General features: G+C 38.0%; 10 protein-coding genes across 20 annotated transcripts; 5 read left to right on the top strand and 5 right to left on the bottom strand.

Annotated features, from left to right (window-relative positions):
* Nucleotides 1-2585: 2585 nt before the first annotated feature.
* LOC116246419 (EG45-like domain containing protein) lies at nucleotides 2586-5505 on the top strand. Its single transcript, XM_031618285.2, has 3 exons — nucleotides 2586-2787; nucleotides 4069-4348; nucleotides 4438-5505. The coding sequence occupies exons 1-3, from the start codon at nucleotides 2628-2630 to the stop codon at nucleotides 4442-4444; spliced, it is 447 nt and encodes a 148-aa protein (XP_031474145.1). The 5' UTR covers nucleotides 2586-2627; the 3' UTR covers nucleotides 4445-5505.
* A 2381-nt stretch (nucleotides 5506-7886) lies between these two features.
* LOC116245841 (EG45-like domain containing protein 2) lies at nucleotides 7887-8769 on the top strand. The gene is made up of 3 exons (XM_031617413.2): nucleotides 7887-8075; nucleotides 8173-8452; nucleotides 8550-8769. The coding sequence occupies exons 1-3, from the start codon at nucleotides 7955-7957 to the stop codon at nucleotides 8554-8556; spliced, it is 408 nt and encodes a 135-aa protein (XP_031473273.1). The 5' UTR covers nucleotides 7887-7954; the 3' UTR covers nucleotides 8557-8769.
* Nucleotides 8770-16953: 8184 nt separating this feature from the next.
* On the bottom strand, nucleotides 16954-30064 carry LOC116245641 (uncharacterized). Of its 5 annotated transcripts, none has more exons than XM_031617119.2 (14): nucleotides 29495-30064; nucleotides 28863-29005; nucleotides 28645-28778; nucleotides 27175-27317; nucleotides 26873-26952; nucleotides 24554-24811; nucleotides 23064-23174; nucleotides 21358-21480; nucleotides 20696-20817; nucleotides 20488-20557; nucleotides 19919-20011; nucleotides 19149-19276; nucleotides 18351-18492; nucleotides 16954-17876 (listed from the first exon to the last, which is right to left on the bottom strand). In XM_031617119.2, the coding sequence occupies exons 1-14, from the start codon at nucleotides 29649-29651 to the stop codon at nucleotides 17778-17780; spliced, it is 1803 nt and encodes a 600-aa protein (XP_031472979.1). In that variant the 5' UTR covers nucleotides 29652-30064; the 3' UTR covers nucleotides 16954-17777. The 5 variants fall into 5 exon arrangements, with proteins under 5 accessions (XP_031472979.1, XP_031472980.1, XP_031472982.1 ...); XM_031617120.2 differs by having other exon boundaries at nucleotides 28863-28980; nucleotides 29495-29631; XM_031617122.2 differs by lacking the exon at nucleotides 29495-30064 and having other exon boundaries at nucleotides 28645-28774; nucleotides 28863-29003.
* A 1322-nt stretch (nucleotides 30065-31386) lies between these two features.
* On the bottom strand, nucleotides 31387-34520 carry LOC116251400 (pentatricopeptide repeat-containing protein At4g32430, mitochondrial). Its single transcript, XM_050079744.1, has one exon. It carries the CDS (start codon nucleotides 34437-34439, stop codon nucleotides 32121-32123), a length of 2319 nt encoding a protein of 772 aa, XP_049935701.1. The 5' UTR covers nucleotides 34440-34520; the 3' UTR covers nucleotides 31387-32120.
* A 7324-nt stretch (nucleotides 34521-41844) lies between these two features.
* Nucleotides 41845-43962, top strand: LOC116259305 (probable sugar phosphate/phosphate translocator At5g25400). Its single transcript, XM_031637053.2, has one exon. It carries the CDS (start codon nucleotides 42278-42280, stop codon nucleotides 43343-43345), a length of 1068 nt encoding a protein of 355 aa, XP_031492913.1. The 5' UTR covers nucleotides 41845-42277; the 3' UTR covers nucleotides 43346-43962.
* Nucleotides 43963-49472: 5510 nt separating this feature from the next.
* LOC116268256 (chaperone protein dnaJ 49-like) lies at nucleotides 49473-55002 on the top strand. Of its 3 annotated transcripts, XM_031649983.2 has the most exons (3): nucleotides 49473-49633; nucleotides 49998-51099; nucleotides 54567-55002. In XM_031649983.2, exon 2 carries the CDS (start codon nucleotides 50031-50033, stop codon nucleotides 51093-51095), a length of 1065 nt encoding a protein of 354 aa, XP_031505843.1. In that variant the 5' UTR covers nucleotides 49473-49633; nucleotides 49998-50030; the 3' UTR covers nucleotides 51096-51099; nucleotides 54567-55002. The 3 variants fall into 3 exon arrangements, with proteins under 3 accessions (XP_031505843.1, XP_031505840.1, XP_031505850.1); XM_031649980.2 differs by lacking the exon at nucleotides 54567-55002 and having other exon boundaries at nucleotides 49998-51268; XM_031649990.2 differs by lacking the exons at nucleotides 49473-49633; nucleotides 54567-55002 and adding an exon at nucleotides 49640-49901 and having other exon boundaries at nucleotides 49998-51268.
* A 2576-nt stretch (nucleotides 55003-57578) lies between these two features.
* LOC116257273 (nuclear pore complex protein NUP205) lies at nucleotides 57579-93844 on the top strand. 5 transcript variants are annotated; one of them, XM_031633899.2, is made up of 45 exons: nucleotides 57579-57714; nucleotides 57793-57953; nucleotides 58061-58153; nucleotides 58281-58355; nucleotides 58450-58554; nucleotides 58641-58751; nucleotides 60160-60322; nucleotides 63574-63659; nucleotides 64341-64463; nucleotides 64562-64762; nucleotides 65612-65701; nucleotides 66479-66637; nucleotides 71616-71732; nucleotides 71804-72010; nucleotides 72141-72242; nucleotides 72310-72456; nucleotides 73459-73589; nucleotides 73713-73832; nucleotides 74376-74499; nucleotides 74873-75070; nucleotides 75138-75256; nucleotides 76362-76512; nucleotides 76596-76708; nucleotides 76794-76875; nucleotides 76954-77040; nucleotides 77130-77207; nucleotides 78887-79090; nucleotides 79697-79789; nucleotides 82038-82151; nucleotides 82306-82473; nucleotides 82558-82613; nucleotides 82701-82773; nucleotides 82850-83040; nucleotides 83129-83258; nucleotides 83361-83438; nucleotides 87346-87510; nucleotides 89758-89931; nucleotides 89991-90128; nucleotides 90491-90634; nucleotides 90729-90851; nucleotides 90929-91024; nucleotides 91718-91855; nucleotides 91937-92037; nucleotides 92339-92618; nucleotides 93384-93844. In XM_031633899.2, the coding sequence occupies exons 2-45, from the start codon at nucleotides 57813-57815 to the stop codon at nucleotides 93465-93467; spliced, it is 5673 nt and encodes a 1890-aa protein (XP_031489759.1). In that variant the 5' UTR covers nucleotides 57579-57714; nucleotides 57793-57812; the 3' UTR covers nucleotides 93468-93844. The 5 variants fall into 5 exon arrangements, 4 of the variants coding, with proteins under 4 accessions (XP_031489759.1, XP_031489772.1, XP_031489752.1 ...); XR_004173334.2 differs by having other exon boundaries at nucleotides 57592-57953; nucleotides 93384-93518; nucleotides 93626-93844; XM_031633912.2 differs by having other exon boundaries at nucleotides 57592-57953; nucleotides 92339-92458; nucleotides 92549-92618.
* A 765-nt stretch (nucleotides 93845-94609) lies between these two features.
* LOC116248422 (probable RNA 3'-terminal phosphate cyclase-like protein) lies at nucleotides 94610-100302 on the bottom strand. The gene is made up of 6 exons (XM_031621206.2): nucleotides 99954-100302; nucleotides 99659-99808; nucleotides 97499-97680; nucleotides 97235-97410; nucleotides 95075-95294; nucleotides 94610-94998 (listed from the first exon to the last, which is right to left on the bottom strand). The coding sequence occupies exons 1-6, from the start codon at nucleotides 100156-100158 to the stop codon at nucleotides 94789-94791; spliced, it is 1143 nt and encodes a 380-aa protein (XP_031477066.1). The 5' UTR covers nucleotides 100159-100302; the 3' UTR covers nucleotides 94610-94788.
* Nucleotides 100303-104977: 4675 nt separating this feature from the next.
* LOC116246054 (probable polygalacturonase At3g15720) lies at nucleotides 104978-109777 on the bottom strand. Its single transcript, XM_031617746.1, has 8 exons — nucleotides 109607-109777; nucleotides 108003-108137; nucleotides 107724-107888; nucleotides 106934-107141; nucleotides 106230-106311; nucleotides 105712-105820; nucleotides 105421-105537; nucleotides 104978-105214 (listed from the first exon to the last, which is right to left on the bottom strand). Exons 1-8 carry the CDS (start codon nucleotides 109775-109777, stop codon nucleotides 104978-104980), a joined length of 1224 nt encoding a protein of 407 aa, XP_031473606.1.
* A 12859-nt stretch (nucleotides 109778-122636) lies between these two features.
* Nucleotides 122637-126131, bottom strand: LOC116264239 (indole-3-pyruvate monooxygenase YUCCA2-like). Its single transcript, XM_031644351.2, has 4 exons — nucleotides 124928-126131; nucleotides 124042-124290; nucleotides 123587-123709; nucleotides 122637-123227 (listed from the first exon to the last, which is right to left on the bottom strand). The coding sequence occupies exons 1-4, from the start codon at nucleotides 125633-125635 to the stop codon at nucleotides 123006-123008; spliced, it is 1302 nt and encodes a 433-aa protein (XP_031500211.1). The 5' UTR covers nucleotides 125636-126131; the 3' UTR covers nucleotides 122637-123005.
* Nucleotides 126132-133085: the final 6954 nt, after the last annotated feature.

The raw sequence follows: 133085 nt of genomic DNA, 5'->3' as shown, positions 1-133085 counted from the left end.
TGTGCGAACTAAAGTAGATACCTCCTCCTTCGTAGAGATACATCGGTACCAAGTAGTGAGATCTTCATGTGCTTTAACTTGTACATAGAGACCCACCGTTTTTTTTTTTTTTTTGGTACCGGAGTATAGCCCCTCGCAAGTTGAACTTGGGACATGCGGCATAATGCATCACAACCCGCCCATTTGAGCTATGCCCTTTCGAGAAAACCATTTTGGAATTGATGAATAATATTATAAATGAAAATAAGTTTCGGAACTGGTAGACAAAAATAATTTTAAAAAGGAGACCCACTTTCCAAGCAACCATGTTATGACCAGCCACAATGCGTCTAAACATGGAACGCCTCTTGCTTGCCTCCATCGATCAATTTGTGACCATCTTAACCACGCATCTTCGGTCCCATTAAACGATACGAGGCAGTGTGTTTTTGGTTTCTAAAACCTTAAGCAAAGAAATCCTTGAAGAAATACGTGTTTGCATGTTCCAAAGGCACACTTAACTTTTGGAAAGTTAACATAAAAAAATGCTCACACTTTAATATTGCATATTTAACTCTTTACAATGGATGAAAAGGTTTGAAGGTGCTTCTTGTACCATTAAATTCTTAAAATCTTAAGAACTGATCCCTTTTCAATTCCTATCCACCCCTACCCAAAAGCAATTTCTTTCATAAAAGGAACAATGAAAGGGCAATTGCTTAAAAGCTGAAACTCTTTGCCCTCGGGGTCTAGAGCTGTATTGGGGATTGAGAGTGCGAACAATGCATGCACTTTCAAGTAGTTTGGTCTCGTGTCTCACCCTATAAGATCCAAAAGAATAGCATCTTTGAGAATCAAACTAACTATATGCATCTTATAATTCGACTAATCTAACCTGCTATATTTCACCCATCCAAGCCAAAAAGAAAGAAGGGGTGATTAAAAATATCTAGAATTTCTAAGTTTAAACTTATATCGATGTATGCAATAGGTCTCCTTTGCTCTAGCATCAACTTCTTTTAGTTACATTAAACTTCAAATTGCAGTTGGAAAAAAAACTAAACCCAGCAAAAGCTGCTTTGTTAATCCATGTTTGATAAAAAAGAATATATGTATTCCTAAAATATATTTTTATAAACACCATGTTCTTGTGTCCAAAAACATTATGTGATTAAAGATATTATCCTTATATCCAACAATCAAAGACTAGATATAACTATACAATAAACTAAGAACATGATTTTTTTTTTTTTGTAACAAAACAGTCTTTCTTACCAAGCACCCTCTAGAAAGGCACTAACCCCTAAGAAGTTGGCGTAATAAGCCACTCGCTTCCTTGCTGAACCAAAAGTCATGATGCGGTTTCAGTTGCGTAATCCTTAAACCCACTGGACCCATGAATTTCGATATACGTCACAGCCAATAACAAACTTTTTTTGTTCTGTTCTGAATATGAGGATCCTTCAAAACCAGGGCAGTTAATGAGCTTACTCCCAAAGAGATGAGTGACCACAATACCCACCTAAGTATAGCACATATATATTTAGGGGGCGTCTGATGGTTTGAAATTTTGATTCAAGAATGAAAACTTCAGAATCATAATTCCTTTCAAACTGAAATGAAATCAAAATTCCAGGTTTCAGTTTGCTAATTCTAAAAACAAAGTACTCCGTTTGTTTATTAATTCTAATTTCTTAAAAAATGAGCATTTTGATTGTAAAATTTCATGATTTTAGATGTATCAAACGCCCCCTTAGAGCCACGTTTATATTGATCTTTTGATGGAGATATACGTACTTGATTGCATTGGATTTGATTGATGGGCAACTACAAAAAAAATTATAAAAGACACTTTGATTCAAGAATGAAAACTTCATAATCATAATTCCTTTATGAAATGAAATCAAAATTCTAGGTTTCAGTTTCCTAATTCTAAAAACAAAGTACTCTGTTTGTTTATTAATTCTAATTTCTTAAAAAAAATGAGCATTTTGATTGTAAAATTTCATGATTTTAAATGTATCAAATTTTGATTGTAAAATTTCATGATTTTAGATGTATCAAACGCCCCCTTAGAGCCACGTTTATATTGATCTTTTGATGGAGTTATGCGTACTTGATTGCAATGGATTTGATTGATTGGTAACTACAAAAAAAATTACAAAACACATATTTTGGTGATATAGCAACAACATGAGCCGCTTCCCTTTCTTACCAATATAGAAATAATATCTTCCTTCAACCAAAGAAAAGATAGGCTCTTAAGAGACGTATTTTTATTGATTTGTGCGAAAATTTAATATTTTCATTTAATATAATATGGCAAGTCGATTGCTTACTTATTAACTTCCAAAAGTTGAATGGTAATATATAATTTATTATTTGCCCCAAGCTTTGTGATTTTTGTCAAAATATTAATAAATTTTATTTCTCGAGTGATTCACTCACTAGCGATAATGGACGGAGAGATCTGAAGATCCTAAGGATTGCCGTGAAGCGTTAACTAATCAGGACCTTTTCTAATTTCCAGCGTGGAAGCATCCCTCGCCGCTGCACCGTAACTGCTTCCCATATATATGCAAGAAAACCCCAACAAATGCGCTGGCCAAAATCAAGCAAACGCAAATCTAGAGAGAGAGAGAGAGAGGATGACGATGATGAGGCAGCAACAGCAACAGCAGCTGCTGCAGGTTTCATGGCGGAAGATGAAGGAGCTTCTCCTAATTACAGTTCTCTGCCTGCAGATGTTCGTCATGGCCGCCATGGCAGATGTTGGCACCGCTGCATCCTACCCTTCTCCCTATATACGTATGTTATATCCTACCTTTTTTTTTTCCTTTCTTTTTCTTCTGTTGGGTGCCTTCTTACAGTCTTTTTTTTTTTTTGTAAGGCAGCGTTTGCATGACATTAACGTAAAAAAAAAAAATCGTTTTGTAAAGTTTTGTTAAAACTTGATTTTTTAATCAATTTTTAAATTATGATTTGTGTATTTGGGAGATACACCCAAAATGGTGTTTTGTTTTCTATGAAAAAAATCTTAATCAGGGAGGGAGCAGTGGCAACGCCACATGTTTGGCAGAGACGGGCAGGCAGTTGCCCACACAAGCCTCACAAAATTTCTTTAGTTTTTATAAGGAGGCCGTTAAATATTTGCTGATTTACGTATATTATTGCCCCTTAAGGTTTGAAAGCTCTTAGATTAAACCCCTCAGCTCATATTTTTTAACTCCGCTACTGCTGGGGAGGGTCAAGTTATTCTCTCTTTTAAAAACATCAGTTTATGATCATCTAAAGTTCTAAACGTACTTTAGATGGTGTTTTAGAGGTTAAACAATATTTTGTTAGATACATGCTAAATGGGATTAAGGTATTTTTTATTTTATTTATAAAAAATGTTTATTTTTTTTAAAATTTTAACATTTTCATAATCATTTTTTATCCTTTAATTTTTTTTTTACTTTAAACAAAAGTATTTTGGTCATTACACGCTCCTAATCACACACGTCTATGTAAAATTTTCATGCATGGGGATGTGCACTCTGCTTTGGATTTCGATTGAACGGAGTTCTTCAATCCGAAACCTTGGCTCCCACTGCAAGCAACTCATTCCTTTTAAGCTAAAAAGCTTCAAGACAAATCGATCACGTTCGTCCATACTCCATTCGCCTTCATACTAGAAACAGAACTTATACGTAAAACAATATATGCATCGGGTTTCGCCGGATTTATGGAACGGCAACAATCTATTATCATTGTCAAATGTGAGAAAATGAGAAGGTCGCGTGTGCGCTTCTAAGTGCATCATAAACGAATAAAATCTCGTTGGCTTTGACATTTTTATATATTATTCACTTGATTCTTGTATCTATTAAGATTTTTTAAATTCTTGTGTATGTAACATGTCAATCTATATTTTTCCAAAAAATCAAACGAAAATTTAGAGTTGCACAATCATTCATTACTCAAAAAAGAGAAAACCATTCCAAACAATGAGACTTGTAGTGAGAAAGAAAGAGATGGGGGTCTGTTTTGGTCGGCCTTAATGTGTTTGGCTTGGTTTGTGATTGCCGGTGGGTGCGGGCGATGCAGCAACGCAGTGTTGGGGATACGATCAGTCGCGATTCCCGGCGAACAACATGTTTGTGAGCGCCGGGGAGATGGTGTGGGACAACGGCGCCGCCTGCGGGAGGAGGTACAGGGTCAGGTGCATCGGCGGAAGCGGCCGGCCGTGCGTCGGCGGCTTCGTCGACGTGACGGTGGTCGACGCCTGCAACACCTTCCCCTGTCCTTCCACCTTCCTCTTTTCCGCTGATGCTTTCCAGCAGATCTCTCGCAACCCCCACGCCGCCGTCAGCGTCGAGTTCTGGCAGTACGTCTCTCCCTCTCTCTTGCCCTCTCCCTTGTTAACATATCATTCTGTTTTTTGGATTCAGTTCTCTTCTATATGAACATTTACAGGATCTGAGCTTCTAAGTCAGCGATGCGGCCGACCATCAATGGAGTTTCTTCTTCGCTTCGCTATTACCTACAGTTTCAGCATTGCTCCCCATTGAGTTATTTCATGTAATATCTATGGTTTGCAGAATATGAAACTGCAGAAAACACAAAAACAGAGCGACAAGTATGATCCATGCATCTCATCACTTTTGATGACCAACAATCTATCACATAAAAAAAAATATGATCAATCTGACTTTATCCAAGTCGTGACCGATTCAAATCGACATCAAATATAGATGTTATGGCATGAGTTTTAAATCATGGAATCCGATCATATATATTTTCGGAGCTTACTTAATCTTGCAAGGGCGTAGTTTCCTGGATTCATGGATATTGGATACATATGTTCAGGTTATATTTGATGGTCCGAACGTATGATCACAGTGGAGAGGACAATTACCCACGTAAGTGGCCTTTCGATCTTCCATTATTGTACATTTTTCTTTACAATTTCTTCTAGAAGCTTATTTATCAGGAAAAAGACAACACTAGAAGACACAATGACGGAAGAAATTTTGACGAATAATTCATCCCAGATAGCAGTTGTACTCGCAGATTTAACTTCGTCTAGACAGCAGCATGAAAAGCATGTGTGTATCTATACATACATCAAGTAAATGATGATTCTCATTATCCGGAGTCGGCAGTCTACAGGTTGGCTATCCCCAAATAGGCCCTTGTATATCCCGTATTTCATGTTTCTCGGCCGAAACCCATTTTGGGCCGATTTCAACAACAATTGAACATGTGTTAGATCAACTGCCAACACCTTACCGCATCCTACGCCACATGCATGTTCAGAGATAGGGGCGAGTTAGGCACGAGGTATTATTAGAATGGGAAGGGCCTGACAATGGCACTTCGTATGAAGAGTTTGACCAGATCTCTCATTGGTTTCCAACTGCAGGAGCTTTGAGACAAACTCCTTCTAAGAAAGGAGGATATGTTACAGACCTACCCCCGAGAAGGCTGAGAACCACAGCCGACGGTGCCGAAACCAGTCGGGCAGCATCAGCCAGGGCCTTAACATGTATTGGCGCAAGTGAGTTAACCATCTAACTAATGTTATTTTTCGAAAGCAAATGAAGCAAATGAATGGTTAAAAGAAAAATAAAAAGAAAAATATGTGAATCACATGGTTGAATGACTTTAAAAAGACAAGGATATAAATAAATATATATAAGCAAGAGCAGAAATCCTTAGGCCAGGCCATCAAATCTACATACTTTAAAAAAAAAAAATAGGTGGGCACGTTAGTGGATGTTGATGATCACAGCTAGGTAGCCTTGTAGGGGTCGGTTCAATTATATTGAAGAAGTACGCAAATGGGTGATCCACTAAGGCCCATTTCCAGCCTCTCAAGTGAGATTGAATATAAATGTTGGGATGGTGCGTGCATCGTTGCAGCATACCCACTTCCTTAGCGCCACATAAAATGAGAAAGAATCCTCGTTCAACCATCCCTTTCATTTTATGGGCCACTGGCACATATATTAAGGCACAAAAAATATGTTCCACCACATACATATATGTGTCTGTGCTCGTGTGTGTATATATATATATATATATATATATATATATATATATATATATATATATATATATATATATATATATATATATATATATATATATATATATATATATATATATATATATATATATATATATATATATATATATATATATATATAAAAGATGACTTTTTAAAGTAGTCAGGATTGGCATGCATAATGTGCTAGCCAAATGTAGTGTGGAGTCAAAAAAAGAAAAGTAGGATTTCCACAACATGTGCTGCTCTCGATTCTCCAAACATGGCTGGCAGCCGTTGACCACACCAAGCCCCCTAACTTCTATATGATGTTGATGAAATAACAAAAGATTTATGAGATATTGAAATAACAGACGGATGTATAAGATAATATTTATGAGATAACAAACTGACATATTAGATAACGTTAAACATAAGTATGAGATAATGTTTATGAGATCATAAAATATTTATGAGATAATGAGATAACCCTATGAACTATGAACGGAATGAAAAAAATAAAAACATTTTTTTACTACTTAATTGGGTATATTAGTTATAACAATATATATATATATATATACTAACAAATGTTACATTTATTTAACTCTCAAATCATTTTTTTGTGGTTTTCTTTTTTTGTCTTTATAAAAAGTTTTTTTGTATTAATCATAAATATTTTTGTCATTATTAAAATAACGTATGAAATTTCATACACTAGAACGGTGTATATAACTAGGATCGAGTTCTTAGATGCAACCAAGATGGGGTGTTTACTCAATTGATAGTTGACAAGATATATATAATGTACAAAATCATTCTTTTTAAGTGCTAACAATAAACTAACGACGAGAGAGAGAGAGAGAGAGAGAGATAAGACGAGGAAGAAGAAGTCAGTTTTGATATCTAACTACACTGAGCTTTTTGGATGACGATAAACCAAAGAACGACATCACATGCAATATATAAAAAAGGAGCACCGGCTTTGAAAAGGCTAAAGGCTTGTATAAAAGTACCATTAAGAAATTTTATAACTTTCCTAATCAATGATATCAAGCCCCGTATTAACCTCACGTGAACCAATCATAAGTATCACTCGCTTTCTCCCCACTAGCTGATGACATAATCACAAAGCCATTAAATCTACAGTCGATCAAGCACTTCATGTGAAGATTGCTCTCATCCACGTTAACTAAAAAATCTGCTTATAGATTCGATCTCAACCTTACATTAAGTTAATATTAATGTATATCATGAACTGATGCATATCATCCCAAAAAGACATATCATGGTGCGTGATCCACCACCCTTTTTCGATACAGAGAGAAAAAGAGAAAGAGTCAAGAGATTGGAAATATATAACAAAATTTGAGAATAAAAAGTTCCTTAACTACAAGAACAAACCGTAAATATAAGTTAGCAGCACAATAAAATATAATAAGAGGGTAGAGAAAGAGTAAACAGATGGGAGAGGGTAGAGAGAGAGTAGAAAGGGGCGGGAGAGAGAGTGAAAGTGAAAGAGAACCGATAAAATGAAAATATATAACAAAATTTGGAGACAAAAAGTGTCATAAATACAAGATCAAACCGCAAAAACAAGATAAAAGAACAAAATATACAAGTTAGAAACAGAAAATCAACAAGATAAAAGAACAAAATATACAAGTTAGAAACAGAAAATCAAAGAGAGAGAAAGAAAGCCATGGGGACGTTGGTCGTTTGGTCATCCATTACTGCGCTTTCATCATCCACTATGTCATGAGCACGCCGGCAGAGAGAGAGAGAGAGAGAGAGAGAAAAAAAAAGATCATATGAAAAACTTTCTACAGCAGCCTATATAAATGGCTTCGTAAGGGCAAATGCTAAAAGTATAGAACACGGGCATACGAGCGTACTCGAACTCGAGCACGAAAGCTACACCACTTCAAACCCCTGCTCCTTGAGATGACGATGGAGAAGACGATGAAGCTTTGCCTGCGCACGATGCTGCTCCTAGTGCTGCTGCAGACGTCTGCAGTATCAGGGGACGTTGGCACCGCCTCGGCCTACTACTCTCCCTACATACGTAAGCCCATCGTATGCCCACTAACGGCATCCGACCTCTTGCTTCTGATAGTTTGCTTTTGTTGCTGATGATCACATGAATGAATGGTTTGCTGCAGCGACGAGGTGTTGGGGGAACGACCAGTCCAGGTTTCCGGCGAACAGCATGTTTGTGAGCGTGAGTGAGGTGATGTGGGACAATGGTGCTGCGTGCGGGAGGAGGTACAGGGTCAGGTGCCTCGCGGGAGACTCCAGACCCTGCAAGGCCGGTTACGTCGACGTCGTCGTCGTCGACGCCTGCCGCCGCTATCCCTGCTCTTCCACCCTTCTGCTCTCCGCCGATGCCTTTGGTGCCATCTCCCGCATCCCCAGTCAAAGAATCAGCGTCGAATATATCCAGTAATTTATCTCTCTTTCTCTCTCTCTCTCTCTCTCTCTCTCTCACTCTCTCTATGTAGATCTGTCCCTCTAACTGCATTGTTTGGCGTTTATGCAGGATTTGAGGTGATCGAAGAAAAAGATTAATGGCTTCAAGAATATGTACGTAGGAGATCGGTAGAGACTTCCGAGAAGCTAATTTGTGACAGAAAGAGTTGCAGCTGACGTACTTAGTTGCAGAATTAAGATTGTAAAACTGAGATTTCTCATCGTGTCGATTTTGTATTACCACAACTGAGAACAATTATACTACAATATCTACCAGAATTGGAGACTGGTTCTCTCATTGCCCTTACAGAATTGCATGCTCTACTTGATAAATCGACACACCAATCAACAAAAACGCTTGCTCAACCGAACTGTTTGACCATTCATGTCGGTTAAATTTCATGCTCGGATCCTCCCCATAAAAACTAACAAGTTATCAGAACTTATGATCTATTCAACCCATCACCCAATTCATCGCAATCTTGCTTCGAACTCTTTCCCATAGATGCACTTAAGCGGTTCTAATGGAAGAACAGTAGCAAATCAAATGGTGTAGTTGTGGATTGTCATTGAATGTGAACATGCTTTGGAAGCTACAGATTAAAGGTGGGAGGGAGCTGCTGACCGATGATATATAGTTTGGTATAATATATAAACAGAGAACATGAGATCGTAGTATGAAAAGGGACATAACGCATTCGTCGAGTTGGAATGCTGCTTTAGGAACATCTCCAGCATCATCAAAGTCCATGCATGCATGGCCCATTTTCGCGCCCACCTAACTCAATCGAGCTAGCTAGTGCTTCACTAATACACAGCTCTTTCTTCAAATTCCAACGGCGAAACGCCCGGCCGCCTTAAACCATCTTAGCTTTCGTAGCTGTAGAGCGACGAGCGAGAGGGTTCCATCAAAATACGAATTCAAATAATTAGCTAAGAATTTGTGTGGTCAGTTGCCCACACAAACCACATAATTTTTTAAAAAAATTTCTTCGCATAATTCAGTTTATTATTATGTATTGGTGCTCATCAAATCTAAGATACGTACGTGGAAAATGAAAATTAGGACAAACAGCAACAATCCCATCCGAGTCAATTTCTTGGCCTTACAGTGGTGCTGGCCGGCGCTATGCGTGTGGATCGACGGATCGGTCAAATTTGAACACTTTATTAGTCTTTTCCGACAGTTCGTGTGGTTTTTTTTTTTTTTTTTCATCGTCATCTTGAGAAACACCTCACCGCCAGATAACCCAAAGCCCTTCTCTACTTTTCTCCGGCCGCCACCCTCTACTTTTTCTCCGGCCGTCACCCTCTAACCCAATGCGACATAAAAATCTGGTTGGTTTTCATAAAAACCCTGAAAAAGCAGATTTCACACGAATTTTTCAGGTAAGGTTAATTTTTGCTTTTAAACAAATTTTTTCACTTGTCATCCCAACAACTAAATCAAGTTTACAAAACTGAGTTTTGAATCAGTTTTTCAAAAACTTGATTTTCACAAAACCAAGTTTATAGATGATGTCATCCAAAGTCACCTTAAAAGTACGTAATTTTTTGTCAAAATATTTCGGGTTGAATTGGAAACCTATTTTTATTTGGAAAAAAAAAACATGAAGTCGACTGTCCATCAGCTAGGTCGTTCAATTTGCGGGAAAGTGGCCAGAAAATACTTTATTCATACATGTACGCATATTTTCCTTTCCACACGTATATATTTTACTCTTCACACACCACACACATATATATATATATATATATATTTCTGGTCGGCGCCGAAATTTAAGCGTTCAATAATTTGGCGTACTGTATCCTTTTTCACAAAAAGGGTTGTGATTAATACGACTGAAATGTGCAAAACAAATAAATTGCCGCCTCCAGTTCGACAAATAAGTTATTTTTCTCCAAATAAAGAATTCTATCTCCTATGTTCAATATATAAATTAAATATATGTATGTTATTATAAAGCAACACAGTTTAAAACGGCATAGATATGCATCAATTTTTTTGACCAGCAAATAGTTTGCTTGAATAGCTTATGGTCAGAGCACACACGATGGAATCAAGCCGATACTTTCACATCTAACTACCAACTGCCATGGCTTGCAATATGAAGATAATGTCATCCGGCCTCCTAGATGCAAAGAGAGTCATTCATTTTTTGCTTATTATAAAAGCATTATTAAAACTCAAAAAAATAGTCAACTTAATTTATATTTTGCATCAACCTATCCTTCAGATCATATTATTAGTAAGGTTAGATTTAAAAAAGGCTTTAAATATCATATTTAAAGGGTTTATTTTTGTTCTTGACCTATTACATATATATATATATATATATATATATATATATATTCAGATCATTTAACTTTGTGATGATTGATACAATTCTTTTCTCTCTCCTCATTATATGCTCTTTATTCAGACAACTCATTTCTCACGTTGTAAGTTGCGTTATTTTTGGCTTTCATACTTCAAGTCTTCAAGAGCTGGAAATATGCTGAAAACTTAACAGACACTAGAAAATGCAAGTTGTGGGTCATTTAATCATCAAATCAATTTGACTAGTGTTATGTAAAGATGAACTTGTAAAAATTAAAGAAAACTACAGATTGACTTCAAAAGCTATTACATTGACTGAGCAGTTTGCAGCGCGGCATTCATGAATTCCCATTTCCGTTTCTTTGTTGTCAAAACCGAAATGACGGGAGATAAATGCACATGCATATGTTTCATTTTCTTCAGTTGGAGCCATAATGAAGTCAACCGGTTTGAATTTCACAGCTTCCATTGACCTGGGCTGCAGCCTCAGATTCTATCTTGCTTTTTGGAAGCTATCAAAAAGGAAAGTGCAGTTTCAATCGAAAGTTCTTGTTGTTGGAGGGTGAGTGAGGGTTCAAAATTGCAAAGCTCACGGTCGCACAGTTCGAGCTTGGCTCAAACTCACCTTAAGTTTGAGTTCAAATGTGTGGTCGAAATGTTAAACGAGTCGAGTTTGAGCTGTAAGAACTCGACTCGGCTCAATTACACAATGAGTATTGTTAATGAAAAAATATAAACGAGTGGCAACTAAACAAGTTAAAAGAAACGAGACATGCTTAACATAAACAAATTAAACGAGTTGGGTTCGAGCTCGAGCTTGTTTTGTCAAGCTCGGCTCGAGTTTGAGTTGAGATTGAACTCGAGTTTTCTGAGTCGAGCTCGACTTGGCTCATGTGCAGCTCTACCAACCATGACTGTTTTGGATCTGACTTTCCTTTTTATTTTATTTGGAGGAGACCGTCATAGCATAACTGGCTAAATTGTTTGTCAGTGAAAGTCCGGTTGTCGCTATTATTCTGAACTGTAAAGTGTAGATACATTATACTTCAGTTGATGAATGTACCACTTTCCGCCTAGGTTCCAAAGCAACACTATACTCTGAGAGCAAGAGTAAAGGGGGAAGGGCAGTTATCATCTAAGAAAAACTGAAGGGCCTCTTGGTTAACTGACTTTTGTTTTTTCTCTTTTCTTCCTTCGTTTCTACAATGGCTTCTGGATCGACCTAATAATTCAACGGGGTGTTTTGGCAGCTTTCATACTTTTCCTTCCTGTATTCAAATGTTTGACTCCAAAATCAACAAAAGGAAAGCATGTACCCGAAGCTCTTAAGAAGAACGAGAAAGGTAAGACGACGTTTGAAACATAATGGCCGCTCCGATCGAGCATGAAGCTTCATGACTGTTAATTAATTAGTTAGATGACTGCGTCAACATGTTCACTTTTTCGTTCACTTTTTCACACTCATATACACATCTCAGCCAGCTACTTCTATAGCTGAATGGTTATTTTTTTAATGATTTATATCATGAAATCATAGGTAAGCACTTGGTTGTTGCAAATGCTTCCTTTTGCGACAGTTTTTAACGAAGCAAAAATAAAAAAACAATCGTACTTTATGATCATAAAGGTAACCGACTGATTTCAATTCCTTTGTATATATATTTCATTTAGGCACCATTTTTTTTTTATGTATAAGCGTATGTTTTTCACCAGCGCTAATTCCACCTGATTTTGGTATTTTTCAAAATATCCCATGTTGGTTAAGATATGTAAAATTCACAAAATCTTAAAGTACCAAAACTATGACGTATGTGTCATATTTTAAGAATTAAAAAATTAACAATCCTAAGCTTTTAGGATGACAAAATTGGGTTTTCCACATTCAAAAGTCACCAATTTTTAATCTATTCACGCATCTTTTAGCATTCTGACTCAATTTATATGGTCAACCTCCCTTGAAACGCTGGAAAATGATTGATTTCGACTAAACAACTCATATATTGGACGGCGAAATATAATTTCTCAAAAATTTTGAGTCCTAGTTATAAAACTTTTCCATGCATCAGGAGTACCCGTTCATTTTTAGTCAATAAATTCTTAAAAGAAATATTACTGAGGGAAGGAATGCAATATTAAGTTACATTTTTTTATGCCGACAGTTGATAGAATCAAAGTTGGGATGCTTTTCTAAAAGAGATGCTTTCTTTCTTTCTTTCCTTTTTCTAATAAATTTAACGAAAAGATAAGTATGACGTATGGCACATTATTTGGCTGTAAGTGGAGTGATGTGTCTCCTCTTTTATTTTGCTGACGTTTACAAATTAATTTCTCTTAAGAAAATGAGTAGAATTTAATTAAGTAAAAGTGAGCTATCTTAATAATTAAAATAATTGTTTGGTAAGAAGAATATAACAACAGTTTTGACAATATATACTCGAGAAATGCTATATTCTTGCTTAATAGATGAATTTAAAAGCAACATAATCACATCATGTTTCTTCACTAATTAACATGCAGGTTTCAAATTTTATGTTTTAAGAATATAATGTTCTTCTCATTAAATGGCCAATATATTTCTCATATCCTCCGCATTTTAATAAAATTTAAGATATCCTCAGCCAAAATTCAGTTTTGTTTTTTCAGATGTTTAAATTTAGCAATTATCGGGTTGGAATGGATAAAGGGGAAGAAAAGGTGGTGAAGTGGCCATCTCTTCTTTGTACAGTTGAAATTTTCAGGAAGACACCTAAATTTTTAATATTTTCAAAATGGTGACGTTTTTAGATACGCATAAGATTAAAAAAACAAACGGTTGTGGTGAATTTTCTTGAGATAAAAAAAATAGAGTCCTTTACCTTTTCTTTTATGAGCAGATGATGAATATTGAGCACTTAAATGTTTCAAAAACTAGGAGAAGAAAGAATTTTTTTTAAAGAAAACTGAGACCAAATAGACAAAACGTCAAAAAAAATGATTTGAAATTTTCTTGGTGTTCTAAGTCATTTTTGACTCGTTAATCCACTTGGGTTTTAAATTATAAAACTTATAGAAACATATTTTAACTTAGTAGTGAAATGAAAGGTTTTTCATTATTTAAACTTTGGTTTTTTTTGTTTTTTTTTCTTCTTCCAAGAAAAGGTAATTCATGATATACTTCACTGGAGTACCAACGACCAGACATTGAACTCCTGACTTTCTTCAAACAAGGTAAAAAAGCTCTCTCTCTCTCTCTTGCACAAGATTTTCTGGTTCAGCGCTTCATTTTATCATCTTATTAAATATATGCATCTGCGTTCAGATAAGAACTTGGTTTTGTTCTAAATCTATGGAGTGATCTATATGATTTTAATGGCTGCCTAGCTAGTTGACTATCAGCTTCCGACTGCCAATTTTAGCGCCCTGCTCTGCGGGATTGACGCCCTCTCTCATTAGTCTTTTCCCCACTCGTGACAGCAGCATGTATTGAACGGAAAATGCTTGCGAACACGAGAAAATTATAGAGCAATTGGGTGGCAAAGCACCTCAAGAAATTGGAGCTTCAAATTTCAGTCACTGTCATGGTTTAATGTATTATTTTTCTTGAGTTGTAAACAACATGACACTTGAAATATACTGTATGTTCACCCAAATCCGGAAGCAAGACTATTCAATATAAAAAAATGATATTCTCACCTTATGAACTCAAGTTTCTAGTTGATGGTTGTTACATCATTTTATCTTATCCCCTTAAGTTGTAACCTGTGCTTCGAGGGATGTAGCATATAGTTGATTAAACTCGAAGACCACTGAAAGTTTGGTTGTTAGTTTGATTCTCATGAGCATTATTTTTCTGAGTGCATGTATGACGCTCAATTGTCAAGTGTTCTGGTTTCCATATAAATCCCATACCAGCTCAGGGGCAGTGGGAAAGAGGAAGGGCTTTCAGCCTTTAAGATATTTTCCCTCCTTAAGTCATAATTCAAATACAGTGCATGGGTAGATCGATCGATGACTCCAAATTGAACAAGTGTCTGTTGCATGAAGAGCATGTTAACAGCTGGGTGTAGGAAGAAAATGTTTCAGCGGCCCATTGTTCAAATGCCCCTAAAGAGTAGAAAAGTTTGCGGCCGAGTGGAATTCAAGAAATAAAATCCACGTCCTCATATGATCAGGTTGGTGGATCATGCCACGTTGTTTGCACTGAACCGAGAAGTTACTAAAAGAAGCGCAATGTTCAATTTTTCTCTCATGAAGGCTAGGCCATTGCAAGTTTGATAGTCAATTCAGAAATTTTCATCCGAGTGCCCAATGCTTGACCTTGATTTCAGAAGTGGGCCTTACGATTCTGAATTCCTTTACATGAAGACAATATGCTGTTTAAGAATTATTAGAGTTTATAGATTTCGTGTGGTCATTTGAATAGAAAATGTGATTAGGGGTCGTTTGGCAGCATAGACGCTTTGTGAGTGTCTCATTAATCTACCCAAAAGATTGAGACCAGATACTATAACTATTGTTACATGAACTTGCTTCAATCTTTGAGATAGAGTTATGAAACATTCACAAAATGTTTATGCTTCCAAACCGCCTTAAAAGGTAAGTCGAAGCACAAAATCAAGTGGAGCATGATTTGACATCCGCTAAGGGATGAGGCTCATGGAAAGCTATTAGAGAGCCAACCAACAATGGATGAAAAGAAATACTTGCTTCAATACTTTAAATCGCCGTCCAATTAACATAAAGAAGTGGAGGAATTTGGTGATGACATAATCTAGCAGATAGAGAAATGCATTCATTGGTGCCCGCAACGTGTCTTTTTTCATGTTAACTTCCACGGAATGAATGAAGTAATAAAATTTGATTTCGATTCCTCCAAGTAAATGCAGCCCCCACTAAGAAAGTGCACTTATCCTATCCAAAATGGAGTAAAAGTAGGATGTATCTGCCATAATGGGGAAAAGAAGAAAGAGGGGGAAACGTTCCCTGCATAACTGATATTGGATATTCCCACCAGCTTGAGAATCTCTCTCCTTTTTTCCCCTTTAGTGTCTTTTCAACTGTGAAAGACTTAACTCCTCCTGTTAGTATCATGAAGGCTGAAAAGGATGCAGAAATATAAAGTTTGTGGTTGAGGATGATTTCCATTATCTATAGTTGGTGATTTAAGAGTCAGTGGTATGTTAATGAAAATACCCTAACAACTAAACTGAATTATCATGGTTAGGCAACTTAGCAAGGTTAAACAGTTGGTGATCCTGATTCCCACTAATGTGTGCGCTACTGTTTCTCAATATGTGAAGCTTAAAATGTTATAGGAAAAAGCATATTATTATCATGTGTCCAGTAATCCTGAGGAATTTTGAGGCTGATATATGAGTGATCTATTTTTCAAATCGTCATGCCCATAATTGAAACTAAGCAGGCTGAATTTCTGTTGTAGACATAAGATACGCACGCAGATTCGCCGGACTCGCTATTTCTTTGATAATGCCACTGGGTAAGATGCTATCTGTCATCCTGTCCAAGTTTGAAAAACGTCCATGGAAAGAAAAAATCAGAGTTATCTGTAATGAGGTTTAGAGGTGAGCAAAGGGATGAATCCCACCATTTGAGCGAGAGCCGAAGGGCAACCCCCCACTCCTCTTGTTGCCCTTAGAATCCAGAGCTGTGTTGGTTCCAGGAGATGAGATCTCCAAGTGCAGATGAGATCTCCAAGTGCTTTTACTTGCAACATGGAGAGGCAGCATCCCTTTTGAGTACAGAAGCATAGCCCTCACGAATCAAACTGGAGACGCGCTACATAATGAGTCTGGCCCGTTTGACCTATGTCTGTCTGGGCTTAAAAATTTGGACCATTTCTCACGTTGTGCATGTCAAAGTAGAAGTTTCTTATGGATATCTGAATTCGAAGGTTATTCAGCTACATAGCTCATTTGATTAGAAGAAACTTATAATATTAATTTTTCAAAAATCAATAACACAAAACTGCAAACTTTTAGGTCTTACGGAAACACTTGTGTGCAAGGAAAAAAAAAATACACATGTAGGAGATTTCTCCTGGCAAAAGATCCACGCTAAATATAAGTACAGGGTTAAGTAACACGGACGTTTCCAAGAAGTTGCCATACACGAACTAATGCGGTTGTGGGTGACAATTAATTTGCTTTATGAATCATTGGTAAAATCATAACTCATTAAATATTACATATATATATATATACTCGTCACACCTTTAGTCATGTTTTTTCCCTAATATGCACCACATCCACACACACCTGTGTCACATAGGCACGGGACCTTTGGAGGAAGTGCCATGGATCCTGCACTAGATCTAATATTGCGAAAGAAGACTAGCCATTAGATACTCAACAATACAATATTTTAACCTTCATGTGCTAAAGCTGAGTCCAATAAATACCCTTGCACCTTTAGCATCCCCACTATACATGATATGATATCTCCAAGGCACATTGAGCGGGCGGGACAGGGGCGGCCAGTTTCTTTTTGAATTCCTTACGCGCCAACTCCTTGTGCTGAAAAAAGAGAGTACCGATATACAAATTGAACCATAACAACAACTTTTTCTGAAGCATCAAAAGCATGTCAAGACCCTAAGAAGATAAAGGAAGGCGTGAGGGCTTTGGCCCACTGTTGGGCAGTAGAAGGAAATACTCCTCTGCTCTCCCAACACCTACAAGATATGATGTTGAGATTTGTCATGAATATTATAGTACATTGAAAGTGACGAGACCAACTGACATGATAAACAAAGCTTCCTCAATACACGTGGAGGCGGATAGAATAATTAGTGCATAGATCCGTTCAAACGTATGCATGATTGTGTATGTGTATATGAGAGAGAGAGAGACATCAGCAGCAACTTCACTAGACAGTAGCATGGTCTTCTTCTTTTTTCCATTGAAAACTGACGTCAGGCAGATCCCTCATGGGATGCTTAATTGCCGGTCAAAAAATAACTTCAAATATTAAAATTGAAATTTAATAAGGAAAAGGCACTTGAGGATTGAGCAGGAAGTAAGGATGATGCCTAACTCCTTGGATATATATAGGCGTCTGCATCTCTACCAACCGTGATATCTGCATAGAAATTTAGTCATTAGAATCGGCCATGATATCTGAATTAAACTTTAGTGATTAGAATCAATATTATACACACACACACACACACATATATATATATATGTGTGTGTGTGTGTGTGTGAAGAGAATAACAAAGCACATTTGAAGTTCAAATGAATTAACTATCATGGAAAATAACAAAATTAAAACACAAAAACTACCTAAAATATAAAAAGGTATGTCCAAAGGCACATGCAGTAGGAATTAACTTGAGTGCAAGGAAAAGACAGAGGGCCTAAGCTTAGGTTATAGTAAATAAGAGGAATAGCGAAGTTGTATTCACTGCAATTGAGAAATGTGTGTGGAACATGCCTACTAGTCATCACTGGAACTGAGAAATGTGTGTGCAACTTGTCTAGCCAAAACTAAGAAATGAACCACCCATTTGCCAAATAAAAACCAAAAATATTTTGGGAAAGGAAGACAGGTTACTGCTCGTCGGAATGCAAACATCTCTTCTTCTCCAGATAGAAGTGAAGCAATCCCAGTAGGAGCCAAGCTTCCACCTGTACCTCCTTCTGCCAGTACATCCCGGCGAAGTTTCCCTCCTTCTGTTTCAGTCTCAAACTGGAAGCTGCATTATGCCAGTCAAGGATGAAAGTAAATATATGTTTCCTACGTAACAAATTACTAACACAAACAAAATAAGTTTGTTAATGTTCATAGGTTGCATATACTATACTTAACAGCAGGATTTGAATACCAGGACATGGCTCTAATGGTTTGAAAATATTAGACAGACTGCATGACTTCAAGCTTGTGGGTATACACATTAATTAGCTTGTAAGGAAAAAGTTCTTTCAGCGCAATGATAAATGCCTCAGGGAAATTCTTTTCTTGGCTTAAGCAAATCTTATGGAAAAATAAATTAAGTTTTCTTGTGAAAATATATGGATTTCCAATGCTAGCATTTATACAAATTAAAATTACTCTTCATTGTTGTGGTAGAGTAGTCTCCTGAATATTTACTTAAGGGACAGGCTACTAAGAAGTGCTTATTTATAGAAGTGTTGACCTTCTTGATTTTTAAATCTTATTAAATCCTCTCAATTCCAATTTTAGTTAATCAACTTACCTTAGAAATTTCCATGTAAATCTATTAACCACCATCCTGTACGAATCTCCAATTAAAGGAATGATAAAAAACATGCATAAGATCACGGACAGCCAATAAAACAAGTTACACTCCATGTAGCTGGAAAATTTAGCATATGCAACTAAAAGCAGAACCTTTCTAAGTCAAACAGTGTTCCTTCATCAGTTCCCTGAAACAGATCATCAATTGAAGCAGCAGCACTACAAATTAGGCAGCAACGGTGGTTGTACAACTCATCAATGAGCGTGATAAATCTTCTAGCCTGCAGTGGAACTAAAAAAGCTGAAGACAATAACTTACCAAAAAAAGTAAGAAAAGAAAAGAAATACTATAAAAGAAGAGGAAGGTTGAGGAATGCTTCATGAAAGTTACTAGTAGAAACAGATCACATTTTATCTATGAGACAGAGTGATGTCCAAAAGGAGTGAAATGTAATATGGAAATTATCCCCAACCAAAGTTGGTTGGGCTTTGGCTGTCAGAAAAACAATCATAGTTCAAACACATATTCAACACCTTCAGTGCAAGCCTAAGCAAGTTTAGGCATAGGGGTAGGATACTGGCCACAGGGTTTTATGCCATTGGGAGTGAGACTAATTCTCACATCCCAGGAGCAGTTTCCTAGTATTAGAAATGGAAAATGTAATGCACGTCCAAGAAAAGGCTTTTCGTATAGATAAAAGCCCATGGCACTGAATACCTTCTGCAGGAGTGTGTATACCCATTTAACTAGGCAGATGTGTCTATGAAAGTAATTAAGGATAGACTCTATATTGCACTTTTATCGTAGACTACATATGCAAGCAGCAATATCTGATGTAACAATGTCTTCTCTTACAAGTAAAATGATCGGGCCATGTCCCTAATGAATATTAAAAAAAGTTTACTTGCTTTGGTTGCATTACCTTGTCTCTAATGCGCATACTCATTGAGGGAATGTCAGATATAAAAATGGTGTGATAGTTCTTTGCTATTGCTATGTAATCTGGTGCCCCCACCTGAAAATATTTATGCATCAATAACATTACTCCAAATAGCTTCATGAAGACTATTTACTTGTATATGCATTAACATCATGATGAGTTGATGACACAAAAATCAGATTAAAAAAATGTGATGTGAAGATAACCATAATTCCTTTCACAGCAATCAGAAACAACAACACCCTGAGTACAAGTAAAAGATATAGAAATATCAAGTGCCCTTGTTATAAGAACCATTAAGTCAAGGTCCAAACCAAGTTGATAGGATGTCAATATTTACAATAACTTCTATAGGAAAGTTTAGTAACTTAATGCTGCAATAAGAACGAACACAAAAGCTGCATATAATGGAAAGCATATCTGTGAGATAATGTTCAGTTATCTAAGAACTCTTAAAAGTTTAAAAACAAGATGATATTCTAAGATCTAAAACCGTATCACAAAGCCAACTAGTTATAACTATCATTTTCACAGGAATGTTAAGTTTCTACCGGCTGGCCACAAAGATAGTCGAAGGTGAACCTTGCTACACCATGACAGCTTTCAGGGACAGCCAATGATCTGCTCATAGACCAAAAAATACAGAAAAGACATTATCAACTATCTTCTGGAAAAGATTTCAAAGAATTTCCTCCAAAATAAAGAAAAAGACATTATTAACTATCTTCTGAAAAAGATCTCAAATTATTTTCTCCATACCTTCCAAACATGACTGGAATTGTACAAGTAGTATTTCCTCCTCCTACTCTGTCAATGACATCTTTCCACATTTTTTCAAATTCTTTCAGCGAATGACTTTCTAATGGCCAAAAGTAGTGAACCTGTCTTCAAATAATAATTGAATTGACAAATGACTGGACGAAAAATATAAAACTGGCCTCATGTACTTTAGCATATTATAATCCATTAATTCTAAGAAGAATTAGCATGTTTAGAGTTGCTCTCTCTTTCTCTCTCTCTCTCTCTCTCTCTCTCTCTCTCTCTCTCAACTTGTTTGCATTTGTGTGTAGGTATCCAGCTCAAAGCAAGGTAAGAGAAAAAGTGAAACTGTCGTTTCAGAAACAGGAAACAGAATAAAAATAGTAAAGACAACAAATTGATTTGATATCCAACTATCTCACCTGAGCATCCGTTAATTCTAAGAAGAATTAGCATGTTTAGAGTTGCTCTCTCTCTCTCTCTCTCTCTCTCTCTCTCTCTCTCTCTCTCTCTCTCTCTCTCTCTCTCAACTTGTTTGCATTTGTGTGTAGGTATCCAGCTCAAAGCAAGGTAAGAGAAAAAGTGAAACTGTCGTTTCAGAAACAGGAAACAGAATAAAAATAGTAAAGACAACAAATTGATTTGATATCCAACTATCTCACCTGAGCATCCGTGTCCTTTGCGAGAATGCGACGATAATCAGTCTCACTGCCAACCAAGATGGTTTGGCAATGTTCCTCCAACTTGGAGAGAAGTGTTAAGAAAATCTCCTTCTGCATGCCGTCCTATGTTGGAAAACAAGTTTCTTAGAATGAGAAATCTTTACAAAGAAAACATGTGGTACGTCAGCACATGCAATGTTCTCTTTGAAACGAGACTTTCAGCATATTTTAAGGCTGCATATGTGCACAGAAATGTATTTGCATCAGTTGGAGACATTTGTTACCACTTTGTGAAACCTCTTAGACTTCTCAATCAAATCTCTGAAACATTAGAAGATTCTATGTGTATGATTTATATGGTTTATTTAGTAAAGGTGCTGGATCATGTGATTACCATGTCTAGGACAAATATTACGCACACCAGAATAACACCCTATCAAGACTTCAAAGCGAAACAAACTATAGTTTTGCTTCACAAAGTATAACCACATGCTAAAGTCAGCCAAACATATGTGTCAGGTCCATTGAGAGAAAGATCTCTGCTCTGAGTACAGAACTAGTAAACCCTTAATTGGCATGCATCTCTCTCTCTCTCTCTCTCTCTCTCTCTCTCTCTCTCTAAGAGGTGCTCTGGCATGGTATATTTGCTTAAAGCATCTAACAGGTGCTTCTTGTAGAAAACATAATTTTGAGCCCTAAAAATTTACGAAAATTCTGAACCATTAAAATTTCTATCTTTTGACAACCTACATGTGATTTAATAGTTAGCTCCTATGAAGTTGACCATGTACAGCACATTTGCATGGTCAGATTTTTGTTAAAAGAACTGAGTTCACACTGCAGTCCACATATTTGTGATGCACAAGATATAGTTATTTGTCTCTCTCTCACTCTCATATATTACTTTGTTATGAATAACTACATCATGTGCATCACAAATATGTAGACTGCAGTGTGCATTACTTGACAAAATTTGACCATAACAATGTGCTGTACATGATCAACTTTATGAGGCTTATGATCAAATCACAGATATGTTTCCTGTAGTAGTAAAGTTTGAAATTTTAATGGCTCAGACTTGTCATAATTTGGACTCGAGATTACCTTTTCTACATGAAGCATGGCCAATTAGATGCTTTATAGTAAATGTACCATGTCCAAGCACCTTTTAGGTCAGATATGCGAAATAGAATCAGAAGCTTCTTCTCCATAATGAGGCCCAGAACTCCAAACTTTGGTCCACGCATGCCATTTTCCTATATACAGGATGGGATTGTTTAGATCAGCCTTGATAAACAAACATGAACCAACAGCTAGTTTTTAGCACACAGACCATGCTGAAACATCTAAAAGGGCCTGCACGTCATGAAATTTGGACGTATATTTGTTGCAGATATTTCAAAAACTGTGATACTTCGACAATCCTATGGGCATGCTTCAAATGGCTTATAATATTAGGATCTCTTCAAAATATTGGATTTTGGTGACTAATATGCATAAATGTCACAGTACAAGTTTTCAAAAGCTTGTCGTTTACATAAAATGAATTCATATATCTCAATGGCATATGATAGAATTTTCGCCCAGCATAATCACATTAACCTTCTGTTGAATACAAAATCAAGGCCTCATAAATGGGAAAAAGGAACATAATAAAAAGGAGCAGTGGGTGAAGAAGGATGCTTACATAGCATGAGCATGTTTACCTGGTTTAGATCCCCTGGTGCTCTATTGCTTGTGGCAACAAGAATAGTTCCAGTACTAAGCAATCTGTTCATAATTCCAGATAAGGCGACAATTGCGAACACATCAACTGTCTGCAGTGAAAGAACTACAAATTTAACTAACAATGAACATGCATATGGCAAATTCAGGGTAATGGTGATGCAGTGATGTACGAGATGTTTAACAATGTTTTATGTTAAAGATCTTAAAGAAATACAAGAATGTGATGTAATAACAATGCTTGCAAGCTGCTTGAAATTCAAGTTTCTAAACATCACCTGGTATATGCAGTTGTATACTAGATGTCCAGCAATTTTGTATAATAAACATCTTAAGGAGGTAGAAGAATGCGATGTAATAACAGTTCATGCAATTTACATGAAATTCCAGTTTCTCAAGATTTAGAACTTGGAAACATTTATACCAGATGACCATTATCAGATCTGGAATAATTGTGACACCCCATGCGGCTTTAATAAGTCAAAAAGATAGCATTTTCCACATAAAATTCTGAACATGAAGGCTAAACACAAGAATAGACAGAGAAAAAAAATCATACTGTTAAGGCAAGATGACCATAAGAAATAGCACACCTCGTAAAGCAATCAACAATTTCAAGGAAGGCAACTATGACGAGAAGCATGTAAGATACTAAAGCTAAGAAGCTGCAGTTGAGACATGATGAACCAATTCCATATGCAAGATCAGATGATATTGTCTGAGAAAGCAAAGTATTCATCCTATCATGAGGCAAAAATTAGTCTCAGGCATACTAGCCACATCTGTTTTTCATTGTTGCACCCTCCGAGCAACCTATGCTTTATCGATGACATTTAAAATATATGGGTGGAATACTGTTCAGACATTATTCTGAGAGTACTTGATGCACATAAGAACCACTTCCTTTCCACGTATTCATTTTTCAGTCTCAAGTTCCTTCTCTTCATACATTAAGAGTGAATGAAACTCTATCATGTTCATGGTAAGCAAACTACCTATATCCTTCTTGAGTTTCCCCTTCATGTTATTACTATCCACGTCCTCGTCTCGTTGAGCAACAAACTAAGGGGAGCTATGGTGCTTCCAAGTGCTAGCACATTCTTCATAGTTTCTTTCTTTTTATCCATGACAAGAAAAAATCTCCTCAGCATTTCTGCATATTGGCAGGTCTTCAATTGGTAAAACCTTTGAGGTTCCCCTGACCACCAAAGGGTACAGCAAGCTTTAACTCTGTGGCAATGAACACCCAAGCGAGTTTCTGAATGCACGAAATCCCATCAACTTGGTGACAACTGTAATTCCCCCCATCAACTGAAACAAAATATTTAACTATTTTTCCTTTTGTAATGTATGATTTTCAAAACAAGTGTCTCTCAAAAACATGACCGACATTATGTCATTAACATCCATTGGTGCCCCATAGAAAAATGTAGACACACAAGATATGATTTATAATATAGTCATTATTTACCTGTATTTCATCAAAACAAAGAATAGTTGCACCCCGCTGACCTGCTTCTTTGTCAACAAGAAATTTGTCTGCTACAGCTGGAAGAATATTTTGTAATTGCAATTCTTTCTGATATCTTTCTTCAGCAGCCAACCATTCCTTTACCCCAGCATCAAAGGGCAAATTTCTTATCCAATTGGAGAAACCTGACCACACTGACCTCTCCTCTTCTTGCTTTTTCCAAACTTTGTGCATATGTTGATGAATTTCAAGCATTGCCTACAAAATAGTCTAACTGATAAATCAACTACTACGACCAGCTTTAAAAACAAACAGTTCTCAACTTGCGTAGATTAATAATCTCTTGAAGCATCAATTATCTCTATATGTTTTATCAGCTTGCAGTATCATCACTGTGTTTCAACCCAAGATTTCATTTTTCTATTTAACCAATATTTGGTTTTCCAATCACAAGTTTAACCAGGAGCATAAACTTGCATACAATAAAATTTTGGCAATTAAGCATACAAAGGTTATAACATATCGAGCTTTTTTTTCTCTCTCTATTTTTCTTGTCTGATTCAATTATTTCTAACTTCTAACTAGTTACTTAGAAAATGACTCAATCATTTATATTATCCATCTCTATTCCAGTTATTGGTATTTCATTTGTTGCACAGTGAATAGATAAAAGATGAATAGAATACCACCTAGTTGTCTTTCAAAGAACCTTGCATTAGTGATAGTAATTTTTTTCTTTGAGCAGTTTGACTTTAACAGAACATGTATACAATTTTGGAGAGACAAACAGCACTGCATGTAGTGACATTCATGCATGCCCTCATCACTAACCTATTAGACAAACATCAAATGTATCTAAACTCTTGAATGTAATCAAAACAATGGTGTGATTAAGTAAATGTGAAACATTCGAATCTTCATGCATTTCCTTGGTACATAATCTTCCATAACTGCTTTGACAACCATTTTTGCTATCTATACTACCAAACCTATTCAGATTGAAATGTGCATCTTCCAGCAACTAGATTATGTATAATGAATGGAACCATCCTTGAAACAACAGATTAATCTCCTCAGGTAACTAAGTCCCTTTCTGTCTCGAGAAAGATATTTTATTAAGCTGAAGAACCCCTCAGAAGCATATGTATGTAACACACAGCCACATACACAAATGAACAAAAGAATGAATACTGCGTCAGAGTAAGGTGGACTTGTGTACCAAAATCAGTAAAAGTACTGAGAAATCAACTCCCTTTTGCCATGAAAAGAAATGTGAAAAATAAGAACAACAAAAACATGGCAATTATCATAATACTGCTCTCAGACACAGAAACAATTCTTACAAGTATCGAAGCTTTCATTTACTTTCACTAAATGTCATTGAAGGATAACAACCAAACACTTAATATGGTTAGATCAAGTCCACAAAACTTGATTATGATTAGGATCAAGGCCTCAAACCAGGAGACTTAGCAAATTATAGAGGTGCATTCTAATATGCAAAAGCTATGTGCTAACAACAAATAAGCAGCAAATGTCATTGGTATGGTCCAATTTGAGTCTGCTTGCCAGAGATCTCTAGTATTACTAGGTCATGGATGGTATTACTCTGTACCTAATGTTCCCAGAAGGAATGCTACAAAAAACATTATACTCAAACCCTGCAATCCCCATGTCTCTGGAACATTAGGAAAACAAAAAAGTAGTACAATTGGGTACTATAGATTTCCTAAAACCTGCTCTCTCCAGCTGATCCAATGGCTAGGATAGACATACACCATGGCAGACAAGGAGGCACACAACTACAAAAGGACACAGAGTTCTTTCCCAACATATGTCATGTTACATGGACATCGCTGGTGATACAAAACCACAGACATGGCATAGACTCAATTCTGAAACACACAAGAACCAATATCTTGTATAACAAAATCTCTATATGTCACATTGATTAAGATGATTCAGATGCGAGCAAAATAGTTAATCAGTGGACTTGATCCCCTTGACTTAGCTGAACAATCTCAGCATAACTGAATTGCTGATCGCTCATGCCATGCATAAACTTCAGACAAAACTTCAGACATGCGATTAAAGTTTGTGGTGTGACACTCAACCTATCCTGGAAAGAAGCAACCCAAATTAGCCTTTTGATGGAGGAAGGTAATAATAGCCTCTAATGGAGCTTGCATTCCTTACGAACACAAAATCCTGGTACTTGAAGAATTGAAGCATGAAAAGAGAGAATCCTCAGATACTAAAATAAATAAAATGAACATTCAAATGCAAAGATTGTATGACTACATAAAAGGCAATAATTACCTCATGGAAGTGAAACCTTCTTCGATGTTCAACAATGCCTTTGGTGGCATTATAAAACATGTCCATCAGCATTGTCTTTCCTAATTGTTCAACAAGAATCTCTTGTAAGCCACAGGAAATTAACAGAAGATCAAACGAATCCATTTACAGAATTTCTCAAAAATGAAAGGCCGCTGAGCTTTTTCCCTGGAGAAGGCTCTTGATGTTTAACTTTGGATGGATAATAAACGCATTGGAGCATAACAAACCAAAAAAGATATGAATGGGAAAGAGAGGTCAATCCAGCAACAAGAGCAGATTACCAGTTCCAACATTTCCATATATGTATATACCCTTGGGAGCTGGAGGTGCAACTGGACGACGGCCAACTATAGAGTCTAACTTTTTTTCTCTGTTAAGATAGGAGACCATCTTCCCAGCTCCTGGCTCCACATTCCCATGTCTCCTGTATCCAAGGAGGACGAAAGTTCTTAATCAGATATTGCAAAGTGACAAGCAGTTGCATGCTGTTATGGCGATTCAGATTTGTCTCTCATTGGTAGATACAGCAGAATAAGGATATGCATATCAAAAGGACTAAACCTTATTATGACTTGAGATAAATTTTCATAAATTAAATTCAGTAACATTGTTAGGTACAGGTATTGCATAACTTAGCCGCCTAAGATATAAATCCTCTCCTAGAGATTTCAGGAACATTTCCTCAACACTGATTAGTGTGTTTTATATTGTTTCATTTTCTTTAATGGAGAAGGCATACACCTTTTGCTTTTTCATGGAATGACTACCTCCATTCTTTAGATATCTTCTGTATCAAAGAGTTCTAACATTAGTGTCAGCAGCTCTCAGTGAGGCATCAATGTTATACATTGTCTCTTTTACTTTAAAAGTTTTAAAACTTAATTAGCATAATCTGTTTTAGTGATAGATCACATGAAATGGCACAAACATCATGCAACTTTTAAGTCTAACCAATCAAGTATCACTTTTTAATAGGGAAGCTGAGGATAGGCAGACAGTGCTCTTTTATTTACTTAGATATTTTATTTTAATCATTTATTTTGTGTACAGTTTGTCGATGACATTTTTTTCTTGACATTTTGACCAAAAAACAGACACTTGTTAATGTATATCATAGTTAAAAAGCACCATATTATCAAATTAAACAATAATACAATTGAAAACTAATTCTTCAGAAAAACACAAGTTAGTACAAATAAGCTATAATGATCATAAATTAAGTTAATGACATAGTGTTGACAGTATCTTGCACTAGTTTGACTATGTCCATAAAGTTTTGCAGTGTCTGGTGGGAAATCATGCTATATTTAGCCCAGATGAACATGCCAAGCGAAGTTACAGGCAAAAATGGATAAATTCATGCTGCTACCCTCCATGACTAGGGTGTCTAGCTCAAACTCTATACACTTTCAGTTGCAAGAATAGGATACGCCTGTAATATTTTCCATTGCTTCAGAAAACTTGAACTTTAAAGGTTACAGAATTTGATATTGGTAAAAAACCTCAATGCAGATAATAAGATCTACAGTATGTGCTGCTCAAGGTTTCCACCTCACTCATTTCAGAATTTATAGAAAACCTCAAATATAGAGAATTTTTCAGTAAAAAACCTATAGATCTTAAAACATTTTTTCCATAAAACGTAATTTTCTTCATAAGATAACACCCTCGTAGTCCTATAAAATACATAATGCCTACCGTTTGAACATAGAAAGTATTACAACTTGAACGTTGAAGGAAATAATACAAACCGCAAAAGCCACTTGTTGATGGTTGCAGTTCGCTTGGTACTCCATATACCACTTTGTTGTTTAGCTTCGGCTTCTTTCATTAACAATGTCCGCCGCTCCTCATCTCTCTGCCTCTCCCATTCTGCCAACACTACCTAAGAAGTGTTTGAAAAGATGAAATGAAAGCATTTCTGGTCCTTTGAAAGTACGTGTACAGACCAATCATAAAGTCTCCATACATGATATGCTCTCATATCCGTCTCATATTGCTCCAACTTGCTAAGTAACCCCTCCAGTTCTGCCGCTACAGATTCCTGGTTAGCATCATATTGTAACTTCCCCTCTTTGACCAATGTTCTGTAGAGAAAAAGTGGACGGGTAGCTGCTTGCAATAAAAATCACAGGAGATGAGAAATACTTTTACGAAACTGATGTATTACGACGCTCAAAGCAGTAATGAGATCAAGTAAAAGAAGGACAAAAAGAAAGTGGGATGCACAAACAAGCCCCAGAGAATTCCTGAATTTGATCAGGAAGGAAAAAATGATGCCCTTGCAATGGTGTATTCAGGGCAAATTTGTCTCCTGATTCACTACACAAACTCCATTTTCCTTCAATCTAAATGCTACCATTGCGCAGAATCACAATCAAATCAGCACGAAAAGTGCTCCGACGATCAACTAGTGGATTCCTATGGTCGATCAAGACAGAGAGAGATAGAGGGATGATCAAAGTAATGGACTTCTGGACTTCCATATCTACTAAAGAGGACAGCATACCTCTTGGGTAGGTAACAAGCATAACTAAAGCTAGACGAGAATCAAACGGGAAAGAACGAGAAGAAACGACAAAGCGCGGCGAAAGTGCATACCGGTGCAATTCACAGCAGGAGAAGGCGGCGATTTAGCAGGAAGAGGAGGAGGCTGCGTGCAGAAGAAGGAAACCGCAGTTCGGCTCATCCATTCCTTATGACCACACGCAGAAACTGAACCTGAAACGACGGCCCGGCACCAACGCCTCATCATCATGGCTTCTCGGTCGTTCGGCGGCCTCCGGTTCTCTGGCTGCTGCTGGCTGCTGGACTGCCAGCCAACAGCCAAGATGGATTCTAACGAATAACGATTGTGGTGGTGCGCATACCCTACGTGGCTTAGCTCACCGCTCGCCTCGTGGAGGCTGAACAGCGGCAAATGCGCCCGCCGTTAGGTGGAAGACGGCCGCGCCTTTTTAGTTGCTGCATTTCTATAATAGCATTGACCGTGAGCAACGTTTGATGAATTGAGGTCTCGTCTCGACGGAAACTTGTATCAAAAACTTAGTCAGTGGAAATGTTCTTTAATTTATGTGTGCAGATGTCACAGGATTGATCTTTTACCAAGACACCATCTTTTGTTAATCTTGTAATCCTTCGCTGTTGAAACTTTGCTAAATTTTGTACACGTCCGGTTTTGGCAATTCGAAAATTGATTCTCATAAAAATCGGTCACGAAGATCACCTGGACGGCTGGACCTCCTCTTGCAATACTAAATTGTCGGTATTTCGCTAGTTGCATTTGGTTAAAATAATTATTGCGCATTTATGCATTAGCAAACCAACTGAATTGCTTCTGTTTTTCCTGATCTTTTGATCTCTGACCGATATTTTTCCTTGATCTGCTTACCGCAGCTTTATTTGTGCATGACTCTGTTTTGCTGCAGAACTGGACGTTTTTGTTCTGATATTGTGGTTCTGCACATGGGTCTGCTGCTGATTTTGTAACTGTACAGCTTAATCAAGATTGGGAGACCTCTCTCCGCAGGTTTGCATCGGAAGTGCTCAGATCTGCTCTCTCCAATGGATGAGCGAAAACGCAATCCTTTTCTCTAATTAAAGCCTCATATAGGCTTGGAAGTAATGTGGGCACATGTAACTGGATTAAGGAAAGTTCTTTTCTTCCTTGTAGTAGATATAAACAACTTTCAAGATAGGAGACCTAACTGAGCTAGTTTAGTCTGTTATTTGTCCTTTTACTGAGCCGGTTTAACCTATTGTACTTATTTTCCTGGACAATATAAAGGTCAAGAGGTCTGGTTCATTATCTATCATCTAAGTATGTTCTTAAATTCTGTAGATCTGTGGTCTATTGATTTAAGTTCAGGAGATGATTTCATGTGTGACTCTTGGATCTTAGATCAAAGGTATACAAGAGCTTCCTAAGTAACTCGAACTGCAAGAATATTCAAGTTGCTGTTTTTTCTTTTCTTTAACCCAATAGCCGATGTGAAAGATCCAATCCTGAAAGCCAACTGCATTACAACCGTCTTAGATCCTCATCGATCTCAGTCGGTACGCCTAGCTTTGATTTCTTCGCTTGTTGAATTGGCTGCAGAACAAAACAACAGAATGAAATGAAGTTTAGGCAGCAAGTGCAAGTACTTTCAATTTCCATCCTGTGACAAAGCAAACATGTCCAATTTCCTTACAAGGGCTGGAAATTTCCTTCGACTTATGAAATGGTAAAAGAGGCGTTAGTTAAGATGGACCATTAGCTAGCGCATGAAATGAGTTAATGCCGAAGAAACCTGCGAGGAGAATCTCGTGAGCAAATAAAATGCCCTGTTTAGTACAAAATATCAGCATATTAGGAAAAAATGTAATGTTAGATGTATCGGTATATGTGTAACACCTAAAACAAACTAAAGATTATAAAAAATGGCCATACATGCTTTCTGTTTATGTTGGTCTAAAAGCATGCTTAAGAGTGATATTTTCAAGATGTGTGCTGTTTTAATAATATTACTTACTTGGGGCAATTGTCAATTTACATACATTTATCTGGACAACAGATATTTGAACTACATACACCAAAACCTGTGGCGTTTTACGTCCATCGTCTCTAGCAGAATTTGCATGAACAAGTTCTAAGAAAACGCCTAGAAATCAACCAGATAAGTTTTTCTGTAAAATGAAATATGGTAGGAGACTTTTTGTAAAAAATGCTATCAAGGAAGCACCATTTGCATAAAGCATTCGAAGCTGAAGTTCCACTGTTCATTAACTAATAGTAGAATCTTCTGAAGAGATATTTCCAGAGGAAATGGTCCGCTGGATTATTGTCGAGATTTTGATGTGCTTTAAGACATGAAGCCAGCATTCTTTTATGTTATTGCTTGGATTTAAAACGGCCTGCCTTTTGAGGGCATCCAAACCGGAATTCGGCGTGAATATGAGTGGAACTGCTTGTGTATGCTAATCTGACAGGAGTATTCCCTCAGCCTGACCTCATACAAAAAAATTCGGTCCAGTAATCTACTTCTGATACGTCATACTGCAATTGGAATTGCAATTTCAATCATGCCTCTTTAATTATCTCAATTAGAAAGCTGCCCCAAAAGGCTTCTTCACCCTGGTAGGGGCCAGTTAGGAATGTCATGAATCCTAGAACTGTGGATTTATTGGGAAAATTGGCATTGGATGCACTTGCCAAGATGAAGGAGGGGCAGCAAAATTATCTATGTTAAAGAAAGACGTCAGGGAAGATTTTTGTTGCTGTTTCACCAATCTCCAGGTATCTCATCTCCAAGGACAAGTTCTCCACGAGTTCCACTATCTCCTCTGCCCTTGGATGGGACATGTCATCCGTGGTGAACTTGTGGGTGTGATCTTTTGTGTCCACCCAACTGCAAGCCACCTCTTTCTTCACCCCTTTTGCTCTCATCACTTTTCTCACCCTTGCCACCTCCTCCCACCTCTCATCTGCTGCATATATATTGGACAACAAAACATAAGTAGCAGAGTCCCCTGGATCCAATTCCATCAATGCGGTACCTGCCCTTCTGCCCACCTCCATGTTTCCATACTTCCTGCATGCTCCAAGCAAGCTCTGCCATGCTGTGATGCTTTTCTCCAATGCCATCTTCCTGATAAACTCCTCAGCCTCAGCCACTCTTCCTGCTCTACCGAGCATGTCCACCATGCTTGACAAATGCTCTCTCGTTGCATCAATCCCATATTCTTTTTTCATCAATTCGAAATACCGGCGACCTTCTTCAACAAGGCCTGCTCTCCCACACGCAGAGAACAGGGCAAGGAATGCCACTGGATCAGGCTGCACCCCCTCACCCTCCATCCTCTTAAACAGCTGTAATACTTTATAGCAGTTCCCATGTTGTGCTTGTCCAGAGATCATCACTGTCCATGAGACGACACTCCGTTGGGGCATCTCGTCGAAAAACTGCTGTGCGTCATCAATACTTCCACATTTCGCATACATGTCAACTAATGCACTTCCCACGTACATGTCAAAATTAAGTCCATGTTTGATCGCCCCGCAATGGAATTGGCGGCCATGGCCTAGTGATAAAAAGGCAGTACAAGCACTAAGAAGACTACCATAAGTGAACTGGTTGGGCTGTTCGTCCATGAGAGAAAACCATTCAAGAGCTTCATGGTAGAGCTCATTTTGAGCACATCCAGCAATCAAAGCATTCCACGAGACAACCTCCCTATAGTTCATTTGCTCAAATACTCTTACAGATGCTTCCATGTCCTTGAATTTAGCATACATAGTGATGAGGCTATTGGCCACATTAACATCCAAGAAGAAGCCCGTGCTGACAACAAGACCGTGAACCATCCGTGTCTCTTGGTCAGAGCTACAAGCATTGATCAGCCCCACAAAAGTTACTTGATTAGGTTGAGTGTCCGCCAATCTCATATCTCTAAAGAGGCCGAACCCTTTCGCTTCATGCAATGTGATCATACATGTCCATGAAACGACATTCGGATTAGCCATGCAATAGAACACTCTGTTCACTTCCTCCATCATGTCACATTTTGCATACAGAGACATTAAACTATTGCACACATTCACAAAATCATGGCATCCCCTCTTAATAATTGAAGCGTGGCATTGCAGCCCAAGCTCCAAAGCTTGTTCATGGCTACAAGCAGACAGGACGCTAGCAAAGGAGATGTCGTCCAATCCAACGTCGTCCCCATGATTCACCATCTCTAAGAAGACGTTGATCGCTTCTCCACTACAATGATCTTGTTGGGCATACCCAGAAACCATAGCATTCCAAGAAACAATATCCCGATCAACCATTTGATCAAAGATGTCCCTCGATTCGTCAATGCTGTCGCACCTTGCATACAAAGTGATCAACGAATTGCGGACGAATACATCCAGTTCAAGCCCGAACAGCACTACGAGCGCATGAATTTGCCTGCCAAAACGAAGTGCTTGAAGGTCAGAGCAAGCAGTAAGGACGCTCGTAAATGTCACTTTGTCAAAAACAAAGTCTAAACGGCGCATTTCAAGTGAAAGGCGCAGAGCTTCGTCACTGCGTTCATTCCTAGCGTACACAGAAATGGCCGTGTTCCAAGAGACCAAATCTCTCGATGGCATTGCTTTGAAAACCCTCTGAAATTCTTCGAACAACTGAGCGCCTGCATACATGTTCATGAGGCAATTGCATACAGTAACATCGGAATCAAAGCCTGAGACAATCGCAAAGGCATGGACTTGGGGTCCGGCATCGAGCAGAGATACGCTCCTACGGCATGCAGTAAGGAGGATGGATAAGGTGATGAAATCGAAGCATGCACTTGGGCGAGCTCCAGGACTTCTTCTCGTACGGGTGAACAAGTCGAAAAGGCCACCGAAATCTCTGGCTCGGCTGAAGGAAGCCATGGTGCAGTTGATCTCTGAAGGAGAAATTGGATGGGGAATTTTGTCGAACGCTTGGCGGGCATGCATGAGACTGGAAAACGATCGACACCACCATCGACAAAATTGACTGCTTCCCCTTCTTGTGAAATCCAAACTAAGCATGGCGGCATTGTGTTGAGAAAGAGAGAGAGAGGCCTATGAAAACGTGCTGAAGCAGACACCCTCACTCGTCCTCCCGCAGCGAACTGCTTTATACCAAATCCCTTTGGTATTACGGTGCGTCTCCACGGTCCTCATGAGCAGCCAAAAAAAAAGTGAAATTTACTTTTAGATACCAAATACTTTTGGTAATTATTTTAACCTGCATAACTTTTATATATATTCAACAGACCGGTCAATTCTCTCTTGCTTTGGTTGCTCTCCTTCCCACTAGTCAACCGTCAATTGTTTAGAAAAACAAATAATACAGTCAAGTTTATTAGAAAAAGAGTTTTAAATAAAATTTTATTATAAAAAATATATTATAACTATTTTAAAAATAAAAGTTTGTTATGACACTTGTTAAAAGGAGAATTTGATAATACTCAAGCTCTCAAAACAAATTGCCAAGAATAACCGCTTTTCAAAGAAGAGACCACTCGCAAAATTTTCTTCAAGTCCTGGACCTGGACATGGATCCTTCGTTAAAGTAGTAATACAAAACCTAGTTCTATATCTCAACTGACGTGAGCGTAAACATAGCTGTTTTTCAGATTAACATCGAATTTGATTATCATTTTTAAACATGATATTGTAGATATGTATATTACTTACGTCTCATCAATGTTTACTTAGATCTAATGTAAATCCAATCAGATATCATTTTTTATATCTGAATCTGATCTGAATTTTTAATGGAATGTCAAACTTTTTTTCACGTCCTATATTTTTTTTATGCGATTCGAATTTATGGACATCCCTCCACTAAAAGGTACATAAATAATTACAAATAGTGGCGACATTAATTGCCTGAAACAATTGTTTAAGACCTTAAAAAGAATATTCGTTGTGGTGTCAACTTGCGGCACTATGAATAGAGGACAAGTTGTATTAATCCAAACTCTTACATACTTGAGTAGTTGAAAATCGATTAATTTTTTCTTTTTTGCCGATAAAAAACTTGTTTTAATGTGAAAAATTGGCCCCTGGAAACCTTTTTAATAATTAATTTTTCTTTTGCCTACAAAAGAAAACACTTTTAAAAAAAATAAAAATCTGTTAGGAGAAATGGACATTCACACCTTTCCTACCTCTTCACCTACAACATCACGTGTGTACTTGGCAATTTCATAAATAATAATAAGAATGCTACCGGGCCAGTCTCTCCTTCTTTCTCTCTCTATCTCTACAAGAAAGGACTCGACTAAAGGAAAATCTAAAACCAACAAAATAAACTAAACCCCTCATTATGGTTCAATTTTATAGTTACGAACTTATGCTTCGTTTTCTATTTCGTTTGCATGTGAATTGGATCTCTCTCTTGTCTTCATGTGAATTGGATTTTTTTGGGTGGTAGGTTGTTAACCTCTTAGGCAAAGCCTAAAACCTATTTATTAAAATTAAAAAAAAAAAACATTCCAAAGATGTTTTATTTTATAATAATTCTAAAATCCTATTTATAAAATGTTATGATGATTTATCTGAATGAGTTTAATTTTTGACATTATCATCATCATCATATATATATATATATATATAGTTTTGTAGGAGTGTTGCTTCCTTTGAATTATTTTTAAAAAAAGACTTTACATATAAATTTTTAAAAAATTATTTATTTTATATAATTTTTAAAAAAAATTAATAATTCGGTCTAACTATAATTAAACTAGAACGAAGAACTGAAACGCATTTAAGTGTGCAGATTTAAAGCTCCGTCTCCCGATCGATCTAATGAAACCCACCATCTTCTCCCATGACTTTGACCAAGCAAAAAAACGTCCCCAATGTTATGACTTATGGATGGAGCACGTCAAATGTGGATCTCCAACGCATTATGTTTGCTCGACCTCGGATCTGATATCAGACCCTTTCCTCCTCCTTTTCTGGATAGAAATTATACGATTCGAGGCAGTGGTAGATGGAGGCGGGGGCAATTGCCCACACAAAAAAAATATATATATATATTTATATTATTTTCATATTGATGGTTGAGAGTATTTTTTATCATTTACATATTGACGTCGTTTAAAGATCTAAAATTTTATGCTTAATGCCATTTAGTCATGATATTTCGGTTCCTTCATTGGTGTGAGGTTTTCTGCTACTTAATCTGAATGTTAAATCCAACTAGCCAAAGTCCACTGTTTGTTTACTTGTAGATTTAGGACTTGAAGAGTTTTGCCCAAGTTGATCTTAAATTTTATAAGAAATTTGGACAAGTGAAGTCCCTTGTGGTACAAGGTCTATTTTTGGGCTCTTGTCATGCTTCAATTTGTATCGGTAGCTCTATTTCCTTTTACAACACAACACAAAAGGTTAATGTCGCAATGATTCGAAACGAAAACCAACTACCTACTAATTCTCGCCCCGACCAACCCTACTTGTAGATAAAGGTAGAGTGTGGTTGATTCAGTTATTTATTATTTGATAGCATTTTTTATATAAGGCATGCTGTTGGCCCCTGAAAATTGTGGACTTGTTAGTGAACAATCAATGTCGTTAGTTAATAATGGTTAAAGAAAGTGGGATTTTAATATTCAGTAAGCTAATCTTTTATGACGTTTAAGAAAAAAAAGGGACGTTTTAAAAAATCTGCCGATTTATAGTAAAAACCTGCCGCTTGCTTTTTCTGGTAGGTAATTTGTTAACTTACTTCGGATTACTCAAGTTTGCCAAGAGTCATGAACGAAAAGCGTTGGCATTTGTTAAAAACCACAAAAGATACTGCGCTTTATAAAATAACCCCTAAAATTTAGCCTTGAACTGAAAATTTTTCTTCGTTGGTGGTGGTCGATTGAAGTCGGATATACCCTTAAACGTATTCCATCAAACAGTCACAGTTCACACTCGAACGTGCAAAAAAAAGTTATATCCAAATTCCAAATATGGATTCAAAATCAAATCTGACGTTTTGAATCTGATCTAAATCTTATTTTCACATACATCTTTGAATTTTGAACCCAATCTAACCGATCTAGAGCATTTGCTATAAAATATTTATTTAAAACTAATTTTGATATAAATTTATATTTATACATATCCAAATCCGATCGGGTTTAATGGTTCGACTGTTCCCATCACACCAGCTCTCAGTCAACGACTCGACAATTAACATAAAATAAATTATGTTGAGGGTAATATGGTCATTTTACTTGTGCGTGATTTGAACAACTAAAAGGCGAGGTAAAGAGAAGGCATTAGAAAACCACATAAATTTAAGGGGCAGAAAGCAGGTGAGGTTTTTGCCAAATGGAGCTTCCACCTTCTCCCCTTGGTTCACGTCGCTTTTCCTTTTGCAAGTCTTGGGCAGAACAGTCTGTTCTCTGTTTTTGCCAGGAAAGAAAACAAACTGTTCCTCCCGAAACGTGGACAACAGGCACTTGGGAGAGTTATTGCCGCTGTCATTCCCAAGTTATTTCATTTATAGCTTCTCGTACCAATGAATAAATAAATATTATTTATATATTACAATTTTGCGCACTAAACTTTTAAAAAATTCGAGTTTGCCCCCACAAAACTATCAAAAAAAAAGTTAAGGTGGCTCGTTTGGAAAAAACTGAAACCCCCTTGCTCGGATGTTTTCAAATAACAAACCCTGGGCGGGGACACGTCTCATCGGGTCCTGTCCCTGTCAGTTTTAAAAGTCCCACTCGTCACGAACACGTTGTTCAACTGAGCAGTGCCTCAATCAAGTCAATCACAGATCTCACGAAGATTATGTGACAGAAAGGAGGGACGATGGGGGCAAACTTTGACTACTTTCTTCCTCGCGGGCACTAAAGGGGTCGGGTTTGAGTTGGATATCAACTTCAGTAGGACTGACCCGGTCCAGTATAACATACTTGGATCTGGATTCGGGTTTAGTGGAACGTTATCCAAAAACCGCACAAAAGGTATCGAAAGAGCCAATCTACATAAGTCTTGATAATGATTGAATTACGACAGGCGGAGGTCGGACGGAATATATCTCCGACGGCGAGTCTTCTTGGACTCACTTGGAGGCCGAATACACGGAATTATATTATTACATTACATTTTTTAAAAGGCGATCAAGCTTAGGTCAAAATCTTTATGAGCTTGGTCGGACCTCCTCTTTATTAGAGGTTGTTTAGTTACTATTGTTTCATAAACTTGTTTTAAAAGTAACAAATTGTTATGGTAATCAAACAGCCTCTCTCTTTTATAAATAAATGATTGGGCACAACTTGTTCTCTTTTTGATTGAAGCTAGCTCTGAATGACTTCCCAATCATGGCTTCATTATAGCTATCGCTTTCGGTCTACCTTACTTAAGGGTGCTAAATATCAACAGTTACTGGTTTTTAATGACTTTGCATTCAACTCCATCTACTCATTAAATGTCATTTAATAATGAAAAATTAATAAAAAATAATTTACAAGAAAAATCACATAAAAAACCCAAAGGAAATCATCAAAACAAAAAAAAAAAAAAATCAAGTGGACATGAGTCAGGCGGTTCACTCTTGTTTGAGATCCAGATATATTCCAGTTAACATTCATACCCATAATTTAAAAATATTTAGTTCTTTTTCGAAATTGTCTGTCGAATTTCTTTTTCCACTTTTTTTTTTTTGTTTTCTTCCTATTAAACAGCCCAGTGATATGAAATACAAGATTTTTGAAGCTTTTTTTGTATAAACTAAATGAGGACCCAGGCCTATGGATACTCAAAAGGCAAACAGGTACAGTTTTGAATTTTGTATTTTTACTATATCTGATAGAATAGCCTAACAAATAACCTACCAAGTTAATGAAATGGTTGAAACGTCACACATTAAACAGAAGAACCGTTTCGTTTTTCAGCATATATTGTAAAAATTTTAAATACATTCCATGCCACCATCTTTTCCTTTTTCCGTGCTTTTTTGGTAGGAAAGACAAATCCGGTCTTTCAATCATCTGTAATTCTTATCCCGACCTTATAAATTGAACAACACTGCTACACGTGTTTACTTTTTTCAAAAGTTGCCGACACTGCTATGTTATAAATGTTATTGTTTTGTTTTGTTCCCATGGCTAAGGACGAGGCGTGAATGGTTTTAGAAAAAGACTCTTGAAGCGCGTGAAGACCACGGCAATAGTACTCGTTTTGTGGTAGGGACGGAGTCATGGAGCAGTGACTTTGGATCTTGGGGCTACATCATATAACTGAACTCGAGTTCATATAAAAGATCCAATTACTAATTTTAAAAATAATTTGATGGCGAAAAAATAAGATCCAATTACTAATCAGATCCAGATTTTGCATGCTTTGGATCTTGAGTCTCTCCGAGCTGGTCTCGGAGAAGATCCAACTTTTTTAGTATGATTTTAAGCTCCAACCCAATTCGGTTGAATTTGTTAGCAGAAGTTGTTTGGTGTAGTTAAAGAAAGTAGTGAGATAACTCTGTCATACAATTGTACTTGTTTTGAAGGTAAAGCAAGATCTAAAACTTAGGGCTGTTCCTCGTTTGATAAATTTGACTCGTTGATTAAACCAGTCGAGTTTGAGTTAAGAAATTAACTCGACAACCTAAATGAGTCCACCTCGAGTTAAGTGGACTCGACTCGGTTGAGCTCGAGAACAAAAATATGTAAAATACATTTCATAAAATTATAAAAAAAATAGATTGGTCAAATGGGTATGCAGTGGGAGGTTCCATGTTAAAATCTATACGTCCTTTTTTTCTTTAAAAAAAATAAATTTTAAATGAAATGTCTGGCTCCGCTCAAGCTTAGTGGAGCCGAATTGAGTTTTAAGAACTCGAGCCAAGTTTCAAGCTAATGACACCAAACTCGACTCTAGCTGAAACTGAGTATGAGTTTCTTTCAAGACACCCAAGCAAAGTTCAAGCTGGCTCTACTCAGCTCGAACTCACTTTTGAACAGCCCCACTAAAACTTCCGTTATTTTTAGCTTCAATATTATGTCGAATGCTTCTTTTGTTGGCTGAGTTAGATTCAAGTCTTAATTTTTTATCCATTTAATTAAGTCAAATGTATGTGTAGAGTTTTTCTAAGAAGATGAATGCTTTTCGGGTGAGCGATAGATATTAATCTCACCGCCCGAAAAAGGCCCGAAGGCCCCCCATTCTCCCTGCCTCCGGGGTTCTGAGCTGCGTCGGTGTCAGCGATAGCAACGGTGCACCCTTCAGCTTGGGTGTCGCGCCCTACCGCCTTAAAACGCAGGAACATCCGTTCCACTCAAACACAAGATCGTAATCTTGAATTTCCGAGGAAAATATGAGATTAAGATCCATGGATTTCAATTCACCCAAGCAAGCTAAAGAGATGATCTCTAGTGGTCAATGTATTAAATCTGGTCAGTTTTTTTTTGTTTCTTTAAGAACGTTTCAGGTTTCAGTTGTTTAAGAGATGGCAGGCTTTGGTAAACCAATGTGCCGGTGTGAACTTATGTAGTCAATATTTTTGACTCTGCTAGGATCAAATCCAACTGGATCGAGTTTGCCCGCAATTCCAAGTTTGTAAGTATTATGGCATTGTAACTTCGGAGTTAGAACTTGATTTAGAGTTTTTAATTGAATGTCGTGTATAACGGGATGCTCTGCGACCAAGTCTGGCTAAAATATCACGACAAAGTTTGGACTTGACTTAGAGCCGTAGACCCAACAAGGAATTATTATATATTACAAGTTAGCAGCTAAACATATATGAGGAAAAACATCTACTTCATATTTATTTGTTTAAGTTGGGTTTTACATATCCAAAGTTACATTAAAAATAATAGATGTGTTTTAAAAGATTTCATTAACAAAGATCTTAAATTCATGTTAGTCAGTCAAATGGTTCTGACCTTAATAAAATCTCAAATCTTTCATAGTGAGACAAATATAACCTAACGTTTATTTTCATTTATTTTTGTTAAAAGATGACATGTCTAGTGAGTAAAGCGAGCATCGAGCCGACCCGATAATGTATCAGGTCAATTCGACATGTTTTTAATATTATTTTTATTTTAATAGTAATAACATATATTATTATTAAAAATATGTATCATATATTAAAAAAATCTTTTTTTAAAAAAAAATTTTAAGTGAGTTAAACTCGAGATCGGGTTTCAAGTGGTGAGCCAAGCTCAAACTTAGGCTTGGAGCTGTGGCCCGGCGCTAGCGTTTTTCAAAGTTCATTTATTGTGTAAACAAAAGCATGCAGCAGATGCAAATGTTTGGGAAAATAGAGGACCCTATTTGGGATTACCACTAAAGGTAGCCCCGTATATAAAAAAAAAGGTTCCGGTTCTTTTTTGAAAAAAATAAAGCAAAAAATAAAAGAGAGGGTGGTGTGGTACACGAGGATAGAGACTTGAGAGGCATATAGAAAGAGCAGGGCAGCGGACTCCAAGCATTGATTGTAATTCACTTGAAAAAATCTCCGCCTCGCTCTCTCCTCCTTCTTCCCCGTGTTGCAGGGCCCCACCATCCCTGACTTGCGTTACTCTTCGCCTCCTGCCTTTGCGCGCCCGTTTGCTCCCCTCCCCCTCTCCCTCCCTCGTTCTTCTCGCCCCGTTTCCCTTCTTCTTCTTCTTCCTCGGCCTCTGGCAGGTCCATCGGTCGATCGATCGATCGAGATATCCGTCTCCACGACCCTCTCTTCAGATAAATCTCCGTCCGCTGGTTTCCTGAATTCCACCACATTGATCGCTAGATTTGCAGAGGAGGAGGGAGAAGAAGAGGAAGCCGGAAAGGGAAATCATTGATATAGAGAGGAGGAGACAGTTGAAGGAGGGGAAAAAGGAAAGGGGTTAGGGTTCGGAGAGGGAGGAGGCACCGACAGAGAGAGAGAGATGGGGAAGGGGGGATCGATGAACGAGAGCGTTCTGAGGAAGATCCTGCTGAGCTATGCGTACGTGGGGATCTGGATCTTCCTGAGCTTCACCGTCATCGTCTACAACAAGTACATCCTCGACAGGAAGCTCTATGGGTGGCCCTTCCCCATCAGCCTGACGCTCATCCACATGGCCTTCTGCTCCACCCTCGCCGTCATCCTCGTCCGCGTCCTCCGCCTCGTCGAGCCCATCGGCATGACCCGGGAGCTATACGTTTCCTCCGTGCTCCCCATCGGAGCCCTTTACTCCCTCTCCCTCTGGTTCTCCAACTCCGCCTACATCTACCTCTCCGTCTCCTTCATCCAGATGCTCAAGGCCCTCATGCCGGTCGCCGTCTACTCCCTTGGCGTTGCCTTCAAGAAGGAGAATTTCAAGTCTGAAGTCATGCTTAACATGCTCGCCATTTCCACCGGCGTCGCCATCGCTGCCTACGGTGAGGCCCGCTTCGATGTCTGGGGCGTCGTCCTCCAGTTGGGCGCCGTCGCCTTCGAGGCCACCCGCCTCGTCCTCATCCAGATCCTCCTCACCTCCAAGGGCATCACCCTCAATCCTATCACCTCCCTCTACTACGTCGCCCCCTGCTGCTTCCTTTTCCTCCTCGTCCCTTGGATCTTCGTCGAACTCCCAGTCCTCCGCCAGACATCCAGCTTCCACTTCGACTACTTCATTTTCGGCACCAACTCCATCTGCGCCTTCGCCCTCAACCTCGCCGTTTTCCTTCTCATCGGAAAGACGTCTGCTCTCACCATGAACGTCGCCGGCGTCGTCAAGGACTGGCTCCTCATTGCCTTCTCCTGGTCCGTCATCCGCGACGCCGTCACAACCGTCAACCTCGTCGGCTACGGACTCGCTTTTCTCGGCGTGGCCTACTATAACCACTCCAAGCTGCAGGCTCTCAAAATGAAGGAGGCGCAGAAGAAGAGCGCGCAGGCCGATGAGGAGTCGGGCTTGCTGATGGAGCAAAGATCCGAGAGAGAGGCCAGCGATGGCGGTAGTGGCAGAAAGAACACCGATTCGCAGGCTTGAGATCGCGCGTCGCAGTATCTCATGGATCGCATTGAATTGAAGGATCACTTTCTTTTTCCTTTTTTTTTGGCTCCTTTTTCGTGGTTACGATCCCTTTTTTATTTTGGTTGTTCATGTTGTTTTGGGTATTTTATAATTTTAATGGACAAGCAGAGCATAATTTGGTGGTCTAGTTTCTAAACAGATTTATCGATTATGAAGTAGGGTTGATACATGCTCAGTATCTATTACTGGTTGTTGGCACGGATGGTGGGTGCTGAAAATGACATCGGAGTTCTTGATCATGATTTTTACTGGATGGCGGTTAGTTTTTAGATTATCAAGTGAGAAACCATTAGGCAGCTTTCCAGATCTGGGATATGAAAGACGGGAAGGGTGGTTGTGCATTGGTAGGAAGAGGTCGGCATGCCGATTCGTTATGATGGTGCTCAGAATTGATGTATCAGATCCATCGTCTTCAGTTTCTGTCAAGCTGGCCATTGCGATTCCCGTGGCAAGGCATTTCTTCCTTTTGTTTAACTGGTATATCAGAATCTTTGTAGACACCTGTTTGAGGCTGTTCTTTGATAAGTGCTAAGACTAAATTTTATTCGGTATAAATGAATCTATTTGCCACATATTTTTATATCCTTTACATTGGCTAAATAATCTGAGCTGTTCTTTTTCATACTTGTTGGTTGATGAGCTTATTACCGGTATCGAGTAAAATAAACATGTATTCTGAAGCTTTTATAGCAATTGTGTGTGTGATCATTGTGTAGCCATTACAACTGTAAGGCTTCCGTAATTCCCTCTCATGGAAATTGACTTTCCCTTTCTTCAGTGTTTCATTTTTTTTCTTATTAAGTGGAAAATAATGTATTAATGGTTGCATGTCATTGGATTTCACAGAAAATACTATCTGTAAGGTGCTTTTGCAGATAAAGGCACAGAGAAGGTGGTGATAAGGTTTTACGATGACAAGAAAGCGCCTGTGCTCATACAATGCAAATAATATGCATAGATCTTGTTACAGATTCATAACTGAATGCAGTTGCATTTTATTTTTTATTAGTTTAAATTTCATTTCATAGTTGGTGGTTATGGTATTTGTAATTTTCTTACTTATCATATTAATTTGATCCGAGTTTTATCAATTCATTATGATCTGTGTCTGAGATATGAAGATTAATGTTTTAAACTAATGAAGATTAATGTTTTAAAGTTTAAACTATGTATAGGTTTGTGGACAAATCTGCTTGATCAAATTCTAAATTTGATTTTGTTCATGTTAAAATTCTTCCAGAAGCCTGTTGAGCCTTACAAAAGTGTATTAATGTAATTGCTGTGGCTAAGTAATTCCATCATTATATTTGTGATTTTGTTATTCTTTGTCATAGATATAGTTGCTTCGACTAAGCAATTTCATTATTATATTTGTGTTCTTGTTATTTTCCCATTATATTCCCTAATTCTGTATCCTACCAAGTGGCGACATTCTTTGTTTCTTGTTGCTGCGTTTCCTGATCCAGTGAGTTAATCCATAGATGTAGGTAAGAGGTTGATATTGAATGTAATAAGTAGCGGAAGCCAAAAGAAAATGCAAATAAAGTATGTACGATGCAAGCAAGATAAAAAAAAGTAAGGTAAAGTTAAGGACACGGTGTTCTATTGTCTATGAATTATCAGGTTATCTGAGCTGTCTGGTCTTCTGTCATGGCGATATGAGATAGCTAGCTGTCTCAAAACAATATCTTGGATCTGTTATATTTGGTTGTTTTATCCCCTATACTATGCACGTTCTTCTCATGGTACGTTTGTCACTAAAATGTTCCTGGTGCAACCAAGACAAGAGTTGTAGCTATTGTCTATGAATTATGAGGTTATCTGATGTTTCTGATCTTCTCTCATGGTGGTATGAGATAGCTAACTGTCTCGAAACAATATCTTGGATCTGTTATATTTGGTTGTTTTATACCCTATGCGATGCACGTTCTTCTCATGGTACTTTGGTCACTAAAATGTTCCTGGTGCAACCAAGACAAGAGTTGTAGCTCTGTTTTTTGTTGCAGAATTATCAACATGCGTTTCCTGTTATTTCCTAATTATTTTGTGGCAGATAAAATATTTGACTGGATGTGGTTCTCATATTTTACCATCACTACGTTTTCTTGATCCAGTCTATGACCTTTTTTGAAGGAATATGCCTGATTTTTCTTTGCTTTAGGGTCACCAATATGTGTTGTCTATTGGCATTTCATTTTTCATTTTGCTGTTTCTGGTTCTGAATATCAAGTGCTAAAGTTAGAAAAATATGACGCAGGTTTGCATGGGCATTATTTGTGATATATCTTCATGCTGAGCACTGTAATTTCATGCAACAAGGAAGATGAATGACACATGAGGCGTCTATTTTCTTCCATTGTTGGGACCTTGACGCCTTGAAGATTACTTATTATTTTGAAGTATGAAACATCTAAGTTGTAGCCATCCTAATAAGTCGTGGTGTCATTGTTTATATTGGCAAAGAAACAAACCAGTTCAGTGTTCTATGTAGAAGAGCAGGGCTTTTTTTTTTTTGGGGTGTGTGTGTTATAGCATAACGGTGGTTGGACGGAGGCAATTAGAATATTCCGCTGTTAGGTTTTAAGTTCTGTTGGAATGCCTAAGATCACAAGTTGGAGCATCTTGTTCTTATCAAGAGGGCTTTACACCAAATATATGGGTTTGGGGTACTTCTGGTTCCTATGAAGACTGTCGATCAGATTGGGTACTTCCTCCTTTATGTTGTGTGCCTTCTGGATGGTCCTGGATGCAAAGGTTTATTTTCTTGTAGTGCATGATGTTGAGAATTATGATGTGCTTTGAGTTTGGTGTTATTTTATGTTCTGCATGTACATTGCATACAGTACAGCGTTTGGTGTTGGAAAATGGTCCAGTCTGTATCACTAACTGACTATCATATAACCTCCGTTGGTTCTTATTTTATGAAGTTGCCGCACTATGTGCCGATGCGTATCTGTTATCAGTCATGCTGAATTAGTGAATTGTTTCCTGTAAATGTGATCTCGAAGACACTTTTATTGTTCAATCGAGTCTAGAATGTTTTATGACCCTTTTTTCCAGAATGCTGGCTGGATTCGCAAGAAACCTTTTTAGCCTTCAAGAAGTTTGTGTGTCGTGATTGCCTTCATTTCAGTTGGACATCACTGCTGGAACGTCAAAGATGTCAGTCTGTGTCGACCCATGTCCAGCATTGTAGCAAGCAGTGTCCTAAAGGGCATATGTCTTTAATAGGTTGGACAGATTGGCTTGTTAATTGGACAAATATCTAAGCTTCCTCTTGCAGGTTTGATTGCTGCATATAGCCAGCTGACAAGAAAGATACGGAAGATTTTAAAATGAAAATTGAAGTGAGCTGAGTCTACTGCTCACATGGGGTTCATGCTTCTGTCTTCTCTTCCAAAAAGACAACGGAAGGTGCTTTCTTCCAGCCAGAAGTGGACCGGACTTCCGTTGGATTCGTGTCAAAACCCACTTCAGCAGTAAGGGGCTTGCTGCGTTTAATGTCAAGGGTGGATCTGTAGGAAGCCTTTTTGACATTCGGTGCTACTAAACCCTTTTCTTTTGGACAAGTGGCTTGATATCTGTGTGAAATGCAACAAATTGATTGATGAGAGATTACATCCTCAGCGTCCATATTGGTGTTGTCAATCAAAAGTTGGTTTCTTCTCTACTGGCTAATAGTGTTAATGAATGATGAACCAGTTTTTCTGCGTAGATGTGGTTGCCTGGATAGTGTTTTCCATTTTGGTGGTCTTTCGCGCCTTCGTGTTCCATTCTTTATTTATGGTATTTTTGCTGCCATTCGATGAGGTTAGCTCTAATCCTCGAAGCTCCTTCTTAAGATCAATGACTGGACAGCTCACGCATTTCCAAAAATAAGGGTACCAAAACGGGTAGCCTGTTTGCCACTCGTCATGCAGTATCACCTACAACGCGTGTTGGTGCGCCAAGAAGGAAAGGGAAAAGAATTTCAAGCAAGAAAACTCTCTCTTCAACCTGAAGGAGAAGGTCCCCTTTGTCTGGTAGCACGTTGGCTGGCGACCAGTAGGTAAAAATTTCAGAAGTGGCGCATATTTAGGTGCAGGGCAAGGCCACTGAAAAATAAATTCCCGACGGCGTTAGTCTAGTGGTATGAGCCGTGACTGCCGGATGGGTCCGCATGGTTTATTCTCATGGTGACCCTTCTTTCAAGCCATAGCCGGGTGTGGCTAAGAAAGGGAGAACATATAGAATTTTGCTTCTGATTCTCGTGGGAATTTCCACACAAAATTTTCCCATTAGAATATAGATAGAGGCATTTCTAAGCATATGCGAATATCAAATGAAAAACTTTGTGTTTCCCAAGCATGCAACAAGGCAACCTAGAATGGTTTTTCCTCAAAATTTTTCCAGCAATTAGCGTGGTAGAAAAGCATTTGATTGTCCACCTGCATTGGAAATTGCAGGGATTCTAGTTTCACCACTTCACTTTCGGGTGAGCAGGAAGAGTATTTTCTTGAAATTACAATGTCACTACTTTACTGACATTACTGTAGCTAGTAGCGACCATCACCTTGAAATCGGCCGCAGGGATTGCAGGTTTGGCCATATTTTAATCTGCTGTTTAGCAGTTAACAACTTCCCTGTGGCTAATTGATTCATCAAATCATATTTAATCGTGGTCTGGGTTCAGGCCCTAAACTCAATTTAAGTTAAGGACTCCTTCTGTCAGTGAACTACTGCCAAGCTGCTAGGACTTGAGGTCACTGGGGGAGGACAGGGCAGACCACCTGTCCTCATTGATTGTAGGAAGATGCGGAATCCATCAAACGGTGGATCTCGAGAACACATAAATTTGTTATATACAAACACTGTATATACACTCTGTTGTGTGTTCCGGGAGTTATCTCCCTCACCATGAAACACCTGGGACAAAACACTCCGTTCTTAGAACTCTTGTCCTGCTCAGCAATCAAACTACTTCTATGGATAGTCACCCAGATTGGTGTAACTGGGCTGTTCTATTACAAGTCACTGGCTTTAATGATCTATATTATGTAAAATTTGAATCCAATTTCAAGTTCCATTACATTCGAGTGCGGTAGTGAGACTGAACGTAAGATGCCCATGTCTTGGGATCTAAGGTTGTTTTTGGACCTGAATAACGGTAGGATACCTGTCAACTAAGTGTCCATTGTTGTTCAGAGAAATAGTGTCTATGGAAAGTAACTGACGACAGACTCTTCACCACTTTTCGCATTTAAAAATAAAGAACTTTCAAGAGTTGCCTATACCAATCACTATGTGGCTACGCCATTGCATCAGGGTGTTTGAGTTGGATGAAAAAGCAAGTCTTGGTACCAACGAGTCTTAACAATTTTGATAACTCTATCTATTTCTTTCTCTATTGAACCCTTAATGAGCTTTATCCACTTAGTCACGAGGTCACCCATAGCTTAATAATAGGGATGCATCCTTTTAGGATAATCTAGTATGAGGTTTGTCCAAGCAAAGTGCAGTTTGAGCCTCGGAGTGGTTCATACCTTGACTTCTAACATGTATTTTTGTGTCTAAATATGGATCCAATGAAGGGGAAAAATATGTGCTTTAGCACCCAACATTGGATTTGAAAGTAAAATTGGTAAACGGGCGAAACAAACAAAATGATATTGAAATTTGTACACACATGATATAATCATCTGTCTCAGAACTAATCCGAGCACGTCGAATCAGTATGGTGCAAGTAAGGCACATGCACATGCATAGGTTATTTACTATATAAATCTAATAGGTAAGATACTACTGCCAAGTTATTCGGGATGTCAAATGTTCAACTGGTAATGTGAATAGAAATGGTCCAAGTTCACTACTTGACGTGTTAAAGTTGAATCAAACTGGTTCTTCTTTTTTTATGAAATCTTATAACCGACTTTTGATAACCAAACAATATGAACATTGCAATGAATATGAGCAAAACTACTAATATGATAAACAGCACACCTATGACCTAACACGTCTATATATTTTGGATTCGGAAATTAGATGTTCAGACTTGAGGAGTAAAAGAGCGGGCATCACTGCAAAATATTGGGTGGGACTTATAGTTTTGTCCATAGAAAGAAGCGGGGGAGGGTAGGCGCCTTGACTTTTCCGAGTCCTGACCTCACGTTCTGAGAAGCACCCATCAAAAGGCAGACGCTTGGTTGGTCCGCCCTCCCGTCTCCTCCCTTCCCCCTTTTCTCCTGTCGGTGACCCGAAGAGGAGGTAAGAAACCAGCTTCGTCTTCATCCGACGCCCTACCCTCAATCAGAGAGAGAGAGCGGGAGGCCGTTTCTCTCTCTATCTCTGGATATCTGTCTATCTAGAAGTTGCTTATCCTGTTTATCAGTTCTGGGGATGTGTTGTTTCTTTGGGTTTCTGGACTTTTTATTGCAATTTTAGTTGGGCAGGGGGATTTCAGGCCCGTCGTCGCTCATACTTCTTTTGCCGATTTATCGAGTATTGTTTGGGTTGCGGACTCCTGAGTGCTAGAGTTTGTAGCCTTATTTCCTTTTTTGTTCCTCTTGAATTCGTTGGGAGTCTTTTTTGTTGGTGGTTTTTGTTTAATTGATGGGGATCTTCGTTTCAGAATCGAGCGGGAGTCGTGTCCCGGAAACTGATCATGGAGGGGAACAAGGACGAGGCTCAGAAGTGCCTGAGGATCGGGCGGGAAGCCCTGGAGTCCGGCGATCGCGCTCGTGCACAGAAGTTCATCAGCAAAGCGCGCCGGCTCGATCCGACGTTGGATGTGGATGATCTCCTTGCTTCCTTCACCGCCGCCGACGTGAATCCACCGTCGCCGAATGATTCTTCTTCATCGGCTGCTGCACCATCGTCCACCCAGTCGGGGCAGCCACCCCCTCCATCGTCAGGGGATTCAGCAAATGGGTCTTCGTCGAGGACGTACACAGATGATCAGGTCGCGGTTGTGAGGCAAATCAAAAAGCAGAAGGATTACTATGCGATCATGGGGCTGGAGAAGGGGTGTTCCGTTGAGGACGTCCGCAAGGCCTACAGGAAGCTGTCGCTGAAGGTCCACCCGGACAAGAACAAGGCTCCAGGGGCAGAAGAGGCGTTCAAGGCCGTCTCCAAGGCATTCCAGTGCCTCAGCAACGAAGAGTCTCGAAAAAAATACGATCTGTTGGGAACTGAGGAGCCTACGTACGATCGCCCATCGGCGAGATCCCACCATTATAATGGGTTCTATGATGCAGACATTGATGCAGATGAGATTTTCCGGAATTTCTTCTTTGGTATGCCTCAAGGAGGTACCCCCTTCGGCGTCTACAGATTCCGGACGGGGAGAGGGGCAAGCCATCACCATGGTGAAGCTCACAGCTCAGGGCCGTTTAATTTCAGAGTTCTGGCTCAGGTTCTCCCTGTGTTACTCTTGCTGGTCTTGAATTTTCTGTCCTCGCCGGATCCCATCTACTCCCTGCAACGTTCTCATCCTTACATTCTTCGGGTGGACACGCCAAAGGGTGTTCCTTATTATGTGAAGTCTGAGGCTTTCCACCAAGACTATCCTCAGCAGAGCACGGAGCGCCTAAGGCTCGAGGATCGTATCGAAAGAGAATATTTCTCTATACTTGCAAGCAATTGTCGGGCCGAGCTGCAGCGTCTACAATGGGGTTTTTCGTACCAGACACCACATTGTGACATGCTCAAGAAATTCGAGACTGTTTGATGATGTATGTCATGCTTCTTGCGATCAACCTGGTTGATTTTAGAGAGAGTAGTTTTACCATCGTATTGTTAATTACAATGTGTTCCTTGTGAAGAAACTTGGCACCCTTCATTATTGTTATCATTACATGATGCTGCATAAATCGCACGGCACTATGTTTTCTCTTTCTGCTACACGACCTTTTCTAGCATAGTTTATGGTGCTACCGTAGATCCTTTATGAAGATGTGGCAATGGGCAGATGGCGGACTTTTTTTGTTCAGAGCAACTTATTGGGTTTATTCAAGGATTGACCGCTTCCAAGCTGCTTTAGGGATCATTGTTCAGTGTTGAAATTTGAAAATGATGTTTTGACAAAAACTGACTATATAATGTAAGTATATGGTAATGGGAAATGTTTGCAATAATTTCCATATGTCATGATTTCCCTATCCACTTTGGATGTTGTTCGTGCACAGGTAAAAGGTTTTCTGCTCGTTTCTCTTTCTCTCTCTCTCTCTCTCTCTGTCTCACTCACACACACACACCACCACGGCCCCCCCTCCCTTCCCCAGGAAAGTGTTGATGTGTCACATTATATGACTTGATATGAATAAATTAGACCACTTAAGGCTTAAGGTTTAGTTGCTTTATGTTCTGTTTAACAGGCAATGGATAATTGAACCTTTGGAATAATGAGTGTGCTTTCTCCATGGAATTTCTTTTTTGCGACCTTCTTTTCTTGCTTTCAGGTTGAGTTAAAAACTTAAAAGGACAATTAAAAGTCTAAAGCTAATGCCATTTAGCGGTTTACTTTTCTTTCTTTGCTGGTGTTTCCTGTTCTTGTTGCCTTTTAGTCATTGCTGCTTTCGGTTCTCGTTCGGCCTGTCAGGCTTGGAGAGCAGCAACTTGAGAAAAAATTTATTGGTAGGAGATCAGATTCTTTCTTGGAGGTCGTGTAGCATGTCTAGTGCCAACGTGTATGAAGTTTAAAAAGCCAGGAACGTGTCATGATCAGTATGAGGATGGAACTGCTTTGGGAAGGCTCCACAAAAGCAGAATAGGATAAAGAAAGAAAGAGAAAAGGAACAAATAGGGAGGAAGACAGAGATGTGAAACTGATATATAAGAACAGCATAGGTTGGGAAGAGCTTATGAGGTTATTCTTTTTGTCACTCCTGGGGAATCACCACTGCTTTGAGATCATGTTAACTTTATTTGTTTGACATGCAAGAGATAGGAGAAAAAGAAGAATGGGAAACAATGGAGAGGCCCACAGATGTGCCTGTCTTGACATTTTAATACTAATGGGGGTGCATGGACCTCCTTGTGACAAAAGTCCAATTAAGTTTTATTTCATTTGTGGGGAATATACAACTTCTTATTTAAGTCACATCGATACTGGTACGGGTATGGACGGGGATACTGTTACAGGCATCATTTTTAAAATTGTTGGACATGGGGATATGACAAGCTATATATACATATATGTATATATGTGTTTAAAATTCCACAAAAAATATCCACAATTCCACAAGAAATATGGTAACGGCACAAAAAATATGCAAAATTCCACAAAAAATACTAAAAAATCAAAACTGCCGTATCTAAGTGTGTCGCATACCCATGTTAGCATGTCGACACGGCCCACATGGCTACGGCAGCCTTCCAGCCATGTCTGTGTTACTTAGCTTGTTATGACAATAATATTATAAGCGGACAAGATGCTGATAACCTTGCCAACCTCAGCATGTATTGCATAAAACATAATTGTCATTTGTCAACTGTTGCACTAAGAAATGCATGGTTTAGCAGATGTAGATCTATTAAGTACACAAGCATAAGTTTGGTTTTATGAAATTGAAATCCCTCATATATAGTTCATGTTCCAGGGGTAAATTTATCATGTAATGATGTATTCTTACTTCTAACTTCATCAAGGAGCCAACTGTCTTTCAGTACTTGACTGAGAAGATGATATTTCAGTAGCACCGAAGATACATAGTTTTCTAATAGCCTTACCCTTGTTGCTGGTTCAAGTATCTGCTGTAAATCATGTTTTTCTTCTTCAGATAGGCATTGTATTCGTATTTATTTTGTTTGCATAATTGATCCCTGCGATGTCTTTGTCTATATTTCTCTTCCTATTGTGCCAAATACTAAATAGTAAATAATGACATATTCACGCATTTCTGTATTTTCTGTATCTATCCCTGTCCAGCGATGCTGGCCTCAACCCTCAGGGGATGCTGTAGCTCCACCCTCAACATCCTCAACCCCCACTACTGTCCTTGACCTCGGCCCATGCTGACCCTCTCCAGACAGTGAGGGTGGATCGGTCAATCCCTCGATCTTTGCCCCCTTGCCAGACAGTGAGGGTCGACGCTGTCGTTCCTTGCTGTCTTAAGAGGCGATGGCTTTCTTTTTTCAAAATAACTTATGATCAAAGATTTATGTAATGATCAATTTTAACATTTTTTTTGCACAGAAGCAGCTATTTGAGAATCACTTAAACCTTGGTGGTTGTTTGATGATCTTAAAAATTCAGCAGCAATTTGTAATTTTCTGAAGTGCTCATTTCTTTTCTTTTTATAAAGTAGCTGCTTCAGTTTCAGCCACTCAAAGTTTCTATTCTCATTCTCTTTCACATTGAATGAATGAAAATTGTCTAAAAGCTAATATATATATATATGTATATATATATATATATATGTATATATATATATATATATGATCTGCAGGATCACTTCTTGTCCTGGCTTCTGTCATTCTTGGTTCTAATGTAAAATGGTGCTTCAAATAGGCTGCTGCACTTGAGTCTGGTGTGCACCAGGTGTGCTTGGGTACTTGGTGCTTTTTGGCTGGCAGTGTTCGTAATTGATGGTTTTTATATATATTCATCTATATATGTGTATGTATTGTAAGAGGAATGAAGAACATGTTTCATGTCCAAATATGGATTAAATCTCAGTTTCTGAGGACATGACTTGAAGCTGGAGTGAGATTTGCCAAAGCACAACGTTGGAGGAAGAAAAAGATGCTTGGACAAGTGGAGATTTTCTAAACAACCGTGAAGCATAAGAAGAGGAAAGTTAAGAAATGAGGGAGATCTTGAGGGGCCAAGGTTTAGTTCTATGAGCTTATGAAAGTGGATTAAATCACAAGGAACTGCTCATCAGTAGAATCTATAAAATGTTGAAGGAAGAATAAATGGAGAATAGTAGGGAAAAGACATTGGAAGCTATGTGATTTTGAGTAGCAGGGCATGTTTGGATGCAATGACAACGTAATTGGGTTTTGTATCACGATCTCTCAGTGTTGCATCTAACAATATGTGCTTCAGAACTACATAGAGAACACACACACTATCACACATATATGTAAAGCTGACTGAGCAAATTCTTCTTTTGCCATTTCCCTGAAATTTGTCAAATGCTGACTTTCTTCACAGAGCTTAACTTCTATTCCTACTTTGGTTTCATTGTTTTGGCAGTTGGAACCAAGCTTCTTTGTCCTGGACTTGGTGGGTCCCATGTTTAGGTGGTTGTGGACCTCTCATATGAGTTCAAATTTAAATACAAGGGGAAAAAGTGTAACCTCCCCTTCCAAAGGCATAAGCTCCGATCCCAGCTGCCAGTTGCAACACAATCTTCAGCATGGTTGTCTAAGAGTACACCAAACACATAAAATTCGATCTCAGCTACCGGTTCTGAGGCAGAGGTTAAATACTTGAATGTTTTTGTAAAGTGAAAGTCGGATATAGAAACAAAGTCTCAAATTTAAGTTGGACAGCAAGCGAAGGCTTAAGATTTAACTACATTTGTTTGCCCATTTTCACATGTTCTTTAATGTCAGTTAACACTCATTTACGGCAAAAGTCTGCATGTTTATGCATTGTGAAGGAGAAAACTCGGTGGGTTATGTTGTGCCATCTTCTATCGGATGTCAAACTTATTTCCACGACCTGGACTGCTATCCTGTGTGTGGCTGATTTGTTTGATTGGTATATGTTTTTTCTTTTGCTAAATATACATACAATCAATGGCCAAGGGGTTAAGGTCGTCAAACTTATATATATTTTTGTTCTGAACTTTGATGACGGTAAATGTTCTGCTTTTAATCTACTTGTTTTTGTTCTTCTGGTTGTTTTGCTTCACCTATTCCCGAGCATTGTTGGTGACTAGCACTGACATGGGTATACTGGGTTTGAAGTTTGAACTACTCGTATCCTACAAGTTTCTGGTATCTTTCCCTTTTTGGGTGTACGAAGGTGAGTGGATCGGTGATAATGTTCCTACTACGGGGGACAAAGTGTGATACGAGCACTTGGAATATCAGTGGAGACTTCAGGCGTGTAATTGTGGGGTGAAATACTTCAGGCGTGTTTCCTGAAAAGAGGCAAGAGGAAATCAGTAAATGCAAAACTCAGCCTTTAATGCATGGAGTGCTTACAAAAGCTGAAAGAGTGTAACTTGCATCTCCTTTCATGCTTCTGTCATATTAAGGGATTCAGTCGACAATATCTTTGTTAGAGAATGTAAATAGCAACAAGTGTGATCATGAGGATGATGTCTGTGAGAATTCCCCTTGCACAGCTGCTTCTAAGTGGGCAAGTGAAAGATCTGTATGTTCATAGTTACCTTTCCCATTGGATCCTTTTACCTATGTTTTTTGGACTTTGCTTGGTGGAGGTATGACCGGCTTTTTATCAGACCAAATCAATTGATATTTTGATGCCCCTCAAAGGAGGAAGACCGCTGCCATATGATATTAAAATAAGATCGGCTGCAGCTTAACTCCATCCTTGAAGTTATGGATTATATGATAAAGTTGAATGGTAGAAATTTCATATGTTTGCGACCAAGTAGGCTTGAGGCTCCTGATGTATTCCATAGACATAATCTTGGCAATGTGGATCAAAGAAACATATTGGGCATGTCTCTGCTTGCCTTATAGGGTCGATAATTTCGACCAGCAATGCATAGTGTTGCATAGTTTTCCTGTCATGATTTTCATATATAAGATTTGGATTCTTACGGTTGGCACGTGAAGGAGCGGACCTTTGATGGTTCATTCTGTCCTTGCCAAATAATAACGTGGTAGGGGAATGCAGAGGATAGATCCATCCACCTCATTAAGTGTTTCAGTTTGAAAAATGATCATATTTCTACTGGATCTTGAACTTTTTGAACGCCTATTATCCAGCCAAAGTTGTTTTTTTAATTAAAACTTGTAACAAGTGCCTCACAGAAAGGACGAACGCAGGCGAATTAACCAACTGGAACAAATGAAGCAAACTCATTTTATTAAGTAAATGATTATGATTGATGAGTATGAATCGTAGGTATATCATGCAGGTGGTCAGTATTTAAATTTATTGGTGTCATGCCTTGCACGCACCAGCGCCGTAGGCGTATAATCTGAAAGTGTGGGCATAAATGTGCATGACTATCGCAAATAATGTGTTAATCATGATTAGAATGCCAAAGCAAATTTGTTTTACAAATGCAAGAGTTCGCTTGAATTTGAAAGAAGAAAATCCAGAAATAAAAAGATGTTTCACTGACCAACAACTTGGCATCATCACGTTGTGAAATCCCCGAAAACAATGCTTGGCCCGTCGTTGCCTCGTAAAGAAGGATAAATGCATAATACTTCGGGGGAAGCTTGCTGGGCAGTACACACTGATGGATGAACGGCATACTTCGTGGGCATTTGATTTCTTGTAAAATGATATGATCACAGATCGTCATTATTTGGGATACACTAAAACCAAGCCTTCCTCTATATGAATACTTTTCAAGAGTAACATCAGGATCGCAAGCTTGGGTCTGAGGCATGTAGATTCCAATTTTGATTTAAACATGGTGTTTCAAGGCATCAATTTGAGGATTTTTTTTTGCTTTCTTGGTCACAGCTATGGAAGAATTATGCGCATAAGACAAAACACACTGTCACTAATAGACCATAAAAGATCACAAAAAAAGGGTATGTGCTTTAAGCCTCGTAACGTACTGAAATAATGCCAAAATCATGTTAGAAACATGCTTTTAGTGACTACAAATCTAGCTTTTGAGAATTTGCCTTCTTGGTGGTTTTAAAATGTGTCCAAGGTCAATACTAATGCATTTGACATACCCCTGAACATGGGCAATGTTAGTCCTAGGAATAGTTGGGGTCGAACTCAAGCTTATAACAAATGGCTGACCGAATCGTGAGCTCAAAGAGGGGAGCCAAACTCAGCGTTTTAATCATTAAATGTGTATGCAATGCAACGAAAAGAGGATGAAGTGTGGAGCTACAAGAAAAAGTTTATGCGGCTATCATAGTAGCTTCATGTATAAGATATGAAATAGGAGTAGGTTCCTCGTTGCATCATGTAACCGTGCATGAAACGAAGTTGAGTTCTATAGGCGGATGCCACTCACCAGCTCTGGTCGCGAACTGCTGATCATTTGTGACCCTGTTGATATAATAATTTTTGTTTATACATTTATTGAGCTCTAGCCAGTACATGGCGGCAGTGTGCGACCTTGGGTGGGCGACGGGGCGGGCTAGGCATCAGTCGTCGCCAGACACGACGCAAGAAGGAAAGGGCGGGCGGATTAGGGCGATTAGGGTGGAGGCCTCCCATCCGCCCGGTATTTGAATCTTCTCTGCCCATTTCGCGCCTCTTCTCTGCTGCCCTCTCGGCTTCTGTTTCAATCTCTCTTTCTCAGGCTAGGGGGTGCGTGCAGCCATGGTTTCCCCTAAGGCGCTGCTCGCGACGGTCGAGTCAACCCTGCTTGGCCCCTCGGGCCCGACGCCGCGGCAGAGAGTCGAGCTCATGCACGCTCTCCGCGACGCTCTCCCCGTCTTCCGATCGTTCCTCTCTTACACTGTAGGTGTCCGTCTTCCTGTCCCATTTCATTTCGTTGTCACCATTTTCGCCGTTTCTGGTTACTTTTTTTGTGTGGGTGTGCTGAGTTTCTTGTGCAACTGTAACAGGCGCCGAAACCGTCCGATCGTACTCAGGTTATGTCTAAAGAAGTAAGACTTCAGGACGTCTCACCGTCGCTCGACGACCTGGATGTTCAGATTGTAAGCTCCAATTCCATATTCCCGTATAAGGACCAAACAATTGTGTCGTGGTTGCGGAATTGCCTCACTCACTCACTCACTCACTTACTCACTGTTCCGTCGTTTCTTTGTGGGTTCGAATCTGCAGGCTCTCAAGCTGAGTGACGAATTGAATCTGAACGAAATCGATTGCGTCTCGTTGCTTGTGCACGCACATCAGGAGGTTTTCGAACTCGCCGCCGAATCGTGCAATCCCTTCTTTGTGAAGTTTGCTTAGTGAGTGTTTTCTGATTTAACTTGCATGAATTGGTGTGCAGTGGGATCTATTTGGGCGGGAACCGTCGGAAATCTTCCGGCTTGCAGCAGGGCTGTGGTACACTGAGAGGAGAGCTTTGATTACTTCTCTTTATACGCTCCTGAGGGTATTGTAATTCGCCGTGCATTTCTCCTTTGTGCTATTTTCTTTGAGGTCCTCGCTGGAAATTGATAAATGCAAACATTTTAACAGGCTGTTGTGTTGGATCAAGGGCTTGAGCCAGATATCGTGTCTGATATCCAATGCTACCTTGAAGACTTGTTCAAGTCTGGGCTCAGACAACGATTGATCTCACTCATGAAGGTTGCTTCTATAATTCGTTCATTCTTCCACAATTTGTACCTTTAACGTTGTTCGTTGCAAATTACATGCATTAGTTTCGTGATCTTGGTCTATCCATTTGATTAATGTCTCAGTCAATTTCATGCAAAAACTGCAAGTGGTTATGTGACTGCATTGTAGTTAATAGACAGGGTGTGCCTGACTTTTTGTCATCTCATGTTGTGTCTCACATGTAGCCTTTATTTACATGCATGGGGCGCACACTAAAATTTAAATTACCAAATTAAAAGCAAGAAGATTCAGCAGCGACAAATAAAAATCACTAGTGGGCGAGCAACTAGCCACTAGCATGAGCAAGCGAGAGGGAGATTACATGAGCTGATGTCCTTCCAAAGCTGCGCACTATCCGCCTTCCCAATGTTCACCACCCACGCTAAATGGTTTAGATGCGAGAGTCGAGAGTGGGTTTAAACTTTAAAAGGGTTGGCCTCCTTTTAAAGTCTTTTTTATTTATCTATAATTTTTCTTAGCTTTATTCAGATTTTGCCTACATTACAAAAGTAAGCCCAAATTTTAGAAATTTAAAAATTACCAGCAGACCATACCCGCACCCATGTAGCTTAGAGCATAACAACTTTCATGTTTCTTAGGAATCAAACTAATAGACCAATAAGTAAAGGTTCTTATTTTTGTTTTAGCGTATGAATTAGTGCTTCACATAGTTTTTCTGCTGATTCATTAGTATTTGTCCATAGTCTTCTCAATCTTTTCTCTAGCAGATATTAAAGGTTATCTTTTGAGGAAGACAAAGTTGAGTTTTTGATCTCTGTGCGTGGAAGAGAGTGTGTTTTCTTTGCATATGCAGTCATTCTGCCCCTAGTAGATATCTGGACATATTCTGTCAGTATCAACCCACAGACATCTAATAGGTTGTTTTAACTTTTATTTTACTGTGTTCATCAAATCATTTATCAAGATATGGAACTCTATTCCTAGTCTAAAACATAAGTACGGAAAAACATGTTCTTTATTTTTAGATTTAGGTAATTTTCCCTTTATCCTCAAAGTCTAAAAGCCTCTCATTCATGCTCAGTATTTATATATGTGTGTGTGTTTGTATTCTGTAATCATAGTCGCAAATATCATTCTCAACTCAAGAAGGTGTTTCTTGGAATTATTTATTTGCTTTTTTTTGGGGTAAAATTTCAGTAATTCAAAAAAATTTGAAATATAGATAGCAGTAGAAAAGATTTATGAAACTATGGGTTTCCTACCATCTCATTTTACAAAAACATTGGCAAACATCTATGCAAGCCTTTTAAATTATAGAAGAAGCATTTCCAAAATATCGGTGATTATGCTTTCATATCTATTTTACTGTCTTCTTTAAAAGTTATGCTCTACAAACTTAGGATTGATGATCCCCCAGGAACTCAGTCGAGCAGAAGCAGCAACATCAAGTGGGCAGCATCAGGTGGAGCAATATGTGATGGATTCTAGAGGTGCTCTTGTGAAACGTAATGCAGTTGTTCTAAGGGAGCGGCTTACTGTTGGTCATTGCCTTGCTATTTCAGTTCTTGTTGTTCGGCCAAGTAGGATCCTTTTCTCTTCCTTTTTTTGTTGATTCTTTAAACTTAAAGGTTAATAAGAAAACCTATTCATGTTTCCAGTAAGGAATAGTTTCCATGTATATTTGAGACACAGACAGGTAGTTTTGGTCCCTTTGTAATGGATAATAGAAAATGTAATGCTGGATTTGAAATGCATGTGGGCACAGACAGAGAATGATGGTTGCTTGTAACTGATAAATGATGAGGTGTTTTTGAATATGAAAAGCATACATGTCTATATGTGAACGTATTCATCTCCCTCTCTCTCTTTCTCTTATGTGTGCCTCTCTTTCCCCCTTCCGCCATTAAAAAAAGGGGTTGTGTGTCTTAAGTGTCACAGACATTTGCATGATTAGCCTTATGCAATGGATCCATCATGCTCATAAGGTAAAACTGGTTTCAGAATGACCAGGTAGGCTACTTGGATTTTTTGGAAGTCAAAAACACTGACAAGACATTGATTGGATTGACACGGATTTTTATTGAACTCCAGGTCTCAAATCCTGATCTGGCTAGATGGGAAGCCTATGGTTCTAAGTTTCTAACCTATTAACTAGCTGTTTGTAATTGTATATCCCTATTATCCTAGAACCTGTTATATGAGCTGCGTGGTCCTTCTTGAATACTGGACCTGCAGTCTGAATCTCCTTTTTAAGGTACTCATTCTGCTTGGTATTTGGATTTATGCTCTGATCCAGGATTCATTTGTTGCTACAGCTGTTTCCAAACTGCAATATTTGTATTAAGAAACTTTGATTGGAACTTACATTCTAGATTAATAATTGAGGCCTGCATCCACATAGTCTGGCTTCGGTTAGTGATCTGCATTTTGCTTCCTTGATCATATAAGAGCTTAGCTGTCTGTCCTTATGGGAGGCTTCAGCTGTTTTTTCATTTTCATTCTTAAATTGGTGCCTTTCTCCAAAAGGTTTGCTGTCTTCAAATTCGTACAGTGGTTGTCATTATTTTCTTATGCTTCAACAGATTATCTTCATTAAGACTTCATAACACTAGCTGCCTAGCCTATGTCCTGCTATGCCTTTCCCTGTCTCTTCCCCCTCTAAATGTATTTTTCCTATTGTAAGTGCATTTTCAAATACATTCAGATTAAAGATGTCATAGTTTTGGTTGTATTGAACATCATCCTTCTCCATAAGAACAGGTAAGATCTCACATTACGAGATTATGGACCAAAGCTGAGGCTAATATTTCAGTTACACTAATAGCATATTAACATGGTGTATTTGGCTCGGAGGCTTATTTACCCTCATCCAGTTCTTTTAAAAACAGTGCTTAATAAATGTAAGTCCATCTACCATACTCTTCATATTATGTCATGAGTCCCTTGCTCTGTTGCTTTAGGGGCTTTTAGAATTTCAACACTATGGACATGTTTTAACGTTTATGCCCAAACTATTTTCTTGCAGTGCCATGATCAAAACTTGTAAACCTATTCTGACATGCGTATGCTTGTTACTGTTTACTTATGGTGAAGGATCTTGTTCTTACCTGTGGGGCAATATATGAGGAAAATTTTGTCACTACATCTTGCTCTTTGTGTCTCAAAAGTTCATATGTAAGCTTGGAGCCACACATCTCTATGGCTACCTCCAAGCTTTTGATAAATGCATAATTTGTTATTTTAAGACAGCATAATTGGAAGATAAGTCAATTTGTCCTGGATAAGTTGTGATTGTAAGGAGGAACTGATGGATAGAAGAAAAAAGTGTAGTTTGGAAGTGTTGCAAACACAGTAGAGTAAAGGACCTTTATGTGGAACCAATTGCATCCAGACAAGTGCTGAATGCCTATAGACAACGATATACATACATATACATCTACTGGTGGATAGAAGAAAAATGTGTAGATTGGAAATGTTTCAAAGAAAGTAAAGGACCTTTATGCGGATGCAATGGCATGCCAGACAATGAAAGGCAATGACTAACATATTTTTTTGTGAGTGTGGAGTGCCTACAAACAGCAATATGCATACACATACTATTACCATGTGTGTGTGTGTATATATATATATATAAAGAGAGAGAGAGAGAGAGAGAGAGAGAGAGAGAGAGAGAGAGAGAGAGAGTTATCTGATGATAAATCAACTTACCATGACATCAGGTGATGTGCTAATACAGCTATTTACTAGGACATCACATGGGACGCTAATGCAACTACTGTGGTTGTTGTCAATCCAAAATCGACATAGGGCTGTAAATCATTAAGATGAGCACTGAATAAGCTGTGAATTATGTCATGTTCCTCTAGTCAAAATGGCACAGATAGACTTGCTGGCATCAGCCGACCTTCGTGCATGATGTTGATTACGATCTGAAAGGCAGATCTGAACGTTGAAGCCTTTTCTTGGTATGTGTGTGTTTTGGTTGGGGGGGGGGGATTGGTCTTGGAATACATTAGGGGACGTAAATAATAAGAAAGGGTTGACAATCCAAACTAAGTAATGAGAAGAATGCTCAGGAACAAGAGAGAATGGGGACTAAGAACTCTGTGTCTAAAAAAAAGATTCAACTGGATGTGTGGCTTTGTTACCACAATGATGCGAACTGCCTGACAGTCTTGGCATGGACCTGATTGATGTACAGAAGAGCATGCAAAAAGCAGCCATAGACTCTAAGGACAATTCATATTGTGCTTTCCAAATCATTTCATTCTAGGGGCTGTATTAGGCTTCTTGAAATAAGGTGATTACTCCTGGTTCAATGTGGAATTACTGTATTCTAAACATATGAGAAACAAGTAACCACACTAGCACGATTAGTTTCTGTTTGTTCTTTGTAAGCATGAAGCAGACAAAGGAAGAAAAAGGACAAAACTTTTTTTGCTTCACAGCCACAAGGGGGATGGTGCAGTGGGATGACTTTTGGTTGTTAGTATCGTTCTCTATGCAGGCTTAAGCAGGCATAAGCCCTTGGCCAAGGGTACAATCCACAGGGTTTGGTGCAGCCTGGAGGCCGGAGGGTGACTAAGTCTTATGTTCCATGTGCTGTTTCCATGTGTTATAACTTCTTGTTTCAGTTCTCTACATTTTACTGGGCATAAATCCTCAAAGGTTTGGTCCTTTTAGTGAGGACAAAGAATACATGAACGTGTAACATGATGTCCAGTCCTGTGCACACATGCAGAAATAGTAACGTGAATGTGTTCTTCAACATGTTTTCACATGACTATCGTTTCTGTTACTTGACATCTTTGATGAATTTTTGAAACTGCAGACTCCAAGGATGTGAAAGACATGTTCTTTGGATTAAAAGAGAGTATTGCTGAAGTAACTGATGATAAGGAGACACAGAAGCTTCAGGTTTTCTTCTTAGTCCTTTTGAAAGTTCCCAGTATTGTTCAGGCCTTGTGTAGATGCTTTTCTTTTTCACCATCTTTTTTCTTTATCTGTGGAACAGCTCTGCTTGCGTCATTTCTTCTGGTTAGTTATAGACCATGATGTTCCACACACATTTGATGAAGCCGGAAGCATTGGTGTTGCTCACTGGTTTTACATGCCAATGCATGTCGGAAGTGTCAAAAAGTCAAAATAACTATACATGAGTGTCAAAGTTGGACAATCTTAGTGTAGTTTGGCAGTTGGCACATTTCTGGAATGAAGTGTCAACCATTTAGCATGAAGGGTCCATAGTTGGGCACTTAATTGCTTTAGTGCATTTCAGTGCTATCTTTCAGACTTCTAATTCGCGGACTTTTAAAGTTCATATATTTGAAGATGTCTTTTTTTGTGTTCACATATTTGGAATGCCTTTTTTTATTACTTTTCTTGTACCATCCTCCTCTCTGAAAAATGTAAGCATAGACACACATCTGAATGTGCATATGTACTTGCCTGCCCAAGTGCTTAGGATTTCAATGCCTGTCCTGTCCAGTGTTTTGTTCCATGTATGACACCATCATGTGCCAGCGTTCTTGCAACACAGTGAATTCAAGCTTGCATTTATTGTCTCATTCTTTGACCTTGTATCTCTTTTTGAGGCAGATTGTTTTTAGCCTACTGTTTGGGATTGTCATATCTTTTATATCAGATGCTTTAAGCACAGCCCCAGACAAGACATCTATTCTGTGCAACGACACTTCATTTAGAAGAGAGTTTCAAGAACTGGTAAGCTGCTGTATAAGACGATATTTTCTCATGACCTGCAATGTACTTTGCTTTAGTGCATAATCCCAGTTTGTCTTTTTGTTTGCTGTGCCTTTAAGATGATGTCTTCTGGAAATGATCAAAAAGTTGAGGAATTCATTGGTGCCATAAGGCTGACCTGGACTGTTCACTTGATGCTGACATCAGAGGAAAATAGTGCTGCTGAAACTGCCTCGATTACTTCATGCCTGGAGCTTGTTTGCTCAAGGAATGCTTTCCAGATTTTACTGGATAAAATCCTTCGTACAGCTGCATATCAGGTTTGCGCATCAAATGTAGAGGATACATTTCAATGGGGAATTGGACAATGCTATAGAATAGAATGGCCAATTTAATAGAACTTCATTACTGATGTTTCTTCATCTGTTGTTTACTGTAATGGCACTCTATTTTTTGAATTCTTTGTCCTTTGTCTTGTATCACATTCAAAATTTGGTTAATTTTGCTGTTCAGAGTCTTCAGATTTTATGCTCTCTATTATCTTTCAACTGTTGTGCTGCTGCAACCTGTTTTTTACATTAAATTGATAAAATGATTTCTTTATGGTGGTGCATTGTATCTGAGTCACATGGGTGCTTCCAAATGACTGCTGCACCTATGTTGATGCCTTGATGGTGGTGCTGGTGCTGGTGTTTATCCGACACAACACATCCGGTTTAGTCAGCTGAACTGGATTAAAACTGACCATTTTAGCACATAACTAAATTATCTCTAATACAAAAAGTTCACATGTAAATAATTACAGATAAATATGACTACTAAACAGTTAAATAACTATGTACAAATGATTTATATACATATGTACACACACATATACATGCATCCTTTCACATGCATCCTTTCTGCACCTGCCCCTAATTTTTTTTTTTTGAAAAATTGCTGCATCTGTGCCTGGGCCAGCACCTACACCCCACACCCATGTGAAATATTTGTAATTTGCTTAGGCTTCATTTAGTGTAAATTAGTAAACTGTTGACAGTTTCAGAAGTATTCCTTAAGTCAGTCTAGTAGTTCCTTTTGTCTTTTATTAGTTGATCTGTCTCTCTACTTCCATCTATGACATCACAATTGTGAAATAACCTGAAATTTTCTGACTATATACTTTGCAGAATGATGACGACGACATGGTCTATATGTATACCGCGTACATGCATAAACTTGTTACGTGCTTTCTATCCAATCCCATTGCTCGAGATAAGGTTCTCTCTCTTTCACTTGATGATAGTTTGCAACTTTAACATGCATTCTTCACCACAGGAAACCACGAGTGTTGGTTGTGGCCTATTACTCATTAGCATATACCATGATGGAAGCATGTTACTAGTGGCATTGGCGTTGTCTATGGCATTAGCCAATTTAGCCTATACTTCTTATGGACTAAATGCATATTTTTTTGGGTTTGTTTTGGTAATACTGCTCTATTCCTAGATTAATTTTTCCGTTTCTGAGCATCTTTTACCATGTAGCAGCCTCTTTTATTGCAATCTTTATGGTCTCTATCTTGTTTAGGCTCTAGTCATCAATATTAGTAGTACAGAATCATTCAAATAAATAGCTTTTTGAAATGGAACAGCAATATCAGAAAACTATCTGGTATTTTCAAATTAATCTCCCTCGGGATTTCGAAAATATTTTACATCTTTTAAGTTTATGCTCTCTCTTTCTCTCTCTCTCTCCCCCTTCCACTCCTGTGTTAAATGATTTTTTATTGGTTTTTTCATATTTTGGATTGAAGACTTAGTATTTCATAGGTCTTTTGTTATTTACAATTTTTAGTCTTTTGAGAAAAAAACTATCTGAAAAGAAATCTGAATAAAAATTTTGTTTGATAATAATTTTGATTATGATTTAGCCTTGAAACTGAAAGCTGTTCTTTTCCATGTAGGAACAATTTAGTTTCATTATGTTAAATGTATGTCTTCTTTTTTATATTTATGGTCTGGCACTTCCTTCACTTGTAAAGATATAATGGACAGGTAAAAGAAATGAAGGAGAAGGCAATGAGTTCAATGCATCCGTACCTAACTGGAGGACCAAGCAGCTTGGCAATTGCTGATAGTGAGAAGGAACAAATTTCACAAACAAGTTCCCATCCATTTATATCACTTTTAGAATTGGTCAGCGAAATTTACGAGGTACAATGTCACTTTTGATTGGAATATATAAACGTTGATCATGCATGTTTTACAACTTGAATATATTGTCTATTTCTAGTAATTCTTTATTCTATTGAGTATAAAGCACCTATCTTTTATTTAATGTCATTGCAAAGAGTGGAAGGTATTATGCTGTATGATAAAATGTCACATGGATTCTTCACATGGCATCTGTATCTCACTGTAACATGGACCAGGAGCTGCCCAAAGTAGGCAGGTCATCAAGAACTGGTGGCTCACTTGATAACGCTGAAAGATGCACATTTTGCAGCTATGGCAATGTGTGCATGTGCAAGTGACAAAAGGATCAGTTGGCTTTGCTTCAATGAGATAGGTAAAACAGGCAGATTGGCATCGACAGGCAGCTGGTCCGACCTGATGGCTGAGATACTTGGCTTGTGATGGGGTAGTCATGAGAAAGTGACCACGTAAACTAGTCTTGGATCTGAACGTTGGCATGACCTATTTGGAATGCTAGAGTGCTAGACATGTGGATGTAAATCAGGCCCAAACAAGACTAATACTTCAATAATGTCACACTTGAAGCTTCCTCCAACACAACAAAGTAATACTCAAGAGGCCACACCAAGATGAACAAAGAACATATATTGATTCCAATAAGCACTACAAGAAGTGGCTAAAAAGCCATAAGAAGGCACTAGAGGATGTACACTATTTATAAGGAAGAGAACAAGAGAGAGGAGAAGACTAGCCTTTGGCGACTAGTTCCAACGGTTAGAATTCTAGCCGTTGGGACTGGTCTCTGTAACAGCCCAGAAGTTTAGTCCTGTATCGAAGATTGTGAGAGATCTTCAAGGACTTGTAAAAGGAGGCCATTAATGAGATGATTGTCCTGGTTCCTAGCCTTTTTAGGATTGGAACCGAAACTGTTAGGGGCAGGTTGGGATCCGTCGAATCAGGGGCCCGAGCCCGGGAGTGGGTCGGGTTGTTATAGTAGTATCAGAGCAGTTTCAACACTCGGACCTGGGGTCCCACACGAGCTGACGCATGTGCCTTAAGGGGGGTGGATTGTAACACCCCAGAAGTTTAGTCCTGTATCGAAGATTGTGAGAGATCTTCAAGGACTTATAAAAGGAGACCATTAATGAGATGATTGTCCTGGTTCTTACATAAATATCCTAAGTACCCAAACCTATATATATATATATATATATATATATATATATATATATATATAAGACACATATTAGATGACTAATATATGTAATGTATATACATATATATATATAGAAGGGGTACATACATTCTAACAGTGGAGACTAGTTTGTTGACCTTGGCAGAGTGTCCATACAAAGTGGAGTCAGGTAGAGTGAAGTGATTAACTACCAGGCCAATAAGACGAATGATGGAGGGCATGTTCATGCAATGTTATCCGTATCGTACGATACGCACGCGTATCGTACGATACATATCGTATAGGTTGAAGAAACCTATACGATACATGTTCAATACACGATACGCGTGCGTATCGTACCCGTATCGGCCGTATCGTACGATACGGGCGATACACCCCCGTATCGTACGATACGGGAGAAAACATAAAATTCTTTATTTTTTAAAAGTTTAAACACTCCTTCCTCTCTCTCTTCTTGTATTTAAAGACTCCAATGGACATAGGAGGGAGAAATTTTGCGTATTTTCATAAAAATTAACCGATGATTCATCGATTTGGGAGATATCATCGTTGAATCATGAAATATGATAACTGTATGTTTGAACTTATAAAATTCTGATGTAATCTAAGTCCTAAAACTCCAAGACTTAAGACTCTAAGTCCTCAAATTTTATAAAATTTTCAAGTTTAAAATTGTGATAGATGCTTATTATGTTAATTTGAATATTTGATTTCTTATTTTTGAATGTGTTGTTGATAGTATACACATGAATGTTCCTTATGTATGATGATCTTTTTTATATTTGAATACATTTTTTATTTTTCTTGATTTCTGATTTTTTGTTCATTGTTTTCAGATTTTTGAGAATTTTTGTCTATTTTTTCTGATTTTTAAATATTTTTTAAAATTTAAAAATTAATTTTACAATACGTTACGCTACGTTTACGATACGTTACGATACAGCGTATAGGTCGGCCCGACCGATACGCGATACGCTACGCCTTTTATAACATTGTGTTCATGCACTGGTTCATGTGACAAGGCCAGTGTGCAGGGGCACACAGAGTGGCCCACTACTGGAGATTGAGCAAGATCAAATGCTTAATATGAAAAGGTGCTTCAAGGGAGGACATGGTATGCTTGTGTGCTTTAGCTTATGGGTATGGCTGAGACTTGAATCTTTTCAAATGATGTGGTCTTGGGATGAGGCGACATGGGATAATTGAAATGCTAAGTGGCATGGATGGCACATCCGTATTTCCACATGCTTTTTTAATCACCATTTGTAAAATGACTAATTTGGATTGTTTAATTTTGAGAGTTTTATATAGCTACCTACTAGAACCTTGAGGGGTATTTGGGAAATACTTTTGTGCGAAGCTGAGTAAATACAAGAAGTTTCGGCTTTAAAATAGTGTCATGGTACGCCCACTCGTTCATTTAAGTTTTGCTAAACTTGAACATGGATTTGACTGCTGGGATCAAATTTAGGCAGAACCAAGCATAACATCTAGTTTGATAAATTTCTTTTGTATTCAGGAGATTTTGGTTGCACTTGGCACATTGACAAAAAAAGAAGTTGCCATGTGAAGTTGGTATCTAAGTTATGGTGATGGTGCGCATCGGAGGACACATTGATTGAGTAGCTTGAATAGAGTCATGTCTTGGCAATTTTTCACTCTACTTGCTGCGACTCCCCAAAGCATGAGTGAGGTGGCAATTGTGTATTGGTGTTGCTGAAGCCTTTACCTATGACCTTCATGGAAACATCTAGGTATGGTTCATTGCAACCAGTGCTGATGAGTTGGCCCTAGTACAAACCTTTTAGGAGGAACTCGAAACTTTGCAGGAGAACCTAGCTTCCGGCAGTGGGACAGAGCCTCTGTTGGCCATGGGATAGAGCCTCACATGTAGAAGCTGCTAGAACCAGAGGGCTTGCATGATGGCTTTGGCCCTAAGGTAGTTTCTTGGTGTGCCTTGCCCATGCATTGAAGTTTTTGCGAAATTCGCTGTCTAAGTCACTCGGGTGCGCCAACTATGGTGGCGTACCTGTATCGGTGCGGGTGTTGGTGCTGGTGCAGCTCGACACGGCTTCAAATGAGTTTTGGCCGAGTTTTCATTGATATATAGGTTCAAGGTAACCTTGATAAAAAAAAGTTTAAAAAATTATATATATATATATATATATATATATATATATATATATATATATATATATATATATATATATATGCTCTCACCGCACCTGCACCCATTTTTTTTTGGAGTTTGCTGCATCCCGCACCGTCACCTGCACCCCGCACCCATCTGACATAGCTCACTGTTGCTTTCAACCATTCTGGTTAAATCAAAGGTGAGCCAAGTCTTAGCAACAAGGCTGCAATGAGTTCGTTTGTAAATCATATGAGTACGTCAGTAAGGTCCATGTACCCATGTGGGTACGTTACTGTACCCATACCGAATCAGGTACTTGGACACACTTGGGTACCTTTTAGCTTGAAGCTGATCCAAACTACTTAATTTTACTTGAATTAATTTTTTCTTATTTTTTATTCTATTTTTTAGAGTTATTGTCCATTAACATATAATGTTTTTATTTATATCACTGGTTTAAATGTTGATTTTATTTTGATTTTTTGTGCTATATATATATATATATATATATATATATATATATATATATATATGTACCCTTCCGTATTCCCATAACCACATTTTTTGAAGTTACCGTGTCTGTATCCATATCTCTATGACAGTATCCGAATCATATTCGTATCCATGTGACTTAGGTTCAGATATTTAGGGCCTAGTCACAGAAAACAATTTTTTTTTTTCGAACAAACGCGGTGATATATTAAACGGCCGTTTAAAACTAAAAAAACGTTGAAAATGAAAAAACGCGTTTTTAATGCTTTGTTTCGTGTTTTTTTCACTTTTTTTTTCATTTTTTATTTGTTGCAAATTTACTTATCTTGTGATGTTTGTGTTATTAGTTTCTTACTTATTTTATTTTTCCTCATTTTTAGTTTTTTAAAATTTTTGAAAATTTACCATATTTTCCCCGTCAAGCTCACCGTATTATATCTGAGAAAAATCTCACTGTTTAAAACTCCGAGACATTATTTGTGACTCTGGTTAACACCTAGCCACCACTAAGATATTCTGAAAATATTGCCAAACAATAAGTACCATGACGAGAGTATGGTGCACTCCAGTTTATTGCTGTTTATTCTTTTTTTCTTTTTTGCTCCACTGTTGCCTATATACTCAATTGGGAGGTAGAGATAAGCAACCAATTGTGAGTACAAAAGTGGAAGTTTGGTAAAAGGGTTCCGCCTTCTTAATGGTAACTCCAACTAATATATATCTGTCGGAGGAAAATGTCGGTCATTATAGCTGGAGAATTATCCTCTTCTCATATAATTTGATCTATACCATTGACTTACCATGTTTGGCCAACGAAGTAATGGGATCTAAGGGATGCTACTGCACTTGGTGCCATTGTTGTCCTTTCTGTTAATGTTTTTGTTTTTGCTTTCATCCAGTTCCATGGGTTTGTTTACTAGTGCTCCCCTGACATTTGCACTAAATTTCTAGGGTGTGAAAGGCCCAAAACTGATTGTTAGATGGCTTCCAATTTTGGAAACTCTGTTGCAAGTTAGATATCTATCTTAGTGGCCTATATTGTATGTAGTAAGTCTGATCTGCTATAAACTTCCTAGATTTTAATGCTGGCCCAAAATTCTTTTCTCTTGTTTCTTCCTCCATCCACTCTCTTGACTTGTCTTTTGATGTATTTCCTTGTTTCTGAAATGTTACAGAAAGAACCAGAGCATTTGGCTGGAAATGAAGTCATATGGACATTTGTGAACTTTGCTGGGGAGGATCATACTAACTTTCAAACTCTTGTTGCTTTCTTGAGAATGATGAGTTCCTTGGTATGATGATCGTTTGTGATGCTATTGAATTATTTGTTTTGTACTTTCTCTAAATTGGCTGCGTTGACCAGGCATCAAATGAGGAAGGTGCATTTAAGGTTTTCCAGTTACTTCAGAGGAAAGCCTTCCGATCTGTGAGTTGGACTAGATTGTTCGACTGCCTATCCATGTATGAGCAGAAGTTCAAACAGTCACTTCAGACCTCAGCGGCTGTTTTACCTGAGTTCCAAGAAGGTGATGCCAAAGCGATGGTTGCCTACTTGAGAGTTCTTCAGAAGGTCTTGTCTGGTTTATTCTTTGTATAGTTCTTTTTGCAACTGCAAAAATCTGTTTGTTGTGGTAAGACTTCACTTGCCAACACCACATGTTTCATTTGATCAATAGGAATGAATATTTCTGGATTTTTAGGTAATGCAAAAAGGAAATCCTTTGGAGCGATCAAAATGGTTTCCTGACATTGAGCCTTTGTTTAAGCTTCTTGGATATGAAAATGTGCCTCCTTTCTTGAAGGTGAGAAACTGCAGTCTTGGTTTGGCTTCTTGATTTGTTGTTGGCTGTAATGCGTTAACATGTCTAGGGTGCTTTGCGGAATACCATCACCACGTTTGTTGAAAATACTCCTATTCTCAAAGATACAATTTGGAGTTTCCTGGAACGGTATGATCTGCCAGTAGTGGTTGGTCCACCTCCTATTGGAAACCAGTCTCAGCAATTGCAGATGCAGGTGACTGCTGTTTGTAATATCTCATTCTTTTGTACATGCAACATTTGCCATAAGTTCATTAGATATCACTTTTCCTGATTGTTTGATGAATTGAGTAAGTTAGGGTATCTGTTACACTTCACTTGAACAATGAAATTCTTCAGGAATGATCCAAATATGTGATAATCAACAGTGTACTAGTTAAGATCCTTGTTGTAGCAAAGGAGTATGAATGACTTTGTTAATGTTTACAGGAATTCATGATTTTTTTGTCATAGCTCTGTCAGGAACATTTTTCATTTGATCTGCGCACTTGAACCTTATTTCCATTGCTTACTTTGAAATGCTGTCCTTTCATCCACTAGTTTGAGCAGTGATGAACCTAGAGGTCCTTTCATCCTCTGGGATCTCCATAGTTTTGAAATGACTACCTATTTTTTATCTTTGTACTTATTTATAATTCCTTCTCCTGCTATGGCAACTATGGCATCAGAACCTTGACCCAAATATCCATGTACAAAGTATGTCTAAAATGATTGCACTGGTTTAACATGGTAATGTTTAGTTTGGAAGAATTTTTTAATCCCACCAAGCCCAAAAAGTTTCACTGATCATCCTTTTAGGTCAAGCAAGAAAAATGAGATTTTCTAGCTTTGGGTACCTTTTGGGCTTCTGATGTCAAATAAGCATGGATGCATCTAAAGTAGCAAACATATCTACTGAAATAGCAACTTCATGAAGAAATTTTAATACATCTGAGCCAGGAACCTTTATTGCTTGAGCTTGAAAGGAATGGAGGGTCATAATTTTCATCCATGGGATGGAGGGAGACATTCAATTAACTGAAAATAGTTGTTTCTACTGATAAACATTAAGAAATTGGCACAAAGTTTTGATTTTTTTGGTTAGTAAACATGCATTCTCTCTATACCTTTTAGGCAGCCTTGTTTACCAAGGGCCCAAGACTATCCATTGAGTTCTCATTTTACTTGTATTAATTATATCAAATTCTACATGTTACAGGTTTATGACATGAGATATGAACTAAATGAAGTGGAAGCGAGGGCAGAAAGATACCCTTCAACTATATCATTCCTTAACTTGTTGAATGCTCTTGTAAAAAGAGAGACTGATACCAGTGATCGGGGCTTAAGGTTCTGCAAGTCTCATTTGATTGCATATTAGTTTACCTTCTTCAAGTTTTTAGTTCAGATCTGTAGCTTGTGGTATGATTTATCCTCTGTAATATTATGACAAATTGATTATTGCTTCCATAGGTTCTTAGGGGTCTTCAGGTTTGTTTACGACCATGTTTTCGGACCTTTTCCTCGTCGTGCATATGCTGAACCCGCTGAAAAATGGCAATTGGTTGTTGCTTGCCTGCAGCACTTTCAAATGTGAGTTACACTTTCAACACTTCTGAGTTTAAGCAAGGGTATCTGTGATACAATGGATTTGTCTTTCCACAGAATCTGCTAATGGATTTTATTTTAAGGGGCGTTTGGATGACACCCTCCTCTAACCCTTGAAAACTAGGTTTATGAAAACCAAGTTTTTTGATGAGTTTTACAAACTTTGTTTTTTGTTTGGTGACATATCCAAAACCTGGTTTTCGATAACCTAAAGGGGACCAAGTTTTTCAGTCCCTTTTACAAAACCAGCTTTTTTCAAAACTGGGTTTTCTTCAAACCCAGTATTGATGGCGCCCAAACACTTTAATAACCTGGTTTTGAAGTGTCACCCAAACACCCCGTTATGTTTTACAATGTTTGTTTATTTTTGGCTGTAATTTCTGATATGGCATTGAATTGCCAAATTACTCTGTAATTTATCCTGCATATGGCAGGTATTACAACTCTGTGGTGTTTAACTTCTGCCAGTTTTTTTATTTTGCAATCTATTTTTGAATAATCTGTTTACTGTTTTTTGATCTTTTGCAGCTTGTTGACCTTGTACAATGTTAAGGAGATGGACATTGAAAATATTGAGCGGACTCCACAGCAGATTTCCAGCAAATCTGTAGCTTCACCTGAGCAGGAGATCCCTGTTCTCGAGTTGCTGAAAGTATCAATCCTTGCAATCAGTCTCTAATTATAATAATTGTAATTTGTTTCAAGAATGTCAATATGCTTCTCCGGTAGAATGAATTAGACACTTCCTCATTAGCTTTCCTTCTTAAGCCCATGAACTTTCTGTTGCTTGTCTACATGACTTTAGCTGGAAGGCAACTATGTATCTGAATTATCTTCCAGAGGCTGTGCCAAGATGGCAAATCTGATAGTGGTGACTCTAATGACTAATCAATGTTTTGGGCTTATACTAACTTCTTAATGACTTTTCTTTTTAATTTGTTAGTTTGTGGATTCTGATATGCAGGGACATTTTTATTGTATACAGAAAATTCACCAATGATATCTCACATGCATTTTTCTTTCAGGACTTCATGAGTGGTCGAACTGCTTTCAGCAGTATCATGGGCATTCTTCTACAAGGTGTTAATGCTGTCATTAGTGATCGGGCTAGTCAAGTTCATGGCCCCCTTTTGGAGAAGGCTGTCCTTCTGTCCCTTGAAATTATACTTCTTGTTTTTGATAAGGATCTTTTTCTTGCTGATTTCTGGCGACCCTTATGTCAGGTAAAGCACTTTTCTTTTGTTTCATGAACATTCTATTTATGAGCTGATTTTTTCATGTGTCCTGCAGCCATTGGATGTGATACTGTCCCAAGATCGAAACATGATTGTGGCTTTACTGGAGTATGTACGCTATGATTTTCTCCCACAAATCCAACAGAGCTCCATCAAAATACTTAGCATATTGAGGTCCACAGATATCCAGTCCCTACCTCTCTCTATCTTTCTCTCTTTTGCATGACTTTTACAAGCTTCAGAAGTGCGGCAATTTTTTGGAATATTTTTCTCTTCTCATAACTTTGCTTTTCTTTTTGAATGAGCGAGTCACAAATATCATTCTCAGGAATATTTACTGAAAAGCTTTACAAAATTTTGTTTTTGTTCAGTTACTCAAAATATATATAGGCCATGTTTGAATCCCTGGTATGAGAATGGCAGGTATTTAGTACTAGGCGATTGTCGGGTGGAACAAAAGTTCCAAGTTCCAAATTCCGCATTATGTGTGATGATGACTTAGAACTTTTTTTCTAGGCTTCAATGATTCGTTTGAATTGCATTGGATTAAATTCCATCTGTTCACTAGCCGTTGATTTTTTAAAGGGAACAAGGGACCATATGAGCTTGTTACATATTACAAACCTTCTTCTAACTAACATATCACAAACAATATTCAACGAAGATCATACATAAGCGAAACGAAAAAATAACATATTAAAAACCTGCTCATAGATAATATCTTACAAACCTGTTCATACACACAGTCACCATGTCCGAACCAGACACACAGACACAAAACATAAACAGCAAGTACAAAGGCATTAAATCATACATGAGATATGAATTACAAACAGAAAGACACTTAAATCCTCTACTTATATAGAAGAGATTCCATCAATAGCTATCGAGTAAACCTGTTCTGGTCAGACAACGAACTGAAGAAGAAAATATAGAGAGCAGTCAATCAAGCATTCGACTTTTGTTATATAAGTTGCCTTTCAAAACTTATTCTAGGATTCTAATTTGTTTGAGCTAATCAAGCATTTGACTTTTATGTATAATATCTCAGAGTAACTGTCTGTTACAATTAACGAAATGTTAAATGATATTATTGGAAGTTAACTGACAAAAGAGAAAAAAAAGAGTTTAAATGCAGGTATACCAAGCTTTCCTTCCCTCCTTGGTGTGGGTGAATATGGTGCATTCAGTTGTTATTGTTGAATCAACCTGGATTTTGACCTACAAATATTTGATTTGTGAGAGGTCAAGTTTTTACTCTCTTTTCTACTTTTGATAGTTCTCGCATGGTGGAGCTGGTGCCTCTACTTTTAGAATCTGGTTCTGCCGATAGTTTGATTGAAGATTATGCTGCTTGTCTTGAAGTTCGTTCTGAAGAGACTCAGGCTTTGGATAATATTAGTGATGACTCTGGTGTTCTTATACTGCAGGTAAGCATTGTTTAACTCAATTGTTGTAGTGCAAAAGTCTTTTTTTCTGGGATATGATTGGGTGTTATATTTTGCTATTTCAGCTTCTTATCGACAACATTAGCCGACCTGCCCCTAATCTAACACATTTACTTCTGAAATTTGATGTCGATTCATCCATAGAAAGGACAGCCTTGCAGCCAAAATATCATTACAGGTAGAGACAAGGGCATACTTTGCCTTGCAATATTCAGTTGGTTTCCTTGACCATCTACTTTTAACCAACTATGTTGCTTTTCCAGTTGCTTGAGAGTTATTCTCGATGTCTTGGAGACCATGAATTTTCCTGATGTTAATGCATCACTCCATGAATTTGGTTTTCAGGTCAGTCTTATTTTGATTTCCAAGCTTGAAGGGTTCTTTATTTCTTGTACATGCTAAAATTACCTTCTTGATAATTAGTTGGTGTTTGAGTTATGCTTGGATCCCTTGACGGGAAATGCTGTTAGTGATCTACTGGCAAGCAAAAAGTACCAATTTTTTTCAAAGGTAAGTTCTGCTTCTAGTGTCACGAAAAGGGTCTGTCATTCTGCTGCATCTTATGTGACACATCTAGTTTTCTTGTTTCATGCTTCCAGCACTTGGAATCTTTTGCAGTTCTTCCTCTTCCTAAAAGACATACAAATCATTCACTTCGTGTTAGTTCACTGCAGCAGGTGAGCATCAAGTTTTGGTTCCTTTGCTTGCATTTCCTCTAGCATTTTCACAATTGAGGGTTCTTCCCTTTTTGTTCTACCTTATTACGATATGAATCCTTCCCTTTTTGTCTGTCTCTTAACCCCAAAAGAAACCTTTTAGTACTCACAATATTGTTTGTATAAAATTGTACAAAATAATGGGGGCATTGCCTTGCTGTCTGGATAAATTGCTTCAGTGGTCATAAATATTTAAAGGTTAGCTTCTGTCAATTTTATCTTTACAGAAAAATTTTCTTGTTATTGGAAGGACCATCAACCAGAAATTTGATTGCTTATTGGAATGGTCTCTATGAGTTGCAAAGATGCGCTGCCTATGGCCTCTAGTCTATTGTGTTGGTCACCTCTGAGAGAAAACAATGTAGGTGATATGAAAAGCACACTATCCTTCCAACATGACTGGAAGTGGCCCGAGGGGGGAAAAAAAATCAATTTTGCTTTTGAAGGTTATAATTGCAAGCGAAGGCCAAAAGGTATAAGAAATTTGTTGAAAAAAAAATATTTTAAGGAATAGATACTCCAAGAACATTCAGACCCTTCTGATAAAATCTTTCAAAGGTATTAAGAAACTTTTTAATATTTGCTAGTATCAGTTGTTTTCTGAGAGCATCTTTTGTGGTTGAATAAAACTTTATAATTTCAAATGTCATGCTCAGTCAAGGAACATTCATTAAGAAAAGTTCTTCAGGAAGCTCATCTTTGTTGAAAGTAGTTGCTTGTTTTGGTGACCACTACAACATGTCTCTTGTTGTACCAAGTCTGATCTGCATAAAGTTGTAAGAAATTAACTTGGAATCTGTGTTACACTGTTGCTGCAAATAGGCTTCTGCATCTAAGTTGCGTGTGTACTGGATGCATTGTGGGTGCAGCTGTTAGTAACTGAGTTGGGCGTAGCCAGACAACGCGATGCTTACTTACTGGATAGTCCATGTGCTAGAAGAAACCGGTCTCATGCTGTAATAACTAATAAGGCATTCACCTTGCCTTTTTGCTCTACATGACATGGAAATCAAAGAGGATTTCCTTTTCTTTTTCTGCAAAAAAAAAGTGCACTAAGTGGAGAAATCAGAAAAGTTGATATCCATTTTGGATTAGATTCATAGTGTAGTTTGAGCATTTATGATAGCCGTAAGTGGGCATACTTGTAATTAGGTTAGGTTAAGAAATGACAAGTGGGTTTTGATGGTTACTTGCCAGACCTGACCCGGTTCATTGTGATCACCTTTAAGTACTGTGGGGCTGGTGAACCCCAATCTTATTGATTAATGAAGTTGTCTGAGGACTAACCCTATAGTCTGAGGGGGATTAGTAGGGTGCGTGAGTTTCTTACTGTCTCTTGGTAGCCAGAGGCTATCAATTTGATGTGCTCTTGCCTTTCTATCTACATGGCTATCTGCTCAAGGATACATTACTGTATTGCCTGATTCTGGGTTATTGCTAGAATTGGTGCAATGCTTGAATGTATTTGAAATTTCTTGTGTCCCGAAAGTCTTTATAATAATATGTTGCATAAACTACAGAGGATTTTTTGATAAATATTGTGAAAAGGGAAACATGTAAAAGTGCTTATTGTCTTGTATTTTTCTTCTTTTGTTAGACTTGCTTCGTAACTTTATTTTGTCTATTCTATTGCCCTCTAGAGAGCATGGCTATTGAAGCTTTTGGCTTTTGAAATGCACGCGGGCGATGTGGGTTCGTCAATTCATAAGGATGTCTGCCTTCGTGTTCTTTCTCAATTGTTTGCTAGAGAGACAACTGATGTTGGATCTGCTGGTTCGGCGTTGACTGATAGTGGCTTGCATATGATCGACTATATGAAGACTAGACACATAGACAAGAACAAGGTATCCTGTTCTGATAGATTAGACGACTATAAATTGTTAAGATTTGTTACAAATTTTTGAGGGTACTTCCCTTAATATTTTGCTTCCAAGAAGGAATTCTTTGTGTGTGTGTGATCTTTGAGTTTCCTGAGGCTCGAAGGATCACTTCCATTGGTCTTTTGCTTTGAACATGGAACTCTTTTTGTGTACATCATGTTTCAGTTGCATGAGGTAAGGAATGGAACACATACTCATACTTTAGGTTGTTTTAGAATGAATTTTGGAATAATCGTGTACCAAAGGTTTTTCTTGCATTTATTGTGGTGGTGCAGTCTTTTACTTTTCATTTCCCATGCATTTTCCTCTCCAAACATGATATTTTTGTCTTAGTTTTTGCTGACAAACTGCGGTAAAGCTATGGTGAATTTTATTTGTCTCTTGTTCAAAAGAATTCCACTTAGTTTTTTTGTTGCATGATTAGAATGTTCATTTTCCATTGATCCTTCAGAAGTTTTATATGGTGACATGAATTTTCGACCAAGGTGCCATGGCTTTGCTGACAGATGTTGGACTCTCTGAAGTTTCTTTACTGCAGTAACTTCTAATATCATGGTTCCTACATTGCAGGTTTTGGCGCTTCTTGATATTATACAATTTAGGGCACCAGATGCAGTTCATGATTATTCACAATCAGTTTCTAATTCGAGCTTGGATATATTGGTATGGTTTTCTCCTCTGGTGCTATTAAGCTAACACTGAGGACTGCTATGGGCAAGGAACAAAATCTTCACAATTTTGACATGGTTTATTGGCTGTTTTCCATGTCAGTTGTATCTTAGAATGTGCTCGAAACTTCATCATAGAAGTTTAGTTTGTGATTGTAACTATAACAACTGAGTGTACCACCACTAGGATTATTCTCAGCTTACAAAATAGGCAAAGTCTTATAAATAAGGAAAAAATGGAGCCGCTAGGCTTCCAATGGCTAGAGAATGTAGGTGTTGGATGTCCCAACAGCTACAAATATAGCTGCTTAGAGCAGCTCAAAAGGAAAGTAAAAATTACAATTTTTTTTTGAAAAAAATACGAACAAAAAATTGAATTCTAAAACAAATAATGATGCTAAATCCTAAGATATGTATCCTAACAACACATACCAAACCCTGTGACCAAACTCACCTGTTTCACTCGCAGATAGAATTTTACCATTATGTAACCCTAGAGGATTATAATTATTTTACAACAAAATCGGGGACCTATAGCTATCAAGATGCAACTGTTAGTGTGGTTTGAACTAACAAATACACCCAGTTTTTTCATTGTTATTTTAAAAATTGGCAGTTTGAATTGATAAAGTTAAAAAAAAAATTAAGATCATATGTGGTGAGGTATGTGTAACAAAATTATGTTTTTTAAGAATCATTATGTTCTTAAGCCCTGAAAATCGTGCTTGTTAAAGTAAGATTAGTGAAAGGTTTGTGGGTAAATTGCTAAATGTATGAGGGGCACAGAAGCAACATGAGGAAATGAAATGGAAGACGCATAGGAAGTTTGGAAGGAAAAGCAGAAGAATGTGAGAATCATATGAGAAGCTCAGGAAAAAATGCGATTCTCATTGCATTTCAAAAACATGAGTGCCCTGTCAGTGAGGTTCCGTGTTCTATTAGATTTTATTGTTAGACCATCAGTTAGGCCCATGAGCTTTGTAGATTTTGTTTCTCCTTATTTTGTTTTGAGGTCCATTTGTCATTTGCCATTTTCAGTTTCTGTGCAATTTTGTTGTGTGAACTCAGAGCTGTCATTCTGATGAGTATGTTTCACAAACTTATTGATTAATGACTCCTGTTGGCAGCTTTCGTTTCTGTCTGCCCCACTATTGGCTGTTTCCCATCTCTCTCTCTCTCATTCCTTTGGTCTTGTGTTCTATGCGTAGTCACAAATAACGCCTTGGGGTTTTAAACGGCGAGGTTTTTCTCGGGTATAATATGGCGAGCTTGAAAAAAACGAGAAAAATATGGTAAATTTTTAAAAATTTAAAAAAACTAAAAATGTGAGAAACTAATAACACAAACATCAAAAGATAAGTACATTTGAAACAAATAAAAAATAGAAAATAAAAAAAAACTGTTTGACATTAAAAAAATTGAAAAAAAATGAAAAAAGTAAAAAAAACTGAAAGAAACACGTTTTTTTTGTTTTTAACTTTTTTTTTTCAAAAAAATGTGTTTTTTTAAAAGTTTTAAATGGCCGGTTAATTTATCGCGTTTTTTTCCCAAAAAAACGCGTTTTCTGTGACTAGACAGTCACTTCTGTGGTTCCACGTTATGGTGACACATTGTGTCCTTGATCCTCCCCTATTTGGTTTGCAATACAAACTTTACAGCTGTTACTGGGACAATGGGGTTGGCTGAACAGAAAGGAACAAAATGAACTTTAGGGGCAGTTAACAGCCAGTAATAGTGTTAGTGTTGATTCCCCATTATACCCCTTGACAATTGACTGAACTTCATATTTGGTATATTACTGATGCTGCAACCATGTTAATTAGAAAATTTATGTGTTAGGTATCCCATGACAATGTTGGGTCATAGAGAGCATATAAAATGTGCACAAAATGACAAATCTTCCTGTACATTCTCTTAAGTATGTATCTTCTAACAAAAACTCATTACATATGCCTGTTAATGATTTCAGCTAGAGCAAATTTTCCTGATTGTTATGGTTCAGATAAAGACAATGTTTTTACCCTTTTCTTTTTTCCTGATGTTGTTATTATATCTCTTTACAATCATACAATTTGGAATACCTGTTTCTGTTTTTTTAATAAAGAAATGGTGCCATTATCATAACGCCTATATGAATATGGTTGCTTTTTTCATTGTAATCAAATCAGAAGTGCCATTTATTGTAAACTTGTTCCTTCTTTTGAACCTTTTTCTCCTTGTTGTTATTGTGATTTCACATGTAGGTTGGCAATATTCTTCAAAACCCTGCAACTGTTGACAAAGGCGGTGTTTATTATTTTTCAGAAAGAGGTGACCGGTTAATTGACCTGGCTTCCTTTGGTGAAAAACTGTGTCAGGTTGCTATATCATATTTCCATTTCCACGTATACATTTCAGTTTACCTTTTAGTTCTTTGGAAACATTTCACATTATTTATCTCTTCATTGTCTCCAATTAGCACATGTTTTTTCTGTATGTTGTAACATTTCCTTTTTTTGTATTTCCATCTAGATGTGTAACATGGGCCCACAAAGTGTCTCCCTTGTTCATGAAGGCAAAATAGTTGAGTTAAAGAACTCTATCCAGCAGCTGCTAAGGTGGGGTTGGCGATACAATCGCAACCTTGAGGAGCAGGCTGCACAACTTCACCTCTTAGTTGCTTGGTCTCAGTTAGTCGAGGTAGATGGCACAACATCCTTTTTTGATACATCTGTGCACAAACAATCTTGCCTATAACATACTTCCTTTGCTTTTTGAAATCAGGTATCCATTTCTAGACGGATGATGTTTCTTGAGAACCGCTCCCAGATTTTGTTTGAGTGTGTCAACTGACAACTATCTTCTTTTATCTTTATCTGTTTGTGATTTTATTGAATATTATTTATATTCTTTCTTTTGCTCCTCAGAGTACTAGATGCAACATTAGAGGCTTCTGCTTCTCCAGATTGCTCTGTTAAAATGTCAGCAATCTTGACACAGGTGCATGATGAATAATATTTGATGCCAGTTAAATTTTGTTGGGCTTTGTCTTGATTAAGCATGTCTTGTCTTTTAGGTTGCCATTACATGCATGGCCAAGTTACGTGAAGAGAGATTCCTATCCCCTGGAAACATTGATTCTGACAGTGTGACATGCCTTGACATTGTTTCTATGTCACAATTGTCAAGTGCTGCATGTCAGTCCATACTGCTGAAACTCATTGTTGCTATTCTCAGACGTGAATCTTCTGAACTTCTACGCCGGAGGTCTGGATATCTGTTCTAATAAGTTTTTGTTTCTCTTCTTGTCCCCCTTTTATTAATGATTACTGACATAATCATTTCTCCATTTCAGGCAATATGCTTTACTTTTAAATTATTTCCAGTATTGCCAAAGTATGCTTGATCCTGATATTCCTGAGCCTTTATTGCGCTTCTTGCTGCAAGAAGAGCAAGATGGGGATGTGGAGGTGGTCCTCCAGAAGGTCCTGTAGTGTGATAATTTCTAGACTTTGTAAATTTGTGTTTTACTTTTGAATACTGGTTATTTTTACATATCTTAACAATTTCTTTTTTAAAATTACCAGATTGATAATGAGCATGAAGAGCTTGACAAAGCCAATTTTTTCATATTAAAAAAGGAAGCTCGTGAGCTGCTTGATGTGGTTAGTGTCTTTAATTTTTCAGTTTTCTTTTGATAAATGAGATGGTTTTCTACATCAAAACTTGTGGTTCTGCTGTGGCATCTATGTGCTGATCTTAGTATACTGAGCTAGGGCTGTTCTCAAGAATTTCGAGGCAAGCTGGGCTTGCTTGAACTTGAGTTGTCTAAGCTTGTGGCTCTAGCTTAGCTGAGATGAGAACTATATGTAATTATGTATTCTTAATTTGAAAATATGCAGAGAGTTTTGAACTCATATCCCACGTTAATCCAATGTTGATGTTAGGTAGCTGTACCTTATGACACGTTACTTTACATAAGCTAACTGTGAAGAGTACCGATTTGATCTACCCTGAAACTAGTTCTAGGAGAATTTTAAACAATGGCAAAAAGGTTTCTTTTTTTAATTTAAGATTACATAACTTTCTTAAGGTTGAATACTATGTTTTGTATGAAAGACATCCTTACACATTTAAAGTAAAAAAATGAAATTTATGGGTTACTTTATGCAACAAAACTAGAACTCCAATGGTTTTAATAGCTTATGTCTTTTCTTCAGAATAAAATTCAAGTTTATGACCATTAAATTGTTTTAGGACTCCACAGAACAAGTCATGCATAATAAAATCCTATTTAGTTTAATGCCTGTTCATGTATTGAAGTAATTTAAATGGACATTTTGATTATTTTTAAGGAAACATTTTAGGTTATAGGTAGCATATGTGTTGCATTTGTGCAATTCATTTTCCCAGAGAGTTTTTTTTTTCTTTTTTTCTTCCCCTTTTTTGTATGCTTTTACCATTTGTGATTTCAACTCCATCCGTGAAATTATGGATGCCGGGATATAGTTTAAGCATAGATATTTCATATGTTTGCCACCAAGTAAGCTGGAGGCTCTTGACATATGCCATAGACATAGCTTTGGAATAGTAGATTGAAGAATCACGTTGGACATGTATCTGGCTGTTTGATGGGCTCATAGAGTCGATAATTCCACTGAGCAGTGCATAGTGTTGCGTAGTTTTCCTGCTTTGATTTCATTTAGAAGATTTAGATTCTTACGGTTGACTCGTGAAGATGCAGTCCTTTTGTGTTGCTTTCTTTCTGTTCTTGCTGCAAATTAAGTCCTTCATTGTTTTAATATAGACTTGAATATTATACAGTGTCTGTAGTTGCCATCCACAGAATTAAGCATATGATGGGTGTTCAGTTTTTGCAAAAGGTGTTATGGAATGTAGAAGATATCCATCTCATGAACACATTTCAGTTTGAAGATTGACCATGTTTCCATTAGATCTTGACTTTTTTGCATACAATCCATCTTTGCATAGACTTGTTTCCATGTCTCTGAACGCCAGTTTCAACAGGACGCTTATTACCTGGCCTAAGATCATTTTTGCCATCCAAGGGAACATGTCCCCTTATCTCTCTCATTTTCCAAAACTTATCCCTGAGTTATGGCCGTAGGTGGTTGACAAATCCATCCTGTTCGATTCCCTACAGTAAGGGGTCCAAGCTAACCCCTGATGTTAAAATTGTCTACCGAATTTCCTTTTTTTGAGTAAAAATGATAAGATGTGCCTCTCACAAAGAAGGAAAAACAAAGGTGAGTTAATCAATTGGAATCCCAGTGTACTGCAAATGACACAAACAGATTTTAATATAAAAAAATTAAGTTGTGTGATTTTGTTATGTTATAATGTGTTACATATCTAACATTGGACCCAACCAATACGAGTTACATCACTTGTTTTACATGAGTGCCTTCAGCAAACCAAGAAAACCACCAAGTACACCAATAACACATTTTAGATAATCTATATATGTATATATGTATATGTATGTGTGTGTGTGTGTGTGTGTGTATATATATATATATATATATATAAACCGCACCTCCGGTACATATACATATATAAATGCCAGAGATAATCATGATGTTTTTTTTTTGCGTGTTTCATGGGGAGTGTTTTTTTATTGTCCAAGGCATGCTTTGACGCTAAGGTAGAGGGAGAGGGAATTTCTTATTTGTATATGGTCTGAGTGCTTTTATTTATGTGTTTATTCTGTTACTATTTAAATTGAGCATGAAAGTTTTCAAGTTCTATTTATGGCTGATGAATTGGATGCAGTGGAGTTAGCTTTTGTCTTTTGCCTGCATTGTATGTAATAATGTTATCGTTTTGGTTTTGATGGTTGTAGCCGACCCTCTTCCACCCTTAAGGGGATGGCAAGTTCTTGGATCAGGACTTTCGTGATTGCCCTAGCTCCTTGAACTAAGAAAATTGGGAAAATATTTTGAGCAGTGTTTTTGTTTTTTCAATTGTCTTAAATACCATAGGCAGATAAATTTATTTCTTGTTGTCTCTTCTTAAAAATTTGGAGATTATTTTGTGCAGCATTTTCATTTTTTTTATTGTCTTAAATACCATAGGCAGATATGTTTATCTTTATTTCTTGTTGCCTCTTCCTGTTGGCATGATTATTATGCTGAATTGTCGATACACACTCATTGCGTGTGTGCATGTTTGTGTGTGTGTGCATGTTGTGTCTGCGAGTGCATGAGTGGATCTGTACGTGTGTGTACAGTGTACATGTGCACACATGTACTTGGACATGAAGCATACTCTTTTTGTAAACTTTATTGTTATTTTTGTATTATTTTGGGACTACAACTTTCCACTCATTTAGTTAATTTTGGTCATTTCACATGATTAAACAAGCCAGTTCCAGTGCCTAGTTTACACTTAGTATCCAGTCCACAGTGCATTTTCCCTACCTCTTCTTAGTTCATACTACAGAGCAGCCTCCTTATTCTCATATTGCTTTTGCATTATTTGGACCATAGTCACAAAAAAACGCATTTTTTTTCGAAAAAAAGGCAAAAAATGACGATAAATTAAATTGCCATTTAAAACTAAAAAATACTTTTTTTTAAAAAACGTTAAAAACTTAACGAGTTTTTTTTTTGCTTTTTTTTAATGCCAAACAGTTTTTTTTTTTCATTTTCTATTTTTTATTTGTTGCAAATCTACTTATCTTTTGATGTTTGTGTTAGTAGTTTCTCACTTATTTTATTTTCCCCCCACTTTTGGTTTTTTTAATATTTTAAAAATTTATCATATTTTTCCTGTTTTTTTCAAGCTCGCTATATGATACCAGAGTTTAAAACTCCAAAATGTTATTTGTGACTATGAATTGGACTTTGTTATGTATTTTTAGATGCCTGTAGAGCCTTGTGCAAAATTGTTTTTTTGAGTCCTGCCTGTTTGTTTTCTCTGCTCTTTTGGCATTTTTATTCTTGTCAATGCTTCTGAAAAGTCTTTGCCTGCTTATCACAGTTTTACATGCTGCCAAAAGCATCACTTTACATGTCTAAATTGTGGTTACCATCTGAGTCCTCAAATCACAGTGACACATTCTTTGGAGCAACTTGTCTTGTCTCTTGTATTCATCCTCCCACCTTCATTCTTCTCGGTGTCCTGGAGGACAAAGTTCCATTATCCTTCTGCCTTGAATGAAAACTTATTCAACTAGTACTTCCATTCTTCCATTAAATCTTCATGTTGCATGAAAGCAGCTCCATTTGTTTCTCACTCAGGCTGTGCTGGGTATTATGCCTCAGATTTTATACCATGGTTGATCATTATTGTGAAAAATTGTTTTTATATTGCATTGCTTCATCCTTTGTGTCCTTGTTTTCAAGTGCATTTGTGTTTCAGTTTGGACTGTCCATCCCAAGACTAGGGACTAGTTATAAGAGTCAAATTCTTGTGCACTTTTTACATATATGTTGTTTCTCGTTGAAGTTTTGGTCATAGCCTGCTTTTTCTTTTCCAATTTTGTTTGTGCACTATTTTATCATCCCCGTCTTATCTTGTTCCCTAATTTCATTCATTTTTGATTTATAGATTGTAAAGGATGCAAAACATGCAAGTGAAATTGGGAGGACTATTTCAATTTTTGTCTTGGACACATTAATCAGCATCGATCGAGATCAATTTTTTTTGTCTCATCTCCAAAGCAGAGGACTGCTGCAGTCTTGCCTATCTGACATTAGGAATTCGTCATTTCTGGTAATATGTTCAATCATTTTTCATGCATTGGCAGTATGTTTGACTGACTTGCCTTTTTTTGGTAAGTTTCCACATTAGAATACCATTCTTTTCGTAGATCATATGTCTACTTGCATATCTTCGGACTCAAGTGCAGGACTGATAAAGTGTTGCAACATTTTTGTGAATGATATGACCAGTATCTTTTCGTAGTAATTATTAGAATGGGCATTATATCAGTCTTTGCTGCTGATTTTCTTTCCTCTTTCTTGTCAATGTGCATGTCATACAATCCTGGATGAGTGTGTCAGGAACACTAAGTCACAAATGGGTACAAAAAGCATCCCAAATTGGTGAAAGAAAATCACACTCGAAGCCAATCACCAAAAACACTCAATCACTCAGCCGTCTCAGGCTCGCTAACTTGTTGAAACTTAATGCTTAGCCTAGTCATTCCATGACTCCGCTAATTCCAGTGATTTCTTGGTTTTTCCATTTTTTGACCTGGTTGAAGATTGAGTCACCGAGTCAGCTGAGAATTCTGAAGTTCGGAGTGTATGTACAGACAATTTTCTTACAAAGCATTTTTGAAAGTCAAGATAGTGATTAAAATGATAAAAGAAACAGAAAAATTTAAACTGTTAACCAATTTTTCGCAGAGCAACAGTGACTATTGCAGTATAGTCATGTTGAAGATTTTTTTCATTACTCATGTTGAAGATTTTTTTCATTACATCAAAATGATTTGATTTTTTGTTCCATGTACTATTTGGCTATATAAGCATAATATTTTTGATGTCCATGAAGATAATTGAGACATTAAATATGTGGAGATGTTGTGAATGGGCTGCCAAGTGAAGATACCTAGATGGGGCTTCAATCAGACTGTCAGTATGGGCAGTAGTTGCCCCCTTCCTGTTTATAAATGTGGGAGCAAGCATGCTGCCTGTTCATTTTGCATGGCTTGTTGTGATGGCAGTGTCATACGTTTGGAAGCATACTGCCTCTGATCTGTGGCTCTGATACCATGTTGCATCTTTTAATTGATATTCATAAGTGATGACACAGAGAAAGGGGTTCCTTGAACAATGTGACAGCAACCTCACTCTATTTGGTGTGTCCTATTCTCATTACAAGACATAAAAGTACATTAAATGTTGCAAAAATAACAATCATGCTCCCATGTCATGTTGGGACTTGTAAAGACGACACAACTTTCATAAGTTGGATCCAATCCAGATCCAAATACATATATATGACATGTCTTTTCAAACTGAATGGTTCCTAAAATGCCTGTTAGAATTGTGTGGATGTTAGGACTTGGACTAGGTCTGTGGCTCTGTGCTTCTTCACGGGTCATTATTGCTACTGTCTGTCTACGAGTAGCTTGTGTGATGACAGCTAACTGCATTTTTCTAAAATATTGTTTTTTTAATTATGCCCTAAGGCATCTGATGACCTCTAGCCAATCCCCTGTGAATAGACTGCTAGCGTTCTGCTCATGGTCAGAATCCTGAATCTCTTTGTTGAATCCCTACTTTCTTTCTAGAATATTATAGATATAGAAAAGGAAGTGTAACTTTATTTCCATGCATTCAATATGCACTAGTTGGGAGTTGGGACCAATGTGCACAACTCACTAAGCATCACAGGACCAGATGTCATATCTAGTGATAACCTGCTGAGCATTCTGGCATGTTCAGGACCATGAATCTCTTTTTTGAGTTTTTACTTTCTAGATTTTTCTTGAAAGTATACCCTGTTTCAATGTATTCAATAACTTGGAACCGGAAGTCATTTCTGCTGATAATTTTCAAGTTGGTGATCTTTATTTTGAAGCATTTGTAAATGAAATTTCTGTTCTCCAGTTTTTCACATTTTTCTTTTCTCATCTTGTGTAAATTGAGGATGTATGCTTCTCGTCTTTAATGTAGCTTGCTGATGACTGTCATCATTCTATCTAGAAACTAATTATTACATTTTCAATATCTTCAACCTACTATCCTTCTTAGAAATCCACTTACCAGTACCTCAGATGTTTTGAAAATGTCTTTGCATGATTGATATTTTGGAGCTGGTCAATCATATTGGCAACACTGATCCTTTGAAGTTCTTGAAATAAGTTTTTCTTATATTTTGCATGTCTTATTTTATGTTGGAAATCAGTGATGCTTCCAGTCCATTTAAAATTAGTCCCGCTGCATCTTTTGTCAGCTTTTTGAGTAGGCTAATTTATTTCTCCTTTTAATCACCAAAATAATCTTGCAGGATACTTCTCGGGCTATGCTTGATTCCGTGCAGAAACTGTGTACGATTGAGGCAGAGATTTCACTGCTTGTTCGAATTAGTTGCAAGTACCGAAAATCTGGTGTTCAGATTTTGTTCTCCATGAACACTCTTGAACATCTTACTCCATGGAAAGCATTAGACCGTTATATTCAGGTAAAAGTTTGTTTTTTTTCGTCTTTAAATTTATTACTACTGATTCTTGTTTCCACCAGGGTGGTTTCCAGTGGTCAGATTCCATGGTCGGCAATGATATGCTTGGAGGGATGAACAAACAGTTTCTGCTTGTCCCTGCTGTTCTCAGACTGATTTTATGTTTGACTTCACTGGTTGATGTCTCTGATTTCTTTGAGGTTTGCCTGCTACCTAGCACTTTGTTATTTGTTTACGTTAGTGCTTTGTTTAGATATGTATTTCCTTTCTAGTTTTTACATCATAGCATGGACCATAATCACATTATGGCATGGAATATGCCATTAGGTGCTTATACGACAATATCTTTTATCTACTTTCTGTGTAGTTTCTACTGAGGTCCTAATGTACCCCTGTGGTCTAAATTTAATTGACTTGAGGTCCTCTTAAGTTCTCCAATCTGTGATTTCCTTTGTTCTTTTTCCCATATGGGGTTTGCATGGAAATGTTACCTTCAGTGAAGACTGATGTAGTGTTTACTAGTGCAATTTTTGTGAAATTTGTCTTTTATTGTGTGTCATAGGTAAAGAACAAGGTTGTCAGAGATATTGTTGAATTCACCAAGGAGCACCAAGTGATATTTGATGTTGCTCTTCGGGAGGAGCTGCTTTCTGCTAATGACTCAACTTTGGAGCTGGTTGATACTGCTGTAGCCATTGTTACCAAGGTAACATGGTATTTAGGTTCTAATCTCCAGAAACTATATTTTTGTTACAACAGGGTTAATTGGAGCTAAGTGATCTATGGTATTTGTTCTTTAGGTTTGGCCTTATGATGAGCATGACGACTTTGGTTTTGTGCAAGCTCTGTTTGGCTTAATGAATGAGTTATTTTCTTATGATGCGGAGTCTTTTCATCGTCCATATTCTTCTCGATCTGCTGAGGTATAAATATAATTCATATATATCTGATTTTGTCTTCCTTGTTGGAGCTTGTTTTTAATTTTTCATAATTTCTCCAGGTTGTAAAGAAATCAGGATTTTTGTTGTCCCGATTGTGCTATAGTTTGATTTCTTATCTTTATTTCTTGATCATGAGGAAGGGCCTTAAACTGCAGGTATGCAAAATCAACTTGTTGATTGTCTCCTGAAGTTTGAGACTTATTGTGCTTGATATGGGTGTATATTGTTTACTGTTAAGAGTTGTTTATATGTTACCACGACTTGATAGTATCATGGACACTTGTTGAGCTGCCTTAAAGCTTGGATTGTTACCTTCTTGAGAATTCTCATGCTCAAGTGGAGCTTGACTACCGAGCTTGAGCTTGTTTTCTCCCTCAAGCTTTATTAAGTATGAGCCAAGCCTTCAATTTTTTATTGTTAGGGTGGGGTGGTGATTTTTAACTCATGTATCTCGAAGTGAAAATTTAAGTCCCTGTTGAACGAGTCTTAAGTTTCTTGAACCAAAATCATTGGGCCTTTTTCTTTAAGCTGCATTAGGATCTTCGAGGTGCTTGATATAAATATAAGTTAGAGATAACTATGGAATGAGCCTTAAGTTTCTTGTTTGCCTGACATTTGTACACTAACAGCAAATTCCATCGTGATTTTCCTCTCGCTAAGCTGTTTCTGTTTCTTGCTACCATTGTGCTACAGGCTTATCACAATATTTAAACTCACTTTTTTATTTTTTTTATAACAATTGGTTTGCGAATTGCTATATGATAATCATGAGACATGTGGGTTATAGTAGGCTTCTGTAAATGTTCACTGCTGCAATTGAGCCTTTTTCTTCCTGTCTGTTCTAACAGATTTCAGCCAGTCATGGTAACTCCAACTTCCCTGGTGGGCAGCTGCAGCCTACATTGCCATTAGTTGTTACATTTCTTACTTCTATTACAACAGCTCTCTTTACTGCTATTGATGAGAAAACATTACTGCTAAGCAAGGTATGCTCTTCTCCTTTTTATCTTACTGTAGCTAATGCTATAGGAGATCAGAGTTATTTACACATTTTGCTTGTTTTTCAGGTCCTGGACATCAACGACCTGTCCAGGTATGAGGTTGATGAAATTATCGATATGTTCATGCGTCAAGATTATATTTTGGCATCTGATAGCATGCAGAAGAGGTAACTCTTTATGTCACAGTTTGTTTCTTTGTGTTTGCATTTATCCTTTTCATGGTTTAATTAATGCACACCATTGTATAATTAGTTTTCTAGAAGTTTAATGGTACTTTAGATTGACATTCACTTTATTGTTTATACATGTGCACATGTGCTAGATATTTTTTGATAGTCTTCCATTTTCCTGTCTAACTTAGATCTGTCTCCAATGCTTTGTTTTAGATACAACATTTTCTAGCTACTTCTGAATGACTCTTTCAGTATGTAAAATTGAAGCTTTTTTTTCTTATCATGTTGCAATCAGGAGGCATGTTGCGATGCTTGAAATGTGCCGAGCTGCAGGGAAGAGGGGTCAGCTTATCATGCTCTTTCTTCGAATTTTAGAGCATGCACTTAATATTCTTTTCATACATTTTCAAGACAGGTATTCATCTTTAGCTTCTGCATTATGTGAAATTCATATTTATTTGGTTCTTTTTAAATTTGATTCTGTATTGGAAAATAGTGCCAGTAGAAAACAAGACATCCAATTACTGTGTACAAATCTACTTCCCACCCTGGAGCAGCTTTCATTATTGAATGAGGTATGCTTGTTGTATTAGTGTTTCATTTCTTTTGTATTCTTCCATATTACCTTTTCAGGTGATTGTTCCAATTAGAGCTTCGATTTACTCATTTGACATATTGCAGTCTGTATATGAGACCTGCCAAAGAGTTGTTTCCTTAGCCACACAAGAGTGCAACCCAGGCTTTCTTTTGCCGTCTGATACCGTTATGTGTGCATGAATCAATTTTTTTCCAATATGGGATGAGATTGATTTTAACTCTCCTTATAATTTTTGTTGTATAATTTTGTATATTGTTGCTTTTGCTGCATATATATAGTTCCCTTTCCTACGTCTTTAATTATTCTTTTAGATATAATTTTTATTTATCTGCTTAATCCTATTTTATTGTTTTGAAACTGACAAGGATCACCTAGTCCATTTACTCATTTTAGGGACTTTTGCTCCAACTTGTTAGCAGCCAACAGCTTTGCTATAGGGAATCCAGCCTGATCCTTTTATCAGATTTTTGTTTTGCGATTAAATCTGCTTATTCATGCTGTCTCTGTGCCGTAGGAAATTTATAGAGGAAGTACCTGAAAATTAGAGGAAAGGTTTTCACACTAACCTGTTATTTTTAACCAAAAACCTTATCATGTAATAGTTTTCTTGGTATTAGTCATGCCCTTTATGCGTGCAATTCTTGATGAGTACACGGTCTACAAATGGACTCTTTAAGCATCTATATTGTTCTTTCAGCCTTCTGAACACGTATATAGCTTTTAACAAGGAATTTCTCTGTAGGAAAAGGTTGGTCACAGCTTGAAAGTGTTCCACAGGCTCGTTAGGTCTCTCAAGGAACTCGCTGCCCAACGTATGGAATTATGACGTCAAGTTGTATGGAGTGATTTTGATCCACCCGATCCTTCTTTTAAAGGGGTACCCCGTCATGGCATCTGCACAAAAAGTTCCGTTTTCAAGGTTCTTTATTATAACATTATTGTTATATATTATAACTGTTTAGTGAATTTGTTATGTGAAAATAGGTGCATCTGACATTTTTGAGGTTTCGCTTGGAAATACGCCCTCTGTGCCACCTCACAGTGTCCGCTGATAGTTTTGTATCTGCTGTTAGTAATGTATATCCCGCCTGTTCACAATGTTCTCTGCCCTTAAATTGCTGTAACTTCCGTATGAAATTAGTTGAACCAAGCAATGTGGCAAGTAAAGATTTGTAAATTAAGCTGAGTGTTGGATTTCTCTGCCGTAACTCTACTACTATTTCTTTTGTGTTTTGCATGGAATGTCTGTAGTTTGTCCCATCGTGGCTTACATGGGTCAAACCTCTCCCTTCCTGTTACCTTTTTTATCGAGGTTTTGAAACGGGTTCTGCTATGTTGTCCCTCAATCACCGCTAACTATACAGCCAAACATAACCCATTTGCGCAGGCAAGGAATAGGCAGCTCCCACTTCTTCGAAACATCAAGGTTTTGATGTGGTGGGATTGTCTTCGTGGAACCACTTATTCTAGAAACCATTCACCAGTTGTTTTGCTAGACGGGGTTGCGAAACCGTTTGTGGCCCAAAGGCAGAGTGAGACAAGTTTTTGTCCCCACCGTTCATGGAGATGGAGCTGCGGGGGTGAGGGAAACGCATTCCCGAAACAGGTTACATATGTTCTTCTGGAACACAGTCTCCTTACGTGCCAACGGTATAGGAACACCAAGTTCCTGCTAACAAGCACGGCCATAAATCTTATCTTTGAATTTGTGCGTATACGACGTTCGAAAAGACAATACCAAGGGTCTTCACATTAGTAGGACCGACCGCCCCACAAGGGATCCACCTTCTTAGGGGGGAAAAGCTGTCTAACTTGTATCTAAACATGGCTCCCAAATTTAGGCACCACCAACCACGGCTCCTTGATTGATATGGCAGCGAAATCCAGTTGCATGACGAGGAATGCTTGTTAGTATGACAACCAGAAGCTCAATAATTGATCATTACCTAAGTTCCAAGTAAAATCAACTTTTGCACAAAGAAAATGCCATCAATCATATTGAAAAAAATAATATTAAGGAAAACTAAGATTAATACAATTGGGCACAAAATTTGTTTGACAGCTTGCGTTACTCAAGCGTGATAAAATCCTCGGGTACGGTAGCTCATCCAACACCTAAACTCGGTAAATAAAGCTCCTCAAGCACTTCATGACATCTTCCTTGAGAGGTTCTTTAAACCGCAGCCTACACATTTCAAAACCACAGTATTCGTTGTGGGGTCTGCTTTGATCACAAACTTGACACCAAGAAAATCTCTTATGTTTCTTAATGTCTGTACTGCATAAGGCGAGAGCTTCCCAACCCGGACCTTCGAAACATCTTGTGGGCATAATGCACACAGAAGAAACAGCAGACCCTGGAAAGGATACAAAGAGATCTATCAATCTTATTGTTATCAGGATGAAGCATACGAGTTAATGACCATCACAGACCTGGTGTGTTGAATCGACCACCCCACCCTGCTTAATCTCTTCCAGAAGCAGGGATGCAGCTTGAACTCCCAGGTCCTCAGGAGGTGTTGGAGCATGTTTGCCTTCTTCACCTACAATGGTGTCTACACCATATCCACCAGAGTAACAAGCTGATGCTTCAGCTGATATTAGGGATCCAGTCGTAGTCTCAGCAACTACTGATATGCCATAGCCTGGAGACCTGCAATAGGAAACATCTTTATAGACTTGCTCTAGATATGAAAGGGCACGGTCACAAAGTCCACCTATAGGAGAGTCTCAGAAATACATACATCGAACCTAAAGTATTCATTTAACAGCACAATGTGTTAAAAGAGGCAGTTTACTAACAAATTTCACTTGTTCAGAGGAAATAATTAAGAAGAGGGACCCATCAAGCATCCTACATTTCTATTGATAATTTGCAAGTGAAGATAATATAGACCAATGTTATCGTATCGTACGATACGGACGCGTATCGTACGATACGTATCGTATAGGTCAAGAAAACCTATACGATACGATGTTTAAAGACGATACGCGTCTGTATCGTACACGTATCGCACGATACGTGCGATACGGGGGCCGTATCGTACGATACGGGCGATACACCCCCGTATCGTACGATACGGGTTAAAACACAAAATTTTTTATTTTTTAAAGTTTAAACACTCCTCCCTCTCTCTCTTCTTGTATTTAAAGACTCCAAGAGACGTAGGAGGGAGAGATTTTGCACATTTTCATCAAAAATAACCAAGGATTCATCGATTTGGAAAATATTATCGTTAAATCATGAAAGATGATAAGTTGATAACTATATGTTTTGAACTTATAAAATTGTGATGTAATATAAGTCCTAAAACTCAAAGTCCTAAGACTCTAAGTCTTAAGATTCTATAAAATTGTCAAGTTTAAAATTGTGATGGATGCTTATTATGTTATTTTGAATATCTAATTTCTAATTTTTGCATGCGTTGTTGACACACATGAATGTTCCTTATGTATGATGATCTTTTTTATATTTGAACATATTTTTCTTGATTTCTTATTTTTTGTTTATTTTTTCAGATTTTTAATAAATTTTCTCTATTTTTTCTGATTTTTAAATATTTTTTAAAATTAAAAAATTAATTTTACGATACGCTACGCTACGTTTACGATACGTTACGATACAGCGTATAGGTCAGCCCGACCGATACGCGATACGCTACGCCTTTTATAACATTGATATAGACACGGATCAAAAGGTCAAGAAAATGGTTCAGCAGTTTAACCATATTTGCTGGAAAATCACCAACTAGCTACTGCAAAGAAAAGCTGTTTAGTTCCAACTTCCAACATTATCGTAGAAAAATTTCCACTGTAACCCTTCTACAACAGTGTATCTTTTGCCCTTTATTGCTATCTGACTCTACCGCATGAGGAAGGCAAAAACACTACACCCCCTAAAGGCCACCTCATCCAGGAAAGCATAACATTGCCCAATCCAATCTCCCAGAGGAAAACAGCAAATAAGACTATAAGAGAACTGACAATGACCTCATTATGAGTTTTCATTTTATTTTTTTAAAGCAAAGAAATTATGGAGAAGATGCACTGACAAAAGTCTACAAAGAGAAGTTTATGGGGTACAGCACGCAAAGCTAACTCTTCTCACTCAAAAATCATATATTATAGCAACACATCAGTGAAGATTCGGAAGAAAGGCAAGAAAAGTATCACCCTTCCAACTGGACATAATAAATCTCTTCAAAAGCAGTTAAACGCTAAAAAATAAAGGCCAATGGCAGAAGACTGAATAAATCAACTAAAAAAGTTCCCCGCCCCGCGCCCCCGCCCAATCCCAATAAAAAAAAAAAGCCTACCAAGCCATCTAAAAGCCAAAATAACAACCAATAGCAACAGGACAGCCATGAAAGAAAGTCGTTTTCCTCATTTGAGAAAGTCTGCAAGAGTAACTCCCTTCTAACTAGGAAATTCAGTAGGAACAAGCTGTGACTAACAAACAAAGGTAATTCTTGAATTAGCCAAAACACCACAAACATGCAAGAGAAAGTTGGTAGGAACATGAATCAAATCAACTCAGTCAAGTTGCAAGCTTCACATTCTCATAGCATATATTTTAGATGGTAGACCACATACCTTCCAGCTTGTGGGCCTGATTTATGATCCGTGAAAATATACACATCAGGAAGGATAGGGTTGAAAATACCCCTGGCAGAATTAACCATACGATTTTCCATCTGAGGAGATACTTTTGTGGAATAGGTTACTCCTCGAATGCGCTTCACCATTCCTTCATCAACCCAATTTACTGCCTGTATTGATTTTTAGAATGAAGTCATGAACTAACTAGGATGATAAAGCGCCTATCAGTATGTCAAACATAACAAAAACCATACTTACAGATAAACTGCTATGAACAATTGGAACTTGTAGATGCACTTCTCCACCACCAAGGGGAGGAGATCCTCGGCTTATAATTTTCAATTCCAATCCTTCTAATGGCACTCCAAAATGCTTGAGCATATGCAAGGTGGTCATTCTAAAAGTGTCAACACAGGGATCAACATTATCATTTGTAATTCCTGCAGAGAGAATTATATCGAGTTCTCCTTAGCACAAAATCAGTTTACGAAGCCCAGAACATACTGATCAGTTATATAGCCGGCTACCTATGTTTACAATGATTTGGACATAAGGAGGTAGGTCCCATTCAACCTCATTAAGTTCACATTAGTGGGGTTTCTACCAAGTACTAATCTGAGATTGTTTTCTTCAGAAGATCTCAGGAACTAAAAAATTCGATAATATACAGAAATAATTAGAAAAATTATGAGATTACAGAAACACGGATAAAAACTTAAAAAATAAATATAGCTATAAACTGCTAAAGGGACCTCAAAACATCCAAAATATATTGTTCCTTTGGTAAAAAGGTACAAATAAAATATGAGAGTATTGAAAAATTCCATATGAAGCAGGAAAATTATGAGAGTCTTGAAAAATAAGAACAAGAACAGAGCATGAGAGAAAAGTCAGCCACACCCCAAATAATCAAAGTAACCATAAAGATCAACAATGTTTCACACGTGCACTCCAAATATTTCTTACACCAAGCTAGAGAATCTGGGTAAACATATGAATCTACATTGAGGACAGATCTGTCTTCAATTACCAAGGAAAATTAGTCTCTCTCTCCAACGCTCTCTCCTACACACATAACTGTTTAACGATCAGAAACCAAATCTGTCATTACCGCAAGGGTTGATTATAACATAGTCACAGAAAACATGTTTTTTCGAAAAAAACCACCATATATGTCAAAAACAGGTTAGCTGGAAGACCAGCAAAAATACACCTCTTTTAAAAAAGACACCCGTCTTAAAAAAGAGGCCAAAATTAAAAAGCAAGAAAAAACCATTTTTTCGCATTTTTTATATCATTCTTACTTTCACATTTTTGCTGAGATTTTTCGGAGAAAACATATTTTTCCATATTATATATGAGCAAAACCTTGCCATTTAAAGCCCAAAAACCATATTTGTGACAATGGATTATAACGTATAGACACCAGAAGCAATACTCTCTTGCACCAATGACCGTTTGACAAACTGCAGTACTGTATCAAGTCTTGGAGATATCGGTACAGATACTTAGTCATAACTAATAAACCACATAATAGACAGGGAGACGTGAAGGGAACAGTAGTTATCATTCAACTTTATATGGTGGCGATGATTTTTCAACGCACTAAGGTATTACTTTGCGGCTTGATTACAGTGCAAGAAGCATTCAGTAGCGATTAAGAGACAATCGATTGACTGGAAGACAGGAAGAACCTTTCAAAAGATTGGCAGATTACATTACATACATTTAAAGCAAAGCACTTTGAACAACATGATTGACTAAGATGAATCTGAAAAGAGAATTTGAGGATGGAACGTCAATTAATGAGGAGCTAGCAGAAAACATACTTCTAAAGGACTAAAATATATCCAATTGTTGGAGATGATGCTAATGCAGGAGGAAAAGAGCGTCTGATAGTCTCAATTGGTTAAATCAAAACAGACCAACAAGGCAAAACAATGAAATCACACAAGCGGGAAGAAGATGACCAAAAACAACAGGAGCAAAATTGTAGTTCAGTAACAAGATGTTTTTCTGAGCGAACAATTTTTCAATATGTCGACATGTTTATTCTGTCAAGAACATAAGCAGATGCAAATAAACAGACAGTTGAGCCAACAATTCACAACGACGTTCAATGGAATAGGTCGCTACACACAAAACTTTTTTCAACAAAAGAGGCTTCAAGGTTCAAAGGAACGTCCCATAACGTTCAAAAAGTCCAGAAAGCTACAACAACCACTCATTCAATCAATTCTTCTGAAGACACCACCAGTTAAGAATCCGACACGGCGAATTTCCAAGGTTTTTTGTCTCGCAATATCTTACTCGAGGCGTTCGTGAAGATGTAGAGAGCAAAACAAGACGGAGGGAAAAGCAAAAACTAAAGCGGCAAAAAAGGAAGAGGACAGAAGCTTGCTGTCAGTAATTTTTCACCTTTAAGAGTGATGGAAAGATTTCGCTTGCCAAAGAGTCCCAGCACGATCAATGGCTCCAGGAAATAGCCGATTGAACGGCTCGGCCCACAGTCATGCGTCAGGTTCCTCCCTCCCAAAAGAACCCCCGGCTTGTACTTGAGTTTCGTGCCTGCAGACGAGAAAGACCAGTGCCACCATCATCAACAAAAAGAACAACAGAACAAAGAAACAACAGAACAGGGTGGACAGAAACCGACGAAGAGACCCAGCAAGCCTTCAGGCGAAAAATAGAAAGAGGAGAGAGGGAGACGAACCGGTTTCATTGATTTCAACGACGCAATCGTCGGATAGCTTCTCCAGGAGGCGGAGCAGGGATATCTCGTACGGGCGGAGGCCAGGGGAGGAGTCGTCGGACCGGATGTCGTCGATAATGATGGGGTTATTGGAGAGCGTTGAGAGGAGGAGGCGCAGCCGGAACTGCTGGCAGCCATGGAGCCGTGTGAACGATATTTTCACCATCCCTTCTTCTTCTTCTTCTCGCGTAAACCAACCACAAGATGTGGCGAGGACGGCAGTGACGCAGCACCGACCTCGGAGACCTCAATACGAATAACAATACGAATAACAGGGGCTCTGGTTCCGTTCCGGACTCAGAGTAAAGATGTCATTGGGTTGTTTAAATGGGTCCGATGGAAGATCCCCAATTTAGATCTCGGGTCCAATATTATAAGATTACAAATGGATGAAAGAGTTGCAGTCAAAGGTGAGGAAGCTATCTCAAATGAGTGTGGGGTGCAGGTGCTGGTGCAGGCACGGCGTATCTTAAAACATTTTAGTGTACGGTGGGGTAAAAGTATTTTATTATTATTATTAATTTATTATAATAATATGTATATAATATATATGACAAAAATTTGTCAATAAACCAATAAAATTATTAAATAACAAAATAGAAATTGCAATTTGCTAATCGGACATATGAGTATCAATCATCAATTCAATAAAAAATATACTTTAGTTTTGAGAACCATACCGTCATCCTGCCCTGTAGGCTGCAAGCGACGAGTTCGTCGGCTCCACCCAATGCGACTTATAGAAGAGGGAAGAAGAAGAAGAAGGGACTAACAGGGATGAAGGTCGAAGAAGAGGGAAGAAGAAAAAGAAGGAGGGTCGAAAAAGGAAAGGCCGAAGAAGAGGGATGAAGAAGGGACAACCATTGACTTTGTTAAAAACTAAAAAAAAAGCCTAAAAATTGGACCAAAATAGACTTTCTCGCCTTTGACCGCACCCGACTCGGGTCAAATGCGAGACGGGTGCGAGTTGGAAAAAGATGATTTTAGCTGGGTGCGGTCAGCCGCACCCGACTCTTGTTTGACCCATTTGGGTGTGCACCGGAGGTGCACCTGCACCCGAATCCGCACCCGCACTGCGTCGACGCGGGTGCGAGACCAAAACTGCCGCACCCAGGTGTCATAGTGAGGAAGAGAGAGTTAGGTCGCGTAACTCGTCGGATTAGGTGTATGTACAGAAACGTATCTTTAATTCAATCCAATTCTCATAAGCACTATGCCTTTGTATTAAGTGATAAAACACAACAGCACTAGTGCCAACAGTTACTAAAATGTAGATCTAAATACTATGGACTTTTACAATCGGAATGAAAACTAGGATCTGAATAACATCACAAAACAAGATCGAAAACTTAGGTCTAAACTCTAAATCAACTGTCCATTGCTTGAGAACAAAAAATGTGATGGATCTGGAGCTATCCTTCGTTCGCTCTATGTCATTCCTTCAACATCGTGGTACTCTTTGATCGAAGCTGGTTATATGTACAAGCTTGTGCACCTTGGCATCGTGGCCTGTAGAGCACATGTAATGCAGAATCGGTCGGGTTACTCACGCTTAAGATATCTTTCCTTTGTGGTGTTTATAGAAGAGAGTGCTTTGTCGAGCTAGGTCATTGACAATTATTCTTTCTTTATCAGAACCCAAGAATTGAAGACTTTCCTGTTGAACTCCTTTGTGTTTTACGAATCTCTGACCGCGCGAAATCTCCATAGCCAATTTTCCCAGCTTGGTAACGTAGTTCATCCTCCCCTTGCTTTGTCAGTCAAGCTATATATCCTAACCCTTCATAAAGAGGGGGAGGGGCTTGCGGAAGCTTTCTATTGTGTGTTTCTTCTACGGAGAATTCTTTTTTTGCCTAGGAAATTTCATGCGAAGGTAACAGAACCGAAGCTGGTTATATACACAGGCTTGTACACCTTTGCATCGCACAAACGTATATGTATGACACCTATCCTTAAAAATAGATTGGAAGAATACTTGTCGTACACCATGGGGCTTTGCACAAGTAACCACCTCTCCTCTTCACGATATCTTTAGATCCGAAACAAATGGTGGAAAGTAATGTAGGGGTTACTAACAAAGTGCCGCATGCATCATGCAATAGTTTTGGAAAAAATGACAAGAAAATTCAATTAGATATAAGGAAGTTTATCCACATCTGAAATGCACAGAAGAAAAATCGAAAAAATTGAAAGTTCATCGCCGACTTCTTTCATTCATGAGCATATCATATTAGAAGGAGTAAATATTAGGTAGCGTAAGCATTTAGTTAGAGGTGCTTTTCTTTGTTGCACTTATACTAGTTTAGATTCATTCATCTTGATTTTTTTATTTTAGTTACAATGTTGCATGTCATTTAGTTGTTTATGAGCCCATGATCTCTAATCCACCTGGAGCCTACCTGCCATCCACGTAGGTGGCATGTCATCCTTACCATTAGGACATGTTATCATCGGCCTTCATTATTTAATTTTCTTTAGTTAGAGATAGAGTTAGAGTTTAGGTTTGTTTCAAATTGGTTTAGTGCTTTAGTTTCATTTGTTTGAGATGACATTGTCTTGGGTTTAGATTTTATGTAGCCATTAGGACAGGATCATCTTCTGCAAGCTCCCCCCTTTTTTTGGAAGCGCAGCATTCACAGTTACATAACTACTTAGTTGGTGTAGGTCCGATCTGTTCTAAAATGTGCACAGATAATTTGCCTGCATATGTTAGCACATGATGTGACCTGTCCTAGGCAATTAATGGTTCTAATCAGTTTAAAGACGAAGTTCATACTTATTGATAGTGTGGTTAACAACCAAACACATGTACAAAAATCCATGTCAATCTAGATCAACTTTATAATTTACATAATGAAAGTCTCGCCAACCGTTCTGAACTAGTTATAGAGCCGTAAAACATACAAATATGTACAAAAGTCAAAATAACAGTCGCATAAATTCTACCAAGATCTTCCTTGGTCACTATTGTGGTGCATCAAAATCAGTGCATGAGTATGATTCCTCAAACTCACTAGGCCCACCTAGGAGGTGTGTTGTGAAGATGTAGTTCACTCATCGACAACAATATGTCACAACATTATAACAGGAAGATATTCACACCAGAACTATCATATGTCACAACATTATAACAGGAAGATATTCACACCATAGATATAAAATATGTAAGCAGAACTATCAATGTGTTCATTACTTTATTAAGTCACTACTGAATATTAACCCGTGTGGCACAATCACGGGTGATACATTCTTTTCATGGTCATTTTTTTTATTTAATTTCCACTTCTTTTAAATACTGCTGCAGTCAGTTTCCCGACTGATCGACCCAAGTTGTTCTCAGCTATTAAATTATGAAAGAAATGGAGAAACTTAAAGGCATATATCGTGCCTGGTCCCATCCAACCTGGACCCCCATGAGCCGTAGCTTTGCATTGGGCCGAGAGTCTCATAAACCTTCCCATGTCTGAGTAGGATCGTTACCCAGAAATGTATTCTGTACACAACAAAAAAACCAACCATCGTCTTGATACAATTACAACTACGAACTGTCGCTCGCCACCCTTAGAACTGTGCCACTCCATCGAGCTTTCAATTCATCTTATTATTAATAATCAGTGCACGATCTTTTTATCATCATACATGAATGACAATGATGTTAAGCATGCTGCACGCATTTCGAGCAATCTATATGATTTAAGCATTGAATAAACAAATCGAATAGCATGGAAAGACAAAATTGAACAAGACCAACCGGTTCGCTTAGAACTCGCAAAACTCGAGTCATGGGTGATCTCTTAAACTGTATCACAAAACTATATTCTTAAACTAAGAGTTGAGGATTAGACTAGGTTCATCGAGCCTGGGCCTAACTGCCATAGCTTGCCGTCGGCCTAGCCTGGGCTTGGTCATGGCATGACCATGGCCGGCTTACCATGGTCAACTGGCTTAGTATGGTTGGTCAGCCCTGGTTGGCTCAGCCCCGTCACAACTGGCTCGAGCCAGTCAACCAGCCTATCCGAGCACCGGTGGGCGACGCTGAGCTGGTTGGTACATTTAGATTCAGCATCACGAAACAAGTTCGATGATATAACCTGCACGCTCATAGGCTGGACCGTTCGTTTAAAACTACGAAAGTTTCCCTTATATATATATATATATATATATATATATATATATATATATATATATATATATATATATATATATTATATTTGGTACTTAATCAAGTTTAACATTAAATTACCTTCATTAGTGTTTAGACCATAATATTTAACTTGGACCAAAATACTGTTGTCAATTATGAAATGTCAATGATGTCCCTCTATTTTTCAAAATTTCAATTTTTACTTTTGTCAATTTCAAAAATTCTCTTCATGTCTCTTAAGTTAAATTTAGCATCTTACCCTTTTCTTATAACTTAATGACATTTATAATAAATTTATTTTAATTTGAAATATACATGTTTGCTTTTTATTCTATCAAATTTATACGAAATACGCTTCTTTGCTTTATTTCTAAGCAATGTAATTCTAAGGAAATAAATATAAACACATTTAATAAATGCGTTTAGAAATGAGGGTTAAAAAAGCAAGTGTTGGATTTATATGATAATTCATTGAAAATCGAGATATTCTGAAATCATCAAAATTCCGGAAAATTGGTCAACAAGTGGATTTAAGTTCTGCTTTTTAGAGCTGTCGAATTTATGTAATTTCAATGCTGTCTCCTAGTTTTGAAGACAGAGGGAGAGCTGCGATGTCAACTAGATTTCTTTCACTACAGTACATGGACCATCTGCTCATTTAATCAAATGATTTAAAGAGAATACAGAAACACGTATAGTATACTTTAAATAGCAAGTCGAAATCTGCATCTCCTTTCTCCTGAGCATCTTATGACAGCAATCTTAATAACAGATACACGGGGAACCGGCTGAACATCTATGAAGGTTGAGGAAGGCCGCCATGAATTCTTTTCCGCCATTGCTACAGGCTGTATAGACAGGGGACACGGGGGAGGACGATGCTGCTGGACCACCCTCGAGTGTTGGAGCAGTAGGCCTTCGTCTTCTCATGGGGATCTGCAGCTTGCAAGTTCACGTACTTTAGCACAATGTCTGTGCAAGGAACGGTGTCGCTGCACTTCAGGTTGATAGCCACATCGCTCGTCGTCGTCCCGACCGCCCTGATGAAGCTCACGCCTTGTATTTTCACAGCTTCTCTCTGACAACAGAGTAAGATCAATTGATCAATTAATATGTCTGATGATCTGAGCCTTGATTCTTTGTGCCAAAGGTGGATTAATAATGTAACAAACCGGTACATGTACACAATAACATGATCATAAGCTTTATCAAACTTAAGAAATATATGATTTTCGAATGCAGAATCATTCATTGGAGTTAATTGCATGCGATATAATTACTTACATAAATTGGGCAGCTTTTCTGGTTAGGACAATAGAATTGGTCGATAATGATTGGATTTTGGGCTCTCCAAAAGAAAAGGTTCTTGAACACTACGTCTGTCACCAATCCATTGCCTCCCTGCAAGTCAAATAGTGAGGTGATAAATGTAAGCTGGCCTTCTCAATTGCTGCAGATCATTTTTGTACATATACAGGCAAAATTAGGAGACTATGAGAGCAAATGCATCTGCAACATTGAACTCTTGATCTCCTTCTCTTTGGTGCCTCACCATAAGGAAGTTTTAGAACCAACCTGCCATGTTTTGATCCGAGCACCGTTAGTAGTGCCATAGAAATTGACATCAGTGACATAAACATGTTCTACAATGTCCATGTCCGAATATCTGCCGAGGCTTCCGATGCTGCTCATGATTCAGATAGAAAAGTAGATAGTTTAGAAGCTCACAATCTTTGATGGATCTAGTCTCTAAGAATGGAAGAAAACTTTCACGGATTTTATTATGTGTAGACCTACCAATTTGCAGTTGGTAGTAGATCTGCTAAGAGGAGCATAAGAAAGCACAACTTGTGTCATGATACTGTTCCTATAAGAGGAGTATTGAAGCATAAAGTTCCATCCAGCAGACTATACTTATGCTGTACTCGGCTTTCATTGAGGTCAAATGACCAAGATGAGTGGCAGGAATAACTAGCAACGATCACATTTTGGTCTTACAATGTTACGGCCGAAATAACTTAAAAGTATCTATCAGCTTTTAGTGGATATGAGGTCGGAATGAAATGGATCAATGGTCAAGCTTAGTTACAAACCTGACTCCGTGACCTGGTCCGCAGGAGATTCTGGATATGTTGATGAATTTTGAACCACCCAACATGGCAATGCAGTCGTCCCCTGCAAAAGGCCAGCAAACATCACTTAATGCGCCTATTTTCTCCTAAGCACAACTTTCTTGTTTGGTTGGAAGTTAGTGACTCACAAACGTTTCTCATAGGAGTTGTTTGGCAGATAGAACACTCTTGTTATGAGTACAAAAAATTGATGCAAATTCATGGAACACTAAAACTAGATGTCCATGATCTCTAGAGCATATTTAAGAAACAGTTACATGAAACGACCTTATAGCAGTTGTTTGGAAGCAAGAACACCTTGTACGTGTCCATGAATTTGCTCTAAAGATTGGGCAAGTTTATCAGATACTAAAATTATTGTTCTACGAATCTACTTTAATCTTTAGGATAGATTTATGAGACACCACCCCATATATATAGGATAACAACAATGTTTAAGTGAACCACCCAATCCGTCTCTTGTTATATTTAAAGCAAGATTAATGTACATGGTTTTGGATCATAACATCTCTATTCAACTCTTTGGGGGAGTTCAACCTAGAATCCATCAAGGCGAGCCTCTTGGGCATAGTCTGGCAACTAAGACCGGCTTAGCTCCAAATTCTTAACGAGAAAAAGAAAAATAGAAGAAGACAAACATGAACCAGCGACTAATCTTGATATACCTGTCTGAATGTTGCAATCATGGATATCTACATACTGAGAGGCACCCATATTGATACCGTCTGTGTTTGGGCTCTCTTCTGGTGCTATTATCTTGATGTTGGAGACAGTAACATACTGGCTGAACACTATCTTCACATGCACACCTTGGCTGTTGAGAGAGGTAATACCACTCAATTTAACACGCCGGCAGTTAATGATTTCAAGAGCCTGTCCATAAAACAGCCAACCAATTAGTCTATCTCATGTAAGTTCTCTAACTAAGATTTGCTATATGTTCTATATTAAGGGAAACGAATTCAACGTTCAGCCTGGCTTAGGAAGCTCAGACTTCAACTTTTTACTACTTTCAGTCTTGAGAAGGTGTGGTTAATTTCATGTGATAGCAACCCAGCTTGAACTCGGATCATTTAGCTCGAGTTTCTTTTATTATGATACTAGTACCCTTTTGCAGAACTCCACCTACCGATGGTGCCAAGCTACAACTCTGCAAGAATCGAGAAGAAAAATCAGTAAATCAAATGAGAACACAAGAAATCAGGTGTGCGAATTTAATTGCTATACAGTTGAACAATATATATAAGTTCATGAAATATACTATGTGGACTAATTATTGAGTTTTGACAAACTTGATTAATAATGCACAAAATATGATGTCTAACATTATTCTTTGAAAGTCAATTGTTATAATTATCTTTTAAGAAATAATTTTACGTTTATATATTTCATGAACCCTACAAATGTATTATGTGGTTCGTTCTATGTTTAGGACTTTGAGTCAAACATGAATACCTGATCTGAACGGCGTTTACAATCCCACCAAGCAGAGCCCCGGCCGTCGATCGTGCCCGTGCCGTCGATCACTAAGTTTTGCACTTGGTAGAAAGAAAGCCAGTGTGATGTGCTCTGGCCCGCCCAACTGGAAGGAGAAGCAGGTGCGACTATGTTCCCCAGTATCTGCAATTGCACCAAAATGGAAGAACTTAGAGTATTTGAAGAACAGTGTGAGGAAGACGAAGAGGAAACATTCAAAACAGGTTTTATGAGAGAGGGACAGAGATCTTTTTTTACTTGGACGTGAATGGAATGAGCGCGGCAGTTGCCATTGAAGTAGACTGGACCAAGCAAGAAGGTTCTTCTGTAAGGGATGACCAGTTTCACCGGGCCTGCTGTCCGGCATGCTACTTCCCATGCTTTTAGAAACGCCTGCCAGGAATCATTCATCCAAATAATTGTTGATAAAACATTAATTTTTTGACATCTAAAAAATACCAATGGTTCAGAATCTATAAACTTGTTCAAGTTTCTGACCTTCTAGCTCATATGAGTCATATCCTCTGACAGCCTCCTAGTATTTTGCATTAGATATTAATAGCTGTACTATACCCAAATCGGATATTTAAAAGAAGTTTCAGATAATTTCTCTCTTTTTCTCCCGGCATATGATGATTAAGGAAATGACATCCGTTTCTTTAATTACGAACAAAATGGACCAACAAGTAACACAAATCATTTACCAGATCTTCATTACTAGTTTTGGTCACTTCCCATTTCATCGTGTTCAGATTTTGATATAACGAAAGGTCAGTAACGTTCGATTAATGAATTTGGGGGAGCGTAAATAAATTTCCCGAATGATCGTAAATGTTTTCAGCAGTTATGCTCTGGTTACCAGAACCGCACTACTTCCTGTTTTCTCTCTACGTGCTAGACTGCCATGTATCCCATTTCCTTTCCTCTTTCATTTATATTTTCAAAACTCTCCCTCTCCCTCTCTCTCTCTCTCTCTCTCTCTCTCTCTCTCTCTCTCTCTCTCTCTCTCTCTCTCTCTCACACACACACACACACACACACACACACACACACACACACACACACACACACACACACACACACACTAGTGATTTTTTTAAAAAGCGAAAAATGATAAATTTTGTGAGTTTCTATAGCTAGTTAGTGGTTAGAAAAACTAACATATTTTCTCTCTGGTCCATATTTTTCTTTCTCAGTAACCAAGAACAATATCCACGTCTACATCTCGAATCAAGTTCTACGTTTTCTTATAAGAGATTTTCTGCCAATCCATCTGCGTGGACGTTGTCAAGATGTCCAGACACCCATGAATCAATCAACATCCTGTATGTAAGTTGATGTTGCATGTTCTTGATTCTACCATATACCAATATGCATTCAGAGACATCTACATACTTTTCAACATTTTTTCAGATGTATTCGGTAAATCTAATTCATTGGTGAATCAGCCTACATGTCTAAAAACCTAAAAGTTATACGTGATCCTTTCTTAGATACGTCAGCATTGATATGAAAAAAGGAATTGTGATGTTAATTTGTAAATCCTCAGAGGTTTCCCACCTGTATATCATTCACTTGGATATAATATATTTATCCACAAGCTCCATAGAAGAATCTCTTGAAGAAATCCTGCATTATTGTCAGCCTCAGCAATCCAACAGATGTGAGTATTTCGTGATAATTAATCACAGTTTGCCACAATATTAACAAGATATATACCACAGCATGTATCTGATTATTCTCCATTTCATTATCTCAAGATATTCTGCTCTTTGTAGCATAGTTAAAGATGTTGGCATCCATAAAATCTTTCAGACACACACACGGAGACACGGTAACTACGTTTACTGTAAGGTGCTTACCGTGGTATCAATGGTCCTCCCGTCACCAACAGCACCAAACTCAACGACGTCGAAGCTCGAATGGAAGATCTGAGTTTCAGACGCAGCAACGCAGTGGGAGAAGTTCAGAATGGAGATCAATAGTACCACACAGAAGGCTTGTAAAGAAGGAAGGAAGGTGGAAGGATCCATGACTGTTGGGTGGCGCTCAGGAAGAAGCAGCAGAGGGAAGGGAGAGCAGGCATGTTCTCTGCAACTGCTTGCTGCAGGTCTTTATAGCGGGGGGATCAAGAAGGACAAGCCACATTAAAAGCTAAATCTAATCCTGATTTTGGTGGCCTTTTTTGGAGCGCCAACGAGCACGAATTCAGAGTGTGATGAAGGAGGAAGAATGAAGCAGAGCATCGGCTTCCTTCTTTATGCCCTAATGGTGGCCGCGCATTAACTGCTTCTCTCTTTAGGTTGATTCAGTAACGCTACACAAAGAGAGAGAGAGAGAGGGAGATGGAATATCGGCGGCAATGGAGGTAAGATAATGGCAAGGATGGCCATTACGTGCCATATTTGGCGGTTGTTTCCAACTTTCGTCTCCCTGCCTTTGTCCCGATCCGTTCCCTTGGAGAAAACTGAAACGATTCTAAGTCCAGTCTTCCCTTTCTCTTCCATTTTCGGTTTCTTTATCTAAGCTTGCTGCCGAGATGGAAGAGATGATATTAAATCGTGAGTAGGAGAAGTTTTTGAGAGGAGGATGGAAAAATTATGAGGTAAGATTCAGACCAGGGGAGCTCGAGCACCATGAAAAATTAAATTCGAGAAGTTACACTAATTAGGCCAAGTTTATCACACATCATTTTCTTCTGCATCGGTGTTGGTGAAGTGTAGTCGGTTTGATCAAGTATTCAAGACCAGGCCCCGTCAATTATGTTTGTGTTTTTGTAGTTGTTCAAGATAGCTCAAGCTCTAACATGGTCAGGCAACTTTGACACTGTAGTCGCAAAAAATATACATATTTTTTTGGAAGAAAACACGTTGAAATAAGTCAGTCGAATAGCCAAAAAAATGCCAAAACGTGTTTTTTTTTTTTTCATTTTTAAGCATTTTTTCACATTTTTGTAATGCCAAACTGTTTTTTTTTTTATTTTCTAATTTTTATTCGTTAATTATCTATTTATTTTTTAATGTTATTCTATTAGTTTCTCATATATTTCATTTTTTCACAATTCTTATGATTTTTTAAGTTTAAAAACTTTATCATTTTTTTTGTGGTTTTTTTCAAACTCACCATATTATGTCACAAAAAAAAATGGTAAAACAATATTTATGACTATGTTTGAAACTAGGGATGGAGGCAAGGGGGCGGGCAGCTTTTTCTTGCCCCTCTCAAATTTTTAAAAATTTCAAACATTTACATGTAAATTTTTTTAAAAAAATTTGTTCAACATATGTAAAATATTTAAAAATTCTATTTCTGTCCTCATTAAAAGTTTGAAATAATAGTTCGATCCATGCAACTAAAAATTCTTGGATCTGCCCCTGCTTCACACCTTTGGTTGGTAAATCCAAAAGAAAACTAAGTTGGCCTTGATAGGGGTGTCAATGATTCCATCCTATCTGCTATTGTATTAGAATTTGAATTCGGGTAGTTGATTTGAGGGAAAAAAAAAAGAAAAAGCCTGAATGGTAATTCAATTCAAATTTGCTATAATCTGCATCCGATAAAAAAAAAACTAAGTTTGAGCAATCCGATTTGAGTCTAATTTATTTTGTATGTCCAAATCGGAACCAACTCCAAGTTGGATCATACGCTATCCGATTGACGTACTAATAATAAAATCTGCATGTACCTCTCCGACTATCCGATTTCTCAAATTTTGCTATAAATTCTCATTTTATTGGCGTCGGTAAAACAAGTCATGAGGAAATCAATAGCAAGCAGAGACATTTTAGTAGTATGTTTCTACCAACAATGGCCGCTAACCAATGTTAAGTGGTTTAATTAAGTTTAATTTAGTAACCTTAATCCATGTGTAGAACTATTACTACGGTAGGTCTCAAAGGTTTAACTTATTTTGGTATGAAAATTAGGATGGGGTTAGATACTGGGTGAGCAAGGGAGACCTATCACTCTTTTGAAAGCCGAAGCTCTCAACTCCTCATCTTCCTAAGGTATAGGCATTGCGATTCAAAATGAAAACTGACTGTCTATCAAACCTTCCATGTTGCGCCAACCTCCTTGAGACAAGATGAAGTTAGATTCACATACCTAATTTGACAAAAATTAATAACATCATACTCTTAAATATGATTAAAACATCTAACTAACTTGTAACTGTAAATTATTGTTTGAACCAGATCGCAAGTTCTGAATTATTGATTCACAATGTTTATTCGACTCAACTCTGCCTGTTACTAACAAGGAAGAAGAAAAAAGGACTAAACTTTTTTGCTGGCTTTTGGTAGGCGTGCCAGCCGATGATTCTGATTATGCAATTTATGCATGAAATGTACAATTTTTATGAGGGTCGGATCTTTTAGCATTAAAGAAGCAAAAACACACATTCTGCAAAATCCATACGCTTTAAAATTCATATTTGGTGATGAACACTTGACGGATAAGGAGAGAGAGAGAGTGTGTGTGTCTGAAGGGCTGAAATTTATAGGATTTGGATTCCATATACAAATAGATTTGGTGATGAACACTTGACGGATAAGGAGAGAGAGAGAGAGTGTGTGTGTTGAAGGGCTGAAATTTATAGGATTTGGATTCCATATACAAATAGATTCTCCAAAATTCAATTCCAGACTCCTTCCTGATTAAAAAAAAACATGCCCATCACAATCATGTGTACACACATATAGGGGGCAGAACTAGAAATTTTTTATGGGGGTTGAATTAAAGTTTTTAAATTTAGATATGAGCCAAAATATCATTTTTTTTTAATTTTTATATAAAACAAGTGAAATTTTTTAAAATTTACATAAAGTTTTTTCATTTATTTTTAGGAGGACCAGGGCCCTTATGCACATATGGTTTAAATATGCTAACTGCATAATACATATAGGCATATAGTCACGTCTGTCATTGTGTTTTCAATCATGTTTTCCCTCAGTATTAGTTGAAAGGACATCATCTTTTCCATTTTCAGGTTGATGGCGACGCTTAGATGTTGTAGCATCTCTATCAAATTTCTACGCCAGAAAAACGAAATTTTGCCCACATATTCACACCAAATAAGAAGGCAGCAGCCATGGAATATATAGTTACTTCCTTTGTCCATTTAACTATCAATTCTTGTGGCCTCAAATCCTCATAGAGGGGACTGTGTGCTTTCCATTTACATCAACTTTATCAAACCTTGACTCTGGAAAAGCAAGAGAAAGATCGAAATAGCAGGTTTCGAGTTTCGATTATCATGTAAAATTATGCTGAAATAGGAAACTTGTTGTGTCATTGTCATCAAATATATGAAACTTTAAATTTTATAAAATAGGTATTACCTATATATCAAAAGATTCACTATAAGGATGAACATAACCACACAAGATATAGTCTATCAAGCTGTCATGGAGAGATGTGATATTCTCTGTCCAATTTCAGCTAACATGACAAGGTATTAATATGCTTATGAAATGGTTTGGCATCACCAATGATATATCATTGCATTTAGAAGAAGAATAACATATCAATGATCAATTATACAGTGAAGTTGAGTGAGTGAATGACGACTTTATCTATCTATAGTCACCCAACCATGTAAACATGGTCCTTCATCTGAAGTACATAGATAGATAACAAAAAAAGTATGGTGAAAAAAATCTGAACTAATACTAGATGACGAAAATGTCTACCACCTTTTTCTCATTGTTTTTTTCTTTATCTCCATCACAATGAATCAGATGGCAATGATTAGATGGCTGAGTGACTCTCAAAAGCGAGATACACTATATATATATATATATATATATATATATATATATTCACCACTATATGACTAGGTATAAAATTCATAGTCCATTGCGTAGTGGAAAAAAGGAAATTCACATCCTTTTAGAAAAGTATGTTTGAGGACCACAATTTTTTTGGAGAAATACATAGTAAAGGATGAACTGTGACTTTGCATCACATGAATTAAAGTGGAAAAGAGAAGAATGAACACATCATGCATATAGAGCCAAATCACTTTTTGAAAGTGATCTTTAATCTAATCCATCCATCTCTGTCATGGTCCTCATTATAAGCCTTCATCATGTGCTTTCGGTGCCCACCCGCTCGCTATCTACATCGAAAATGGTTGGATGAGAGTACGATCTGATGATTGACCTAGTTTTCCTTTCCATCAATGTTTATATCACACTAATTAATTAAAAGGTGTGGTAAGAATCGAAAGATCCTTCATTTTATCACACCATCATAATAGACCAAGAACTTTAGTGTTTGGATAGCGAGACCTTACATGGCACATAGATACATATTCAAAGAAAAGGACTGTACATCTTTTCATTGTCACATATAATGACCCCACCCACTCCCACACCGGGCTCAAGTCCATGGTCTAATGGATCCCAACCCTCCCTTAATTGCTTCAGTTTCGACCCAAAAAAATTAAGAACTAGGATAACCAATCACTTAAGAATCCCCTTTATAAGTCCATCAAAATTCATGATAATCTTAGATACAAAATTAAACTTTTGATATGTTACATTCCACATGCCGAAGAAGATCAAGAGAATTTAGTCTTCATACTCAAATTAGACCCTTTATAAAAAGAAAGCAAACAGAGCATATGTGCATAGTTGACCCTAAATTTCCTTATTTTGATTGGGAAATAGTGGTTATTGACTTGTTAAATAACTGTAAGTGGTTTGGAACATTCCATAAACAATTAACTATCAACGACCTTCTTTTTAGGTTAAATTTGTGACTCCAGTTCCCACCCAAGGCTAGTTTCTTACCCGAAACAAACCATCATTGCAATATGAATCTTTAATTCCTAAATCTATACATAATTAATTTCATGATTCAACCTCTTCCTATATTATTTTGAATATATAACTTAACTATGGTCTCAGAGGCATGATGGTCTCAGAGGCATGATATGTAAGTTGAAGCATAACAAAGCATCATCCCAAGACATTAGAAACAACCTTAAACCCTAAGAGGATGGCAGGTGGCGAGAGGCTTTGGCCTTCACTCAAGCCATTGCCTCATGTTCAGTGATTATCACTATGGAAGAAAAGGACGTCAACTGAAAATTTGATTATGTTATGTCTTTTATAATCGTGTTGAGCGTAGATCACCGAGCCCTACCTGTGGTGGAGTTAAAAATTTGTGGCTGAGAGACAACAATAAAAGAAATATTCTTAGATTTGGTGCTCACCAATACGCAACAAACTAAATTATGTTGAAGAGCCAAAATGTAAATGAATTGAATTACATGAATATGTGTGGGCAACTACCCACCCAGGCGCACATTTAGCTCTGCCAATTGGGAGGAACAATGACAGCTTGTTTTTGAACCTTGAATGCATCACTTTCCCTATAGCTTATGAAAGTCATGGTGGAAAACTAGTAAAGCACGGGAGTTAATGAGGATCTAGTAATTGACTAGAGTATCCAGTACTTTTCTTCTCCTTTTAAAACACTATATAGTTGAGGGGCCACAGTGTACTTGATGATGAGACCCATCTGCACATTATTCGATTGCTATTGGTGGAGAGGGTATTGAATATACTGAAAACTAATTAAGGTATGCTCTTTCATCCATCAAACAGTAGTCCAGTTGAATGTTTGGAAGACATTATTAAATGATTATGGTATTAGTCTCTAAGGGATTGGTGCAACCGTAAGGGCAAGAGCTGCTAGGTAGCCAGGTTTTTTTCCTTTTTTTTTAAAAAAAAAAAAATTGGAGCATCAACTCTTTTATGCTGTAAAAGAGAGGCAACCGACGTTGAAGCGTCGTCGGGGCAGCACTCGAAACACCAAAACAGACATTGTAGCTTAGGGAGACGAGAGGTTTGGTATGAGTTTCAACTCTCTTTCGAGCAGAAAGATGAAATATTCCTTTTAGCAAAAGTTATTTTGGCTTTAATATTGAGTCATTCAACATTATGCATTATATTGATTAAAGCAAGTTGTCACAGGGCTGTCCAATTGAGCTCCGGTCGCCCCTTGGGTGAGTTTGCTTTAACAATGGAATCCTATCAAATAATAGGGCTCACAGTGCCAATGTACTCATAAGAGTGCAACGACAGCCATAGATGGCATTTGGAAAAAAGAACCTTGTGTTCTTAGAACATGTAACTTAAGAAAAATATGTTCTTCTTCTAAACATATTTTACACGAATATGTGTTCGAAAACACAATGTTATTCTTGGGAAACACACTCTTAATGGATGGAGCGTTAGACATGATCATATCTATTTTATGAAACAAAAACAATGTGGTTTTACATAAACATGTATTCCAGAAACACAATATTCTTCTTGGGAAACACCCTTTCATCTTCGGGCTGGCTAACATTATATTTGGCACAAAACCCTTTGATTTTGTGGCGGAGCCACATGGTGGCTGATGTATGTAGTTTAATTATTTTTGTATTAATGCTTTGATACATGATTGTTTATATACATAAGTGCTCATAAAAATATTAAAGTTATTGAATTAGTATCCCTCCAACCAAAATTTCTGACTCCACAAGTGTTTGATGCCCATCTTATGCCCAACAAAATAGCATTCAAACAAGCATTCTTGGTTCAATAACTTATGGTTTCTTCCTTTCTTTTCCAATGGATGCTCGACTATTGAAGATGCCAAGCCAATAATTGGGGAATCTTGGGCGCGAACCTTGACCTGCCTCAAGCCTGAGGATCCCTCCCTGAGCTTTTGAGGCGTGCAGGCTCACAGAATTGACAGACAGTGATTAAATATAAGTATGGAAGGGAAGAAAAGCGAAGACGTCTTTGACTTCGTAAGGTATAGAACAGATTCCAAGGTGGTAGGGAGAGGGACAATGGCTTCTGCAGGTTAATGGCGATGTGAGTGGAGCATTAATGAAATGATTGAAGAAAGAGACAATACTCCCAAGTTGCAGCACTATGTGGCGCTCCCCACCCGTCAACAGAGATTGTGACAGCAGCCTCCACTCCCAACCCAATCAGTATAAGAAAGAAAGAGAGATTCTGATCTTGGTGTTGCTGCAGCTGCTGCTGCTGCTTGTGAGTGATGTGCTGCTGCTGCTTCTGCTGCGGCTTTCTTTATCCTTGGCAGACGCGACGTAAAGGGGAAGAAGGCAGCTTCTTCATCATTTGTGGGCCACTCTGAGAATTGAGGCTGCCTTCAGGCAAACAAAAAGCACGGCTTTGTTTTCTCTTTGTAAGAAACAAACTAGTTTTATTTGCTCAAAATCCTATATATGATGCGCAAAAATGTCCGTAAAGTGATTCCGATTTCTACCAACTTTGATAATCTTAACTTTTTTGCCATTCTTTAAGTGTTTTCTTTGAGCGTTCATTAAAGAAGAATATAGGCACAGTTATGGTAGTTTGATGTATATATTTGTTGAAGAAGGATCTGACTTGATTGGAGATGATTACTACATATATTGAATTAATTTAACTGTTATGGTGCTTACTTGCACACTTTTCGGTACTGGTAAGCCATATTTCATTGATAACATAAATATTTCCCCTTCTCTCGACCAGAGATACTGAAAAGGGTGTATTTATGGAACGATGAGGTTCATCCTGACAAGTCTATCATCATTTTCTGGTGTACTTATGCTCAACTTTGAACATAAGCATCTATTCCCCTATCAAAACTGTTAAATTTGCTAAGATCATAGCAATAGTTTATATATAATATATACACACACCTTAAGTGGGTGCCAGCCATTTTTCTATTCAGATAAAAAGTTAAAGCGAATAGAAAGGGTGAGAAGCTAATACTCCTGTCCTTTTGATAGTCGTCGAATGTTACAATGAACATGTTCGGTAACAGATCCCCTAGCCTACATCCCCGGCTTCTGGCCCACTGGCCGGAGTTGACTAGCAGCTTACTGGCCCTTATTGGCACCGGTGGCTGCCTCCTGGTGTGGTAAGTGACTGAAGGATCTTCTGCATCCGTCCACATCAAGCGTTTGCATGTGCATGTGTGTGTGTGCTTTTGTCGAGATCAACTCCATCAAAGGCTATTATGAGTTTAACCTAAAGCTTTTATAGGGGGTGTTTGGTAACATGAATACGTAAGTTAGTGCCTTAGGAATTTATCCGAGAAAATAGGATAGATTCACACGGACAAAAATCTATCTTAATCTTTAAAACAGATTCATGAAATACAAACATAATATCTCTGTTACAGCATTTGATTAGATGAGTTTTACCATACTTGGGTAGAACAGAGAGAAAAATGAGTTTCTTCACTGTTCTGCAAAATTTATAGAATGTCGATCGAATGTTATTGTGTTATGTAGAAATGATGTTTTGTTCCACAGATCAAATGCCCATTATGTATTGAGAAATTTAATGCACATGGCGTGCACGCAGGAGTATGCCTAAAACAGTGTTCTACCAGAACTTTTGACCATAAATATGCGATTAATTTTTAGGATGCGAATGCCAACTAATACATGAAGTGCCGAACCAGGATCGACCCTCACGAGTCCTTTTTCATTGACATGTGGTTTTCAATAAGAAAATTTTCATTTTGAGGACCTGGTGTTTTGCTATTTCACAAATGTTACCCCTCTTTGACTAGATGGGTACTTTGGTAATTTCATGTTATGTATTTTTTCAGATTTCAAAGCCCCTATTAGTGAAGAGTCCTTCGTTTAACAAAAAAGGCATTTTGATATGAACCATTTTTAGTTGAGAAACTTGGCACATATGTCCACAACTCAACTACATTAACATGAAAGCAAACATACTTTAAGAGGAGAGGGCAAGGAGGAAGACTAGTTCTAAACCAGTCTTATTTTCATCTCATAACGTATGCTCCTTAGAAAGGTCATGTCTATTAACAATAGAAAAAAGAAGCCTTAAAGCATGCCATTTGTGGATGCATAAAAAAATTATATATGCTTTCTCACATTGAAAATTTTAGTTAGGTAGTGGTTTTAACAATTCTCAAAGAAAAGGTCGCCAGTTTCATTCTTTAAACTTCGGGTGAACATGAACAAAAGGTTAACAACCTACTACTACTTGAAGAAGGCTAAATAGTCTTCCATTTCTTTTACCTCTAAAGTCAAGACCTAGGTATGGTATGGTACACCTTTTAACTTAAATATCACAATCCCTCCTTTTCCAGTCAATAAGAGTAACAATCACGAGCATCAAACATCTTACTTGTCTTTTACCTATTGATCCGACTAATCAGCTATGTTATGCCCCTCAAAACAAAGGGCTAAAAAAAGACAGAAAAAGCAAAGTGAAGTTTACATTAAAAAAGGTGACTGGTAAGACTCATATTAGAAATTGTGTCCACAAGGCAGTCCCTCTAAAAATGAGGATTTACTTTTTAATTTAATAGTGCAGACAAAAAAAAAAGGCAGTAATAAGCGCATATTAAACCCAAACTTTGTGGCTATTTGGATATATATATATTGAAAAATGGCGGAGGTACCATTATTATAAAATGATAGATCATTCTTCAGCACACTGATGATTCCAAAAAGGTGGAAGTCTGGAAGTGTGAAAAACAAGGTTTGGATGAAAATTGAATGACAGAAGAAAAAGAAAAGTGAGAGGAAGAATAATACTCATCATCATAACGCATGGAAGCCGCATTTTATAAGTAGATTAAAAAACGTCGGATTTGGAGCACCCAACAAGCTGGGTCTCCCTCCCAAGTCAACTATATATATATATATATATATAATAATAATAATTTTACGAGATTGATAAAATTAGGGCAAACAAAATGCTATATTTTGTAGTGCTCATACTAAATAATATGGTTTCTTGAAGATGACGCATATTAACGTCATAACATTTTTTCAATTCTGTCTCTTCTAAAATAAATGATCTTCTCGTTTACTAATTTATTAATTATTAATGAAGTCAATCAAACAACTCATAATTAAGTAGTGGTGTCTATTTAGTGCATATATTTTAAGAACTCTCTTTCCTTCTTTCCCTTAATAAGGAATATAATGTTTCTAGATATAGTCTTCATTGTCTCATAATTGCTATTTTTTTTTATGCAGAAGGAAGTAGAAGAAGTATAAGGGTAAGCTGCTGTATTAAACGGGGTCCGCTGCCCATCCAAGCCTCGATGCAGTAGTCTAAGACCTTCGAGGTAGGGGAAAGAGAGGGCCTTTTGAATAAGTGGATCTCGGCCCCCACATGTCACCTCGCCCTGGGGAATAAGAGATGAAAGGTCAGCTAAATCAGAGGGGAGTTTCCTTAGATGAAAAAGCGATGGTTGGAATTGATGATGGAGCAGAGCCATCTTAAAGTTACAGTATTGAATCTTAATGTGATCCTAGTGATTTGATCAATTACCTAAGTTTGGGCATCAAATTCACTTCAGTCTTTTCTTGGCATATTAGACCAAGTAGATAATTGGCAATTTACATTGTGTAGCATGAATGCTGAGATTCCGTAATATCAGTGGCAAAGACTATATAATATGTAGTCTGGTGTGGGCAGTTCCTTAAAATTTCTTGATTTTTATGAAGGCATCTCAAACTATTTACTTATTTATATATATATATATATATATATATATATATAAGTGCCCCTCCATATATGAGTATTTCTAAATGAGTGCACCTCCAGCCAATTTTTTTTGGCTCTGCCACTGGTGATATCGCAGCTTATATATGAAAATGCTCATATGCTGTTGAATGGTTTCAAATATGTGCCCACAGGAAGCTGATACATGTTGTCTAAATGCAGTAGATATATTCCATTGTTGGCACTGACTATGGTTCCAAGTTTTGGGCAACACTGGGGAGACAGAGAGTCTGTGCATTGCCAAGTCTTGGGAAACATTGGGGAGACAGTATGTGTCTTCAATGCCAAGTCTATGGCAGACAGTGAATGTACGTACTTGCCAAGTTTTGGGCAACAATATTGGGCAGACAGTGAATGTATGTAACACAGCCTTTATGCTTCTTTAAGCCCATAATGAAGAATGGACCAAAGTGTGCCTGCCCCTTATGCACACCAAAATGTGGTTGAATATTCTTGTCCAGTATCATTTTTTTAGTATGGAGAATGGTTTGTTCGAACACATTTGGTTTTTGTTCATCTGACGATTTTCAAGACAATTCCTTTGGTAAATTCTGTCTGGTAACATTGTGAGGGGTTCAAGAGGATATTGTTTTAGCTTATGCTCGATAATCGGCCTATAATTTGCTTGATTTTATAAGTCATGGTTATATAAGTCATCACATTAGCACAGCCAAAAATGCAGTTCATGGTTGTGGATTGGTATGTACCACATTTCGAGAAAAATCAACTCTTCCTCTTCACTTACGGATGAAGGGAGATACATACACCTTTCTCTAATCCTCTTCGTGTCACAAAATTAAGGCCTCAAAAATATATGTGGGATCTAAATCCTGGAACCATGTAATTTGAGTGCATTTCTTTCTTTTAAAAACACTTAAAATTCAGCAAATTTTCTTAATACTTGGTGGGACCCACACGCACATTTTATGCTGCGATTGGAGGGGAAGGTGCTAACCTAGTTGGTATAAGTAGCGGTGGAAAAAATGAATCTCAACGAGAGGCGGAGCTACATTATAATTGCCCACACTAGCCCACAAAATCACTCTACTTAAGTATATAAACTTCACAAATTTTTAGTTTTTTAATATATGAGTGCTCCTTAAAGTTTGAAATTTAAACTGACAGAGCCCCTTAGTTAGAAATTTCTGGCTCCACCACTGATCTCAACCGCTCAAAAGCTGTTCGTAAAGAGCTCATATGAGATGGACATGCAAATTGCAATGGTCCTGGCTGGCTGCAGTTCGAAGTAAAGCAAAAACACAAAAGAGAAAGGGGCAAAGGGTGTAGGCGGTCGGCGAAGCCGTCAACTACGTGCTTGTTTGCGCCACATAGAGCCCAAGGATGGTACCAACTTTCTCCTCTTCCCCATCCTTCACATGCACTTCAAATGGAAAATTTGAGGATAAAGCTCGACTAAGCTTTCATGGAGTGGGCCTAACCCATACCCTAGTAGCTCCTTCCCATGCTACTTTCATACTTTACATATATGTACATGCATGTGGGGCTGCTTGCTAGTGCTTGCTTGCATATGCATACACACACATATATATATACATACGAATAAAAGTAACAAACGCGAGTCACAATCTTGTCTAGCTAGCAAGGCTGTCGATGCTTTGCGGCTGCTAAGATTGGGATGTCCTAACTTGAATCGAGCTAGAAGTTTGACACTATTTGGATTTGGACTTATGAAAATTTTGTTATGGTTATTTGGATTGGGTTGAATTGTATATGTGATCGAAGTACTTCAACAAATTTTGTTATAAGGATTAGCATTCCATTAAAAAACTAAATTTGCATTGAAAAAACTATATACAATCTGATTTGGATTCATGTATGGCATATATGGTATATGTTTTTGTTCACTAGTTTTCGAATCCAAATGCATGAAAAGTTGACAAATCTGAAATTTGAAAATGGCCACCTGATTCAAATCCGATCCATTGACATTCTCCTACCAATCTAAAATTTGAACTATATTGCCCACAACACTTGGTGGGATCCATGCACGCATTATTGCATGGTGATTGGAAGAAAAAGTTCCTGATTTTACTCGGTTGAGTAATACAATCTTAAGAGTTTCATTCACCTTGTTGGGATTGGGACTTTACTGCCGAAGTGCGCCTCTTGGCCTTAAAATAATAAGAAAATAATAGAAAGAAGGCTAGCTGTGAATCAAGCACAGGTCGTAAATGAGCAGAACCATGTTTTTATATTTTTATTTAAAAGGGGAATAGTTTCTAACTCTGGAGACAGGATTTGCCCTTCCAGAAGATGGAAGTAGATTTTGAAGTGTGGAACTCAAAGATGAACACCAAGTAAAATTTTTTTGGGGAATGTTGTATATAATCTCCCGATAAACTTTTCCTATTGATCATCATCACATGTGACAAGGTTAGAGAATCAAGTTACATAATATATATAACCAAACACACACACAACCTGCATCCGAAGAGCTTCTTGTTCGATCGGTACATCTCTCATCATCTTCATCCACACACAAGCACCAACATGGCTCAGATGGTTAATCTGTCTCTCCCTCTCTCTCTCTTTCTCTCTCTCTGTCTCTGTGGTAATGGGTTACCTTCAACTCAGTTAAAACTAGTTGGAAGCAAGTAATCAGTCCAGCCGATTAGACACACAATCTCTCTCTCTTCTCTCTCTCTCTCTGAGAAAATTTTTAGTTTTTTTAATATGGTAGTGATGTTGGAGTGGCGGTCGCCAGAAAGATTGGTTTAGACTCGGCTTTCCAACTGTAATCGATCTCTTGTGCGATCCTCCTGGCATCCATACAAGCGCCGAGTATCCCTCTCTTTGTGAACCCCACGGCGTAGAGCCCATTCTCTCCCTTCCACCCCTCCGGAAACGGCCTCCTTGGCAGCCCATCCTTCTCTGAGAACATATCCCCCTCCTGTTCCAACACAGAAACAAAACTGTAATCTCAGTGGTATTCCCAATCACTTACAGTTACAGTTACAGACATGAAAAGAATCGGAAGTTAAGTCCTTTTGTTTTAAGGCTTCGTTGGTTTCATTCATATATACCGACGGCAGAGAAACTTTTCGAACAAGAATTGATGGTTGTAAGAAGAGTGGCTGTAAATGATAATAAGGTGTATTTACTAAGGGATCTCTAATGAACTTTCAATGTTTGATTTACTCAGCTAACCTGCAACATCATGGGTTTTCGATTGGATGGTAGTGTAAATTCGAGTAGCGTAGGTCTCCAATTTCAAGGAAAAGAACACAGAATTTTGAAATTGGTCGTCACCTTTAGCCAAGAGGGGACGTTGCTCCGGTAACCCGTGGCGAGGATTATGGCGTCCAGCTCTTCTGTTTTGCCGTCAACGAACTCCGCTCCGTTCGCCGTCAGCCGCTTTATCTCCGGCCGCACCTGCAAGTTGCAATCAAGCACATACCCGAATTCAATTGGCAACTCAAAGTAAGTTACTGCAGGGGGAGAGATCATAGGATAAACTATAACAAAAATGGTACTGTTGGAAAAGAAAGAAGAAATTTTCCTAGTACTGTTCAGAGAAAGACTCTCCCAACAAAAGAAATTCTTCCAGAACCAGCCACTTTTTCCACCACAGACCTGTTCGGGACGGAAGAGATTTTTTCTCTTTCACGATTTCTTTTCGTCGCTAGAAAGAAATTCTCTTCGAGAACTGCTTGTCAGATTCAAACAGGCCCAAGAAAAGAAGTGTTTGTTCAAATTTTATTGACCTTGATGTCGCCTGATTTGATCTTGGCGAAAGCGCCGACGTCGAGGACGGGGGTCTTGCCACTTTTGTTCTTGAGCTCGAGAGGGCCCATTTGGGGTCGACCAAGACCCAGTGTATCTGTGCTGCCCATGATCAACCAAGTCATCAGCAGAAGGAACTTGTCCACCACCTTCACCGAAAACCACTTGAGCAAGAACATCGATAGCCCGAACGTAGACGTTCCAAGCATTTCTCTTGGCAATACATGCACCTACATACACATTATTTAAACCATGTAAAGATAAGTAACAAATAAACAAATAATAGAATCATGGAGATGCTCACAGGTAGAGCTTTCAGTACTGAAAAAAGTTGTTAAAAAGTCCTTTAAGTCCATAGATATCATTCTCTATATTATATGGCACAAAATGGAGAATAAGTGTGATTAGATTTTAATGTCTCATAGTGACAAAGACAATTAAGTTCTTTCTGGATATGTTAGCACTTGTGAATTGGGTATCCAGCACATCTTTTATATTTTCATGTAAAATTTTTAGGTACCCTTTTTTGCTTATTGAAAATTCTTGTACCCTATATTGGAAGTCTGAGATTCTAGACGCCCTTCCCCTATGAAGTTCAATGACATGTTACTATGTTTTTAGGACACACGTACATCAAAGCCTGTTCGATTTTCCAACTGTAGTGTATAATCAGCCATCTCTCTCTCTCTCTCTCTCTATATATATATATATATATATATATATATATACGAGTACAGGAGTAATGGAAAGCGAATTGTGAAGAGGGGAGGCAGAATTGTCGTTGACTGGATAATCCACAAATGGGATTGATGAAGAAAACAGAGGAGTTGGGGAGGGGAGAAAAGATATTTGGAAGACTTCACGTACCGCCTTACGAACAACTAATGAAGGATACGCATTGTGGTTGCAGAGGTCGAGACAGACCTCCATGCCGGAATTTCCACAGCCAACGACCAACACTCTTTTCCGGCGAAAAGCAGCACCGCTCTTATAACAGCTCGTGTGGACGAGGGGGCCAGAAAAATCAGCGGCGCCGGGGATGTCAGGAATCACGGCCTCCGCATTCTCCCCGGTGGCGACTACCAGCCACCGGCAAACGTACTCCGTCTCCTGCGGCTTGCAGCAGCCACCCTCTTCGCAGCTAACTCCCTTGACCCTCCAGAACCCGAAGCTGCGGTCGTACTCGGCGCTGACCACCGTTTCGTTGAACACCGGCCGGAGGCCGAAGTGCTTCGCGTAGGACTCCAGGTAACGGATGAACTGCTCCTTGGTGGGGTAAGTGGGGAACTCCGGCGGGAAAGGAAAGAGCGGGAGCTCGCAGAAGTTCTTGGGGAGGTGCAGCCGGAGGCGATCATACGTCTTCAATTGCCAGAGAGACGCTATGCAATGAGCCCTTTCGAGGATGAGGCTCGGCACGCCTCTCTCCTTCAAGCAAGCGGCCGTCGCCAGTCCTGACGGCCCTGCTCCGACGATCAAAGGCCCCGGAACCCACACGAACCTGCTTCTGCTCTTGCTCCTCTTCTCGAAAAACCCGTCGTGCAGCCGCTTGCCTTGCTGCTCTCTCAGGCAATCCATTGCGCATGCACAGCAAAAGGCAAAGCAGGGAAGAAGAGAAAATACAGAGAAAAAAAACGCAGTGGCAGAAATCAAATCAACCACTTTGCTCTCGGATCATGGAATGAAAACACAAGGGGAGAGTACAGATTATTCAAGTACGAGAAGAAGAAGGAGAACAGGGGTGAAGAGAGGATGAATCGCAACTTCTTCCTTTCTTATCTATAACTGGATTGCCTCCTCAAGAAGCGGAGGTGGAGGACCTATAGGAAGAAGCCTCCGCATTCTTCGAATGGATTTCGCGCAGACTTATCCACTTCCTGGAACTGGTTATTCGTTGCAAACCCAAGGGGCTCGGAATCCCAACACATCTGTAACATGTGAGCCAGCCAGAAATCCGAGAGAGCAGAGCAAGAGAGAAAGAGAGAACTCTCCTAATCTTGCCTGCAGCAAAAGAGTTCATTCGTTTATATAGCCAAAAATGACCAACCTTCCAATCTCTCTCTCTCCCACTCTCTCTCTGGGGTCGGTCTAGCCTTCTAGGTCTAGTTGCTCCCCTATAAACATCTCGGATTCGGGTGGAACTTGATTTAAATGAATTAAATATAACCAGATTTGGATTGGGATTCGTATTACGGCTTCGTGTTTCAAACCATATTCACATTTCATTAATAGAAGATCCAATATTTAGTTGGAGTTTACCTCATCCGAGACATATGAAATCCGCATCCAGATTCAGTTAGTGATTGAACTCGAATTTTTTTTTACCAAAATCGAACAAAGGGATTCAAAATCGAAACTTGGTAGTTGAGTAATTGAATAATATGATTCATCTACATACTGCTCTACGTTTGCACATATGCTTATACAACGTTCTTGGTCGAGTTTTTCTTTCATGCAAAACGGTGTTCAATTGCTTACATTCTATGCAGCCTCTGGTTTTAGAAAACTCTGTCCCTCTCCCTCTATCATCGATGCACAATCTCAAAAAAATACCACCAATAATTAGGAGGAAACTTTTGGGTTTTCCGAGTTCCTTTTTCTTCCCCGGTGGCTGTTGGTGGAGCCCCATGAATATCAAATGAATGCGTTCCTGTAATAATAAAATGGTGGTGAAGAGCGGGGTGAGAAAAGAACGGCTACGGGGACATCGCGGCCATAGCCGAAGCCTGATCGCTGCTGCTTCTTGTGGGGATTATTCTTCTTTCCCCTTTTTGTTATAAAAAGGTGTTGGCTGTCGACGTCGGCAAAGGCAGGAATGTACGCTCAAAATGGTATTTGTTCCACGGCCTACAGCCCCCTCTTTCTCTCCCTCTCTGCGTTTCTGGCCGTGTTTCACGGGCAAGGACAGAAGCGATGCTGGGGAAGGGATTTTGCATGCGTGGCCAGTCAAAATTACTGTTCCCCATGTTATGATCTCATGATCTTGAAAGAATTTTACTGTAGTTCATGTCGGCCGGTGGGCGGAAAGACCCGGTAGCCGGAGTTACATATTTTCCGGCGAAATCTACAGCAGACGGCCGTGCAGAGAAGTGGGGAGCTGTGGCTGAGAGCAGGTCACACACTTCATGAGACTGACAGAGAGCTGCCGCATACTGGTCGTTTTAGGCCTGTGAGTGTACCATTGTTAGTACATTCAAGTAAGAAACAGAGCAGCCCCTGGAATCTATGTTGTCAAAATTTAATCATTCGAAACAGAACAATAGTTTTTTCTTATTTGATTTAAATTCAGTTTCTGACTTTTACAGCACTGTTTATAAGCTGCACATTGCTTGCTGTATTGGAGTACCTGGTCTGAATTTAGCGAGTACTCAATCAATGTACTTGGCCAAGCCAATATTAAATCTCGCTCTGGCCAAGCAGCTGCTCAGCTGGCTTGGGTCATATACATCCACAAAAAATACTTATTTTTATATTGATTCTTCATGGTAATTTTTTTATCTATATATTGGTGTCAGTTAAAAAATAAAAATTTTATAACTAGTGTCCCTTAACCCTGACTCCCCATTATTTCACCTCAACCAGTTTTGAAGGGCAATCACTTCTCACTTATGGGGGGCTTCTGTATTCAAGAAACGCAGCAAGAATAGTTTCATTTCATTTGTTTTCTTCGTGGACGCATGAGTTAGAAGGTTGCTTCTCAATTGCAAGCCACACTGAGAAACTTTGGCGTGGTCAATTCTATTGAACAGCGGTCTGCATAATAATGTCTAAAAATCAGGCTTCAACTTCCACCCATTTGTTCTGGTTTGCATCGATACTGGTGCGAGATTTTTCACTAAAAATGGTTTGCTGACTCTTATCAGTTGATGTGAGAAAACCATCCACTGTTTCTGACTTCATGCCAATAATGCCTTCACAAGTTAGAAGGGCTAAACAATGGGCCGCTCGATTTGTGGTGGCTCATGTGGTCAATCAAGAACGGGATGCTGTATGGGAACCGAATAGACTTATACTTAGCAAGTTGCTGGACATATTCTTTATGTATGGCTAATTGTCAAGGTGAAATTGGGCCCAGTAGATACTTTGAAGAAGCCTACGGTTTTTTTTCTCATTTCTCTTGTCTTTCTTTAAGATTATAAGTTGTTTCGAGACTTGGGTGGAGATCGGTATACCTATCAATTAAAATGTTACATATATCCACTATTTACCTTGTTAAAACCGAAATTTTGTCAGTCTACCAAACCAACCAACTATATTACACCCCTAAAAACAGGTAAAATAAAGTATACATAGTCTAAACCATATGTTCTCAGGATAGCTTAAGTCCCATGTTTAGATGCATGTTGTTTCTTTTTGTTATTCTTTCTCTTTCTCTCATTTAAGATTTCCTCATTTGGGTAGTTAGATCATTTAAAGTCACATAGAACGTGTTTTCCACCTTGTTGGTACACCAGATTTGGGTAAGTAATTTACGGCCTTCTTGTTCTCCGCGTTGCTTAGATTTCTTGATCCGCGTCTTCACTTTGACTCTAAATTGCTGCAACTGTAAGCGTTGTAAATCCCCCCTAACAACGACACCTCAGGTTTTTACCAAACAAAGGAGAGGAAGAAGAAGAGGGGGACAGTAACTGCGTAGAAAACAGTAAAGAGTATATAACTTTGAACGTATCTTTCTGGTTCATTTATCTCGTGGTGTCAGCCATTGAAAGCAACGGCTGCCAAGGAACGCGGTGTCCCAGTAACGAGGAGGCGAGGCAGACTTGTTCAACCTTTTTTGGTTCTGCAGCAGTTTATAGGAATGTCGTCTCCCTGCTCTCCGCTGCGTTCTGATTACCATTTGGGGATGGAGAAAGCAAGCAAAGTCTTTGTCTGAATTTACAGAGAGAACGCCGACCATCTTCGATTAACTTATTTCTCCTTAATAGGTTACAGAGATCCATGCCATATTAACTCATGATTTTCAACAACTCTTAGCTCTCTTATTGCAGAAACGCTTCCTTGTCAGAGAAACTCTCTCTCACACGGATGGGAGAACATGACTGGTCTCCATTGCCCATCACATTAACGAAAACGAAAAGACGCTGGTCTCTTTTACTCTCTTTCTTTTGTAAAGACTGTCGGTGCTGCTTTTTGTCCATGGCGGCCGTTCAACCTTTAAGGGCAAGAACAGCGGCAGGAAATCGAGGTGGGCTTTTGCCGTTTCTCCGTGAGTAGGGTTCCATACGATCTGAACTAAACTAACCAAGAGGATTCCATGAACGGGAGCTGGATCAGGTAGTATAGGAATGTCAAGCTTCGACTCAAACTCGCCGTCACCCATGTAAGCTCGACTCAAGCTCAAGTTGTTTAATGAACAAGTCAAGCTCGAGCTTGAGTTAAAACTAGAATTATAAACAAGTCAAGTTCATCATGTAAGCTCCACTCAGGCTCAAGTTGTTTAATAGCTGGACCTTGAGAAACTAGAATTATAAACAAGTCAAGTTCAAGTTACATGAACTCCGACTCACCTCCTGTCTTCCCTGTTTGTTATAAGGGTATATGTTGGTAATTTATATTTATGAATATTACACTCTTTTGTAGTTTTTGTTTTCATTTAAAGGAAAAAAAAATTATGAATCTAAGTGACATGAACTTAAAAAAGATTATTTGAGTTCCTCACTTGGTAGTCAAAACCTAGATTTAAAGTCAGACAGAAATCAAGTTTTATCTTAAATTGGTGGACTCATGTTTTTTTATAGGACGAAGCCAAGGTAAGGCCTGCATTGCATGGGCCATCGCCTAACCTCAAAAAAAATTTTGTTTGAAAATTTACATTTAAATTTTAAAAAATTTTACTTGTTTTATATAAAAATTTTAAAAAATGATATTTTGACTTTAGTCAAAATTTAAAAACTTTAATTTGTCTCTCATCCCCCTCCTCCACTTTATTAAAAAAATTCTAGCCCCACCTTTGTTTCTCCATAATCTCAAATTATCTCCAAACCAATGCTGTCAAACACCTCTGAACAAAAACAATGTCTTTTGAATTTATGAAGCTCTACTGCGGCCGTAGATGTAGAAAGGCGCTTGGTCCTTTCAAATCACGTAAACTTTTGTGTTCTAACTTATGTATTTATGGCTGCTTGAATAATGTTGGAGGGTGGGGAGAGAGTCAAATGCCTTAAGGGTCCGAAGGAGTCAAATGCCTTTTTCTTGCCACTTTCCAGCGCACGAGTGTGGCAGGCCATGACGTTGACCCTTCCCTTTTCTAGTCATGTATCTTGCCTTCTTTTCATCACAAAAATTCCCTTTCCCAATGTATGTATGAAAAGGAATTTATGTTATGAACAAGACAAATACTTAAACATTGAATAATTTATGTATGATAAGTTTTGAGCATCTTAATGAGTGTAAATCTAAAATTTTAAATGTATTTATGTAATACTATATTTACATCCACAGCCACAAATATTTTCAAATTGTTCTGGTCGATTTTATTTTGTGGCGAGATCAAGTATATCTATTACTTGCCTAAAATCTTATCTAGATGTCAGGTTTTTAGTTTTTACCACGTAAATATATAACCAATCTTACTATAATCGTATGGTTGCATGGGCGAAGGGAGGGGGAGGCCGCCCAGGTGAGCCTAGGATTTTTTTTTTTTTTTACATTGAAAAAATCAAATTTTTTTAGTTTGGCCCAACCGGTCGATTCTCATCGCTCCTCTTGGCCCGACCCTGACCCGGCCCACAAATCATCTTGGCCCGACCCTAAAAAAAATCCTGACTTCGCCCCTGTATGGTTGGTTTGTGAATAACTATCGTCTAAAAAAGAGACCAAAGCTTTCCATCCTTCCTGCTTGCTCCCCTGTTTAGAGCTGCATTTGGACTAGTATCCACAAGAATTCTATTGACAATCAAACTCTTGCAGGTCCACCAACCTGACCAGCTAGGTTACATTCCTTAGTTAATAGAATATATATACATGAAGTAAATATAAAAACAATGTCAACTGATTATGATTGATTAACTTAATTAAGAGTTTATAGACCACCATAGAGTCAAATTACAATTGTCATCATTTTTATTGAAAATTGACTCTACACGTAATACCGTATAATGAAACTAATTAGCCACTCATAATCAATGTAATTAGTTTGCGTATTTATTTAGTTTGCATTTTTCCTAAACATTCTTTCTTTGTGTGTATATATATATATATATATATATATATATATATATATATATATATATATATATATATATATATATATATATATATATATATATAGAGAGAGAGAGAGAGAGAGAGAGAGAGAGAGAGAGAGAGAGAGAGAGAGAGAGAGAGAGAGAGAGAGAGAGAGAGAGCTCAATGTTTTATATGCCTTTGTATTCTCGACCAAGTAACTATCCCATCAATTGGCTAGATAGCCAACATAATTTCATATATGTGATTTATATTGTTTATTAAACAAATTTTAAGTATTAAATCACATCATTTGCTTGTGCGACAAGGATGGTCAAAAGCAACAAAAATAAATGATTCGTAATGCATCACAACTTGATGGGTCAGGAAATGCATGATTTTATTTCTTAAATTGAACTGAAAAAAATCATTAAGAAAACTATGTGGAATCTACAAAACCTTGTCAGATTTGTCGATTTTTTTTAAAAAGAAAAAAGAAAAGAAAAAAAAAACTGAGCAAAGAAGGGTACGCACAAAAAAAAATGTCATGCTAATGCAAGTTCCTTCTCCCTAACAGCAGCATAGTGGTGTGCGAGTGGGTTCTCTCCCACCATGAAAGAAGGTACTCCAGACACTAATTTGGATTGTTAAAGACATGAAAACTAATGGGTCATTTGGTGATAGTGTCTTATGAATCTAATTGTTTTATGAATCTGCCTTAGTTTTTTATTCATATTTATTGAACAATTATATATTGTCCTATTTATCAAACAAATATGTAATTGTTTTATTAATATGGCCCAAAGATTTGGACATATTCATGAAATACCTTAAAAAAATATTTTATGAATCTACCTCAACTTTTAGGGTAAATTCATTGAAGAGTTACAAACCGTTCTACTTATTGTTATATGAATCTGTGTCAAAAATTAAAGCAAATTGATGGAACACTTAAGTGTGTATTATATGTATTATATGAATATGACAGATTCTTAGGACATGAACTACACTGTTGCCAAACAACCCTGAAACGATACCATTCATACTCTCTCTTTCGCTTTTTTTTTTTTAAATTTCTGTGGTGACACCTTTGTCACCCTTTTCTTTTGTCGATGCATTGGCTGTGTGTCTCTCTCTCAAGCAGTACTCGACTAAATGTAAGGAAGCGAATATATTTGGTCAGGCAGCAGGAGAATCAAGCACCAGCTAAAGAGCTAGATATCACCAGTTCTAAAAGCAAACCGCCAATAGTTTTATATCCATTCAGAGAGATGCCATACCTAGCTGCGCTTTTGTACTGTTACACTGTTTAATAAACAGGATCACAGAGAACGACACTGTTTCTTGGTATCTTTAAGATAAGCCATATTCTTCTCATCATAAGGCATCCAGTTTTGAAATTTAAGCAAGAATCATAACCGAGTAACAATTGATCAACCAACACTAGAATTACAAATGGCTGTTTGTATCGCGGAAAGATCAAAACATCTTATTCATAGAATCTAATATTTTGTATTGAAGAAACGTAAGGCTCCAATGGACCCTTCACTTTGAAGTTCTACACTATTTCAGATTGGACCATTAACTATGGCAGGCTAAACTAGTGCAATTAAGTCTCCCACGATCTGTTCCTCTAAAAGACAGACAAATAAATTACACCAAACACAAGACCGGTGGGTTAGATTTGTGAAACAGACTAACCACAGGTGGTTGTATTGGAGTTTACTTATTTCAAGACATCTTACCACCCACCTTAATATGAGGTGACATTGTCATCTTGCTTTTGTTGTTGACAAGGAACTTTCCTCCAAGGACCAGACAAGCTCATCAAGCTGTCACTTCATATATAAACCCTGCCCAAGTC

Source organism: Nymphaea colorata, chromosome 1 (assembly GCF_008831285.2).
Source record: "Nymphaea colorata isolate Beijing-Zhang1983 chromosome 1, ASM883128v2, whole genome shotgun sequence".
Lineage (NCBI taxonomy): Eukaryota > Viridiplantae > Streptophyta > Magnoliopsida > Nymphaeales > Nymphaeaceae > Nymphaea > Nymphaea colorata.
Note: the sequence above shows the minus strand (reverse complement) of the source record. Positions and strands in the feature narration are given on the sequence as shown.

What these genes read in the sequence shown, in the direction of transcription:
- LOC116246419 (XM_031618285.2), top strand. Translation starts at nt 2,628, where the DNA reads ATGACGATGATGAGGCAGCAACAGCAACAGCAGCTGCTGCAGGTTTCA. An exon ending in CTACCCTTCTCCCTATATAC is followed by an intron (nt 2,788 to 4,068) that starts GTATGTTATATC and finishes CGGGCGATGCAG; the next exon opens with CAACGCAGTGTTGGGGATAC.
- LOC116245841 (XM_031617413.2), top strand. Translation starts at nt 7,955, where the DNA reads ATGACGATGGAGAAGACGATGAAGCTTTGCCTGCGCACGATGCTGCTC. An exon ending in CTACTACTCTCCCTACATAC is followed by an intron (nt 8,076 to 8,172) that starts GTAAGCCCATCG and finishes GGTTTGCTGCAG; the next exon opens with CGACGAGGTGTTGGGGGAAC.
- LOC116245641 (XM_031617119.2), bottom strand. Translation starts at nt 29,651, where the DNA reads ATGATGATGAGGCGTTGGTGCCGGGCCGTCGTTTCAGGTTCAGTTTCT. An exon ending in GAAGGTTTCACTTCCATGAG is followed by an intron (nt 24,812 to 26,872) that starts GTAATTATTGCC and finishes ACTATTTTGTAG; the next exon opens with GCAATGCTTGAAATTCATCA. An exon ending in ACACTGTTTGACTTAGAAAG is followed by an intron (nt 18,493 to 19,148) that starts GTTCTGCTTTTA and finishes GGCATAATGCAG; the next exon opens with CTTCCAGTTTGAGACTGAAA.
- LOC116251400 (XM_050079744.1), bottom strand. Translation starts at nt 34,439, where the DNA reads ATGCTTAGTTTGGATTTCACAAGAAGGGGAAGCAGTCAATTTTGTCGA.
- LOC116259305 (XM_031637053.2), top strand. Translation starts at nt 42,278, where the DNA reads ATGGGGAAGGGGGGATCGATGAACGAGAGCGTTCTGAGGAAGATCCTG.
- LOC116268256 (XM_031649983.2), top strand. Translation starts at nt 50,031, where the DNA reads ATGGAGGGGAACAAGGACGAGGCTCAGAAGTGCCTGAGGATCGGGCGG.
- LOC116257273 (XM_031633899.2), top strand. Translation starts at nt 57,813, where the DNA reads ATGGTTTCCCCTAAGGCGCTGCTCGCGACGGTCGAGTCAACCCTGCTT. An exon ending in TTGTGCACGCACATCAGGAG is followed by an intron (nt 58,356 to 58,449) that starts GTTTTCGAACTC and finishes ATTGGTGTGCAG; the next exon opens with TGGGATCTATTTGGGCGGGA. An exon ending in CAGCCAAAATATCATTACAG is followed by an intron (nt 76,709 to 76,793) that starts GTAGAGACAAGG and finishes TTGCTTTTCCAG; the next exon opens with TTGCTTGAGAGTTATTCTCG.
- LOC116248422 (XM_031621206.2), bottom strand. Translation starts at nt 100,158, where the DNA reads ATGGTGAAAATATCGTTCACACGGCTCCATGGCTGCCAGCAGTTCCGG. An exon ending in CGTTGAAATCAATGAAACCG is followed by an intron (nt 99,809 to 99,953) that starts GTTCGTCTCCCT and finishes TCTCGTCTGCAG; the next exon opens with GCACGAAACTCAAGTACAAG. An exon ending in TGGTCGATTCAACACACCAG is followed by an intron (nt 94,999 to 95,074) that starts GTCTGTGATGGT and finishes TATCCTTTCCAG; the next exon opens with GGTCTGCTGTTTCTTCTGTG.
- LOC116246054 (XM_031617746.1), bottom strand. Translation starts at nt 109,777, where the DNA reads ATGGATCCTTCCACCTTCCTTCCTTCTTTACAAGCCTTCTGTGTGGTA. An exon ending in GGAGGACCATTGATACCACG is followed by an intron (nt 108,138 to 109,606) that starts GTAAGCACCTTA and finishes GATTCCTGGCAG; the next exon opens with GCGTTTCTAAAAGCATGGGA. An exon ending in CTCATTCCATTCACGTCCAA is followed by an intron (nt 107,889 to 108,002) that starts GTAAAAAAAGAT and finishes GTGCAATTGCAG; the next exon opens with ATACTGGGGAACATAGTCGC.
- LOC116264239 (XM_031644351.2), bottom strand. Translation starts at nt 125,635, where the DNA reads ATGGATTGCCTGAGAGAGCAGCAAGGCAAGCGGCTGCACGACGGGTTT. An exon ending in CATTAGTTGTTCGTAAGGCG is followed by an intron (nt 124,291 to 124,927) that starts GTACGTGAAGTC and finishes ATGTGTATGTAG; the next exon opens with GTGCATGTATTGCCAAGAGA. An exon ending in ACGTCCCCTCTTGGCTAAAG is followed by an intron (nt 123,228 to 123,586) that starts GTGACGACCAAT and finishes GTGTTGGAACAG; the next exon opens with GAGGGGGATATGTTCTCAGA.